The sequence below is a fragment of the Filicampus tigris genome, chromosome 22, assembly GCF_054856515.1.
Source record: "Filicampus tigris isolate MCC_2025a chromosome 22, RoL_Ftig_1.0, whole genome shotgun sequence".
NCBI lineage: Eukaryota > Metazoa > Chordata > Actinopteri > Syngnathiformes > Syngnathidae > Filicampus > Filicampus tigris.
Genome location: NC_141238.1, coordinates 4,417,964 through 4,529,092, shown reverse-complemented (window position 1 = coordinate 4,529,092; position 111,129 = coordinate 4,417,964). Strand labels below are relative to the sequence as shown.

The window sequence follows — 111,129 nt, the reverse complement described above, 5'->3', positions numbered from 1 at the left end:
TCTATGATGATGGTAGGCCAAATTATAGTGATTTTTTTTTTTTTTTTTTTGGGGGGGGGGCTAAATAAAATGGATTTTTAATTAAATGTGTTTACATAAATTAAGAAAAAATAATACCAATGACGTAGGATTAAAACGACATACTAGGGGCCCACTGTTTGCATCCGTTAATTAGAATTTCGCAATTTCATAGTCATCACTGGCTAACATTAGCATTCATTTTGAGCCGACCCCCCCCCCCCCCCACATAAAATATGACTAAGCGGCAATTTGTCAGTTCTTTCTAAATATATTATTTAGCTTTTATATAGATTTAAACAAGTGACAATTGGATGAGAAAAAGATGGCGCGTCAACATTTGCCTCGGCACAAATGAGCTTTTAGCTAGCTTAGGTCGTCGCTAACTACATTCACGTGAACTTTAAAACGGAAGTCAAGCCAAACATATTTTTTTTCAAGAATACGTTCCCAGCAGGCCCACTAGTTGAAACACGGCATTCTGATCAATTTTGCGTTTGTGGAATATAAGTTAAGTTAAGTTAAGCAGCAATCACGGCTGACCTGTTTTTTGAATCTGAGCCCTGATTGGTCGTTGTGAGCACTTGTGATATCATTTTCAGTCGACAGAAGACAAAATGGCCGCCCTCAGAGATGGCTAAAAACGAGTGGATTAACACTTAATCCACAAACGCAAAATTAATCAGAATGCCGTTTCAACTAGTGGGCTTTATAGAACGCTTTCATTTAAGTAATTATTTTCAAAATATGAGGACAAAGTTCTATAAATTTAACAAATTAAAATTGGAGACAAAAAAAATGTTGTCCATGCAAATTAAGTTTTAGTCAGCCATTAGCTCATTCGCTAACTTTGAGCCGTTTTTTTCCCGCGCAAGTCACACATTGTATCCAAAAGACCTAAAACAATTACAATGTGAAATTTTACTGAGCTAATTAGAATCACCAGTTGGCATGCAAGGGATGTGAATACATGTCATTCTTTATTCTCTGTCATTATTTCTGGACATGTAATAGTACAATACATAAGGTTCAACAAATAGAAAATATGTTAAAAGTCAGGTAACTTTTATTCATCTTGTCCAACAATCACAAATCCCTCTGTGAAGAGTCATTACACAATCTGTACAACATACTACACGGTCTATCCTGACAAAGCCAATTTACATACGGATAGAGTCAACAAAATGTTGAAAAGATGTGAAAAAAAAATAGACAATATGAAAAATGAAGGATGGCACAGTTGTGGAAAAAAAAAAAAAGTTGTTCAGTGATTTCGTACACCAAAACATCTGCTTAGGAAGAAACCATTTCAGCCTTCAAAAAACAAACAAACAAACAAAAAAAAAAACACTTGATGTACTTCCTGAGTACAGTGATGTGATCAAAAGTAATATTTTATTTTCAAGTGGAGTATAAAGAAAGGAGTGCAGCTATCGGAGAAGCCTTTTTGGTTCATTTTGAATGATTTTTAAAGGGCAAATAAATACCTAGGCCAAAAAAAAAAAAAAAAAATAATAAAAAAAAAACTTTACAAAGTAAGCATCAAGTGTACTCCTCCTCGCCTGCAGACGCGGACTTAAAAACAGATTTATACAGAATCGCTAACTGTCGGCTCTGACTGGCTCTTCCAGGTGGATCATTGCTCCAGCGTCACCACCTCCACCGCTTGGCCGTCCAGCGTCATCGTGCTGTCTATGCGTGTGGCCACCGGCGCCATGGCCACCTGCACCGGCCTGTTACCTTGCGCGAGGCTGGTCACCACCGTCTGGTACATACTGACTGGGATTTGGACCAGACCTGGAAACAGGCAAGTATCACGCAACGTATTCACAACTCACTGATGCCAATCATTGCAGGCATTTATGCAGTTACGCCCAAAAATCCCTCCATGGTCGTGACAACGAGGCGCTCTAAAAGGGCCACGAGAGCCTGTCAGTATATAATGCATTGGGAAAAAAAAAATCTCTGAATTCACTTCAAATGAAGTTCGCCTGTAAAGTAGGGTTGCTCGATTATTTAAAAAAACAAAATTCTGTCACGATTATTTTGGTAATAATTCAAAACACGATTATTCAAACGATCATTTATTTTTGGGTACGAAACAAGAAAATCTGTGATTTTAAACAAACCAAAAGCGTTGGATATGAATGCACAGTAATCGTATTTTTACGATTATGCCAATTTTGTAATCGTAGAATGTAATAATCGTAATTGAATTTCGATTAATTGCACAGCCCTACTGTAAAGGTTATAGCGCGTTACTAGGTTCCTCCCGAAATTTCTGTGCGTCTACGCCTTGGCTCGATAAACGTCTTCAAACGCCGATCTAGCCTCTCCGATCGGGCCGTGCCAGAACAATGGCTCGATTGAACATCCGCGGCGCTCTCCCCCAACACAGCTGCGAGTGCCTGCAAGGGATTACCGCCGCCGTCACGTGGGCCTCCGGCTCCACCCTCCAATCTGTCCGTGTCACCAAGCCAAAGCCCTCGCGCGACGCCGTCCGCATGCGGCCCGTAATTGTTTTTTTTTTTTCAAGTTAAAAAGCTCAAATCCCGAGGGCTAATTGTCGGACCCACTCTGGCTAAGCCCACTCGCCGGTTGATTGGCGACAGAGTGGACGAGGGCTTATATTGGGGCCCGCGTCGAGTGGCCACTCCACCACGCGCTCGCTCAGACGTTCAAAAGGGCCGCGCGCCAATCAGCGGGGCGGCGCACTTCAAACGCCGTCCTCCACTCCGGTGATTAGCTCCATAAGGTCAATAGCGGGCAGAAGGACTGGCGGTGGCGGCTCCATTAGCGAGCAGTCACTTTGAAAGGAGAGTGGCTCCCCCCCCCCCGTCTTGGATCAAATCGGATGTCGCCGACGACGTCAGCGTGCGCGCGCGCTTCGGGGCGAACGCGAAAGTTTACGCGTAAGCGTGGCTTGACAGCTGGCCCTCGTGATAAGACACGGACTCGTAATGGAGTGGATCAAAGCTCTTTAGGAGGGATGCGGTGGGGTGGGGGAGGCCCTCCAGGGAACCAGTGACAGCTTTACTTTGATTGATTGAAGCGTTGAAAGCTCATTTGTTGGATAGATTGATTGGCCACTGAAATATAAAAACGCATTGTATCACTCGAAGACCCCAAAAGTTTAGAGCGCTTCGTTGTCACGGCACGGAAAAGCTCTGCGATGACCCGGTGGGATATAGCCTCATTTTTATTTATTTCAGGGTTTCTGCAGGTATCAGTAACTTTAATACTTTATAATGCCGTTTTTTTATGAAATGAAAATTAAAAAAAAAAAAAATGTAGTGCCCACTTTCTTCCACATCCAGTCGATTAAAAATTTTAATCATAATTAATCGCACGATTTCCAGTTAACTCACAAATAATCGATTCTAAGTGTACAGTAAAACATGCTTTTTCAAGTTACTTAACATAAGTGGAGCAACATGTTTACCTCATACAAATATGGTTGTCTCTTTTACTCAATTGATGCAGTAGTTTTATAGTAATTTATAAATTTATTTGAAGTTAAAAAATATACTACACTGTTAAAAACAGTGTCAATTTTTCAGAGGTCATTTTTCTGCCAGCGTTTCATGTCAGACGCTGGTGACAGGACATTTTTCTTTTCAAGTTAAGAGCAGATGAATTGGAACAAGAACTCCTTCCAATTTAGTTCATTGTCAATTACAACTAGTCCCCAATTTCCACAAATATGAATATTTATTATGGCTAAATTGTGTAATAGTAACTCCTTTGCATAATTTTTATTTTTTTCATAAAATCTATTTAAAGGCTCTTAATATTTTTTTAATGATATATATATATTTTTTTATATGTGCCTCAAGTACAAACAAAAAAAAAACCTCACGAATAGCGCCAATTTTACCGCTACGACAAATTGTGCATGTGAACTCACATTGCTCTGATGGAGGTCACGCAGCATTAAGAGAAAGACGGGAGTGACGCAACAAGTTGTGTGCCCAACACACACCATCTGTCACATCAGCACGGAGTAGATTAGCCTCGGAGGAGCCAAGCTTAAAAGTTGCCCACGCTAATTGGCTGCAATGTAAGCGCGAGGATGAAAATCTAATAAATCAATGAGTTACCGCGTTATTGGTCGTCTTTAGCGCCACATACAAGCAGAGCGTTTGTTTATAATCACTGGAATTTATGCTAAGTACTTTAGCCTGCATATGTGGTTTTGCATTACATGTTAGCATTAAGCTAAGTTTAAATGTGTTTACAGTGTGTGTTTGGGGGGGGGAATTGGAACATATCCACTGCGCAACGGTGTTTTTTCCCCCCGATGAGCGCCATCTACTGGTGCGGAGGCGTCTCTTGTCCCACCCGCGAGTGAGCAAAAAAAAAAAACAACGGTGACTTAGTGAGGCAGGAAAAAAAAAAAAAAAAAAATACCTGTTGCGTCCTGCACCCCTGCTAGCGCCCCAACAGCGGCCGCCGTCTCGGCCAGGACGATCTGCCCCCCTCCTTGGAGCGTGGCCTCCGCCAACGTCGCCACGGCGTGGGCCGCCGCCTCGCTGCGCACAAGACACATGATGTGTTAAAAACGCACCCGATGCGGAGTAAGCACACGTAAGGCTTACGCGTGCAGAATTTGAGGTACATGCTGTCTGCTGGGGGTTATTTGGCAAATGTGTGTGTGTGTGTAAGGGGGGGGGGGGGGGTGTAAGAGGCTTTTCCAGTCTGGACTTAGGAAGAATCTGTCACAGCTCTCCGAAGGTGGCAGGTGCAGCGGCGTCTATCAAAGCCGTTTTGTTAACCAGATCGCGGTCGGGCAGAATTAGCACGAGCCGGCTACCGATATGAACTAATGAAGTGCGCTGGGGGAAGGGAAAAAAAAAAAAAAAGAGGATGAAAACAAAATGTTCCGCGTGTAGAGGTGGGGGTGGGTGGACTCAGGTGGGTGCAGGTAACAAGCCCCACTGGGACGGAGCCGTTTGTGGCACCCTCACCTTGACGCCGGAAAAGCTGCTGAGATGTTAGCATCTTAGCTTAGCAACGCACGTTGTCCCCAAACTCAAATCGTGCAGCCTATTTAAAAAAAACATAAAAAATAAAAAAGCCTTCGGAACGGCAGCCGTCCTGACCTGTTGATCGCCATGGTGACGGTGGCCCCCGGCTGCATCTCGTGACTGGCGGCCACGGCGGCTTCAGCCAGCGACGCCACCGCCTGCGTGGCCTCGGACGCCTGCGTGGTCTGGATTGTCATCTCGCCGCTCTGGAGGGTGGCCCAGTTCTGCTCCACCTGCCAAGTCCGTATCATCACAACCAGTTTGCGTGTCGCATCCAGCCCGCTTCGCGGCGCGCTTTACCTCGCCGTCGGCCACCGTGGAGTAGTTGACCTGCGCCACCGTCACGCCGGGCAGTTCCGAGGCGTCGGCCAGCGTGGCCACCGTGTGTCCCGTCCCCACCTGGATGAGCGACACGGTGCCGTCGGGGTTGTTGATGGTCTGCACCACCGTCTGCGAGGGCACCAGGTGGGCGATGCTCTGCGCGGCGGCCAGGTGGTGCTGCGCCGTGGTGGTGCTGATCTGCTGCTCCTCGAAGGCGTACAGCAGATCCTCGCGCCCGTGCTGCTTGTAGCAGTTTTTCACGATGGTCCGCAGCGCCTGCGTCCAGGACACCTGGAAGGGGGGGGGGGGGGGAAGCAAAGCTCGTGAGACTCTCGGGCTGGACGATTCTTTGAAACGTAATCGCCGACAGCGCCGGGTCAGTTGCTAGCTGCGATGTAAAATCGAACCGACACGCTGATAGAAAACTAGCACCCAGCTACGCCGGTGATATTCCCTCACGTCAAATATAAACTCGAGTTTTGAAATCGGTGAATAATCGTGTGTATTAATCGCGGTTTCGATATCAATTCAAAAGAACCGTGAAACGGGGGAAATGGTGTGGGTTTGAATCCCGGCGTGGGATTCTCACTCGAGATGAGCCGATATGAATTTTTCCTAAAAAAGAAAATGTTGGCATCAAAATCTAAAAAAATCAAACATTTTCAGATTTTCAGATTTATTATAATAATAATTAATATAATGACAGAAAATTAAACTTTCACATAACTTTGTTTTGATTTCAACACAATTTTAAATTGATTTCTTATCGGCCATCAATTTCATTTAAAAAGGCCGATGCCGATATTCGTCTAAATGCAGAATATCGGCGGCGATAATCGTTCCATCCCTAATTCTCACCCTCTGTTTCTGGTCCTCAGATCGCACGTCACTGCGCACGTTGGCCCAGGGGATGTCTTCGGGCCACCACACGGGCTTGCAGCTCTCCTTACCCCAGCCGGGCTTGCCTCGGCCCGTCGAGTACTTCAGCATCTCCGGGATGAAGGCTCGCAGCTGGGCCTGCGGCAGAGGAGAAGAAGAAGAAGAAGAAGAAGAAGAAGAACTAAGCGGGTGAGGGTGACACGGACGCGCCCTTGAGGTGCAAAAAAAAGAAAAAAAAAAGTGAGGTGAGTATTGATCAGAAACAGGCCCACAAATAGCAACGCGCTCTCTAAAAAGGGGAACGAGCCACAGACTGATCTATGAACGTGGCACCGGGCTGACGTGTCAAGTAGCAAAGGCATTTTCTCTACAATTATTGTTTATTTTAGTCAGTTCTATAAATGTAATAAAAAACTAAAAAAAAAAAAAACTCAAATTTTAGTTTATTTCAGCAGTGAGGACAGACTAGTGCAGTTTATGAAGGCCTGGTAAAGGGTACCGAGTGTTGTAGAATCAAAGTATTTGAACGAGCCTGACAACATTTCACCTTAATTACTCGATGCATAGAACATATTACTGGCTGAATTCGGACCGATGGCGATCTTGACGAAGGGCGTCTTGCTCAATGTCATCCTTCATGTACAGATTGCATTGTTGAGCCGACGAATGCGCTTGCTGGCCGCGCTAAGCCGTCCGCCGTCACGTCATCACTTCCCTAGCTTGGCAGGGTGGGGGTGGGGGGGGGGAGCGTTCGGGGGGGTGCGCTTCAGTGCCAACGTCCTCCTGGTAATATGGGAGCATCGCCGCGGTGGGGATTATGTCGCTGCAGCGTCTGCCTGCCTTGACATCAGCGGCTAAATTTGTCAGACTTAACCCCCCCCAATGAACCAACTCCATATTTTCTTCCATTTTCTTGATACCACAACCCCCCTTGCGCTTGAAAAAAAACACACCTGCCCGCCCGAAAGCTCCCGGAGGGGGCGCCGCGCTGGCAACGGGGGCGGAGGAAACATGGGCGGCCTTGGGAGTGGCTCGTAAACAAGACGGGCTCCCGCGGGGCGGGGGGGAATTAACGAGGTTGAGCTTAGGAAGGTGTTTAACAACCACAAACGATGATACTTTTCGAAAAGGGGCTGACAGAATTGAATTGTAGCTCTGTGGTGTTGCCACGGCGCCCTCCGCAGGCCGAAGTGAGAATCCCACCCTCACCTGGGTCATCTTGTCCACGGAGACGGGGATGCCGTCGATGGTGAGGGGGGGCAGCTCCGACGCCAGCTCCCCACCGGCGGGGGCGTGCTCGGCCAGGGCGCTCTCCAGGTCCTCCAGCATCATGCCCTTGTACTTCCTCACCTGCGACCGCGGGCACAAAAACACGCGTTGGGATCGCGCCGCGGCAGCCGATTGTCTAATCGGGCCGGCGCCCTCACCACATTCTCCAACGGAGCGGCGCCGAAGACTTTGAAGACGGGGTTGGGTTTGTTGGGGGACATGCAAAGCACGATGGCCTGCTGGCCCACGCGGGTGGTGTACTCGTCCAGCGTGGCCCTCAGCTTCCTGTCGGCGCACACGTCCCGCTTACTTCCCGAGCGCCTCGACTCACTTGCGTTCTCTGTCGGCCGTTCGCAGCTCACCTGAGGAGACGCGTCTGCTGCCTTTTGCGGATGGACGGGTTGGACTCAAAGATGTGGGGCCGCTTCCTTTTCTTACCCGTCGCCACGGCGGCGGCTGCGGCCATGCCGACGGGACCTGGAAGGGAACGGCGCGCAAGAATGTGAGAGCGAATTCCGTCTGCGGCCATTTTGTCACCCGCCGCCGACTGAAAATGACATCGCAGTTGCTCAGGTAGCAGCCAATCACGGCACGGCTTCAGAAAACAGGCGAGCCGTGATTGGTTGTTACCTGAGCAACTGTGGTGTCACTTTCAGTCGACATCAGTGACAAAATGGCCGCCCGCCGAGATGGCGAAAAACAGGTGGATTTTGCTCCTTAATTCGCATTCCACAAACTCACTATTAATCTGAATATCAATTTTAGACTACTAGTGGGGCTTTATAGAACATAATATTGTCAAGATTTTTTGTTTTGGGTTGACTGCATACTGTAATACAGAAAGTGTATGAAATTAACATAGAAGTAGTAAGAAAATAATGCAACAGCTCTACCTGCTGGTCATTTTCAAGCATTACACCAATTTCTGGTGATGTTCATTTAACTGGACCAATCATCACTTTTTCATGCTATTGAATAAAAAAAAAACGTTTAATTGGAACACACTCTTTACTCAATGTGAAATCTGGGCCTGTTTGGTAAACACAAAGTAGAAAAGTATTTCATTGTTCTGCTTGTCAATATGTGTTGTCAAACGTTTTCACAAAAGTGTTTTTTAAGTGGCTAAAATGTGAACATTTTCAACAGTTGAATTCAATTCTTGAATACAACCTGCGGCGGCCAGATGGGCGGTGACCTCGTCGTTGCCGGCCGAGTTGAGGATATCCGTGTCGTCGTAGGGATCGTCGTCCGGCGAGGAGGTGGAGTCCTCGTCGGCGCTCATCACGGACACGTCGGTGAAGGTGGTCACGTGCACCTGCAAATCGATATTGCGATATTGAACCCGTTTTAACTTGACGGCAGATTTTCATCTGGGCTTTTAAAGCGCAAAACCTGCTGAGTGACGGCGCTGGGCTCGATGGTGGTCATGTGTTCGCTTTGGTGAACGGCGTGATCCTCCATGGCTGACGCCTTCGTCTACACAGCTGGATCCAGGGTGTGGATAAACAGCTAGTGAATAGGCAAGAAAAATTGATGAACCAAGAACTCACATCTACTTTATTCAACTTATTTCACAGAACTAGTTATGAACTGGTTAGTGGTTTCAAAGTATCGTTTCACATACCAAGAGCACGGCCATGGGTCTGCTGCTATCTTCTTAGATAATAGCTTTTTTGCAAATGTGTATTTTCTACTGTGGTCAAAAGTGGGGATGGGACATCTTTTATTCATTTTATGCCAGATGCTGTGTGGACATTTGAACACTGGCCACAATTGGCCCCTGGGCCGGAATTTGGGAATGATTGACTGATGGAGGGCATTAAATGAAAAAGAGTTATTTATCCCAAACATTTCAAAATAATATGATTTCAAAAGTCTTGACTATTATGATTATGACTACATAGATTGTGCTGCACCTTGTGTGACAATGACAACAAAGCTATTCTGATAGTTTTGGAGATGTGAGGATTCTTTCTGCCAGATGCCACCAGTTGTGGAACTTTTTGGACACGCTTCAAAGCGCATGCGCTCATTAGGAACATGTGCATTTATTATTATGAACGCATCCTTACAAGGAGTTGGAAAAAAAAAACTATTACGTAAATTGCATGTTAATTCTACAATGTTGCCCTTCTCATGCATTAAAATAGATAACCAAATCGTTTAAACACACCGTTTAAGTTGGTGCAACTAAAATACAAAAATCACGACACTATAAAATGAGTAGTTCATTCTAACACTTTTTACAGTGTCCCAGCTCTTCTCATTGGGTGTACCTAATGTTTTGGTCGTGCATTAATAGAGCCAAGCATGCTAAATTAACCTCAAAAACAATCTTAACACACAGCAAGCTAACGTCTGCTTCTTCAAACTGGATAACTGCACTGAAAGCAACTAATGGTCCGTTAACGTTTTTGTCGACTTGCCGGTTTACTGATCACTCCTCCGTGATGCTAAGCTAACCACGCTAGCCCTGTCCTACATTTAGCTCGTCGGCTAGCGCGCTAACCACTTGGCGTTGCACATTTTTGCACATGTAAATAAATAAAACCACCCCGCTTCGTAATAACGTCGTTATTCCACAAGCATGCACGCATGTGCGCGCGGTGGAAAATCAACGAAAGCCAGCGTAGCATAAAAGCGAGCTTAGCATCGATCCCGCGCCATAATATTGCCATTAAACCGCAGCTACAAGCTAGCAGCGGCCTGCCTGCAGCCTATCAACGGCTCTTCTCGTCTTTGAGCGTTTTCTGCCTTCCAACGATAAAACTGTGGGGGGAAAAACGATCCGCGCAGCTTTCACGGCCATGCCGGCTGCCAACATCCCGACAACAGCATCGTTCGCTCCCATCGCTGCCGGGTTCGCGATGCGGCTGCGCCAGGGCTGAAATAGATGGAGATTGCGCGGTAGGGTACTAACCTCAGAGCGGCTGCGCTACTTCGGGCCTGCGCCGTACAGCTGGGATGGACCGAGCAACAATGGACGACACACACATACACACACGCGCACGCACACGTTCACGTACACAACAGCGGCAGCAATAGCCAGTGTGTGTGAGCGGCACTGGTGAGACGTTCAAATGATGCCCCCACCCGCGCTACAGACCACACAGGAAAGAATACAAACACGTTGCAAATATTTATATTTATAAACTTCATATTTATTCATTGAATCTGCAGCCACAAAATACCATTCAAAAAACTCGTTGTACATATTTTTAAAACATATATTTATTATTATTATCTTAGAAAAACTGGATTCATAACTGGGGTGTGCAAACTTTTTGGGGTTGAGTTCAAATGTGATTTTTAAAACAGGCACTTAGGTCAGGTAATTATTTTTTTTTGTTTTGAGCGGGGACCAGAAAATTAAATACTACATACATTTCATTATTCGTGATTGTTTCATTTAATTACAAAATTTTAAAAAAAATACACCCACGTTCTGCTATTGCCTGAAATATTTCCGATAATCCCGGAAGGCACCATTTCAAAATTGAGGAGACCGCGCCCCCTGTTTTTCATCATCACACAAGCGACGACAGACAGGAACGTCGCCTACTATTACGTCATTTGGCAGAGACGGCTAAACAGCGTCGCTGTAGTCACTTAGAATTGGGCGTTAAAAAGTTACAACATCTAAATTATATTAACTACAACAGACTACTAAAATCCACTCTGGCTTGTTTGTAAGAAAGTAAAACCCCCTAACGCAGTTTGGCTGTAGCCGCAGGTGCTTCCACTCAAGTGGCACGTAAACTAGCTCCCCACAATCCGCTTGAGTGGAAGCACCTGTGGCGCAAGTCAAACTGGCTGGGTTTTTACTTACTGGAGATGGATTTGACACCTTTAGATTACAGCCCTGGTCAGCACATGCTGAAATAATTACTCTAACCTTTGTACATGTATGTTAGCGTGTGTGTTTTAGGAGAGGAGAACAGAACAGAGCTGGACGCCTCTTCAACAGCATGGTGGCCTGAAGGACAACCGCAAGGAACGTAAGCATTACATTCAAATACTCAGCCTGACAAACTAGTGGCTTAGCAACCTGATATTTGCTAGACATGCAAAAGTATCTTAACGCCGTTTCCCCCAAAACAGTAAGTCCGCAATTTCAAGGGTCATTCGGGCCATTCTGTTAAAAGATCTGAGCCTGTTGTCAAAAATAATCAACACACAGATACTTTATTTAGTCTGTTTAATAATGATCTCTTAAACAAAAACACCGCAATTGTGCCGTTTTGTAGTCAACCTGGCCGTTCATGCAAGCCTGTGGACAGAAACGAGACAGTTAACATGCATGCATGAAAATATTTTTGATTTATCCGGCTGAATTGTGAGTTTTTGTCTTCTTACCTTCGGCAAAACGGCACTTTCGTCCAGATGCAAGCTTGTGGGCAGGAATGCGAAAGTTAACACGCATGCACGAAAATATACTTGATTTATTCAGTTTAATTGTGAGGTTTTGTTTGCTTACTGTCGGCAAAACGGCACTTTCGTCCAGATGCTGGAAAAAGGCAAACGCGTTAGCTTACCATGTTAGCAAGCCGTGAGCACGCCAAAAGTGCTACTTGAGTTCAAAGTGAGCAAAGTAACTTTACGCTAGTAAAGAAGTTGTGTTACATTGAAAATGCCGTAGCGAAATAATGGAAGCATTGTCATAAATAATTGCCGGGATTCGAACCCGTGTTGTCCAGTAATGAAAGTCTACCATTCGACTCCCGCCTAGTTGCAATCCTTACCCTCTAAGTATGTATATGTAGTATGTACAGGTAGTATGTACATATACACGCACTAAGTATGTATAGGTAGTATGTACATATACATGCACTTAAATTTAAAGCGAACATGACAAAGAGGCAGTGTACTTACGTTGCTTTATTGGGGATCGTAAATAACATGCTTGAATAAAACAAGTGTCTTCTTGTCCGCTTCAGCCACAAACAGTTCGTGTTTTAGTTTCAAAATGCTTTGTCGATAAACTCTGCTGGGAGGTTCAGAAGAAATAGTCTAGTCCAAGATTTACATTCTACATTGAAACATTTCGAATTAGTTCATAATGTACTCAGAAAGGGGGATGTTATGGCATGCGCTCAACCGGAGCGTCCTCTTGTGGCCCAGGGGAGTTACTGTTTTGAAAAAAAACGCCTAACTGTACATGGTTGTTTTTTTGGGGGAAAAAACGCCTTACTATAAATGGTCGTTTTTTTTCCCCAAAAACGCCTTACTATACCCCAAAATACTATACCTTCGCCCTCTACATTTTCTCCTGTTCTTTCTTCAGCCCTTGGTATTTCTCCTGATGGTATTTCACTACTTAACTCATATTCCACAAACATAATACATTAGTATTTGATCACAAACATGTTTTGACACACATTTATTTAAGTATTTTAATTGAATCATTATGTACACTTTACTATATATTTAAGCACAGTGTTATAATAAAATTCCAAATGTGCATAATGCTACAGTGGCTATTAATATAAATATACTTTTTCTATATAAAACCAACATTGTGTATATTTAACACTCATCCATCTATATATTCTCTACTACTTATCATGTTTCACTGTCATCCGTTTGGGTGAGAGGCTGTGTGCACCTTAAAACAATTTCAAAACAAGGTGTTCCTAAAACCTAATTTATTCTCATCATCTTGAAAATATATTCATATAAAGCACATAAAACCCATTGCAACATGTCCAGAAATTGCTATGTACAGTATGAAAACATCAAATTACCTCTTTGCGTACGTTTAAAAGGCTTACATAGAGATTGTCAAGTCAAAAGCATTACATACAGTATAAGTGCACTGTGCTCTGATGAGCTGATCTGGAAATAAAAAAATAACTTGTCCTTTGGTGTTGGAGATTTAAAAAAACAAACAAAAAAAACACAATCAACAATCATTCAGACGTTAAAACCTGGTTTCTGGATCTGGTGCCTGTGGACAAAATAGTTTGGGTCATTTTTGATGTAAAATGGATTGATACATGTCTTTTGTTCTCTCGACGATATGGAGTATACTGTATGCATATTTATAAGTTGGTGCCCATTGTGCTGTAATGTATACAAACTTGTCTTGTCACTGTCCAGTAAAAATCTCAGCATTTTGTTAACTCCATTTTTACATTCATACAGAAAAAAAAAAAAAAATTTTTTCGTAAGAATTTGCAGATACATGCTGTTTATTGTAGAGCAATGATGTTAACTAAAAAAATTAAATGCGGTTGATATATATATATTTTTTTGTTTTCGGACTGAATATGACAATGTGCCAGTCATAATATATATTCGCATCTGAGTTAAATAATACAACCTGCTGTAGTTTAAATCATTTAAAATTTTCTTTACAATAATATATTCTATGCAGCCCCACTAGTCTAAACACGGCCTTCTGATTAATTTAATAAATGAAATGTATAAATGTTAATCCACTCGTTTTTGGCCATCTCCGGGGGCGGCCATTTTGTCTTCTGTCGAGTGAAAATGACATCGCAAATGCTCACAACGACCAATCACGGCTCAGATTCAGAAAACAGGTTGGTCGTTGTGAGCACTTGTGATGTCATTTTCACTCGACAGAAGACAAAATCTGATCATTCTTTCCGGAACGATAAGGATGTTTTTGACAGAGCATGACGCCAGTGTGTGTAGTTACATACATTCCTATCTCTGCTCCTGAGACCTCCGGCAGGGTGGTGGACCGTGACCGTTGTCTGAATCTGCAAATGAAACCAAATGAACCATCGATGCAAGTACTCCTGAACAACAGTAAAAAAAAATACAGTAGCATAGTAGGCCTAAGTGTTCATAGCAAGTGTTCAAAATCAAACTGTTATCCACATAAAAGTAACTTAAAAGTTCAATCCAACTGAAGTGCACTGCATGCAATATAGCTCGCCTTGACTTCTTACTACCTTGTCGTAGCCGGACTTGTTTTGGGAACACTCGGGATGTTTATCCAGGATGTGTAGCACGGCGTCGTGCAGCGTCAGGAAGAACATGGACGGCTGCACTTCATCATCAAAGAAGCTGCACTGGTGCAATTTGTCCAGGATGTAGGCTACAAGCAGACGCGCACAAAAACAACAACTGAGAAACATGAAAAGAAAAAAAAAACGTCATTACAACCGATAGAAACGTTGCCCCCCAACGTAACTTTGGGAGTTGTTATGATGTGTGACAATTATTTTTCTGTATTACTCTTTCGAAATTCCCTCATGACCCATAAAAGACCCAAAAGTGGATGTTTCTGTGAGAAACAGACAAGGGCTGTCCCATCAAAATGCACATATTTATCACCTGTATTGGTATTTATAAGACCTGAGAAATTTGGTCTGGACAGTATGGAAAAGTCTAAAAAAAAAAAAAAAAGTAGAAATTGACACTTACGATCACAGGCAACAATGTAGACATCCACTTCAACGCGGACAAATTCTTTCACAGCCTGCAACAAATGAGAGGACAATATAGCGAGGATACTTTATGGACTCGTACATGAATACCAACTGACCGCTTTAAGACCCTTGAGAGCGGAGACGTCCAGGAAGGAGACAGCCGCAAAGTCCAGCACTAGACTGTGCAGGTCCACTCGGGGAACAATGATGTTGGCGGGAAGCTCGGCGTTCCAGTCCACGCGGGCGGGCAGGTCCTTGAAGTCGGTGGGCAGGACCAGTTCCTCCGCGTTGCTTTCAAGCTCCACCGACTCCTTGATGGGGCCGCATGCGGTGTTCAGGAAGCCGTTCTGGAATGGGAAACGCACCGCTTTTATTATTTATTTTTTTTACTTCGGACTAGCGGCCACAACAGCGAGGCAAAGCTATTAGAACAGTCTTTGAATCGAAATCTACGTTTATTTTTTTTCCACAAGATTTTACTCAAGCTCCGTGAAAAAAAGTAGTTGAAAAAAATACGATTAATTGCGATTAATTATGGAAAATTTTGCGATTAATTAGTTTAACATTTTTAATCGTTTGACAGCTCTACTTGTCGGTGACAAATCATTCATTTGTAAGGCTTCGACTTGGTACATAATATGTCACAAGATGGATTATGCACACGAGTGCTGAGTCTGGCTAATTTCAGACTATTATCTAATCTTCGTTGCCGGTCACGTTTATGACGTTCTGAGCCGTCGTATTTATGACACTGTAGACCACATGTGCATTGTGAAAACTATTCACATTGTTTTTGTTACACCCAGCAAGGTGTTGTAAATGTATTTACTGTAAATGATACCACAGGGCAGATGGTTTGATATGCATCTTGGCAAACAAAGATACAAAATTACAGTAGTATCTTAAGCAGAAATCTTCACTCACACGGTACATTATTTTATAATGTAGTAAAGCTCAGTATCATATCACGCGCACACCAGTTTAACTTTTTGAAAAAAACAAAACAAAAAAAAAACAACTAGTGATCAGTTATTAAACTAAAAAAAAAAAAAAGTTAAAATATTTTATTCATTTGAAATTTTTAATGATAGAGAATTTTTTCCCTTTTTAGCACAGTGAAACAAAATTTAAAACAAAACCAAGTTGAAAAAAAAAATAATTCTGGTTATTTTAATTTAGTTACGTATGTAAATACTACTACTAGTGATGATAATAAAGCACAAAAGAACTTGCATCGGATATTAAAAGTTTGCAAATTAACCCCACCAAATAATTAGGGTGCAAATTGAAGTTTAAATCATACCAATTTCATTTAATTACAAGTACACAGAGTAAATTGAATTAAATGTAAACCATTTACTTTTTACGTTTTTATGAGTTAATAAATTCCTTATTTATTTTTATGTGTCGCAGTATTGAAAACAGCGAATAAAATTCCATACACTAAATTACTGCTATATATACAGTGTATTATATAAATCAAATACAAAACCTACTTGAATCTGAGTACAATTTGCAAGTTTATTGGAAAAAAAAAATACATATTAGGATTTAAAATAGGAGAATGGAATTGAATTAGGTGTGGAAATTTCTACAGAGCTCACGTGTGGAGAAATCTTATCAAAACAGGTGTGACACAACAATGACGGATTTGTTTATTACAATACCGTCTATACATGAGCAGCTTATCACTTACTGATGTCCACTTGAGATAACCTTTCTTTAGAAGTTTCCGGATCAATCGCAGCGCCTTATTTCGCTTCCTGAGCACCCTCAATGGATTAAACCCAACCTGTGGAACATTTGAAGAACGTGTCATTTAAATGACACGAAATCACATTTAAATCTAGTTATGCAATTGAATGTAAATAGGATAAAAATTTAAAACAAAAAAAAACAATGGACTTACAGCTTCCACCAGTTTGCTTCGAAAGAACTCGATATTGGCGAAGAAGATCGGCGATGGGATTCGAAAGATTTTCACCCCTTCTGGCTCATATATCTGGAGATGCAATTTGGATTTTAGTTCTGCTGTGTTACAAATGGCCAATTGTGCCATCCCCAACTGACATCAACATAGTCCTTTCTGTCCTTGTAGATGTCGGTGCCGTGAATGTTGGCCAGCACGCTGCAGCGGGGGCTGAAATACAGTAGAGGAAATATAAAAATGTACGTATGATTTCGGTAAAAAGATATAAACCCTTGTGATTTTATTGCAGCCGTAATAACCTTTTTTTTTTTTTTTTTAAATCACTCTCCTGCGAAATGATAAAAAAAAATGTAGTTTGCCCACTCTAGCTCACAGTGGCGAATATGAACTCTGCCTAGCAACAAGTGACTGCCGTCTAATGCTATCATGTCCCAACTGTCCCCACAAAAACAGAATGTTTCTTTAAAAGTATGGCGACTTACAACTGAGCCCTGAGGACTACACTGAGGAGTTCAATACCGAGACCTGCGGCCAGACCAAGATCCAACCCCAGTAAAATGGCTGCAATACACGTGCCCAACCACACCACCTGTACATGTACAAAAAGGAAAAAATATGTATATATTAACGGGACATTAAATATGATTTTATTGCAGCTGACATCCACTTACACAGTCTGGCTTGTCCCGCCTCCACAGATACGGGACCTCTCGAAACTGCGTGAGCATTCCTTTCAGGTTGACGATGACCACCGCCCCCAGAACGGACTGTCGGGAACGCGGGTCAAACGCGAGTGTCAACAAACAAGCAGGGAGGAATGAGAGCCAGCTCACCTTGGGGAGCGGGTCCAGGAGAAAGCCGACTTCCAGCGTGACGATCATCACGATGATCGCTGAGAGTAGACCGGCTATCTGGGGACGGGACAATCGTACACAATTGCGTGTGCAACTCGGAATTCTTTTATTACAGTTTTTACCGGGATCAATACGAGGCATTTTTGGGGGGTTTACCTGAGTTTTTCCACCAGTGCTTTCCTGCACCGCGCTCCTGGACAGGGCCGTGCTGGCTGCAAAAGACTTGAAGGACGCTCCGAAAATGTTGCTGACTCCGAAAGCGATCAGCTCCTGGAGGAGGGGAGGAGGGGAGGGGGGGGGGGGGGCGAAAGAAACGATGCCATCTTGCGCTTTTCACTTTACGTGCTTCAATAGGAAAGTCAGAGCGGTCGCCGTTCTCCGCACCTGGTTTCCGTCTATGGCGTAGTCGTGCTTCACGGAATAGACTTTAGCCACAGAGAAGGCCACAGCGAAACCCACGATGGCCATCGGGAACGCCTCCATGGCCGTGTCTTGGAAAATAAGCAGGTTTGGGGCCACCGGGGGCTCGTACCTGACAAGGAGCATTAGAGGCTTAAACGTCAACCACCGCAGCCGGGATAAATATCATCACTGTCTGATATTTCAAAAAAAAAAGCAACTCAGTTCCATGTTCATGCTGCAGGTGGCCGAGGTCAGTACTGTACCCCTTTGGAATATGCCCGACGATGTCGATGCCGTACTTGGTCCGGAAGTCCAACGCGTACGAAACGCCGCACGCGACCACAGTCTAGCGAGCAAAATGAGAGGCGGTCACAACTGCGACGGGTGTGGCGTTTGTAACGAGGCGACGGTTGAGGCGGAAAGTGTTGCGAAAGGGCACCCCTCACCATGATGACCTCTATGGGGATGGGAACCGGCAACTTGGCTCTGAATCTGTCATTGAGCTCCTTCACGACAAACACCACCGCCATGATCACCAGGGAGATGACCACATCGCAAACGTTGGTGGACTGGATCTTGTTGAAGATCACTTCCAAAGTCTGTCCAAATAAAAAAAAAAAAAAAAAAAAAAATCACACACTACTCTAAAGAAAATCTCAAGCTGTTTTTTTTTTTTGTTGTTTTTGTTTTTGTCTTACATATATAATGGAGAGCGGCCCGCTTATTCCAGGGACTTGCAGGCCCAGCACAAACTTCAGCTGGGACACCAGGATGTGAATGGCGGCCGCCGTGGTGAAGCCGGACACCAGAGTGTCTGACAGGTACATGACCACGAAGCCCACCTGCAGGATGCCCATCGCCAGCTGCCAGACGCACATTTGTCACAACTCTAATCGTCCTCGACGTTTTTGTTCAAAGGCGGGTCAACAAACTTTGCGGCCATGCCAACGACCAGAGGCAGTGAGGAAAAAATTCACACTTTCTGCGGTGAAGTCATCCGTCTGTCTAGTAGACGCCAACAGATGCCACAAGATGGCGGTAAAGCAATACTTTAGTATGAAGGAGATGGATAAAATCCCTAGGACACGTTTGCTTTTGAAGGACCTCTGGACATGGCCAAATCGACCCTAAAATGATGACGGACGAGCAGGGGCCTCAAGACGGAGCCCTGGGGCACACCTGTCGTGACTTGGGGAAGGGTCGGAAAAGAACGACTTTAGCTGGGTGAACTAAGTGCGGTCTATTGAGGTGTGAATGGAACGTTTTTTTTAGTGAAAAGCAGTTTCAGGCTGTGTCTTTCCAGCCGTGGGTTCTTGAGAATTTGATAGTCAAAAAAAACGAATTTCAACAGCAAGAGCGTTTCACCTGCATAATTCCCACGAGGAACGTCACAGAGGAGGCCACCAGCACTCTCTGCTCATCCTTGGTGAGACCCTCAAAACCCGTGATGTTAGCAGGCGGGCCTTCGTCCGGGACCAGCCTGGTGACCACCGAGCCCATCATCAGACACAGCACCGGGAACGGACCTTCGGAAACGGGCAGAGGAGGCTCGCAACATGAGACGCGCGCGGGGGGGCGGCCGCAAAAGGAGAACGGCCTTACCCACTGAGATGTGTCTGGAGGTTCCGAGGAAAAAGTAGATGACAACGGGGAAGAAAGCGGAGAAGAGGCCGTACCAGGGCGGAAGCGACGCCAGGAGACAGTAGGCCAAGCCTAGAAGACACAAACAAGATGACATTAGGAGGACATTGGACATTTGCACCGCTACTTTTCAATGCACCATCGTCACTCCCTTGCCGTCAAGAGACGGGAGACTCAAATGAAAATAAAACCCCAAATTTGGCCGAGAGGCCCAGCGTGCTTGCTTCAAGCCAGTTTTGCTTTGTCGCTCCCGATTGAAGTGTACTGTAAAACCGACGGGAGATCGTGGTAAAAGATAAAATACTCAGCGCTTGAAACAAACCTTGCAGTACGGCGACAAGTCCAGTACTGACCCCCGACACAACATCACTCAGCAACCACTCTTTGACCCTGTAGAGCTTCATCCAGCCGACGATTGGCAGGAGAGACAACACGGCGTTTTTGGCGCGTCTGGCATCACACCTACAATCACAATAAACGGTAACAAAAAAAAAAAAAAAAACAACCAAATACAAACGAGATCCAACACAAGTGACTGACGAAATGAAAAAGAATGAAGACGTTTTTAACCTAGCCAATCACCAACACACTTGAACGACAGCTAAGCGTATTAAAAAGCGACCCGAACGGTAACTCAAACATTCCAATTCTTGATTTTTTTTTTTTTTTCCCCCCCTTTCCCTAGAGTAATTGTCACCCGAAAGCAGATAACACCCGAGCACCTCATCCGTCAAATTTTCAAAGTGTTCTGAAGTGCGCGTTGCGGCTCACGTGAAGCACTGCCTGACGTGGTCCAGCCCGGTCTTGCGGTGCCTGTAGATCTTCTGGTGCTGCTCGGCGAACGACTCCTCCGAGTAGAGGGAGCGCGCCACCACGTACTGGCCGGCCCCCGCCTGCATGACGGCCGCCTGCGCTGACCCCGAGCACCTGCCGCCGCCGCCGCCGCCGCCGGGATCCATTTAAGCAAATTAGCAAGCCTGAGATCACCTTTGACGCCGCTAACAACAAAGGCCCAGATAGGAAAGGTCTGGATCACTTGTCACATTTGATAAACAGCGAACAATGCCAGCGAGTGCTGCTTTCAATGAATCACTTCCTTTCAAACCTACAATAGAAAGCACCTCTGGTTTAAGTAGGTCAATCTCACAATCGGAGGACGGTGTCCGTCCCAAAAATGGCTAAACCCGTCGTAAAAGTTCGACCCGCTTCGGACGATGCACGCGCAACCTCATTGTGCCGTCACCTACCTGATGAAGCGCTACAAATCCAAACTTTCCAGCGGCCTTTCCTCCTCCTCCAGCACTCGGATCGCAACTGCCATGGCCGGCTGTTCAGCCATCAATAAATGACGCCGCGGTCACACACTCCCGACTGTAATTATTAACAGTAATGACGATGGGATCCCTCGAGTTTGGATGCCCGCCTTATCCTTGACCATTGTTCTCCCTGATATGGGTCTTCGAAAAACTTTTCAGCGGCGGCGGCTTTTTCCGCCCCTGGAGGAGGGACGGGACAGGACAGGCCATTGTTAGGAGGTGGAAATCAAGGAGCTTTTTAAGCGGGGTGGGGGCGGAATGCTGCCAAAGGTCAACAACAGCAATGTGTTTGGATATTTAAGGAAATTTACGACATGGAAAGACTGCAGAAAGGGCGTCCAAAAAGCACTGATCAGATGGTAGATACAGTTTTACACGCCGGGGCAGATCAAGTGGAGGATAGGTCAGCGTCAAACCAAAGGCCGACAACTTTACCAGAGACGATCATTGTGAGTCGGATTGGTCTTTACTACGAACGCACCGCGGATGTCCACTTTGACGCTCATGCGAATATAAAACGCATACCACGAGGAATCGTCAGAACGGTCAGCAATTTAACGTCATTCCAATTCGGGCGAACTCCAAAGTGGGAGCCAAAGAATTGGTCCACTTCAAAACAAGATGGCCAACTTCCTGATCAATTTCCGCCACGGGGCCTTGAGACTTTTTGATCGATGTGTCTATCCAGTTTTGTGAAACTGAAGTGAACTGAGCACAGAGCCCTGTGGGGTTCCATGATTCAATTTTGCGCATACAAAAAAAGCCCTTTAAACATAATATATTTTATCATTTCTAAAATGGCCAAAGCATGTTAAATCTGTTTTCATTGCATAATATCGTGGTGTGTGTGTGTGTGGGTGGGTGTGCGCGCCGGTGTGTGTGGGAGTGTGTTCACGAGTTTCAGTGAATTTCGGCTGGAATGCAAACACGCACAGTAAATTGTGCGAATGACCTTACCGAGATGTCTGCTCGGAATGAAGGCAGATCAAACCAATGATTCATGTGTGTGTGTTCCCGTGTGTGTTTGTGCATGATGAAAAAAAAATATGAAAAAAACACACACATCATTATGTCCTCATACGACACTACATACAGGTTTGTGTGTTAAAATGGTCAGACTTTAAATTACTTCGGATACGAATATTTTTCCACTACTACTCAGATGCAGTAGATGGCGCTATTTTTCAGTGTAACACTATTTGGTGTTTTCATTTGATGCTTTTTAGCCAAGTTTGATTGAATTCCTAAACATGTCAGTCCATTGGTGACTCAAAGCATCATTTTGCTAGTATTTCCCTCTCCCCGTTTAATGAAATAAAATAAACTCATGAGGCGAGTAGGAGGCTCGGGAAGTTTGGACCAGCTTTTGTTCTCCAATAAATGACAACGGCCTGACTCATATTTTCCACGGTAAGCCAAAGCAGTCATCATGACGTGCCACTGGGTGGCGCTGGTGTGCAAAGCGCAGTTGAATAAGCAAAAAAAAAAAAAAAAAAAAACATAGGCTTGGATTGGCGGACGTGACGTCAGGCCTACCGGTGATTTGGCGGCAGGTGTGCACGAGTTGAATCAGTGCATGCAACGGGTATGGCAAGATGGCGGCCGACCGGGCAAGTGAACGCACGAGCAAATGTTTGTCGTCATTTCTTTCGCTGGCATTTTGCTTGTTGCAAGATTTTTGTACACTTGAGGGACGCAACCGCGGTCGCGGTTTGAACACAGCACGTCAGTGCGCGGCCTCTTCTCGGGTAAGTGAACAGACGAGCAAATGTTTGTCGACATTTTGTTTGTTGCAGGATTTGGACACTTGAGGGAAGCAACAGCGCTTGAGCACAGCACGTCGCCATCCACTTTATTTTGTTTGAATTATTCTGTTACAATTTCACATGTTTTGTTTGTTTGTTTTAAAGCTGGCCAGCTTTTTTCATTTTTTTTTTAATGACATGTAACGGCTTTGTACTTGGCAATTGAACTGTCAGGTTTATTGAATATGGTGTATTTTTATTTCAGGGGGTATCCAACTGTTTTTTTTCCTGGTCTTATGAAGTTTACTGTCAGGGTCTGAAATGCTTTTTTTTTTTTTTTTTTTTGAAGGGGGGGGGTCACTGCCTAATCTGGGGTAGGCCTATTTGTAAGACCCCCCCCCCCCATATGTGTTTGTATTAATGTGGTGGGTTATTCACCAATGTGCAATGTACTTTCTTTGGGTGTTTTGCAACATTTGAGAGTGTGTTTTTGTCTAACAAAGCCGATTGTCACGAATTGCATTTAAACCCTTTCCTCTCCAAATACTCCAAAATCGCAATTATATTCTAATACTGCGGAGGGGACACTTGCACATCCGTTGCTATTCCGCAAGCACTTTGAGCACTCGCGTTATTATGTTGCCGCAGATGAGCGCAGGAGGCATTTATTTGGATTGGACATGAACTGGTTGACCTTTCCAAATCAGTAAGTGACATTTTAAGTGCTACGTCTGAGCTTATTAACCTTCCGCGAAACGTGGATTTTTAACCCTGAATGCTATCTCCTCCTCAATATCTCCGTTATCAGACCACTAAACGTTATCTTTCGAAACAGACGCTCACGTACAGTTTGCCGTGTTACTAGTCGTCATTATCTCCATTTATTGCCCCTTTAGCTGTTGAGGAAAAACAATCACGTGTCAGTCGAATGAATGAATGGATGAAAGTTTGAACCTCCAAAATCGCAACTATATTCTAATACTGCCGGTTTAAAATAATGAAATAAAAAAAGACAGACGCACTCCGCCAAACCTTTTTGCAAGCATTCGTTTCTCTGGTTTCCGGTCGGAGGGGACACTTCATCCTATTTGGACGACTAAGCGACGCCTCTCGCTACGCTGCCATTTTTGGACTGAAACTTGGATTATCTGTCCACGCTAAGGTAAATTATGCTAAAATGAAAATATGAATGCTCTTATGTATCTGTATAACTAACATGAGGCAGAGTGCCGATAAGTATTTTTAAAGAAATTTCACGGATTCTGTTTAATGCTACTTCAACCACAACGGTGTAGTTCCAACAGCGGCTTTAAACACTCGCATGCTTTTTTTTTTTTGGTCAGAAACTGCCAGTCTATTTGCTATCTGTAATTATTACAAAAATATCATGTTGAGTTCTCAACGTAATTTCTGTCTATTATTTGTAGAACTAAAAACGAATGCAGGATCCTTAAATGCAAAGCAAGCAGGAGGACCTCAGACCAGGTAAAAATAAGTCTACACTTTCAGCTCGTTTGGCATTTATGGATGCAACTGTGTACACGTTGAGTCCATCTTGTCTACACTGATTTCTTTTTTTTTTTTTTTGTCTTAGTTCAATTGGAAGGGCCAGACTGTACAAATGTGCAACGTTTGTTTTGTGAATTTCATCAAGTGAGCCGAAGTGACATGCTCACTGTCCACACTGAAAAGTTGCTCAAACTGAGCGGGAGGAAAGGTAAGTACATTTTTATTTTCTTTATTTTTTTGCTCACAAGAAGCTGTGTGCAGTGGAGGGTTTTTTGGGTGGTCTCAGTCGGTGATCAACACAAATACCCAATCGGCACTTGTCTTTCATACGTTTTGTTGTTGTTAGTCTGTTTTTAATGCCCTTTTTCCTGTGTTGATGACTCTGCAGGTTGTCGTATGGCGGTGGAGCGGGATGGTCCGGCAGCCCCCGAGAACCGTCGGACGGCAGGAAAGGCCGAGCGAGGGAAGCCGACCGAGATCAAATCGGTGACACTCCGTGTGATGCTTTTGCTGTGCGGGTTCTGCAGCGAGCGAGCGGGACAAGATGGCAGGTGAACCGCATCCCCGGGGGGGGGGGGGGGCGTCGCCGTTTCGGATTCTGCGTTGATTGACAGGGCCAGGTGGTGAGGATCATGAAATGGAGTCTCGTGTAGTTTTGTTGACATTGTTTAGCGCGGCGTTGTGTGCAATGTTGCCCCACTCAGCCTCCGCAGCAGCCTGCTCATCCTGGAAGCCGATTGGCCCCTCAATCTCCGGTCCCTTCTCCAGGTTTCTTCTGCGAAGCCCGCCCATATGGAGTTTGGAGTGTTTTTTTTTTTTTTTTTTTTTTTTCCTTGCCTGGTTTGGTGTTTGCATTTCGTCAGCTGTTGAAACTCTTTTTGCGAATGAAGGGCTATACGAATACAAATGACTTATTGCAGGTTGGCAAAGGGAAGGCTGGACAAGCTCACAACACGCATGGAGATTGAACAAGTGTTTTGGTTGAACATTGTACTCCACTTGTATGTTTTTTTTTTTTTTTTTTTTTTCAAAATGTCTGTTTACCGTGAAATTGTACTGTCCCCCGTGTTTGATGTTGCCAGGTGGAGTGGGATGGGCGAGAGGCACCAAAATCCCCCAGATGAGGCTCATGAACAGTTGTGAAACACAAACCGTCGCTCTGTGTTTCAGGGTCGCCGAGGCACCAGACCGGACGAGCAGTAGCGAGAGGAACTGGACCTGCGCGCAGCCCTCGTCCGGCGGAGTCGCCGCCTACCACTGCTGTACGGTTCATGTTTCCTCCATTTTCATCTCTGGTTGATTTACTTGCGGGCTGTGTTACAGGGCGGCCGTGGAGTGGGTTGGGCCAAGAGGCATCGAGAACGGCCGGACCAGGGTAATCATTCCCCGAGATGCGTCGCTGCGGACTCTTCTGCGTCGGTCGGGTGGGCGACGTCCTGAGGAAGAACCGCTCCGCTGAAGAAGTCCGCCTGTTGTGTTCCAACTCGTGAAATAGTCTCGTGTTGCTCGTCGTTGACATTTGTGTGAAATGTTGGCGCCCGCTCATCCGGGAACGGGTTCCTTCCGCCGTCTGCGTTCACTTCACGGGGTGCTGTTGAGGGGGGTGTGGCTAAGCTGTGTCCACGGTGGCTTTTCCTCCAAGGGCTCCACGAATGCACTTGACTTGTTGTTCCAGGGTGGACGAGGAGCCAGACCCCGGGTCCCAAAGCACATGGCCACCGATCACCAGCATGTGAGCCCGGCAGTCGACGTCAACCCATCGTGAGGTCTTCGCCCGTCATGAGTCGTGTCATGTCGCCGTTGTCCGTTCTTCCCTGCCTTGCAGAACAAAATATTCTATTTTTGATGTTGTTGCAGCAGCAGCAGCGTGGAGGAGGAGCCGACGGCGCTTGGAGAGCAAAGGGTCAACGTAACAGGGAGAGTATATTTCTTTCTTCTTCCACTTGGTGTGCCTGTGTCTCCTCTGTCACTAATTCACTGGGTGTGCACTAACTGCTTCATGGGGATTTTTGGACTGAGCTGTGCGTTCAGGCCACAATGCTGCAAAAAATATTGTTTTGACATGTTTGTATTTTATTTTGTCCGGAGCGACATGTAACGCTTCCTTTTGTATCTTCCAAATGTCTCTTTGTGCTTGAATTAATTAAAATTGTCGTGGTTTTGAGTGGTCCGTTGATTTGAGAATAAAAGTGACAAATGAAGAGGTCGTCGGGTTGTGAACGAGATCCGTTCCTACGTAGGTGACGTTGCCCGAATTTCCGCAGAAGGCCGAATGAACCCTTTAATACCATCAAAATTCCAAAATAGCCAATATTCTCCGACCTTTTGATGAACAGCTTCGTTTCCCTCGTAATCATATTTGGCTGGACCAGAATTGCGCAAATCCTGGATTTTTTTTTTTTTTTTTTTAACATCCACACACTATGGCGCTGGAGGCAAAATGTCGGACGGCTCATTTAGTAGGCCCTCTAGGATTTGGCGGGCAATGTTACTAAACGTTGCGATATACGTCAGCTTATTGCCCAACTCGAGGCTTAACACGCGTTCTTAACATGGACGTTTTATACAACTAAGTTTGTCACCTTAATTCATTCTGTGCTCCCAACAGACCTCGCTTCCGTAGCCTCAGTTAGGACTTTTAGAGAGTTTTTTTCAAAATTGTGCGCGTGTAATTGGAACAATACAACTCTGCTGTCAATGTCTTCCATCGACTGAAACGGGGTGGGACGTAGAGATTTTGTTTTTGAATTAAGCCACCCGACTATTTCCAGTATGGTGCCGGCGGAGACCCGTTTTCAGGAAAAATAACCCCCTAACTTAGGTGGAATTAGGTGGGGGGGGGATAGAAATTACTAGTACTGTACATTAGTACTGAAGTGCATTCAATTTGATTTGTTGTTACCTGCGAAAATCCTGAAAAATTATTTTGTTGAAAAAGTTATTCCTCATTACACTGCGCACACTTGTGTGCATTGCAAAGTGCAATTCACACAGGACAATAATACTGATAATTGTTTTCCCAGTTAAGGGGTAGAGATGGCAAAAAAAAGGAAAGGAACACATCCCGCACAGACCAACCTCCAATTATTGCACTGTCAAAATATACTGTAAATACACAGTACACACGTTGGAGAGAGACAGGCGGTTCGGTTCGGTTGCATGACACGTTACGGTTACTGCGGGGCTCTGCTGTGTTTACCGCCTCCCGTCCGTTCATCATCGACAGGCGAACGTCTCGAGCTGCGCTCGCTACATCCGGCTCGTCAAGTCAAAAGTGTGACGGGGGTCGCATTGTCCCGTTTCCGCCGTGGTCGGGTGCTTAGTGACACTGATTGCAATTATGTTGGACGAGAGCTCAAATCCGCATACCTGCTGCGCAAAGCAAGCAAGCCTATATAGCATTTTTAAATGTAGTTATTTCTTATTGTGTGTTCCTGAGCTTAAAAAAAAAATGGTTTATTTGATTATGTACATACAAACAGCTAACAGGAAAAGTTACACTGTTAAATAAGAGACAGACAGTTACCACATGTTAATTGGAAAGGATGGATTTCAGCGTTAGGATTAGTAGCAGACATTGTAAGTATCATAGAGTCGGTCACACACATCGCAGGTTAGGGTTAGGGTTATTTTTAGGTACATGCATTGCACAGACATTTATACATGACGCGGTATGGCGGGGCTCGTACCCTGGACCTCAGGTGTACGAACCCCAGACGAAATCCTCTCCACTGCCGAGGAGCTGAGGACGACCGCCGCTCCTCGTCTATTCATCCTCAATTATTGAACGCGGGCGCCACTTGGAGCTCGACAAAGGTAAAAGTGTGCAGCGACCGGTCAACCGCCACAGCCACCGTGGTCGAGTGGTTGACTTTACAGTGCGGCAAAGCCTCGGACCCTGGTGCGAATCCCCGTGCCTCCAGAACAGACTGCGAGGCCGAAGACTTTGACCTTCATCCACATATGTACATGGGATGCACATTAAATATTGGATAAGTGTTAAAGTTGTTATTTTTTTGGGTTAGTTAGAATGATGTGGGCGTGACCTCAACCAGTGCCGCCCACCTGGGGCCCCGCCCACCTGGCGCCAGAAAAACTCACTTCCCTACTATAGTCTTTCTAAAACACAACAATGACAATAGATCTAAAGAGAATAATAATAACGCTGGTAGGGTAGGGGGCCGGCCGAAGGCCGGCCCCCTACCCTACCAGCGTCTCCCTTATTGACAGTAATAATAACAATAACAATAGAAAGACGCTGGTAGGGTAGGGGCCGGCCGAAGGCCGGCCCCTACCCTACCAGCGTCTCCCTTATTGACAGTAATAATTAGAGAGACACTAGTAGGGTGGGGGCCGGCCTTCGGCCGGCCCCCACCCTACTAGTGTCTTTCTTATTGACAGTAATAACAACAATAACAATAGAGAGACACTAGTAGGGTGGGGGCCGGCTTCGGCCGGCCCCCACCCTACTAGTGTCTTTCTCATTGACAATAATAATAACAATAGACACAAGTAGGGTAGGGGCCGGCCTTCGGCCGGCCCCCACCCTACTAGTGTCTTTCTTATTGACAGTAATAACAACAATAACAATAGAGAGACACTAGTAGGGTGGGGGCCGGCCTTCGGCCGGCCCCCACCCTACTAGTGTCTTTCTCATTGACAATAATAATAACAATAGACACAAGTAGGGTAGGGGCCGGCCTTTGGCCGGCCCCCACCCTACTAGTGTCTTTCTTATTGACAGTAATAACAACAATAACAAAAGAGAGACACTAGTAGGGTGGGGGCCGGCCGAAGGCCGGCCCCCACCCTACTAGTGTCTTTCTCATTGACAATAATAATAACAATAGACACAAGTAGGGTAGGGGCCGGCCTTCGGCCGGCCCCCACCCTACTAGTGTCTTTCTTATTGACAGTAATAACAACAATAACAATAGAGAGACACTAGTAGGGTGGGGGCCGGCCTTCGGCCGGCCCCCACCCTACTAGTGTCTTTCTCATTGACAATAATAATAACAATAGACACAAGTAGGGTAGGGGCCGGCCGAAGGCCGGCCCCTACCCTACCAGCGTCTCCCTTATTGACAGTAATAATAACAACAACAATAGAGAGACACTAGTAGGGTGTCTACAACCCCAAGTGTCTTTCTTACTGACAATAATAATAACAACAATAATAATAACAATAGACACATAAGGGAGACGCTAGTAGGGTAGGGGAGGCCGCCCCCCTACCCTACTAGTGTTATTTTTATTCTCTTTAGATCTATTGTCATTGTTGTTGTGTTTTAGAAAGACTATAGTAGGGTAGTGGTTTTTTTTGGCGCCAGGTGGGCGGGGCCCCAGGTGGGCGGCACTAGTTGAGGTCACGCCCACATCATTTTAACTAACCCAAAAAAATAACAACTTTAACACTTGGACAATTTTCCAATACTTAATGTGCATCCCATGTACATATGCGGATGAAAGTCAAAGTCTTCGGCCTCGCAGTCTGTTCTGGAGGCACGGGGATTCGCACCAGGGTCCGAGGCTTTGCCGCACTGTAAAGTCAACCACTCGACCACGGTGGCTGTGGCGGTTGGCCGGTCGCTGCACACTTTTACCTTTGTCGAGCTCCAAGTGGCGCCCGCGTTCAATAATTGAGGATGAATAGACGAGGAGCGGCGGTCGTCCTCAGCTCCTCGGTAGTCGAGAGGATTTCGTCTGGGGTTCGTATACCTGAGGTCCAGGGTACGAGCCCCGCCACATCGCTTCATGTATAAATGTCTGTGCAATGTATGTACCTAACCCTAACCGTGCTATGTATAAATCCACCGTTAACCATTGAAATGTGCACTGTCTGTTACTAATCCTAACGCTGAAATTCCTTCCAATGCAATCAACATGTGGAAACTAACTTTCTCCCCTTTAACAGCATGACATTTCCTGGTGGCTTTTTGCATGTACATAAAGAAATAACTACATTTAAAATTGCTATGTAGGTTTGCTTGCTTTTATTTCTCCTTTATTTCTTAAGATTTAGTCATTTTAATATGCAAAACGGGGTAATTTTTGTTCAGCGCTTCACTTGCCATCTACACTTTTTGGGTTTAGGATAATTCTGTTTTACTGTAAATGTCCTGAATCAATTAAAAAAATAAAAATGACCTTGCATATGACCTATAAATACTAAACCATTATGTTTGACTACATTTTAGTCGTGTTGCAACTTTGGCATTTTATTTTAACAATGCCTTATGGAATGTTTAGTAAGAAGCCACTCTGCACGGGCATTTTTATTCAACATGGTTACAAATACTCCCTCCCCAACGTTAAAGCAGAAGTAAACCCAAACATATGCTGACAACGATCAATCGCGGCTCAGATTCAGAGAACAGGTCAGCCGTGATTGGCCGTTGTCAGCAGTCGCGATGCCATTTTCAGTCGACAAAATGGCCGCACCGAGAGATGGCTAAAAATGAGTGCATTTTGCAGCTTAATTTAGATTCCATAAACGCAAAATTAATCAGAATGTCCTGTTTCAACTTTTGGGCCTGCTGGGAACATTCTTGAAAAAAATATGTTTGGGTTGACTCCTTTAAAATAAACAACTTGACACCATTTCACAATTCAATTTTAATTCAAGTACAGAGGCACATTTGGAACATACAAAAGGAAGCTTTACATGTTGCTTCAGACAAAATAAAATACAAACCTGTCAAAACAATATTTCACGTTATTCCAACCTGCCTTGACCCACGAATCGGTACAAAACGCTGTCAGTGTTAGTCAGTGCACACCCAGTGAGTTAGTGACAGAGAGAAGAAAAACATACTCTCCCTGTAAGAGTTGGCCAGCTCCATCCGAGCCCTGCAACCAAAAAATAAACATTTGTAGTTAGTGTCCCTTGTATATTCATTTTCCGTGCGTTTTGTTACCTCCGCCCGCCTTTCCATTCATCAGGCTCCTCCTCCACTCAACAAAAGACACCACATTGACTGCTTTTGTGCATTTCTACTTTTTCCTGGTTCGACTTTGTGTCCCAAGCGGCCTCTTGACACTGCAACGACGACGAGTGGACTGCTAGCATTTTTCTCTTTGATTTCAATGGTGTCTTTGCTGCTTTCATTACCCTGGTCTGGTGGACCCACTCCACTCGGCAACATCAAACATGGGGGGACAGTACAATTTCGCAGAAAACAGACATTTTGAAAAAAAAGAAAAATAAATCAACATACAAGTGGAGTACAATGTTCAACCAAAACACTTGTTCAATCTCCGTGTGTGTTGTGAGCTTGTCCTGCCTTCCCTTTGCCAACCTGCAATAAGTCATTTGTATTTGTATAGCCCTTCATTCACAAAAGAGTCTCAACAACTGACAAAATGCAAACACCAAACCAGGCAAGACAAAAAAAAAAAAAACACTCCAAACTCCATTTGGGCGGGCTTTGCAGAAAAAACCTGGAGAAGGGACCGGAGATTGAGGGACCAATCGGCTTCCAGGAGGAGCAGGCTGCTACGGAGGCTGAGTGGGGCAACATTGCACACAACGCCGCGCTAAACAATGTCAACAAAACTATTTGTGTTGATCACCGACTGAGACCACCCAAAAACCCCTCCACTGCACACAGCTTCTTGTGAGCAAAAAAATAAAATAAAAATGTACTTACCTTTCCTCCCGCTCAGTTTGAGCAACTTTTCAGTGTGGACAGTGAGCATGTCACTTCGGCTCACTTGATGAAATTCACAAAACAAACGTTGCACATTTGTACAGTCTGGCCCTTCCAATTGAACTAAGACAAAAAAAAAAAAAAAAAAAAAAAAGAAATCAGTGTAGACAAGATGGACTCAACGTGTACACAGTTGCATCCATAACTGGGGGGGGGGGGGGAATCAATTTCAATCGTTTGTTTTCAAAGATGGGCTTGACATTCAACTAGATAGCACTGACGTGTGCACGTATTGAGATTTTCATGAATATGATTAGATATATGATAGTTTATGTTTTTTTTTATTTTTTTTATTACTAAGCCCTACAGATTTAATTAAATGAAGTAAATCTACCACCTATCACCTTATTTTCTTCTAATTATTGAAAAAAAAAATTGTACATACAAATAAAATATCCAATTGTTTTAGTGGTAATATATATGATATATTTTAAACTAAATTACATTCTTGGTGATATTCTTAAATGTACCTGGCCTAAAACGCCCTGACCCACAGCATTGGGCACATTTGTATTGATATATTTTTATCATCAAGGCAAAATTCTGCTTTATGAACAAAAACATACGTCAAAAAACGCTACGTTGGGGCTTATGGTTGTAATGTTGGCTGCATATGAGGCTGCGGGAGCGGCCTTTGTAGATTACTTTCGTTTGGCTAAATTGATCAGATTGTGAGCATGGTTAAGCAATTTGCCTGCTTACACGCGCCACTTGCACGTTTCTTTAAGTGCACGTTTTTATTTCAGGAGCTGGCAAGCGTTTCGGACAGTTTACGTGTTAGTGATGATGACGTAGCACACATTTGCCACCCTGTGTCAAAACCGGAGTTTGTCAGAATACCACAGAAGCTGGCGAGCATGCACGTTAGCCGCCTGTGGCTTTGAATTAAAAAATACGAATAAAATAATAAAAGTAAAGTAATAAAATAAATAAGTGCTTGGCTCCCAAAAAAAGTTCAGACAGCCATATAAGTGAAATAAAGCCCAATCATAAGATTTGCTGTACATTACAAACACTTCTCATTTTGGCTCTAAATGAGCGCAAGTGTGCAGTTTTGAGAAACGGCGGCTGTCCGAATGTACCATTGGGGGGTTGGGGGGGGGGGGGTCGCGGGGCGTGCGAATAAACGCAATTCGGTTCCCCCGGAGAGAGCTAACGAAATCCACAGCGATTAGCGTTTGATGAGCGACTTCAAACCGCAGCTGGCCCGAGGCAGAGACGATGGGGGAGGGGGTGGTGGTTGTGTTTGGGGGGGCTGTCGGGGCCACCAGAGACCACCACATTTAACATCTAAGCAGGCGCGTCTTAAGCTTGGAGATGTGATGGATGTCGTGTCTTCTGTAGTGCTTTAACGAGACGCTCTTTAAAACTGGAAATTTGAATAAGATAGCGAATGGGGACATGAATTATTACTTACTTGTGGTCCACGCTTGAGTGGCTCTCGGTTGCGGACTTTCCTGGCGATACGCTAAAAAGACACACCCCTTAACATTTCGGACAATTCTGTAAACAAGCGCGGCGGCAATACGGTTTGAGTGCGTAAAGTTGGATGATAAACCTCGTGCCCTGACCTTACAGATGATCTTGTGGATGGACAAACAGCTTCTGTACTTTTGTGACTTTCGAAGCTTCTGTGTAAAAGATAACATGAGCACAAAGAAAATAAAAGGAAATGTGGAAAAAAAAAAAAAAAGGGGGGGGGGGGTGTCTAAGTACAAAGAGCAATGATAAGATGACATGTCCAGAAAGAAAAAGGCAGAGAGCAATCGTGAAAATCTTCCAGCACAAAATCATGATGACAATTTCAGAGGTCAGGTTCAAACCATTGTCCGTTTTAGTAGCGGTAATATTTGCTCCCGCTAACGCTAACAATAAGCCAATTGATCAGACTTTTGACTGTGGGTCTGTATTTGGTGGGTTCATCTGCTCACAAAAACTACAAATGATTGCTTGATGACTCATTAATAACCACATACAATGAGAAGCCCTTGACCAAATTTGCCCTTTCCCATTAATCCGAACCCAAAAAGTAGCTCACGGTTTCAAAAAGGTGAAACCCCCCCCCCCCCCCCACAAAACTGAACTCACAAATGATCACAAGAGGAAAAACCGTTCCCCACCTTTGGCTTCCCTTTAAGAGACTGATAAAAGAAGAGTGTTGTGGGAGTTACATGAATAGAGGTTTGAGTCAGGGACGCCCCCTGTGGGGACTCGTGGGCACCAGGGAGCTGACGAACTGGGCTGCAGTCTAAATATAATTTTTCTCCTATAGCGGGGCTGCACTTTGAGGGCTGTGGACGGCAAACGAAGAACTCCCACCGAGCTACCAAAAGGACGACAAAGTGGGTCGAAAAGAGACAGGATGGCCTTCAGCCGCGCTGCGCCTTGCGTGACAACAGTTCCCATGATGCCATAGCGCAGTTGAGTGAGTGGCAAGTGTTTCCATGACAACAGCGAGAAACGGTGTTTGACACTTTTACTTTTATTCAGGTAGCAGCATCCGTCAGCCCTCCGTTCACGTCGCACACGTCAGAATCTCTCTCGCACGCGCGCACACACACACACAACATACTGGACATATATACACACACACACACAAACACACACGCACTTGCATGGAGGCTCTTCTGCATCTTTTTCTGGTGATTGAGGGGGAAAAAAAGAAGGGGGAGTGTGGCCTCTAGTTTAATAACAGTAAAAATAAAATGTAAAAAGGGTTTAAAGTAAGATCAAATAAAATATGTAAAAAAAACAACAACAACAACAACAAAAAAAAAAACTGAAATGCTCCAAGCACAAGGATAAACACATTATTCAATTCATATTGAAACTAATTAAAATGGAGCACAATCTATCTGGAGGCATTGGATCGCATCAGATCCTAGCCAAATGTAAAGACTTTAGAAGTATTTAGACTCGTTTTGCTGCCCTTCGGACCTCATTATTTCGTCGAGCGCGGGCTTTAGCAACCTCTAAATAAACATCAGCATGTAGGAGGAAGAAAGAAAGGGGGGGGCGGGGCGGGGGGAATGGCATTGGTACTTGCATGTCATCAAACTGGAGGCAAAGGCGAAATAGTGGAAAGCAGTCAAAGTGTGTTTGTAGCCAACAGAGTGGCTTTGATTGCAAATGCTCACACGCGCGCACGACACTGGAGGACGCTTACACTCGCCCGCCCATTTTCCCTGCCCATCCAAATGAGGAGGAGAGATCGTGATTTGTACCCGCAGCCCGTTGGCCGGCTGCTCGCTTGACTCGTCCGGATCCTCGCCCATTTGACGTCCGGAGGGGTGGGAAAAAAAAAAAAAAAAAAAAAAAAAATGCTTTTGACGTGTGGTCGTGGCACTGGGACGCGGAGGTGACTACTTCCCGGATCCCGCAGCGAAAGCTCCGATCCGTCCGCGCCGCACTTGAGGTCAACGTTTTTGCGGAAGGTCAGAGTCGGCTCCGCCGACCTGGCGAGGGGCCGCCATTTCCGCGCCCTGCTTCGTACCCTCGTAGCAAATACAACCACCCCCCTCCTCACTCCAAATGGTTTCCCCGAGTCAGTCACGGCCCGGGGGTGGCGAGGGCCGGCAGCGGCTAGCTGTTGTTCTCGGCAGTCATGTACTTAAGGGCGGCGAAGCCGTAGCGCCGCGACATGTTCTGCTGGAACTCCTCCTTGAGGGTCTTGAGGCAGACCCGGTACTGTTTGTTGGAGCGGAACTTGGTGATGTCGAAGCTGGGCGCGTGCGGCATGTGGATCATGTACGCGTTGGGTAGGACCACAAATTCGTATTCCTGTGGCGAGAGGAGGGGGGGGAATAAGAACAAGGTTACAAGCTCTTATTAGTGGCTGGATTCTAAGTCTGGTCATCCATTTTCTCGAAGGCGGGTCCTCATTGGGGTCGCGGCTGAGCTGGAATTTACCCCCCCCTGCTGACTTGAGTGAGGTGGGGTACATCCTGGACTGCGCAAACATGCGTGTTTGCGAAAAATAGGAGGAAGCCAGACTAACTGGACTGTTGTTTTCCAAAAATGACTTGAGCAAATATGTTATCAGGCCAGCAATATTTAAAGCAACACTGGGCAAGTATTCCACCTAAATAAAAAAAAAATAAAAAATAAAAATTCACATTTTGATGAAACATTGACTTACCACTCGTTGAATGGGACTTTTGTCACGGCTTGTGGGGGTCTGTATGGTTTTTACTGGCACCAAGCAAATTTGAGAAGGGAGGGAGTAACCCTGGCACACAAAAAAAATACAAATGCCCCCAATTGCTTTACGGCATATGTGACTTCCTCCTTTCGCCATAAGGACGGAAATCGATTCGAACGTGCTATTAATGGCGTCATGGCAGGAGCCCCAAAATGAACCAAAAGTATTGTTTGAACAAAATTAGATTGGTGACCTCGTCGCTATTCATCTTTCACACAGCCACTGGCGATAGAAATGTCATTCAGTCCGACTTGCAGGCCAGCGAGAGCTCAGGATGTCGCGACACTGTGGTTGACTTTCGTCAAAACACTACAACTTTTGACCACACGGCGCCGCCATAATCAACAAAAACTGTCAGACGACACGGTGTTGCTTTAATGCGGAGCAGCGAAATTCTTATTAGCGATTAAAGACCGGTTGCCTCGATTTTTTGCAGAATTGCCAAGACCTGGAGAATGCCAATCGACACAAAGTAAAAACACAATTTTGAACAAGCACATTCATATTTACAGCAAGTTAAGAATAACGTAGAGGCAATTATTCTTTGAGGCTAATGTGAAAGCAAGAGTGTGGATATTTTTAGCCAGTCTGTTAATAGTCTGAATTGTCTCTTATTGTCCAATTACTTGAACTGAAACGCACGAAAAGCCTCCAAAAATCTCAAACAAGCCATTCATAACTCTGTGAAGAAGTCGTCATTGTCCGACGATTACATAAGCGGCATGTCACTCAACAGGAAGCGGCCCTCTCCCGAGGTCAAACTCCTAACAAAAGAGGGACGGTAAATCGTAAATTCTCGTATTTGTGTTTGCACGGTGGCAGGCTATTTCCTGGTGCCTGTCGGATAGGACGGATGGGTGTTGACATGTTGCCGTTATGATTTTATGGGCGGTGGACTGGAGCTGCACCTTGACTTCTTTTTTTTTTTTTTTTTTTTTTTAATTATGGATCGCGATTGGCCACCGAGACGGAAATTGAAGAATTCGTATCATGACATTAGGCTATGACAGTGTCACTTCCAACCAGTGTTTCGACATATTAGCACATTCCATAGTTTGTAGCAGTAGGTGAAGCCTAACTTCTCAAATGGCCATAAATTCCAAAAAGCAACCAGCGACGAATCGAGCGACTTTCTGTGTCGTTACTGGAGACCTGTCGAGAGGAAGCAGCTAGCCACGAGCTAGCGGGCGCGCGCTAGCGCGTTTTACCTGCGCATCCAGCTCCATGATGTGCGCCACCTTGTTCCAGCCGAAGCCCACGAAGCGGCGGTCGTACTCGGGGCTGTCCCGCCGCACCATGACGTAGGGCTCAAAGTCGGCCTCCCACTCCACCCGGTAGGGCGTGGTGGCCGTCCGCCATTTGGCAAAGTTGGTGGGGGCGTGGCCTTTGGTCCACACGTGGTACCTGGCAATGAAACGTCAAAATGAAGTTTCTGCTCCGGGAATCGACATTTTTTTCCCCAGTTGAGCTGCTCTTTTTTTTTTTTTTTTTTTTTTTTTCCATCGTCAGGCAAGATACTCCAAGATTTCATTTCCACCGCTGTGCTAGTGCATCGCCGTTACCTGAAGGTAAAAAGCGTTCCCATGTCCAGCTGAGAAAGCAGCTCGGCTTTGGATTTGGGGTAGGAGAGGCGATAGCGCAGCGTCTCGAACGCCGGCACCACCAGCGCTTTCTTGGTGTTGGCCATGTCAAGTTGCGCGACCGACTTCCTGTGAACACGCGCGCCAGGGGCTCCAACGTCAATGACCGGCCACGGCGGCGGCAAACGTTGCCACTCACCTGAGATAGTCGTAGAGGCCATACATGGGCAAGAAATCGATATCGGACAGGAACATGTAAGGCGTGTTGACGTGCCGCATGGCCACGTTTCGCAGCAGGTTGACGGGGTAGAACTGGCCTTCTTTGTAGACGACGTGGTAGCCCACGTTGCCTCGGCTCATGAGCACCTCGGAGCCCTGGGCGTAGCGCAGGAACTGCTGGGCCTCGGCGTCGGACAGGTACAGGGCCAAGCTGACGGGGCCTTCCCAGTGCTTGCAGATGGCCTCCAGCATCTGAAGTCTGAGCAGCGCACCACGCAGACGGTCAACTACAACATTGGCGCCATTGCTAATAGGGCAGCGTGATTCCACTTTGGACGGTCGAATCGTGTGCGCTTGCAGAGTACGCCTCCGCACCGTCAGCTCCCTTCTGTTGCTCCCGTTTGAAAAGAACCCGCGCTGCCATCTGTATTTCAGCGTCGTCAATTCAAAAGCCGGGACCGTCTTATTTGTTCACCCAAACGTGTCCATCCGTCTTCTCCCCAGTTGCGCCTGGATGCTTTCTGCTCGAGTGCGCCAACAATTCGTATTCTGACACTGTGTTTTTTTTGTTTTTGAGTGTGCGACACTTGTTTTTTTCCGTCAGCAAAAGCCCAATTAAAACACAGGTTTTGTGGCTTACTCTTGGCTGCCCTTTAAACTTTCTAGTGGAATCAGACTCATTTGAGGGGATCTGAGCACTACAATTAGAAAAAAAAAAAAAAAAAAAAAAAAAAAAAAATGACGTGCCAAGCATCATTGAACATTATAGTAAGACAATGAAACTTTGCGCACAATTACAACACTAACAATGTACTTGAATTGAGGACATTAAAGACTGCACTTCAAATAATGCTTCGATTAAAATGTATTGCATAGAAAAGTCAATTATAAAGTGTACCCAAATACACTCGTAAAAACAAATGAAAGATTTAATGCAAAAAGTATTTACCTTGAGTCAAGTAGAACTAGCTTGAAAAGGGATTCCCTCACATACGAGCAGAGGGCACCACGACAACAACTGTTTTTATTTTTTTGATTTTTTTTTCGAGATAGTGTTTTTCTAGCTTTTTTTTTTTTTCTTTTTTCCTCCTCCTCCCAATTGAGAGCATGACACATTCACAAGGCCACGGTATTTGTTGCGGGACGCGAGCACCTGTCCATGGAGAGCTGAGCCACTAACGTGACGTCGGCGTTGTCGGGGGTGACTTCGTACTCGTAGTGGAGGAAGTAGAGGTGCGTTCGGTGGACGGTGAATCGCTCGCGGCGGAACTCGTAGCACGGGTCGTCTTCGTCCAGCTCGGAGAGAGTCTTCTGCAGCTACAAGGCGAGAGGGGCGGGGAAGAAGGAAAAAAAAAAAAAAAAAAAAAAGCTTTACAAAGCTTTGATTTCAAGTATAAGGTTAATAAACGTGATCGTTGACGACTAATTGACAAATGTAACTTGGCGGCCTTTGACTCTTGACCCCGCAAAAGAATTTTCAAGATGGTGAACGATTATATTTTACGGCACGCCGGAACTGCTTTCATTATTGGACGAATGGCATGTCTGCTTTAAGACTGTAAATGCTTTGCCTACACCGTTACCTTGGTAACGATTTAGAATGACCTTGGAAGGGACTTAGCAGCTTTAATGTTTTTTTTTTGTTTTTTTTGTGCCACACAACCTTAAAGCAGCATTTCCCATTGGGGGGGGGAAAAAAAAAAAACACTTTTGGGGAAGCCCGGGAGCAAAAATAAATAAAAATAAATAGAATAAATAAATCCCAAATAAGACTAGAGGCTACTTGCCCTCAACCCTCATGATGAATATGAGACATTCATGTTGACAAAGGAGCAAGCCCTTCCATCCATACTATGCGTTTAGTCCCTAATCAAGCGTCGTCATCACCAACAAAGCCTTGAGCCTCACGAACATACACTTGAGAGGCGGCTTATGCATAAAAACATGACACGTCCCGAACAGTGACCCAGCTTCCCTTTTTTTCCCCACCACCACATTCACGGATTCAGCCAAGCCAGCGGCGGCGGCGACGACGACGACAACAAGACGGCCGCATTTCAATGGCGCGTTGATGGTTGCGCGCTCACATTCTCGCTGTTGTGATCGGCCTCGCTGGGACAGCCGAACAGCTCCCGGCGCAGCAGGTTGCCGTCGTACTCCAGGAAGGTTAGGTAGAGATTACGGAAGAACTCCACGTGCTTGTTCTTGACTCTGAGCTTCTTCGGGGAGTTCCAGTGGATGACCTGGTTTGAAAACAAAGACGGGGGGAGTGTGGCGGATCGGCTTGCTTTTTCAGGCGGGAGTTTGTATGCAATGCGGCGAACTGCACGTGAATATACATGGGATGATCAAAAAATAAATAAATACATACAGTAAATGAGGTCAATCCAGTGCTTGTGATGTTCTTTTCCTGACTGTGCTTGTATGCCTGCTTAGCCGATCAATCAGAAAGCACCTTCATATAACTATTGACTCATTTCCAGTTTGACCTGACTCATGCCTCAAGGCATTATTAACATTTCGCACCGCTCTGTGCTTTGGGGGCACATTGGATCTTTAAAGTGGAAGTCAACCCAAGCATATTTTTTCCAAGAATGTGTTCTATGCAAGCCCACTAGGTTAAAACGGGCCATTCTGATAAATATTGCGTGTGTGGAATAAATGGTAATCCACGTTTTTAGCCAGCTTCCGGGGGCGGCCATTTTGTCTTCTGTCGACTGAAAATGACATCCCAAAGTGCTCACAACGACCAATCAGGGCTCAGATTCAGGAAAGAGGTCAGCCGTGATCGGTCGTTGTGAGCAGTGGTGATGTCATTTTCAGTCGACAGAAGACAAAATGGCCGCCCCCAGAGATGTTTTTTTTTTTTTATAAACACTACATTCCCATGTTTTTTGCCTTCGAGGGGACGAGATCGCCCGAAGCCGAGTGATGACCAAATGTGGACTTGGTCCACACACACAAACGTGTAAAAACACCTGGCGCCACTTGGGGCAGCTTCCGTCCGCGGGGGTCTCACCTTGAGGTCCGACACGTCTTTGTAGCACTTCTCGGAGCGGGTGTGGTCGGACAGCTGAACGTTCCAGAAGCAGGGCAGCTGGTGAACCAGGAACGGGTTCTGTTTGATCACAGCATTGAAGATATCCTGGACACACAAAGACATCCACACACTTGAATTTAGATGAGTCCACCCCCACCCCCCCTCCCCACGCAATTGCAAAGGCTAACCTGACCTTGCAGCCAGTCGTGATTAATGATAATGACACAGGGGGGCTGGCTTTCAATTCTTCATTTTGCCAAGGCTTTTTGGACAATTATATGCTTCCAGCTTTGTGAGAACAGTTTGTCTCTTCCAGTTCACAAATAAAGAAATGCATGGTTGGAAAGAGTCTGGACGCCCCGCCCACATAACTCTATTTTCATTTTTCTCAATAATAAATGGGCCGTGATGGATTTTGGGCCCAAATATAGCAACTCTGTACTCATGCTTTCCAACCACACCCCGAAATCGACAAACTGCATGTACACATGAAGTTGAAATGAAAATTCCAGCAGGGGGAGCCCCAGTCCAATTTTAAGAGGCGACCCATTCAAAGCACAATGTTGACAGTTTAAACAAGAAAATTGAACTACAAAATTAAAGGCTTTTGCAGCTTGTACATAATGTCAAGCATGCGGTTATGTTCATAAGTTCCAAACTCCAATGTTTAGTTGCTATGCATGCGTAATTTTGCCACATTTAGCGCATCGACATCTAATATTGATACAATACAGATGACTTATTTATTTCCCTGGATAGCAAATTACGGGAAAATGGATCATAGCCTGAATGTAAGGACCTCACATAGGTTGAAAGACCGCATCTAGAATTATTCAGCTTCAGCCGGAGGCTCAACTATTTATTAAAATTCCATCCCAGAAGATTTACAAAGCATTTTCATTTTCAGCATGTGTGAATAATTTAGCCACGTCTCATGTAGTGGGCGTCAAGTTCATGCGTTTGCCCCCTTCGGTTTTAATGGCACAGAAACAGTGCAATAGTATGGTTGCGGTTGACTTTAGAATGAAAACTATTTTCATATATGAAAGTCAAAGTCAAAATACTGCGGTCTTTGAGTCCAAATAACAAAATGATCACGTCCCCCCCGATTGGCGTGCAATTAAAACAACAAGTTAAGCTAAATGCTTAAAATCTTGCAGCTCACATGGCAACAGTCGGTGACAGCCAGCGCAAGCGCCTAATGGGAGACATAAAAGCTCAATAACCGCGTAATAAATGGTGCGATAAAGAGGGCTTGACAGACCATCGGAGTAGCTCATACGTTGGAAGGCAGACGGAATGCTGAAATGATTCCGGAAGCACCTCCCCCCCCCTTTCATTTTCCAAACTGCATACCTTGCGGGACTTGACTTAATGAAGGTTTAATTAAAATCTCATAAACGTAGCACTCATGGAGGTGAGCGCTGGATGGCTCGCGGATAATGGGGGAGATCCTTGGGCCAAGGTCTCGGCGAAACGCCCCGGCAATATACGCGTCCGCGCGTGGCTGCGGGCTGGTCAGTGGGAAATGCCGTCAATGCTAAATGGGCCGCGTTTACCGTGACGGCGGAAGAAAGAAAAAGAAAGAAAAAGAAAGAAAGCAAAGAAAGCATCAAGGTGTGATTTAGTACGTTCTGACGCTTTACACTTAACCCAAGTGTGCTATGCGGGCTCCCTCTAGTGGTAGTCAAAAGAACCACTGAATTATGTTAAAAAAATGTTAGTGACTTTTTTTTTTTTTTTCATCCAGTGCAGTAAGTACATTTGTTAAGTGCAATTCCGTGGCGTTGTACTTTTAAATGCCACACATTTGCATTTAATCTTGAAGAACTTTTTTTTTTTTTTTAATTAGGCACAAAGTCTGTTTAACTGGTTACATGAAAACTACACTCAAATTTATCTGCCAAGGCCACAAGGCTTCAAGACAAATATTTAACATGTCTGTTTTTTTTTTGTTTTTTTTGGCCCGGCGAGAACGTTACTGGGGGGGCCTCCGTTTGAAAACATGTCAACGGAGGATGCGTTTCACCTGAATTTCTGCTCTTAGCACGGAGCATGGTGAGCTTTGCGCCTCGCGCAGCCAAACATATCAAACACGTTCGATATTCCTCTCAAGGCCTCGTGAGGCACAAAACCCGGCGCCAATTACGCACGCACGGCGAGCAACCTGCTGAGCAAACGGTCTCGAATGACTTTTTGCTCAGCAGATAGCTCCTGTGTGCACAAGATTTAAATACTCAAACATATCGTTTCAAAGGTTTGCATTAAAATGAAATGTACTTCTGAGGAATAAAACCCCCGTTTCATTTTTTGGAGGAACACTCGGGCTTCCTACATTCTTAAAACAGTTGGGTTCAAAATAACACAATTCTGAGTCAAAAATGGACCGATCAACCACACAACAAAAATTGGGCTGTTTTGCACAAAACAATCCAAGAAAGTGGGTCAAATTGACCCAATTTACGTATTGGTCCATTTTTGACCCAAAATGGTGTTATTTTTACTATTATGGTGTTCAGTATTGCACTTTAATTTGGGCCTGATGATGGTACTTTGCGAGCTAAATATTTTTTCAAGGTGGTACGCGTCACCCTCTGCCCTTGAAACAACTACAGGTACCTTAATACGAGGCCATGGGGTCCGCCGATGTCCAAATAAATGCAATGCGAGTCAAAACAAGCGTGAAACAATTTCCTGGCTGCTTACATTGCGCCCCTGCTCGTATGATGTCACATTATTACCCGCCTACGCCCCCCTTTTTCAGCTAGAGCAGGCTCGACTATTGCGGACCACGCCGCGGCGCTGACATGATTGTCTGAGAGCGGGGAGTCGTCGCAGTGTGGCAACGTGTCACAACTGTTGAGCAGATGTCGCCGCAGTTGTCGCAAAGGCGCCGTCCAGCGCGCCCTGGCCCCGCTCCAGTCAACGGCCATACGGAGCGCGTCTTCAAACTCTTGTTCAATGAAATGTAAATCCGTCTGGCAGAGTCGAGCTTTTCTCAGCCAAATGTCACAACACACACAAAAAAAAAAAAAAAAAAAAGCCTTTTAGCGCTCATTTGCTGTCTTCAAGCGACGTGCGCCAAAACGGATGCAGACTCGCAGCAGAAAATATTATTTGGAATTGTGGGAAAAGCTCTAGCCTATTTTATTCTGATAAATTAAATGAGGGGGTGGGGTGGGGGAATCACTCCCTTCATGTTGGTACAAGTGCTAGATTGGTATTGCAAGCAGCATTGGCGAACGAAGAACTAATTAACACATTTTCATGCTGCTGTGACTCAAAAGGCCATTTGCATTTTTGGGGGGGTCGATTACAGTGGAAGACCCGGACGCCAAAAGCGATACCCGTTGGAGTTGAAAGTAACAAAAAACGAAAAAAAAAAAAGAAAAAAAGAAAGATAACAGTCATATGGGACAAGTCAGCAAATGTTTGGAGTGCAAACAAAGAGTTTAAGACTCTTTCTCGTGGCTGAATTTGCCTTAATTCATGTAACTTTGTAAAGATTTCATTGATTACTCTTTGATTTCAAGTGATAGTGTGGGACAATATTTGAAGTCGCACATTCCGCCTTTTTTTTTTTTGTCATTCAGGCTCTGATTAAAGAAACGTCGAATCAGACGTTACTCAGTTTTTCTTTTTGTTTTTTTTTTCCTCAGCGAGTACTCTGATTCAAGTCATGATTTGGAGGACTTTTCCATTTGAATGAATCAAATTCAATTTTGGGCTACTCCCTTCACCTGTGAAAAAGCGTGCGTGATGAAGGAAGACGAGCTCTGCGTGTGTGTGTGTGCGCGCGCAAATTGTGTGCGCCGCAACAAAAATGCCAACCCAGAGTGTGTCCATTCATTGCCTGACCGGAGGGATTCATGTGGAATAAGTCTTGAAGCCATAGCATCCCTGGCTTCAACCCTCCAGTAGCGGGCGGCGTTCCCTGGGCTCCCGACTGGGGCCACAAGCAGAAACGGCTGGATCAAGTGCTTCACTTGACAGAAAGTCCTACGTCAAATTTAGGAATTAGCGCCTTGTGAGTAGGAGCTTGAAATCAGCCTATAATTGCACACACACAAAAAAAAAAAAAACGGCGTGTTGCAGTTGGGTGGAAAATAAGCATTTGTGAAATTGAGTTCACATCTTAAAGTTACTCGCCGTGGGGAATTGTTTAAGTGCGGCATAATCCACGGGACTGGCAACGGAACTCAACCGACAGCGAGACAGCAAAGGCTCGGACGATGTTTTGATTTGACGTCGCCACCCACTGCGCTTGGCTCGGAAAGTGAGCGCCGTGCGAAAACGGAAGGCGGCGCGGCTCGCGCTTTACCTGGTCCGCCAGCGAAGTCGACAGCATGCTCATCAATTCCCGCTCGGCAGTCAGCCTCCACATCTGCTCCCAGCGAAGCTTTCGCAGTCGATCGAGCAGCAGCAAAATCACCCCTGAAAAGCACACGCGCCACACCTTCATATGGCATTTGAAGAAACGAGAGATTCATATCTCAACTATAAGCAATAGATGCAGAAAATATGCTAAAATGGCTCTAGGAACACAAATCACTCAGGGAAACCTTGTCCCAAAAAAAAATAGGGAGCACTTGGAGGCAGGGGGGGGCAAACTTCTCACTTCCCTCGCTAATAAAATAAATCGGACTGGCAGCTACAAATAGAATCAGGCATCCCATTCAAGATTGTAGCAAAGCAAGCATTCTTGGTGTGCCCCGCTGTGCTCCATCTGTTGCTATGGCCGCAGACCCGCCGCAGCTGGACCGGAGTCTTTGAGTCCCTTTTTTCTCGGCTTGACAAACAGCCGCTTCGCTCGCCGGCGCCGTCCACCGTCGCCGTGGCAGAAAGTTGGACAACTCCAAAGGTTAATGGGAGGGTTAGCCGACCCGCTGAATTGGAAGGAAAGGCGTCGGGCCACCGGAAGTGACGCCGCCTCAACTGCGCAATTGTTGCTCCAGGCGTCTTTGGATGTCTGATTTCATCTTCGTAAGCATTTCATGTTCAAATCACCTGCTATGTTTAAAAAAAAAAAAAAAAAAAAACACTGAAGGGAGACCCTAACTACCACATTTGGAGATAAAGGACATTTTTTTATGAAGATCGCCATTGTGGCTCTTTCTAATCAAATCCTTTCATCTCTGACGGCTGTTTTTGAAAAGCGGAGAATCTTTTGAAGCGCTGCTCGGTCGAAAAAGTTTGAGAATTACCCGTGTAGAACATACGCAAAAAGGATATGTCAAAGGGAGGAATCATTTTGTCCAGGGAATTTTCCAGACAAACTTGTATTCATGTTCTCTCAACTTTTGTTCACTTTCTTGTGTCGTCTCCAACGAAAGAAAGAATACACCAAATAATTCATTCAAAAACGGTCTGAAAAATTCCGGGTTTAACTGTACATAGAAAAGAGAAAAAAAAAAAAAGAAAAAAAAACGAAAAGCTTTGTAATTTTTAATAAAAAAAAGGTGCCCTTGGTCTAACCTTGTAACGGCTTTGAAATGACATTTTCAGTGCGGCTTTTATGAAGCGTGTTGCAGCATGACTCATCATTTCTGCTCTCTGTGGGCTTTTGTACTTGCACAAGAAGCTCTCTAAAGGTCCTAGAAAGTATCCCCGTTTGATCATAATAGAGTGCTTACCTTTTACCCATTTCTTTTTTTTTTTAAAGAAAATGAGTCTTTGCTGGACTAATAGAAGCTCAAACACTGCTTGCCGCCATTGTATCTTCGGCGGTGAATGCTAATCCCAAACTCAACGGATAAAGAAGGAAATAGACGAGTTGTGATGGTCGCCGGTCCCTTTAATCCACCTTGTAGGTTCACTACATGTGACACCGACATACAGCATGACTATAATTAGAGGAGTCATTTGACTTTATTTTTAAAAGACGCCACCATTCTATTTTTATTTACAAAGCCCCTCGAAACAAACACTTTTGTTTTTGTTCCGTTCCACCTGGTGTTCTTTATGGCTCGCTTTGCTGCAGCTTCGCTTTCACGACGCTTATTATTAACAAGAGTTGCCCGTGCCAAGGTGGACGCCATGGTTATATCCCAAGGAGGATGCGCTCAAAAATCAATGTCGCCCATTCAAGGTTGGAACTGATATTCATTTGGCAAGGGCCTTTAATACAAACAAAATATGTTACGGCGTTAGCCCGTCTAAAATAGAGAGGCCTTTTACATTTGAAAGGCAGCAAATTCAATTTGTCGATGAGAGCTTGAAGTCCGACGTTGATGGGCAAACACGGACGCCTCGCCGTAGTCCACATCTGGCGCAGCCGTGCCCCCTCAAAAGCGTGTCGAAATATGTGACCAAAAAATGAGCAGTAGCGTGGTCACTGGCAAAACATGCTAATCTCTTGTCATATGGGAGAAAAGTGCTACCCAACAATAAATGGGAACTGGACCTGCAGTGGAAAATCAAAGCCAAGCGGGTACTCACCAGTGTTGAAGCCCCTACCCAGGGCAGGCCACGGCCGGTGGTTCTTCCACAGGTTGCCGAGGTACCAATCGCTCTGGTTTTCCACAAGACCCAGAACCTGCTGGCCTGAAACGAGACAAAACAAATATCTACTTTTATTGATTAGTCGCTTCTTGTAATTTTATATCTCCACTCAAACTTTCCAAGCAACGAGTAAGCGTTTTTTTTTTTTTTTTTTGAATGAACAGAATTTTTTTTATACGGGCAGGGAAAAAAAAAAAAAAAAAAAAAAAAGTAAATAGCCGTTTTTTGTACAGTACTTTGTTAAGAGTTTAAAGTGCTTGGGAAATAAAGTTGAGATGAGTTGACTTCATCTTAGGACCTTGGCGCCAAGACGCCACACAGACGGCAAAGCACCGCATGAGACTCAACTCACTTCAACTTAGTTCCCTGGCCACAAAAGCAATTTATTAAACTGACAACAGAATACGAGTCAGCTTTGGCTCCTTTCTGTTCATTATCAGAGTTCGTACGTCTTCTCAAGGTTCGCTAAATGCTTGATTTTGCATAAAGCGAAAAGATATGTAACTACGTTCGGAACGTCCAATATGCTTTTCTTAAGAGAAGATGGGGAAGATTTTTTTTTTTTTTTTTTTAAAGCACATTTCATATTGTCTGCATACAGAAAACGGTCGGAAGGGATCAGCGGCCAAGGCTTCAGGGGCACCTTAATCCCCCTCATAAAGCTGTCTTTTATGTCTGAGTCAACGGCAAACTGGGGCGCGGTGGGGGCGGACGGATTGGGGGGGCCTTAACTGCCACCCGACACTGCCATGACAAAAGTCACTCGGGGAGTTCCATAATTAGCTCACAAGAATCGGACGATTTAGAGCTATGGATGGTATAAAAGGCAAAAGGACGGTAAAAGGAGGACGGAGGCCCAACTTAGTAAAGAGCAGAATTCCAGCTGTTAAAGCCGAGAGAGGGAAGGCTGGCTTGGATGTGGGCTTAAGGGTGAAAGATTTGCTAGCCAGACGGATATAAAGGTCAAGGAGACGGACAGCAGACGCGGATGGAGGGGAGGACGCTTCAATAAAGGCCCCAAGGAGGAGAATCAGGAGATTGTTTGAGCAGGCAGCCGTGATGACTGAGAGAAATCATTAGCAGCAAAAAGGTAATTCAATCAAACTTTGTGGTCCGCTTTAAATTGAGCTGCTCCCCAAACATCCCCGATGTTGATTCAAGCAGCGTTAGGTGTTAAAATATTCATTATCATCGTGCCTTGTTTAAATTACTGCGAAGGGGGAGTGGCCAACAAATATCTAATGCTGTTGCAAGAGACAAAAAGCCTGTGCTATTCGGGTCCACTAAAATAAAGGTGCTCTTTTCTTTTTTTCAGTGTGGGACCCAATGCACTTTATATATATTGCTCTTGATAGGATCAAATTAATACAAGCAAATTAAAATGCTTAGAGTGTGTTCATATTTTACTGTGAATTGCCAAGAATGCAAAAAAAAAAAAAAATTTAAGAGAAAATCATAGAATTTCTTCATACGCCACACCTGTGAGGTGGCCGGACTATCTCGGCAAAGGAGAAGTGCTCACTTACACAGGTTTAGACGGATCTGTGAACACTGTTCGAGAGAAAAAGGCCTTTTGTGTACAAATAAAAAAGCTCAAGAAAAAAATGGGAGTTTTGAGGCCTATAAACAAATGCCTATTAAAAAAAAAACAAAAAAAACATCAATTCAGTTCTTGATTTGATTTGGGACAGAAAACCTTGAAAAAAAAAAAATCAAGTTGGCATCACGCGTTACTCATTAATATACGACGAGAATGCATCATTTACATTGCAAACTGTGCTTAACCGTAGTGAATATAAAAGAATGGAATGTAAAAAAAAAAAACAACCACGGCTGCGTTTTAATGTAGATGCTAAAAGTTAACTAGCTTGTCGTCAATCATGTTTAGCGCTGGAACAGGTAGGTATTGCACACATTTGTTTGTGGATTCATTCCTTCTTAGTACTAAATCGTTAATTACTGCGCTTTTTAAATTGCTCAGCTTCCCGCTGTTCATCCAGGCATTCATCTGAGAGTTGCAACAATCAAGAGGAAAACATGACTGAAGGGATTAAAATGGGGGGGAAAAAAAAAAACATTAACACGGTGACCTTGTTAAATTAGAGCACAATCAAATACTTTTAATTGGGAAAAACAGGGGGGGGGACTTGGTGGCCTTCGCTAGCTGTCAAATTTCAAGGAAAAAAAAAAAGCAGACACTTGGCAGACCAAAAAAAAAACCAAAAAAAATAAAAAAAAATCAAGCAAGGACACAATAAAATGCCCCTTTTGAAATAAATTCATCAAAGAAATAAATGCCACGGAAGCAAATAGCTCACACAGGCGCCTGGATTCAAACAAATTGCTCAGCTGTCAGCAAAAGACAGAGTCAGCGTTTTTCTTTTTTTAATTCTTCAAAAGCAGAAAAATGCACATTTTTCAGCTGAGATGCTATTGATTTTGCAAATCAACAACATGTTTTCCAGTCCCACGTTGTAGCATTGCCAGAAAAGCTCAGCTTGCGTTGGATCTACCGCGACTGCAGCCTTAGGCTAGTGGGACTACATTTCCTCTGATTCTCGGACACGAAAGCCGGACGCGGTTCCGCTCTGGTATGACAAAAAAACAGACGCCTGAATGCGGATGAGAACACAAGCGTGGATGTTAAAGTAAATAGGAAGAAACTTTGTCTACTTCTCGGTCCCACAGACCGCAATGATATTGTCCCACACGGCAGCGGAAAGCTCCGCCAGAAGTATCGCGCATTATGCTTGTCGGACTACATTTCCCATGATTCTTAGTCCTAGTTGCGGTCTGATGAAAACATACTGCTAACGATTAGATGCGGGTGAGAATCACAGCGCGGACGCTACAGGAAGGAATTTGAATTAAAAGGCGACCAACTGCACTGTCCACTTGGGGGGAAAATGAAAGGATTTTAAGTGCGGCCGAAAAATGAGGGACTTGAATGCCGTCATTTATGTAACATGGGTTTATGATCGTGTACATGCTAGCCGCGCGGTGTTGGCGTCCCCTTGTGGCAACACGAACCAATTACAAATCCCTTTTGGCGGGGTCGTTCGCAGATTTTCGCTACTCACGGCAGGGCGCGTTCACAATTATTATTCGACTACATTGTTGGTACAATTAATACAGCTGTTTTGCAATTATAATTGACTGCTACAGGATCATTTGAAAGGAGACCAAATTGGAAGTTGACCAACAGACGACTCGAGCCAAATGAGTTTACATCCCAAGTGTATGGGAAAAGGCAACGGGATTGTAAAAAGGGATGTATGGATTTTTAATGTTTGCTTTTGCACTCTTATCAGAGAGGAGAGGACGGAAGAAGAGAAGGGCAAAGCGTTGGCTACAATCGACGTGGGCAGTAAACAACGAGTTCTGTTGAGAGCACAGTGGTCTGTATTATGCCACAATTGCCCTGGCAAGGTTTCCGCGGTGTTTCTTTGCGCACTTCAAACAGTCCCAGCTGAAGATGAACAGATGGAGTTGGAGCTAATAAATGTTGAATATTTACTAGTATTACTGCAATGCAGCAAAGTGGGCCGAGCAAAAGGGAGGGGATGTTGTGGAAACGAGCACGTGGGAGAAATGTGACGCCACAAAGCGGATTTTTATTGGAACCAACGGCACACGGACAAATAAAGTGTAGCAAAAGGCGGCGTTAAATTGCGAGCTGGCAGGGCGAGGCAATTGATTGTCACCAGGACATCATCTTTGTCCCGGTGCCCTTGAACGCCACCTGATCAGCTAAAGAGCTTTTTTTTTTTTTTTTTTTGACGCACGGGGTTTAAAGTGCTGAATTAGACATGAAATGACGTGTCCTGCATTTATGAAACGGCAATACGCTAAGTGCTGCTAATTCAAGGGCAGGTAGTTGGCGAGGTAACACTCCCCAAGCATCACCTGCAATTAGTTCCGTTGTTCTAACGACGGCGTGGGATGTGGCGTGACGTCATGGTGGAGGAAAATTAGCTTCTGATGGCAGCTAATTACCAGCGTTCGCCAAAATTGCCATTGTGTGACTCGTTAGTGAGACATTTTTCAAAACGGGCTTATTCTTTTTATGTGCTTTGAACACAGTGCTTATTGTTCTATATACAGCCATTTTTTGTAAGCTACTTTAGTTTTCTCTAGGGGCGGCCATTTTTGTCACTTCTGTTGACTGAAAATGACATCGCAACTGCTCACAACGACCAATCGCGGCTGACCTGTTTTCAGATTCTGAGCCGTGATTGGTCATTGTGAGCAGTTGTGATGTCATTGGTGTTGTGTCAGGTACATTGATTTGCCCTGTGTACATAAATTAAGCAGCAAAATGCACTCGTTTTTAGCCATCTCTGGGGGAGGCCATTTTGTCACTTCTGTCGACTGAAAATGACATCACAACTGCTCACAACGACCAATCGCGGCTGACCTGTTTTCAGACTCTGAGCCATGATTGGTCGTTGTGAGCAGTTGTGATGTCATTTGCAGTCGACAGAAGTGACAAAATGGCCGCCTCCAGAGATGGCTAAAAACGAGTGGATTAACACTTATTCCACAAACTCAAAATGAATCAGAATGCCGCGTTTCAACTAGTGGGCCTGCTGGGAACATATTCTTGAAAAAAAAAAAAAAGATGTTTGGGTTGACTTCCGCTATAAGTGTGAAATGTAAAGTCTTTTTTAAAATAGCCTGCTTTAATATGTAGTCTCATTGGAGAAATTGCTGTTACTTTATCACATTACTCAGGGTAAGAAATTCCAAAGGTTTTTTTCCAAATGGATGTTCTTTAAGTGTGTAGGTTCAAATCCGAAGCCCCCGCCATCAAGTGCAAAAAAATCTCAAAACCAAGCTTCACATAATGCTGATTATTTTAAGTATTGACCGGGCTTAAAGTAGGTAAAAATATTCCGAATGTAGAAGATCGTGCCTGGACCCCTCGAGTAACGCTCCATAATGAGGTCTAATCAAGAATGTCTTTCATCATCATCATGGTTCATGTCCTTTTTCTTCCCTCTCATCTTTGCTACTCATGCATTTTAACAGCACCGACTGACCATATGCACAGCATCAGTCAGTGAGTAACACATGGTTTGCTTGGCTCGCAATCAGAGCTGCGCATTTCATAAAAGTATATCATTAGTTTACAAACAAACAAAAACAAAAACAAACAAAAAAAACACCCCGGTGATTCCATTTGAGTATCAACACAAATACATGTTGACGAACGGTACATTAGACAGATGAGAGTGGAAACGAGTCAAATACTGTCATCTTTAACGCAACTGTCAAAAAAAAACGGCGTAATATGTTTACGGGACTGTGTGATTACGGGGGCGCGTTTGACAAGCAGAGGAGGGGCTGGCGGTCTTTTACTCGTGCGCTCTGCGCTGATGAGGGCCACCGCGCTCCACTGAGTACGGAATGGCCGGCGGAAATGAGAAGACTTTTTCCCAATGGTCACAATCTCATGTCTTGTAACGTATCGATTCCCTTCAGCGGGCGGCGCCATGTTTGCGCTGACCTTTTGAACAATGCGGAAACGTGTCACGCAGTGACGTAGACCGTGCCAGCAAACTTTGCCGGCTGGTTTATCGACAAGCCAGGAGACCGCAACGCCTAACCCATCATCATTGCCACTCACATTGACATATTTTTTTTTTTCCCCTACAACACACATTTCAAGTACGTTTGAATCCCTGAGTCGTTATAAGCGTACGACACATGCCCAGGGGCGGAGCCAGAATGTGGTCAATGGGTGGGCCTGAATATCGTATCGTACATTCATAAAATGACAACCTGAATAATATTCAGTTCATATCTCCCTTCCACAATTATGGCATTCTTAATATTCAATAAAATAGAAAACACAACATTGATTAAAGATTGAAATATATCCTTTTTTTTTTTTCATGAATCCCACTGGGTGGGCAGTCTGTCAATCTGGGTGGGCCAGGCCCACACATGGCTCCGCCCACCGAAGATTCTTGATGAACAAGTACAAGGCGTAATATGGCAACGGGAAGGAAGTGGGGTGGGGGGGGGGCACAATCTATTAACATCTCTTTGACGTGCACTGTACATCATGTTCATAAACGGCAAGTAGGAACACACCTATGGAAGCGAAACGGGCTCCGACTGCACAGCGCTCCTGAGAGATGTTGAAGAATTAATGAGTTCAAAGGCATTACAACACACTGTTCAATCCCCCGCATGCACAGCTCTCCATTAAACACCTGACCTCAACCTGCCTGCCCTCCGCTGCTTGATACACACCATTGCGGGCCTCTCGAATTTGTCAAAGTGGCAAGGGTCACGGACTGCACTTTCCGGAGGCCACCGTGAACGGGAACGAAGGTAAAAATGAAATACGGGCTCTCGAGTGCTACTTTTAATTTCTCTAGAGCTCTTACCCAACCCTCGAATATCTGCTGATTAGAATTGAGGAGGGATTCCAGGAAACCAGCGGGGATTTCGGACACTTGATGGATAAACGACGGACATCGCTCTTTGCGGTTTCAGAACCCATCAGCAAGTCAGCATTTTTAAAAAAAGCGGACGCCACCGTCATCGCACGGCAAAAAACACAAGCGGTTCGGGGAGGGGGGGGGGGTGGGGTAAAGACCTGCAGGCAAGCAGGAAATTTAAATCCAGCGATGGACTCTGCACCGAATTGACAAAGTGTCAAAGACAACAGGAAACATGGGCTCCACAATTATGCTCGATGGGATGAAAATATCCTTCGGAGCAGATTTAACGGAGCAGTCGGATCAATGAAAACAACACTGAGAGAAACATTTGAGAGCATCACAAGCGGCCATTATGCGCTGAGGCCTTGTAAACGTGCGTATAAAACAGCTGCTTGGTCTAAAAGCAGAGCTCATATCATAGCGCAACTTTTATTGATTGGACTATTGCGCACTTTAGGACCGTAGGCCAATAACAGCGAGGGTAAAAGCAACAAAAGGACCAAACGATGCACTGTGGCGATTCGTTAAGGATGCGATTGTTGAAAATTGGAGCGCATGAGCGGGAATTTGATTGCAAACCGACAAAAACAACGCCGCTTTTATCAGTTAGCAAATTAGAGCAAAACACGCTTCACACCCACAAATCCCCAGAAGAGAGGTTGTGCAAATAGTACTTCACCCCGACGAGACTCCTTGCATCGTTGCGGTGAGCGGGGCTTTCGGTAATTTCGCCTTCCACCTGTAATTTGTTTTGCACGCAACATAAAAAAAAAAAAACGCTCCCTCGACTATCTGAGCTTTGAAAACAGCTCCACACGTCCGAGTTTACAATCTATCCCTTCATTCATGTGGAAGATGACCGGGCAGGTAGTGGAAGCTTTTTAGATGACTCATTCAAAACAAAATGTTCCCAAAGGCAGAAATAAAAAATAAATAAATAAATAAATAAATAAAAAAGCTGTAAAGCTGTAGCTTTGTCTTGCGAGAAAAGAAAACAAAATTTAAGTCACTCCATAACAAGCAGCAACAATTCTTCAATATTTGAACACAAAGGGTGGTGCAACACATGTAGACGGACAATATCACATATTAAATGGTAAATGAGCATATATCCTTTATCTTCTGCAAGGAATGGCTAACTTAAGTGGCTGTTACCGTCTCAATGTACTGCATATCTGTAGGCTATGTCTTACGCAGGCACAATATCCATTAAATTGTTTTACCTTTTAATTCTTTACAGTCTCTTTAATTATGTGCAACAATTTGGTCCAATTTGATGCGATGCACTCACATCTTTTGAATAAAAACCCCTTTTTGCGATTCAGGTTGTTTTCCGCCACATCCGCAGCCTGAACTGCCTCAAGTAAAATGAAGTATAGCTTTTCCCGCCCCCCCCCCTCCCCCAGAGTGCTTGTTGGTGCCTACTTTTGCTTTAAAAACATAATGGGAACGAACGACTCAGCCCGAGTGGACAAGGAGTGGGTGGCAGAGGTGGTGCATTGGAGTCAACTGCTAATGAAGATTGATCCGAAGCGCTGCCGGCCGCGCTGCTCTATAGGACAGCAGCTCCGATAAATCTTTGAAGCGATTCGCCGCAACCCAGCGCCTACGTGACTTCCTGCAACCTTAACTTTCGCCGATGAATTCGCCCGCAGGACTATGCGCCCCCGTGACACACGCTGCCTTTTATGTCTTTCACGCTGCCGGGGCATCCTTCAAGTGTAAAAAAAAAAAAGGTGCCAATTAGGTTTTCGATCATCAAGTGAACTGTCTGGAACTTTGAGTGCAACAACCTTACCTGACAATAAAGTAACATTTTTGCCAAAAGGTATTTGAACGCTATTTTGATTTATACTCTTTAATTGTGAATCCACACCATATTAGGGGACGTAAATAATTTATAAATGATATTTTTGGGAATTATGTTATTTCGAAATAATTTACTCAAATGCCCATTCCTGTCAAGAAAAACGCCTTAAATGTGCTTAAATTCAAAAGAAAGAGATACCATTAATGTTGACAGTACCGATTAAAAAAAATTACTTAATTTAATGACTATGAATCCATTATACCGGATATGATGCTAACTATCCCAAGATGCATTATTATTCTTTTTTTAAAGACACAAAAGTAAGCCGCGTTACCTTTGAACTTGTGGAAGACGGCCCATAGCTCGGCGATGTCCGTGGCGAACGTGATGTCCGTGTCCAGGACGATGACTTTCCGGAGATTCGGCGGAAGCGTCTTGGTGAGCACCAGCTTCATCAGACCGTAGATTCCCGAGTAATGCTTGTTGGGGATCCACGACACCTCAGACTGCATTCATTAGCGCATCAAGACGACAAGCAACAATCTGTCAGCCGTTTAACGGACAATAGCCCGTCCACATTTTTCAAAACTCAAACGGAATCTCGGGGGCAAACTATCTTAAAATATGGATTCACTTTGTTTCCTGAACTTGGACAAATTGGATATTAAAACGGGGCACTTTTAAAAAAAAAAATTTTTTTGGGGGGGGGGGGGGGGCATTTTGCTTCCAGAAATGTACTTCTTATGGCGAGTGGAGTTGGTGGGGGGGGGGGAAATAAAAGCGTTGATTTTCACTGAGCGTCATCATGCGTGGGACTCAATGTTGCTTGTCGCTGAGGCGCGGGCACAATGCGCACGCGGCAGCGCTTGCTCTCCGCTGTCTGTGTGCAAAGGAAGCGCTTTGCATAAAACTGTTTAAACAGAGTTAACGTTACATCCATCACACCCAGGCCATTCATTCCATGGCTGCAAAAACTAACATGCTGCAGCATTTGGTGTGCGAAAATAGTCTCATCACAAATGCTAGCGGAAAAAGTACTCTTTGTCAGTGTGTAAACAACAGCATCTCTGAATTACGATAACTGCGTTTGCCACATTTTTTTTTTTTTAATTGAGTTTTGTGTTCCTGAAAGGAAAAAGGGAGGTGGTTATTTGCAGGGAGATGCTTGTTATCATTATTATTTTGCTTTTATTGTAAATACACCAAGTGGCTAATTGAATCACGGCGTCAATTAAAGCGGAGGCCAATATTTGAAGGAAGACACTTCATCCCATCACTATGTAATTTGTTTCCAAACTTTTTTTTTTTTAGTTGGCAGCGACCCTCTTTCAAGATAAGGCCAAAGTGTAATAAAAGCGCGGTAATTATCAAAGCGACGGGCAGTGCCATGACAGGAAGTAAAGCAGCGAGTCAGTGAAGCAAACGGGAGCAGGCATTTCTCACCTTCAGCTCATCGGCGTCATAGAAGTCGACCCGGACAGCAGGAACCATCCAGGTGTGGAACAGAGACGACAGGATTTGCTGAGCTATGGAGTCGGTGATGAAATGGAAATGGAGGGGGTTCCGCCTGTGGACACGCACACGCGCGCCGAGCCCTGAATATATTTGATGCGCTTTTCACAGAAGCTTCAAAGCATTCCGTACCTTGAAAATATGCCAGAATGATCAACTCACACGCTAACGAACCTCGAGCGAGAACCGTACACCCGACTGTCTGAGCAGTCTTGATTCCTCAGCCGATCCGCATCTGCCATTAGCGGGGGATTGTTTTTGCTAATCTGAATATCGTTTTGGACGGGGCGCGCGCGGCGGCCTCGGGGAGACGCGACGCCGCGAAGGAGACGATTCATCGGACAGGACGGCCGAGGCTTATCCACGAGAGACAATAACGTCTGACCCGGGAGGAACTGCATCTTTTATCCTGGGCCTCCTTTGAAATTCGATGAGACAGCTTAAAGGGATTTATGCCGCTAAATGCATTTCGCCAAACACCGGCTCGTGTGCGTGCCGGGGAGGGTGTGCGGCGTGCACTCAGTAGGTATTCGGGGATCCAAATCAGGTCAAGAATTAGAGAAACTTAACAGGGGGAGCGAGCGCCACGGGACAGCGCTGGCTGGATGACTTTGGGAATCAATGTGTCATAGTTGCACTCACTCGGGGGAGTCTGCGAGCAGCAAAACAAGAGACGCAGAAGTTGCCCGTCCAAATAATGCCCCCCCCCCGCCCCCGACATCCTTTTGGACAAATAACATCTTTCATCGATGACTCGCGGATAAAAGATTTGCCAGGACGGTCCAGAGATCCAACTATTTGTATACGAGCAATTCAAAAGTCCATTTGTGTCACTCGATTTAAGCGAATCAAACGTGTGCAGCAAGCAACACTAAAAAGGTGGCCCGTTAAATCATTAAGACTGACATTAGACAACAAATGACCAATATTGACCAAAATCCCTCCTTTTGCTGCACTTTGAAGGCTTCGATGAACATGAGGATACACCTTATAATTTGAGTGTCAAACTAATACTAGAGGACAGGAAAGCCAACTAACAACCACGCAATAGGGGAAAATATTGCAATTCTCAATGAGGGAAAGGAATATTTCACCAGATGTTGACTGTAATGGAGGCAGTCCGGCAGGAGAGACCATTTGCTAAATGCTCCAGGTCCTATAATCGCCGGGGCCCGTGGTGTTTGGCAATCAATGGCCCCGTCTCGTCCAATCCGTTCGCTTTCAGCACAGTGTTCCCCCGCTGTCAGAGGACAGGCCAACACGGCTGATCTCGCAGGCTGCTGTCTGCTCAAATGCTTGTCACTCAGTGGCAAAACAACCGTGAGTCAACATTTAAAGCCCTCATATGATTCGACATTGCCTCGGGGCGTTAGAATATTAGCCGCGCTATTGGTGGCCGCTCCATAGCTTTTTAAAAAAAATAAAAAATAAAATAAATAAAGGTCATTCCTGTCCAAATCCAAACTCATCATCTGCTTTGAGTGCACAACAGTTGTGTTTATCCTGCCAAAGTCACCTCCCGTTAGCTTCAAGTCAGCATACCCTTTTTAAGTTCTAAATCATATCAACGCATCCAACGCCGGGCATCGATAACAATCTGTCACGACCTTGCGTCGGTGAGCTCGGCGTACAGAGAGCACCCTCGGTCAGGCATCTGAACATCATAAAACGGCCATTTTCTACCCCCACTGGTAAGGGTGTTAGGGAAACAAGTGCTAATGGGTTGGAACTAACTTTCATGGTTGTTTGGAAGACTCGTCCGACCCTGGCTACACTCTTCCAATAAAATCTCACACGTGATTATTTCAACAGCCCGCCAACCACGGTCCAAGCAATTGTTGGCTTACAGGAGTGAATTAATCAAAAGACTAATGGAAGGAAATGCTGAGGACATTTGCCCTGATTATGAAAAGTGCTCCAGCCAATTACTAAAATGTGCACAGGCGAGCCTGCTCCGCTTAACCCCGCCTAGTCAACCTCTCTGTGTTTGAGCCACACCTGAGTGGCCATTTTCCCTCTAAAACAACCCCTGAGTGGTGGACCATAATGCACTCCATCCGGCACTGTGAGCACGCGGATCCGTTAATTGCCAATAGAAATTCAATGAACCGAAGACTAAGAAGATACTCTATCATCCGTTATTTCCGAACCTTACTGTACATGCATACAGTATCCAAGAAGCAGCGAGGCGCTTACACGCTGCACAACGTGGCATAAGCTAGCTTGCCCCTATTCGGCGCTAGTTGTGACGTGTCCGAGCGGGAAGTAGCCTGGTGCCAAAAATAAGGAGTTGGTTTGGATGTTCCAACATGTTTCAACAGAAAGCCCTGTGCTCAGATTTCTACTAAGGTGGTGGCGGGAGTAGACAAGCAACAGCTGAAAGGAAGCTATATGAGGTCCTACGATGCTAATGGCAGAACAGGATCTGGGGGAGTTTAGGCTCGTCCGTAAGCTAGCTTCGTCAAGACTAAATGGAGGTGTACTTCAAGCTGAGTAGGGAGCAGTTTCTCGTCCAAAGTTTTCCTCAATTGCGTCAAGGATCGATGGGTAAGCAAATCGCAAGAAAATGTCAAAAGCTTACCGGTGGAAAAGGACGGATTTAACCAGGGTCACCACGTCTCGGCTGGCGTTGTAACCGGCGCAAACGATGGCAACGTGGATTGTCTGCGGAAACACAGGCAATAGATTTCTAAGTATCCATAAGTGAGCGAAAACAGAAGCAAGTGATGACTTTGCGATGCCACGTACGATATTGGGTGAAAAGAAAAATTAGCAACCCCTCAAGATGCCATAAAAAAAAAAACCTCTTCCCATATATACACGTTGTATCAAAGTAGTCCAAGGTATCGTTGACTTTTAATGTGGTTTACAAAACTACAAAACCAAGACTCATCTCATTACTTGGCGTATACACGCTGTGATGAAATGTGATTGCCGACAGCAGTTTTCCGAAAGTGTTCCCCAGCCAAAGTAGCAATATGTAGGTTAATAATGCAACGCTGTCTTGGGGAATAAGGGGCGGTGTGCCATAAGCGCCGCATGTATGTGGCAAGATTGCTCACATATTATGGACGGGGATAAACTCAATTCTTTGTCATCGTGTACCGACAGAAGGTGTTTGTGGATTTGTTCCGATAGCTTTTTGCTCAGCCGTGAGTGTGATGTACGTGTTCGGACGATAATAATAACGCGAGGTCTTCACTGTCCATCAAGCCTTCCGAACGGTGCGGGGTCAGATCGACATTATACGGGCGGATGGATCTTGCCGGAATGCTTTGTAGGCTCGTGTTTTGTCCATCTGTCACCGTGACAGCAAAGCAGGCAGACAGCGAGAGGATTTGCCTTGACTTTTCTTTTTTTTTTTTTTTTTTTGAATCACAAAATGTTAATGCCAAAAAGATTTGACGTGGGAACATTTTGGAGTGAGTTAAGAGCATAGTGTGAAATCTGCATCCAACGTGTCAGTCTCTGAGATGAGTTTGGATAAAATTTTTTTTTTTTTTTTTTTTTTAAAAAGCTGACAGCCGTAGATTCGTTATTAATAACAAGATCAATTTGATACTGAATTCAGTCCGACAGCATTTTACTACAAACCTGTTATGAATGAAAATAGACCTTTCCTTGTGTCTTTTGTGCTTTTGGAGGAACTTCCTTGTCGGTGTGTGCGACTTCATCTCAGTGTTGCTGCCGATTATTTTTTTTGTCTTTTGCCTTGCCCTGTGTGATCCCATTGCCTCAAGTTTAAAGAGTGCCACTGAGCTACTTTTTCGGGAGCAAAGCTTATTTATATTTCGGCGGCTTCGGCAAAGGAATGACATTTGATACTTTTTTTTTCTTCCCCCCCTCCTCCTATTCTGACTCAGAATAGAATTCCCGGTGCCTTTGTGACTATGGAAATGAAAGCTATTGTCAGGATTTTGAGCTTTCCTCACTTTTTAAACACCATTATACCGAACGCTGCTGTATATGCGTTATTGTCTGTTTTGGCGTAAGATAAACTGTTGACAGACCCACTGGAGGTTTTCTGCTATTCACACAACCTAAATGGTTGACTCCTTTACTATATGGCTACGGCATGAGTCCGTTTTGCATTTCTGTTATGAAGTATATTCTACATTTAGCGCAGCACTGGCAGAGGAGTCACTTGCTTTAACTTACTTTGCAGGATGTGTCCCTCATTGCCCAGGGAGAGAGCTCCAATTTTAACTCCAAATGACATCTCGACACGTCAAAACTCAGTGCGCATTTTCTTTTCCACCCTCCGAGCTTCCGCTGTAATCTCCCTCAAGGGTCAGAGCAGCCTGGCTAACCCTCCAAGTGAGCAAGGGGTCGTGTGCCAGCACTGTCAGACCGGCGCTGGTGTCAGACTGCCCTATTTCGATTTTCTTACTTGCTGCCCAGAAGGAGTTCTGCCTTCTCTGTATTTGCTTTAGAAAAGTCCTCTGTACCAACAAAAAAAAAAAAAAAACATGCATGAGTGGCAGGCTGCGGTGTGTGCGTATGTAGGCTGCGCTGATAAGACACCATCTAAGGACACGACACGCACCCACGAGTGAGAAAGTACAAGGTGTGCGAATCCTCGAAAAGACGGCGGCGGTACAACAGCTGTTAACCTTCGGCTAGCAAAAAGCTAAAGACGCCGTTCAATAATTTATTTGGCCACTCCCCGATTATCCTGCACAATGTGTGCTTTCATAGGAATATTTACCACGTAGTTGGTGTGCATGCTGAAGTTCCTAATGGCTGATGAACAGCGAATCAATGAGTGATTTAATACCCTGACAAAAAAGGTAGCAGCACTACTCCAATCAAACGCAAGAGGCATCCAGTCCGACTACTACTGACTAATTTCCGTCAGACTACTACATACGCAAAGAGATGAGTGCCGTTTTTTAAGTGTAAATGTCATTTCAAGTTGCATTTCAATCTGGCAATAACTGCAAAGCTCAAACTCATGAACTCAAGTTGGCGTTACTCAAGGGACCGCTTGTAAACACAAGCACTTTACCCTGCACAAAAAAATAAATAAATAAATAAATTTAAAAAAAGGCTGTTCTATTGGCCATAACAGTTTGAGGAACATTTTAGTGCAGTTTGATAACTAGTCTGTTCTAGTTTGTTCTCTTTCCGCCAGCTCCCGAGACAATCGAGTCTCGCTCGTAGCGGAACGGTTGACGCTAACGTTAGCTCTAGCATTGCACGTTTTGCATTGAGATGACGCACCACTTGCGCGACTCTGCGTTCTTCGCCACGTTTTCATTGGGCGGTTAAAAAAAAAAAAAAAAAAAAAACATTTAAAAATCCATCTCGTGGGCCAGGCAATGAAATCTCATCTCTCATGTCATGTCGCCAGCCTAACATCCTGGCGCGGTGACATCAATGGAATCTCGCCCATCAATCTAGGTCCCTTCTGTGGTTGTGTGTTTTGTAAATAAACTCCCGCTACATGAGGAAATACTACAGAGCGACGCGTTTCATTTCTAATCCAAACATTACAGGATAGCCCTATCAAATCCTCTCCCTAGATGTGTGTCAAGTTGTGAAAATGAAAAGCCTTTGGACGGATTTCTGCCTGTCAGTTTGACTCCCCAAACTCTTTGGAGTTTTTAAACGGAGCCAGGGCTGGGATACGCTATCTTCATTCTGGTCATCCTCCCACTGAGCTCAAATGTGCTGCGCCGCTGCGGGAGCACTATCAGATCACACGGCATGGCGACGCCGCACTCCTCACATGACGCCGGCCATCTGATCCGTTTCCCGACGTCAGAGATTAGACTAATGAGAGCGTCCAAAATCTAAAGCGGATCTCAAAACGCCCCCACTTCAAACCCCTTCGACCGCTCAACTGCTCAAGTCGAAACGCCTCACCTCGCACTTGTCCACGACGGGCTGCTGGACACAGTCTGAGCTGTTCCCCGCTGCAGCAGCTTTCTGGCCCTCATTATCACCGGTGCCCTCCTCTGAATGGGCTCTGCTTTGGTTGCCATGGCGACCGCCATACGGAAGGCGCGACGAGGGGCTCCTGGGCGGTCGGCTGAGCTCGCGGCGCAGTGCCCGGTTCTCCTCCTCCACCGCCCGCACCCGCGACTCCAACGCTTGCCGCTCGCCCACTCCGCCGGCGGGCGTGGACGACTGGGTCTCCAACGGCGACAGGGGGAGGGGCTTGACTGTGGAGTGAAGACCAGCAGAAGGAACTTCAATTCGATTTCCTGATATACCCATTCGTTGGTGATTTCACAAGCAAAAAAAAAAAAAACAACAAAAAAAAAAACAGTAGCCCTGCAAGGCAAGAAAACAACCCATCCTCCTATTTTCCAGAGCTCAACCTCAGAGTTGTGAGTGAGCCTGACGCTGCGACTGCTAATTTGGCGCGAAAGGCCGGACACACCCTGGATTGGTGACGGCCTCTCAAAATATCCGCACTCTCTTTTCCCGTCGAAGCGCGTCGGCTAGATGGGCGATGCTCAATCTCCCCGACTGTGATTACATAACAAAAGGTCCACTTCAGTCGCATCAGGTCTCGTCTTTTGGCTAATACAGTATGCATGTTCCTGCAATGAGGGAATGAGAAACCTACATAGGAGAAAAATGGCTGGATAATTATGACTCTACTACCACGGTAGCGTAGGATAGTGACAGGCGAAGGCAATGGGTCATTTGGCCGTCGTAAGGGGTGGAATTCTGTGGACCCCCTGGACTTTTTAAATCAAAAGAAACAGGGGTTAAGTATACGGGCGACTGGAACAAAAGCGCAGCAAGCCCAAGCGCTGTTCATTGTACAACATCCCGCTCGGGCAAGAAAATCAATGACATCACAAAGTGTCAGTAAAGCTACGGCTTCACTTGCATGCGAAACGCCTTTGTGACTGTGTGTGTGTGTGTGTGTGTGTTTGCCATGTTACACAAGCCAGACAATCATATAGGTTAATCCCAGTGCGCGCGAAATTGACAGCATGCGAATTTTCCCTTACTTCAAAAAAAAAAAAAAAACAAGACCGATGCAGATGAATTACATTCAACTTTCCTCCCCTGTCAGGTAAGACCACCCTGTGTGTATTCAATCCAAATCAGCAGCAATTCCACACCCTTCCCTTGGAAACGTTCAAATGGAACCGAGCGGCTCCGAAGAGTCAAAGATGATGCTTTTTGAGGGATGAACTTCTCGCTCCAGTATATCTTTGAAACTGAAGCCCCCTGAGGCGAGCGACAGGCTCAGGTGGAGGTTCATTAAAAGAATACAATAGGTCTCTCCATTCCGACGTCTCACCTGGGTAAAAAGCTCTGGGAAAGCTTCACATATTACAACACAGCAGGGGACTCAGAGTTGACCGTATTGATCTGTGTTGGGAAATTTATGGGAGGAATCCATCTGTCATTTCGGTGAGCAACCAGCTGCTTTCATCGCTACGGCCTCGGTGTCCGTTGGTCTCGGGCTGTTAAATAAATAACGGTGGTCCTGAACACATCACCGGGAAATATGCTAATAAACCTTGACATTTTTCTGTATGTATGCACTTTAAATGAATCAGCCGAATGAAATTTCCTGGCCGGTCGCTTGTTTGTTGTTAATGATGGAATTTTTTTTTTGTTTCTCCCAAGTGATTTATAGTCCCGTGTGTTTGCAAGATATAAAGGCAGCCGGTAACTGAAGGTGGCTAAGCCTTCTTCCGGGGAACCAAAACCTAATTTGGGTTGGGTTACATCCACCTAATTGTCACAAAGGATCTTGGGAGACCCGACAATACCTTTCATCTGCGGTACCCTTGGGATTGCCGGCGGCATACTCAGATGATGCGCCTGACAGAAATGACTTGTAGGCAACCGAGGCGATTCTAAAGAAAAGTCCCAAAATGTAATGGTGAAAAGGAATCAAAAGTGTTTCTAGCTCAGTCAGCTGGAAAACGATTTAAAAAACAATAAAATAAAAAAAAAGTCAATAATGCATGCTACACTCACATTCATAACACGATTGACTGGAATCAAATGATCCTGAGCAAAGCATTAGAGTGATTCCAGTAGCCTGACTTATAAATGGATACATAACACCACTTTTGGGCATGGAACAGTGCAACCACCACCAGGAAAATTGCTCGGAGGAACGAATGGTAAAAATTTGACTTACTGGGTCAAAGGGCCTCACTTCAATTGTGACAGATTCCCAACAGGAACATTTTTTATTTTTTTTTATAACATGCATAATGTTTTGGCGGGATCCGCTGCGTCACTATTCCACTGTTACCCTTTTAAATGCAGATACATTATGGCAGTGCTCAAATTTCAAACATTTCCAGAGGCAAAAAAACACATGACACACCCGTGATTACTTTCTCTTTTCGACGGCAAACCTTATATTTCACAACATAATTCGGTTAAGACTGTGGCTCCAGGGTTTTTAATGAATAGTTATTTCATCGCAGCTCGCAATCTAGTCAGCGTATAACGTCCGTTCGATTGGTCCAACATGCACGACCGGCACACACTGGTCCCTCTAAAAAGAAACAGGGAGGTAATTATTGTTATCAATTATACCTGTGTTGACAAATTAAATGTCATAACGGCCACGGAGAAAAGGCTCCATTGTTATCACGCGAACGGAAGGACGATGGCCAGTGAGTCATGCACAGATGTACTGTACGGGGGTGGTGCTGCTTGCCGTTGCGTGTAAAAATAAAATGGAAAAAACAAAAAAACAAAAAAAAAAACAGATATTCTTTCACACATTGCTTTGAAAAGGGACTGAATGTTCTGTCCCCCTTGTGAACTTATGCAAAAAGGCATAACTCCATTCTCATGTGCCTTGTCCAATTTAGCCTCCACATATTCCTGACAAAGGAATGTGTCACTTCCGTGGAATGAGAGTTTATGGAGCAAAATTGGATGAAATTTAGTTTTCGCTGTCATTTCTTTTTTTTCTTTTTTTTTGGGCGGGGACAGGCGGCCCACTAACGTTCGAACGAACTCGAGAAGAGTCGATAATTTGTTTCGCATTATTCTGCACCCGATCGATAGTTATCTTTGAGGAATGCATGGCGGCTTCCTGTAATATGCAAGTTCTCGCTATCTCAATCAGCAGCCAAGTCAATAGAGTGGATGGGCAAACGTTCATTTTTGTGGAACAAAGCCAACTGGAAAAGATGAGGGGAAAAATCTACAGGGAAGCTAATATGTGCTGATATGACGTAGCGCATTTGAAAATACCACTATGATTAATTAGCGTACTTTCCCAAATCTTGCAGTCGAGCAGAGAGCCACATATCATCCCAAAGATGATGCGGCGCTAAATCAAGTTTCAGGGACCTGAAACTGTCATGTTCTGTACGAGTCAAATCGCAGCGCCGTGGAGTGCGCTACACCTTCCAACATGGTGATTAAATTATGGGAGAACTAGGACAAGGCAAGATATGAGTGTATTTGGAAGAGACTGAAATAGAAAGAGGTAAACTGAAGGCGACGAAACTTTGAAATTGCCGTTACGACGTCTATTGGGGAGTAATGTTCAGGCACCTTCAAATTAGGTCTTTTTTTTTTTTTGAAGGATGAATCCGTACTGTACTTTTCAGCCTGTACAAAGATTTCTGCACGATATATGTAAAAAAAACAAAACAAAAAAAAAAAGGCCAGGCATCTTACTTATTTTACCCAACATCAATCGAGGAAATTTTGCCTCAGCTACTAATGTTGACCTGTAGATCGATTAAACAGAGAGGGGAAATTGAATTGTTGGCCACAAGGCTAAGGGTGAGAACGGAACAAAAGCGGAAAATCTGCCAAAGTCTTGGCTGCCCCATTTAACAAGGACTGACGGCTTTTTGAGGTGCGTAGGCCGGGCCCTAAGACGGTTTCAGCCCCTGAATTGGGACACCGCCAATACCTAATCTTTCATTCCACTCAGGGTCCTGCGGGAAGCGGGCTAAAGCATGGAATCCCAGACCTCCCCATCCTTGGACACCTTCCGTACTTCCACCGGAGGGACGCCAAGCTAGCTGTGCGATATAATCCCTCCAAGCGGATTCCCGAGACCTCCTACCGGTCGGCCATGCCTGGAACGTCTCATCTTGCGCAATACAGCCAATAGTAGACACCGAGACCCGTCAGACAAAACGTCATTTATATCACTGGCAAAATACAAACGAAACCGAGACGCCACACCACCTTGCCAATTTTTGTAAAAAGAAATATTCAGAGGCATGCATCAAGTAATAGATGTTTGTGGACGTTTTCTATTTACAAGTTTCGAAGGCCTTCGCAAGGCCACGAATTGTCAAGGCGTGTTTTCCCGACAAAGCATTACGTCTTAAAGGATATTACCATTTAAATGAGCCCTGTAAATATAATGATGGCCATTACCAAGCTATCCAGCACATAATTTGCTTGATTATTAACGGGTGCAGCTTTCTTAGTGTCGACAAGCCAGATATGGTGCGCATAGACCTTGGTCATTTGAAAGACCCACCGACACTCATTTCCACTTCTAAGGAAAAAAGGAGAGTAGCACATTATCCTTAAATAGGTTCCCTTGGGTCGGCATCGTTTTTGTAATCCTGTTGTCCGTCTGAAAAAATAGGCCTCGGAAGGTTCATTTTAAAAGGGTGCTTACATGGAAATGAGTTCTGCGAAGGTCAAACAAGGAAGTAATTAACAGGCATTTAAAAAAAAAAAAAAAAAAAAAAAAATCCAAGCTGATTATTATCATTCGTTGAAAATGTCCCCAATTAAAATGTCTGCTTTTCTACTATCGTCTTTGTTTTTCATGTTGCACTTAAGTAAGTGTTAACGAAACAATAGTAGCTGATGTTTGGATAGTCATTCTTATCTTCATTTATGGCAAACTACTGGTTGGCATCTCAGACTTCTCTCTGGATTTTCCAGGTCAAATTTACACTGCTGAATAAAGCACGACACGAGTCAGCCTTCACGTCGTGGTCTACGAAAAAAAGTTTACATTCTTACATTAAAGTGAAAGTCGACCCCCAAAAATCGTTCTATGCAGCCCTCCGGGGCGGCGGCCATTTTGTCACTTGCTATCGACCGAAAACGACATCACAGTTGCTCAGGGCTCAGATAGCAACCAATCATGGCTCAGCTTCAGAAAACCGGTGAGGCGTGATTGGTCCTTACTTGAGCAACATTGATGTCATTTTCAGTCGACATCAAGTGACAAAATGGCCGCCCCCTGAGATGGCTAAAAATGGGTGGACGTTGTTGCTTGTTGGTGCAATATTAATCAGGATGCCGCGTTTCAACTAGATGGACTGCATAGAACATATTATTGAAAAAAAAAAAAAAAAATTGCGGGTAACTTTCACTTTAAGATTACATGTACCGATCTGACGAAATCCGTTTCTCTAACAGCAAACCTGGCAAACGTTCTGCCACTAATTGAATCAAACATGAAAGGCGTGAAACCAATTTTACAAAACAAATTCAAACGCTCTAAGTTTGCCTGGGCAGGTAAACATGTTTGAAGTCTCGACTGCTGCTAATCACGCATTCAAAAGTGCTTCATGCAATTATGCGAATTATTCAGAAGTACGCGAGCATGACACCGGTGCACTCGGCACGAGTTTCCCCTGATCCAACAGCCACCCTCGATTCCTCTGTGCTTTTTTACAAAACACCTCAAGAGACCAAACACAAAGTTAATATCTCGACGCTTCCAATTTCAACTCGTAGCATTTCATTTCGGCTTTGTGATTGTTAGTTCGAGTGTTTTAATTAGCGCTGCGCTCCAAATGTCTCATGCCAAATCATTTGTCTTCCTATTAATAGGGGTGCACAAATTGATCAATAAGGTAATCGTAGCAGGCCTTTCATTAGCTCAAACTAGCCTCTGGGTTTGTGGTCTCAAATGGCAGACATCTCTCGGGGCAGAATGTTTTAACTATTGCTAATTAAACTTAATTACAAATCAGTGTAGCTGCCTGATGAATGTGTTCTCAGACAATGCCCGAACAAAGATGATTTGCGAGAGACAGGAAATATTGGCCTGGCTCCTACTGCAACAGCGGGCCCACACTACTTTTGAGATAAACACAATAGCGTGGATGATCTAACTGTTCGCACCCGCCTATAAGATTCTTCCAGTGATGCCAATAAACATGGAAATGATCTATTTTCAGCACACAGGAGAAGTGAAAATAATTAGTACACAATGAGCGGACGTTAAAATGACTGACAGGTGAATTGAAGAGCATTTCAATGACAGCTACACAGCGATGGGGACAAATCAGAAAGGGCGGGCTCACATTTGAGAAATTCACGATGGCGGTGTCAAAACAGTCTACAAATGATACGCTTCACTGGCGATTTGGCAAAGGAGCCCAGCTCCAGCAACCGCAAGACAGCTCGCTCCAACTCTACAAGTGTTTCGCTTTTTTTTTTTTTTTTTTCGGGGCCATCAGAACCAGCGACTGCCAAGAGGAAAAACCATTTGGCCGCTCACCACACTATGGGCATTTCATTAGATATGGATTACTTACAGAAATTCAAATGTTACCAAGCAGATGCTGACAAACACATAATGGCTAAAGACGAATTTCAGAATTCCTTTTTTTTGGGGGGGGGTTCTGACATGATCCGAATCAATCAACATTGTCAGGTGTATTGTCGCACTGCTATCATAAGGCTTTTATCGATACTCTCACTACTTTTGGTGAAAGGTACGGGAAGACCTGAGGCAAGGCCACGCTTCAATACTTTAATGTGTATTGCTGATACACGTTACAATATTAAAAAAAAAAAAAAAAAAAACTCAATAATTTAGATGCGCACATTCCCCGAATACACAACTTCAATTTCTTTGTAACAAGTCCGCACGGCATTTTAACCTCGGCAAAATGGTTTTGCTCTGATTGCGAATTAAGTTTAAAAAAAAAAAAATGGCCAAGGTTATGCTCTTTCTTGTGTGTTTCCTTGATTTGGGGTTTTTCATTTTGTTTTTGTTTTATTACATTGCGGCATATGAAAAAAAGCAATGTCGAGAACATAAGACTATATTTGCAGTTTTGGGTGCGCAGAAATTTTGCTTTGACCTTTTTTTTTGTAATCAAATTAGTAAAATTGAGGTTACTTGGGGGGGAAAAAATAAAATAAAAAAGGTTGAAAGTGACTGACTGTTGACCATTCCAGGACATAGCTCACCCAACGTCAAGCTTAGATAGGCTCCAGTTCCCCGCCACTCTAATGAGGACAAGCAGAAGAGAAAAATGAATGGGTGGAACCTCAAGGGAGTTCGACTTTCAAAATCCCCCTGTATTCCGTTATAATCCAGCCCAAAAACCAGACCGAAAGGGGGTTTAAAAAAAAAAAAAAAAAAAAAAAAAAAAAAGTCATGGCTGGTGCACGTTAGTGTCTTCTCCATCTGTGCAACTTTTTATTATCTGCGAGCTTTATGTGGTAGCTCACCCCGACAAAGCACATAGGAACCCCCCCAGCGAGACGCAATCCCTCTAACTCTGTAAGACGAATAAAACAACAGAGAAGAGCGAGACAAAGAAAAATCGTGGTGGAGGCAGACGAACGGAGCACCGGGTTGCCGTGAAAGGGGAAGCGTACGAGTGTGTCTGGCCGTTGGAAGCACAATGGTCCTAATTGGCGCCGTACCGCAAGCTGACCTGTAGCCAGGTCCTTTTACAACTTTTTACGACAGACATTTGAACCAAATCTAATCATTAGTTTGCGGGCCTGCATTATTGGAGCATATTCACATATTCTCCAGTGAATGAAGAAAAAAAAGAAAAAAAAGTCATTTTAATCATAATTAATAACGGCACGACTGCAATATTTCAATCCTGTGAGGCGCAGTCATTAAATGGCTTCAAGAACTTTGCCTTGGCCTGTGTCGTCGACACGAGGTAATCAAATTTGGACAGGCTTCAGTGGTTCATTAACGCACCCCCTACAGAGTATAAAATAAAAAAAAAAATAGGAGGAAGGGGGACTTGGGCTACAGGAAATTTGCTTCTGCAAATTGTGGATTAACTTTGCTGTAGGGCCGCTGTATAATTCTGCTTAGTCATTGTACTTTTCCAGCCATTCCATCAGGACGTGTGTGTACTAAAACACGTTCAAGGCCCTTTTATTGAGGACACATGTAGCGGCTTGTTCTGGTATGGGGAGCAACACGTCGAGCAGTTTACACAATAAACAGCGTTGACTTTTGTAATTGGATTATCTGGATTTCGCCCGGCCACACACACACACACACAAAAAAAAGAAGAAAATACATTGATCCCCGCGTCTGATTTATCAAGCGAGTCCTGTCCGTCATGTTCATCACAAAGGTAGACTCGAACGCAGCCTTTGGCAAGACGAGCTCTCTAACTATGTTTTCGCGCAGAGCCTCTGGGAAGTGATTTGAAATAAACAAGACCAGGCGCCAATTCTACAAAAGACCGGAGAGTAAACAGATACTGCACTTTTAATGGCCGCTGAGACAAAAGTTGCTCGAAGAGAATCAACAAGCGGTTGAGCGCAAGCCGTCGCGGGAGGCCGGACCGGAATTCGGTTCCTTCAGATTTGGAATGCATTTTCTTGAACGAGGAGCAATGCAAATACATTCATGCCATCATCTTATCCGTCGGCATATCCGATTGTCATTAGGAGCTCCGAGCACCAGGTGGTGTGAAGGCTCTGTTGGAATCGTGAGGCGTGATCCTGTCAACTTTTGCACTTTTGATGAAGTTGGCATGCTTGTTGTCAGGTTGTACGATTTGAAAGCGCAAGGAGAGATAAAAAAAAAAAAATAAAAACCTTGGTAGAGTGTCAAAAGTGCTTTGACAGCCTTTCAGAGAAGCGTTCTTTTATAAAAACCTACCGCACGTGTGCGGGACCCAAATGGAGTGCGAAACCATCAATATTCCTTCCTGCAAATCACAACATCCCCAATCAGAGCGAATTGGACGCACTCCTTGAAGTAGCCCAACTTCAAACCCGTCACTCGGAGACAAGCGAATGGTGCATATGGTGCGGCGAGGTGTACATTGGGTCTTTCTTCCCCACTGACGTCAGCGCTTCTGCTTGGCGCACTGCATAGATAGCCCTCGCATCCGGCGCGAGGTGCAAACACTTGGGAAAAAGCCTCCAGCGATAAAAGCAATCACCATACTGGTGACTCAAGCAACAATTTCCATACAAATATACACTAATGCCTAAAGGCGCGTAGAGCCCCCAGGTGTTAAAAAACCCCCAAAAAAACCACAATTGACTGACAAATAGCTTCAACTACATTTTTTTATGAATTTAGTCTTACAAAAAGGAATTCATCCGTGATCAAATATATTTAGTGATATCAACTTGCTAATTGATGCATTGCTGCGCCTCTGCAAATTTCACTCGCAGCTTGACTTCTTGCCACAAAACGACAACACCTCGTGTCGCACTTCATTCCTGCTTCCTGACCGACGATGGCGACTCATTCCTTTTTATTCTCATTCCCCTTTGGCTCAAATTTGTCTTCCTAAAAGCAGCGCTGCCTCCGTTAGGGTAACTGTCCACGGTACCTGCAAGAGCCGCGGCCCACGCTCGCCGTTCGATTAGAGCATCGTTTTATCAGCTGCGACTATCAGCCGCCCCAGAAGGATTACCTTGAAAGCTGCCGACCGACAGGTAAAGCCACGTGAGCGCTGGGATGAAAAGCAGGGCGAGGGAGGCCGCCAGGAACTTCCTGCGCCCGCGACACATTCCCAGCATCCTCTGGAGCGAATCGAATGGAAAGAGAGGTGGGGTGACCTCTATGTGGGTAGCAGCTGTTGCCCACGATGATTCATGGCACTAAAAGAGGTGAGAGGAAGATAAACTGGGTTAGAGTACAAAAAGGCACCAGTTGGGCAAACGTGTCCGTGCTGTCCACTTTATGACATTTTAACGGAATGAATTGAGGCATTTTCCCCCGCACATTCACCGACGGTCACCGCGTGAACTGAGGCAGAGGGTTACTTTCGCTTGTGTATGTTTTCAGCAAAAAAAAAATTCCCCAAAGGGATACTGTACAAGTTTAAAAAAAAAAAAAAAAACACAAGTAATGTAAAATGCGCAAAAGCTACTTGAGCTTAAAACAAACCAAATCTCAAATGGGCTTGCGTCATGTTACTAAATTTCACCTGTCGTGAGATTGAGTGGGCATTTGCATCAGGAATCCGGGCATAAAAAAAAAAAAAAAAAAAAAAAAGGTCTCTAAAACCCATGCTTAAAAAAGACGCAGGAAGTCTCACATTTTTGTTGAAAGTGACCACTTTACGGTCATTTCCAGGGGAGATTTTGTCTGATTGCTCCCAAATTTGAACCGCTTATACTAGACAATTGCTGTGTGGGGGAAGAGCAAGGCGGCATGACCCACTGCAAAGTACAAAACTTAACCCCGCGATGTCAGAGTGTGATGGCGTTTGTTTCTTTTTCATTTAAAAAAACAAAAAAAACAAAAAAAACAATGCTTGACTCAACATGCAACATCGGAATCGAACACTCGCTCACTAAGTTTGTCCATTTCGAGTTCAGTGCGGGGCGCATTATGCAATAATCTCTCTGCTCCAACCAATGGCCAATTAATCAGATGACCTCGGATAACTTTTAATCCTCAACTAGGAACGGAGTTCGCCATAATACCTCAGCTGGAACTTTCACGCCAGTTATATAATAAGCATACTGTCACGCGGTGAAGCGCAAAAAGCGCAGGAGGAACAATATCAGCATTTCCAGTGTTAACCCCCACCCCCCCCGCCCTTGACAAACTTCTTTCACAGTGGCCGGCGTGCCCAGTGAAAACTGGAGTGGGGGTTAAAAGAGGTCGCGGGAGATTAAACGAGTCAGTCGAGTAAGACAAACGTTTCTTTGATGGGCCAACTATTCATCGTTTCGCTAGCGCCTTGACCTTTAACCCGCGTGCGATACGAGCGCTCGGCTGGATGCCGTGATTTCTCATGGCAACGCCGAAGACGTTCATTATCGATTGCAAGGCAAAATGTCAGCCCCCACACATCAACGGGGGAGACGCCGGCAGAGCTCAGTTAGCTTCGCCATAAACAACACAGGGCTTGCGTTGGGATGGTTCATGATTCGGAGCGTGCGGGGCCCGGTCTGGCGAGTGACGTGGGCGTCAGTGCCGTAAACTGGCTAACGTGGCGAGTGACTCGGCGCAAATTCTGCGAATGAATTTCGGACGCTTTGGATTCCTTACCGCTTGTTCGATAAAGCGATTGAACTTTGTTAACAGTTAGGTCTTTTCCAGTTATTTTCGTAACTTTTGAAGTGTTTATTTAGTATTGCCCTTGAGACCGGGCGAAGCACATTCACATTACTTTGTTCCTCAACATGTTGCACCTGATTTATATTTGGGTTGTAATGCAGGCCGTTATCTTTTCGCCCAGGCGGACACGCCTGTGCTCCACCGAGTTCCTTTTTTAGTTTCTGATTGAACCCTAATGCAACTTTTGAGCATTATCTTATCATCTTGATGGCTGAGATGAAAAGTATTTAGAGCACTCCCCCGAGCGCCGGAACAATCGACCAAAAGGAAAGTGAGGGCGAGCGTGCCTATGAGAGGGCGTTTTGCAATTGTTGATTTATTCAAACCTCTCATCTGTGCAGCCAAAGAACGGAGGGAGGCAAGACAACATGCGCCACTTAATTTACCTTAGTCTTATTGCTCAGTCAAACTTGAATCACTCGGGTAGGAAGAGCCAAGTCCTCCCAAGATGTTGCAAACTCGGGGAAAACGCGATGCCTTGTTAGAATTGTGACGCGCGCACTTTCCCGTTCCATCCGAGTTCAATTTAGCTCAATTTAAATTCAAAGCAATAATGGGTTCTGAAAGCTAAAGCGTGTTTCAATTATCTACAGTGCTTTTACATAGCTGCCGCCTTTAATCATTTATAAAACGGATGAGGGGAAAAGTAACAATGAGGGAATAGTGTGGGAATGCACTCAGGTAGGGAAATTGCTTTGTTTGTTGTGGTTGTGTTTATGGGTTGGCATCCGGTGGCCCGTGCATCTGGAATACGTGTACGCTGACTGTTTGCAGGTATCCCCCCTGCTCCGTCGCATGATGCGGAGAGGACAAAATATTGCTTTTAATAAACTCCAACAGGAAAGAGCTGCGGGTCTGGAAAGATAACCATCCACCGACTGTTTGTTCTGCAACCTTTGAAGGGAAACCATAACGGCGCGATGGTACTCCGCAATATCAGAACAAGACCGGGGCAACATTTCTTTAATTGGATCAGAGTTCGGGTTGAATTACGATCGGACGCACTGTTTTCGTGGACACTAAAAATGTTCATCCGATTAGGACTCGCATGTTCACGCATCACACTTTGGATCGGAGGAAATTATTTCGACGCGCGGATTGACCGAATATACCAGAAAGGAGTAGAAGAAGAAGCCGTAGCGACTTCCGTGTCGACAAAACATCGCTCCGTCCGTTTCTACATTAAACGTTATTTCACATATTTTTCCCATATGCGCCGTGTCGTCGCGTTAACGCTTCCTGATGGACTTGCAAATGTGCCAGTTCAGTCTTGCGCCCGCCGTGTCTTTTGCTCGCTCTGCTTCTACTAGATTCCGGGAATGACAAAAATGCGCATAGTGACGTCACAGACAAAGACTGTTTCCTCCGAAATTTCGGTATAAGTGTTTTCATAATCCGATTTCCAATCGACATAAACCACTCCTCTCGTTCGGAATAAAATCTTGACCGGAATAGGGTAGGACAATATTCCGAATGGGTGTGTACACGAATCGTTTTTATTTTCCGATCAGGCTTTTAATCCAAATAAATGTAAACGTAGTGATTGACTCACAGTTCAGAATCTCAGTTCAGCATTCACATGAGACTTTTTGTGCTGCGCCACAAACCAAGGGCCGAGCAGACAGTTGAGATTGCTTCAGCACTTTTTACATACTCTTGAGGTCTGCATTGTGCGGCAGGGTCCTTGTCTGTCGAAAAAAAAATACATATGTATGCAGCGTCAGGAATGAAAAGCCCTGTCATTTGCCATTGTGACACAGTCTGGCCATGACAACATTGTCAAGGCACTGCACTGAAGAAGAGGTCATCCAAGACTCAGCACTAAGCGCGCGCTGACAACGAAGACCGCAAAGGATTGTAGCGTATGAATTCAAAGGAAGACAATCGGGACGTATTTCGAGAGAGTTTGGACAGAAAGACACCTCCGAGCTGTTTAAAAAAAAAAAAAAAAAAAGCGCTACCGTGGACATTGAAGGACATCCGTGGGCTAACATTCACACACACAAAAAAAAAAAAAACCCTTTTTTTTTTTTTTGGTCTTTTGCTTTCACAGAGGCTTCAGCGAAGATAGACTAATGAGAAAAATGTTAACGAGGACGTTAACAGAAAAAAAAAAAAAAAAGGAACGTCTCACTCAAAAAGGGGGACTTAAAAAAATAACGTTCTCTTGAAACAGTCCGAGATGCGAAGGTCCAGCGTACAGGAAAAGCGCTGGCTGTCATGTAGTTTCATCGTTATTTACAACGGGATCATCCCTGCGAAAAACGCCGCTCCCGCACGGCGGCTTTGCGTCAATGTCAGCTGCCATGCAGACGCCAAGTTCTGTCTGACGAAAAACAGAAAGGAGCCGCGTCTCTCGTAGGGCAGGGGGGTAAAAGTTTTACTTTGTCGGGAAGTCACAATATTATGAGAGCTTTTACTCTCAGCTTCTGTACGGAGTGGAAAGTTTTATATAATCCCCCAGTGGCTGGCGGGCACTCTAACTTCAGCCATCACAACTGTAAAGCAGCAAGGCTCTTCTCTTGCCTTTTCACTGTCAAAAGTTGCCCCCCCCCCCATCCCATTGGATAATGAATAGTGACATCGGTTTTCGTGAAATCAAAGAACTTCAACCTGAAATGCTCAATGACGTCATTTCTGCTTATTATTATTATTATTGAACTGACCCTTTATCACGCTAAGATAACGTCTTGCTTTTTACGACACATCCGGACGACAGTCCGCGCAAGTGATATGAAAGCGACATCGGGGTTTACTGCCGCCAACGGCGTGTCGCTGGGCTAAAGTGCACCGACTGACAGAGTACATTGAGCTTCTATCCAGCAGTTGTCAGGCAGGCTCGTATGCGTGCACAAATACATCTGCAAGTTGACCGAGTTCATCACTTGGTGCTATTTTTGATGACAGTTTTTCTCTCATTTGGCTCAGTTCATAGGCGGCCTCCATCAGAATACAGCTCAGTCTATTTGTTCCTGTCGGATGGATTACCGGCGAGTCTTTCAGTAAACGGTCTGCCGCGGGGTGCCAAAATGGACAACAGGTCATTCCCAGTGGTTGCTGTCGGACGATCAGCGCCATAAAAGTGTGTCAGAGACACCGGCTAAGATAACCACGCTGCTTTGGTCCTTGATCTGGCGCGCGCAAAAGGACTTTCAGGACTTTCAGTCTCAACTACTGGCTAAAGACCAGAGGACTGCAATTATCAATAGGACAAAGCAAAGACACTTTTATTCTCTCTCCAGAGTGTTGGCAACTTGACATTAAATTCGTAACATCCTATTTGGCCCATTTACATGGCAGATCAGCTTTAAAGATGCACAAGTTTCAAAATGCCACTTTAGACTTAAGTTGACAGCAGAGCACAATGTAGTGCTGTGACGCCTCGAAGTGATGTGATCAGGGGCTCTTGGGTGTGGGTATTAACGCTTAATACGAATAACAAGCAGCTCGAGCGGGTTAGGCTAGTTTTCCAGGTAGCGCTCAAAGCTGATCAGAGAGCACGGGAAGGGAACAGTTGAGACGGCAGCAAGTTTGAGATGAAGCAACATGTACGGCCAAAAGGCGAATTCCAGATTCCGCGTCAAATGACCCAAATGGAAGCTGATGGAGGCTTCGCATTTTTTCCTCGATTCTTTTGTGTTGTCACAGTTAAAATGAAACTTTTACCGACAGATCGGAGAGCTCAAGGTGACACCCTGTTTTACACAAAAGAGATAACAGTTATATTTCTCCAGATGAGAGGGTGCAGTTCAACCGCAATTTAATACAGCGGGGGCTTTAGCCAAAAGTCTCGGGCCCACGACGCTGGTGTGGTTTTTAGCGAAGAGGTTAGCCTTCTCCGGTTTTGCATCACAAAGCAGTCTGTCGTTCACGGCTTGTATAAAGTGAAACTTTCAAATCGCATCGCACAATGTGAATGAGTAGTTCTCTGGTGCATGATGTATTCTCTCACACAGAGAATATTGACATGCAGCCGTTTCTCAATTCAGGGGCGGCATTCTTTGGAGGCTGCAGTTGAAGGCGGATGACATAAGGCTGTGATCATTCAAAGGCTCCTTCAAATTCAAATAGGGCTTTCTTCTCAAGTATTTCCCCCCAGTATCCATTGCAGCCTCCTTTTCGCGCGTATGCTGTAAACATCCACCTAGCCATCGTTAGCATATGGGTACGAACGGAAATGTGACAAACCCACGGAAATCTCCCACGGGCTAAACCAGATGAGAAAGAGTTGACAAAAGTCGGTTTTGAAGGTAATCCCACAGGAGACCGCGAAGCCACGGACCTCCAAGGGCTGCAATCGATGAATTGCGCAGAATTTATAAAGTAATCTGCTGTCTCAAAGCACGAATTGGAGGTTGGACCACCTTCAACACCCCACTTCGGGCCTTTCTGTATATTTTTCTTCCTGTGCTCTGGTTTGCCGCCCCCCCTCTGAGACAAACCTATGATCACTTTCTAGTGAGTTCCCTTGATGAATCCTCTACCCACGTAGAGAAGAGAAAGTGTGGAAGACACATTTTCTCAGTACTTAAGTGCCTTTACCTTAGCTGAGTCACAAGGCGCAGGATGTGCCCTTCAACATTACCAAGTAAGCCGAGTGACTCGAGAAGAAGTAACCCGAGTACCCTTTCATTTGCAGAACTGAATAGGGCAGAAAGTCCACCCACAATCCAGGATGAATATTGAAGGCAAAAGAGTCTATGGCCGCCGCCTACCCAGGCAGGAGTACAACGGTGAGCTGTTTCTTTTCCGCAGAAGCCTGAAAGACGACACTCTCTCGCGACACGATAATCAAGAGTGGCCACGGGTCAAAACAATCAACACTCTGCGGAAAGGAGTACACAGCATAGTGTGGACTAAATGACTTCTGCCACACTGACAGAGGAGAAAAATATATTGATTGTGCAGGCGGGGCCGTCCTCATTTCATTAAGCTTGTATACTCATTAGTATTCTGTTATGGTAGGGAGGGACGTGTGTGCGCCGGCGTACAAAGGCAGCTCTAACATTATGGATGTCACTGGAGCTGGGGAAGTGCAGAAAGGCATTTGGAGGTGAAAATGCACACAAATCTTCCGCGGCCAAGAGCAGGGCAACGCAAATCAGCTTCCTGTGCCGCCGAGGTCGGCGACGCTGATACCGTTTCACGTCCCCGCAAAGCCATTTTCAATCAAGTGTCATTCAAACCAGGTGGCGTTTGTGGCACTTGGAACCGGTTTTTGGAACGTTAAAAGTATATTCAAAAGATGACTCGGGCATCTGACAGCTTTCATTTCAAAAGCCTTGTTCTGGTCTGTGACATCCGGCTGTTAATTATTCAAATGTGGAAAAAGCTAATTAGTCAGTGTTCCAAGTCCAAATATTCAGGTCACGTTGGAAAAGTGGTAATGGGGATACTGTTGTAAAATAACGAATCAAATGGGTTACCTTGCCAGGTTTTATGGTTTAATTATACTATTTAATACCTCATTGATTCTTTGCCAAGGATGGAGAAATGGTGAAAACGTGCCTCATACATATACTGCCATGCATTCCGGAATTGGAGACCGTGCTACTTTATTCTTTTGGTTCTGTAGAACTGTGACCGATGTGTTAACAGTATGCTAACCAACTGGTGCACTGCCCACAAGTGGCACGAGAAAAAAAATAGGGCCGTCCAAAGATTAATCGCGATTAATCGCAAATACGGACTTTTACGTAGTTTTACTTAACGGCTCATTGGAGAAATCCAAAATAATTTGCACACTTTGCACAGCCAAATTCAAGTACCCTATTTGTTGTACATCTTTGGTGTATCGTTCAACTGTTGTATTTCACAGGGAAAGAATCGTATTCAAGGACAAAAGAAAGCTATTAGAACAGTCTTTGAATTGAAATGTACTTTTTTCCACATTCATTCCTAGATTTCACTCAATTAAATAACGGTTCAAAGCGTCGTAAAACATGTAGTTGAAAAATGCGATTAATCGCGATTAATCTTTTGACAGCACTAGAAAACCCCCCAAACAAATCTAATTCATGCACAAGAACCGTCTCTTTGTCCCTGCATGCGTGTTCACATCCTTCACCATGTCAGCGGTGACGGTCAACTTGGACATTAGAACAGTCTTTGAATTGAAATGTACTTTTTTCCACATTCATTCCTAGATTTCACTCAATTAAATAACGGTTCAAAGCGTCGTAAAACATGTAGTTGAAAAATGCGATTAATCGCGATTAATCTTTTGACAGCACTAGAAAACCCCCCAAACAAATCTAATTCATGCACAAGAACCGTCTCTTTGTCCCTGCATGCGTGTTCACATCCTTCACCATGTCAGCGGTGACGGTCAACTTGGACCCCCCACGCCCCCCCCCCCCCCCCCCCATCTGTATGCAGTTTGCGTCCCCTCGATGTGTGTCATGAGTGCACACACAATGAGGGTTGGAACCGTAAAGTAGGTGCTCCGCAGCCCTCGGTTGCACTTCTCCTTTTCCAAGTTTCCCTCCCTTTTGTAGTCACTATAATTGTAGCGAGGCCAAATTGTTGTCATTTGGGCATTGGTTCCCTTTTAAGAGGCATGGGCAGCTTGCAGGTGTTACGCTCCACCACAGGAGATGCTTTGCGATTCACTCACATTTTGCAGGCGAGGAGTGAAATATGCACACACACGCTCAACCCGAAAAGACCAAGGTGGCTTGGCCCAATGTGTCTGCGAGCCTAATAGACAGCATGGCCTCCCAGGAGGGCATTTAAAACTGGGATCAGAGTGGGCGGGAAAGAGTATGGTCTGCATTTTAAATGTCTTCATTAAGGTCGAATATGTAAAGATATGACTGAAAAGGACGATGATGGTGCCATAAGCACGAGAGGGGGTTATTCTAATCAAAACAGTGGGTGGTTATCGGTGAAGGTGGATGGTAAGTGAACATTCATTAAAGATTTTTTTGGGCCTACAAACTATATTGGTGTCACACTGGCAAAATTGTTGAATTTAATCTTAGTATGTAGCAGGGATAGAAAAACTAAGGACAGACGCTTATAATGTCATAAAAATCGAATCAAAGTTGCTTCATCAAATGACGTAAAAATTGTGTGCTGTGATGTGAAAAACATTCACTGTTTATTTCTCATTTGTTGCCTGCAAATTATTGGACGTAGCATTTTGTACTGCCACTCATCCTTTGCCAGCAGTCCCGTCGTCCTGCTTGTATGAATATTTTTAGACCAGCGCCGATGGGACTAGCCAAAACGAACGAGGTTAACCGCTATTCTCATCTACCGCCGTCTTATTTTTCCTAATCGGACCCGCACAAATGTTTTAACACTGTCTCACTGCTCCGCAGAGTCTTATAGTCCGGCGACGGCACCAAATGGGCAAATCAAAAATTGTGTCGATCGGAAGACGAGATGCAGAAACAGCTGATTAGTTTTTAACATCTCTTGGGTCGAATGACACTGCGATCTATTGAAAAAAACGGGTATAAGACCACCATTTTCAGGGGTAAATATGTACCTAAATTCAAGTTTGAACAAAACATTAAGTAATACCATTTCTTTGGCGTTTTTTTTCCCCCCTGACCTGTACTCTAAACGAGGAAGTACGGCAAGAACAACAGAGGTTTTCTTTCTTTTCTTGCCTCTGCAATAAATAATGGTTTTCTGATCTTTTTGAACCTGGAATGAACTCTGCTTCCATGATTTCCTTTGGGCCAGTTTTCCAAGCGCCTGTGAACGCAAGCCACAACGTGGCCAAATAGTCGCAGAAGACGCCTTAGTCACCGGCGTGTCCCGACGCGGGGTGAACTCAACACGCGGCATTTTCGACAGCACTCAGCGTCTAAAATCCAATCACAGTAGTTGAGTGCGCGGAATGGAATGAAACAGACCTGAAGTGCAAAAGGCTAGAGTTGTATGAGGAAAATGCGAGGTGATTTGCGGTCCGTGCGGTGCTCATGTAAACCGACAGTCTTCAGAGGTAAGATTCAGTTGAAATCATCGTCACTTTATCTCAATTTTTCTCCTCCTTTGGATAGCATTGCGTGTTTCTGAGAGGATTTCCTATCATATTGCATTTTCATTTTGGTCTTATGATCTTATCTCATTGAACAACCTAATTTGCCCTTTGGAACCTTTAGCAACCTCTTGCAATTGTCATGCTACATAGGCTTTTGGATACGCGAGGATAAAATGCGATCAGAACCCGGTTTGAGGAGGGGAGAGCCGCGGGTTGAATGCCAGCTGCGAGTCACACACTAAAGTCGCAAAAATATGGAAATTGGGTTCTGCTACAAAGACGCCAGGTTGCTTACTGTCGAATTCCACCAGGGGGTGACACCATTCGCACAGCCCCCTCACTCCATCGCCCGTTTATTGCATACCGCCACATGATCCGATTGTTCGTGTTTCTAATTGTATGTGATTAAAAAAAAACAAAAAACACACAAGGCGTAGATTGAATCCCCCTCCCCTGAGAAATAAGGGATTGTTCTTCCCCCATCGTTGGCTGTCAGGAAAATCATTTTGTTAATGGTTGCATCCGGCAGTCTACCGGAGGATATGCCACACTCCCGAGATGAGGGCATTGCTCTTCACAAAATAATTCACATAATGATTGATGTTTGTTTGTTGTGGCTTGTCTGGATAATGGGAACGGCATCCAGACAGCAAAGGATCAATGTGTTCATTGTTTGCCCCCCCCCCCCCCCCATTTTTTTTTTTTTTCCTTTTACATTGGATGCTGCCTCCTGCGTTGTAACCGTCACTCTCAACTCTGCCATCCCGGCGACTGAGTGCGGAAGACACCGACGACAACATTTCTGTTTTTAGTCTCATGCCCTACTTTACCCCCATCGCGCTAAGTGTTGTGGCCTGGATTGGGTGGGAGGGGGAGTGCGGTGCTAGCACGCTCACCGCAACATCACTTAAACAAATGATTCAAATTATGATCAAGTCTTACTCATTGCCTAAGGATGCTGAGGGCACATTGAAGCCCCCCCCCCGCAACAGATATGCCTTTGCGGCATAATGACTGTAGCGCCTGAGTAGCGCACGAAGAGTGCTCTAAGAGAGGATGCGATGATAGCATAGCATACATTGCTGTTCCACTCAGCAGAAAGGTGCATAATAGTATTTGCTTGAGTGGTTCGCATTAAAGCTCTCTGGACTGTGACCTTCCCGCCCGTACTTTGGTACGGGCAAAAATCTGTATCCTATGCCGAGTAATTAGAGACTCAAACTCGCCTGTGGATGTGAATATGTGGGCGGTTGTTTGTCTTTCTCAACGTGTGAACCTTGTGACTCGCAATCTTTTCAGAGTGCCTTCAACAACTGGAATCCAGGCTTGTTAGTTATTTTCCACGGCCAATCATTATAAAAAAAAAAAAAAAAGTGGTGTGCTTTCACACTTTTATTTGGAGTTCTCCAAGATACACTGTGAAGTAAATTTTGATCCGAGCTGATTGGTTCATTCTCCAGTTGGACTGGATTCAAGTGGGACCATTATTTCACATGACGCAAACTTATTTTGTTTTGGAACTGGACCAGATCTATTGATCGAGTTCCCAGACGTTTGATTAGTGTGCTCACACTTGACCAAACAAACGGCACCGGGGGTTCATCCAAGGTTCATTCACGGCAACTGGACTGTTCTTGCTTGTCGAAGACATTTCACCTATAGCGCAAAGGGCTTCTTCAGTTCGAAAATTTGTAGTCTCCCTAATTATGTTTTGGTGGGTGTGGCTCCGGGGCTGCTCAGCTGTTGCCCAGTGTTGGTAGCGAAAAAAAAAAAGGTGGGTGATGCTTGAAACCTCCTCCTCGCCCATACTGCGCCGAACGGGGGGCAGTTCCGCCCAATTGTAGGTTAAGGCAGCACGAAACGGCAGTTCAACAAATTTGCATTGACAAACCATACAAAGGTTGTTCAAAAGTTTTGTTGCAAGTTTTGGCTTTAATCATCACAAACCATTTTCAAAACAACTCATGAACTCTCGGATGACTATGGACCTGGCGCCGCATTTAGTGTCTGCCGTATGACTGCCGATTACCCTTCTGTCCAAATTCAAAATGAGCCCATTTGTTTATGCACCATGTGGTGTGCTGACCCTTTGATCGAAGAGCAGCTTGCTATCTGACGAACTTCATTTCATTTTGCCTTCAAACCGCATTCATCACACTGCTAAAATATCGGCCCTCATCAACAGACGGCGGTTTTACTGGAGCCGCCTGGGAAACCATTTCTGCCACCAGCTAGCCTCGCATTGTTACAGTTTGCCTTCTGAAAAAGTGCAACATTTTGATGAGATCCTTTCTACTCGGCAGTCTTGCTGTGCCGACATATTAGATCACGGGCACGGCGGACAGAAAACGAACATCTATTTGAGACAGAGGTAAACAAGTTACTCAAAGCGAATAACTTGTTTGTAATTTGAAGCAGGAGATGGAAGCTCCTCTTTGGACAATGCTGAGAATTCAATGCATTCACATGCTTGGCACGGTGGGGGCGGGGGGGGGGGGGATTCAGCGAGTAAACACTGGCTTTATTGTAATTCAAAGTTAACCAATTCAAATATTCAAACATGCGGTTGCTATTTGGACTCGTAATAAACATTGTCAGTGTTGAGCAGAGCAGAACAAAGCCAACACATGTCGGTCTGACTTGAATGATTGGAAAACTCTGATGTGCAGGGTGACATCGTTCCATTCCAGTACCGTAGGTAGTAGTAATTCGCATTACAAAGACAGATCCCCCAAAACCCCCCAAAAAGAATCAGGCATTTGTTTTATCACAGCATCAGGTGCTTGATCAACCGGGTCACTTTTCCATGGACTGTAACAGATAAATGCTCCAAAAATAAATTCCTCAATTTGCACCTCATTACCTTGGGAGTTTTCCCTTGATAGAAATCGTCATAACAGACATGATGGAATGGGTGGGTCGAAGTGAGGGACGCGTCGTTGGCAAACAGCTAAGTGACTGCGCTCTCACTCGGTGGAGTCAGAGGCCTGTTGTCATGTTGCTTTGTGGGAACTAAAATTAACGGGCCCCGAACATTTCGGCGCCGATTCATAGACAGCTGCTCTCGTAAGAGAGAGGAACACGCAAGCCAAAACCAGCGTGGTAACCGGTCGCCGAGTGACTCTTGCATGACAACAGCACAGAATGACGAGTGGCCGTTTATTGACGCAGCGCCACAGTGACACAGTGAAAATAGCACATTTGATGTGCGATATGTATTTGAACGATTCAGGGGATAAATGAGTCCAGTCGATGTCCAAGGAAGTCACGGTATTCGGCGGATATTTACACAAAAACATCCAATTGCGTTGTCATGGCAAACTGCAGACAAGACAAGGGACCAAGATCAGCCATCCATCAAAATCAGATCATGATCTACCAAGCGCGGCGGAATGCGAATTACATATCTGGACAATGTTGCCAACCGAGCATTTTGACACATTTGTCTAATTCTACATTTGGCTATGGACAGAAGCGAGATAATCCCAAGGATCATCGACTCAAAGCCAAAGGTTAATTGGAAAGCCGCCACAATAGAGGATAGCAGAAATGACGCAGGCCGTAATAGTTACTGTGATGCGCGCTCAAATCGTTCAAATGACTGCAACGCTCTCAGTCCCGACGGCGCCCGGTGCAGTCTTCCACGGCCGAGCGGTGGCTCTGTTCCAACCGCCCTGTCAACTACTTGGTGTGGCCAGCTCACTTTTAAAGAGAATTCAAAATTGAATGCTGGCGAGCACGGTGAGGACAAGACAACACTCTTTGGACGAGTACCATTGTGGAGTTTATGAAGGATTTTGATCACCTGCAAAAGGTAAATGTAAGTCTTTGAATCCCGTCGTGCAGTTGTTTGATCAAAAGATGACTTAATCAACCCAATCCAACTATCTTGCGAAAGAGGCGGCGCCAAGTCTTGCGCCTGACCTCTACACATGTGCACAATCATCCGTTAAGTCCAACAAGTGATTAAGAATTCTGTCAATGGTTTGGAATTGATTGTTGATTACTCTTGTAACGGAGCAATTGATTTTGCTACATCGACCGACCCCAAAGACCTTTGACATCGCACGCCCCCTCTCCCGAGCTTGGCATCAAAACAGGAGTTCAGAACATGTAAGGGGATTCCCTCATCCTATTGTCAGGTCTTACCGAGGCTATCATTTCACTGCTCCGTAATATGCGCTACAAAAAAAAAAAAAAAAAAAATAAAGACAGTGACCCTGCTAGGGATATACTAATCTCCAGTCATGGTTACTCAGTCACCGACATTAACATAATTAGTCATAAGTGGCCATAATAGCGATATTTTATTCCGTCTCCATTTGAATTACTGTATCGTAATGACCTTTTTTTTTAATTTTTTTTTTTTTTTTTTAATATCCTGCAATATGACGAGTTGGCTCAGAGGTATGGGTCTTTTGCGCATCATATTGCAGTGACGATGAGACGTGTAGCCCGCTCCGAGCTATGGAACGCGCTCAAAATCTTTCTTCTATCAGACGACGCAATCCGTTTAAATTAGATTCGTCTGGCTGTCATAACCGATAATGTCATCCAGATCTCTGAACTTTTGATGTGGACAGCGAGGCGCGTGGCAATAACATTGTCTCGAGGGACGGGCAACGTTGTTCCAAACGCTTGGATGCAAACGTTGTCCTATTTTCTGAACGCCCCTTGCTGGAGTCTCTCGTGGTATTGATAGAAATCTGGTAGGTGCGATAAATCCAGTGTGGGACATGCTATCATGCAGTTCCAATTAACGCTGGCAAATGACTTGTTTATAATCTCGCCGCAGTCGCGCTGAACCGGCAAACAGTCGGGAGGACAACGCGGTGAGACAAGACATACTGTTTGCATATTTTACATTAGCGCCACTTCCAAAGTTATACAGCAGAAATGTCAGGCCGGCGGAGGAAATACCTCAAGTCCAAAATTAGCATCAGACAGTGACAATAATTAGGGCTAACCGGCTAATATAACGGCGAGTGCTGATGTGGGTTTCACCAGAGGTCAAAGTGCTCCATCAGCTTCATCCGGCTACATTTTTCAGATGGCGTCTCCAGCAGGGCCACATTAAGTTGCGGGCCATCCGCAGTGATTACATGGTGATGAGTGCCTCGCTTGAAATGTGCCTGTTTAAGGCCGCCGGGCATGAACAGGGAAATCAATGAAGCAGTGGACAGAACAGGCTTGTTTGCTGTTGGCCCATACATCCCCACGAGAGTTGGTATACACTCTCATTAATGAAGACAAACAGAAATAATATGGACAAGTAATACAGCCCGGACTGCACAATGTCGGTCGGGAGGGAGGGAGGGGTGACTCGCTTCTGATTACCTCAAGGTGACTGACCCCCTCTGAGCAAGTGAGCAATCATTTACTGAGGTTGGGGAAAACTTCAACGTGTTTCCAATATACTTTGTAGTTGGATAGCATTCGCGGCATGAAGCTGGACCTCAAAAGCCGGTTAGCACAAATGTCTTTAAAAAAAAAAAAAAATGTCGGGGGGAAAAATGCATTACGTATTAAAGTCGTACGGAAATTAAGCCACTTGTTATAAAAAAAATTACCTGATTGTCTGCAAAGTGGCTATAATAATGCAATAAAGTCAAAGCACTTCTCACGGAGCGGACTCAGGTGGTCCAAATACCAAAAAAAAAAAAAAAAAACAGTCACTATTACTAAGGGAAAAAAAAAATCTAAACAAGTCTTACAAATGGCTAAAATTAAATAATTTCAATGTTAAGCAGGAGCTCAAAAGCCAAATACTACCATGTTAAAAAAAAAATCTATTAAAACTGTATTAATTAAAGTAGGACAAAAATGCATCAGCAAAGCTGCTGATTGGCTAGCTGCCAAATACGTCTACGCAAGGTAGTATTTATCTGCAAAGCAACTTTCATCATTAAAGTTAAGAGAGTGTTTAAAGACTGTTTTAATGTTTTAGCATAAAATAGGACCCTAAACGTCAGACACCCCATATGTTGTCCTCAAAAAAAGAGGGGGGGGGGTTACAAAAAACATTATTAAAAGCTAGCTAGTCGCTGATTAGATTTTCTTTTAAAAAATATGAACAAATGGGGCTGTGTTCAAGGTTGGGCATTGTCACGTCTGAAGTAATGCTGAAATATTCCAGTCAGAAACCTCCTTATCCAAATAATGACACACCGTTCAGTCAAAAAAAAAAAACAAACAAAAAAAAAAAACTAAATAATACTGTGCTGAGTCCCTTATGCCCTATAATACAAAAGCAATTATGTGCTTCAAATCAATACAGAATGTGCTGACCCATAAACAAAATTACCTGGTGATCAATAGTTTCCTAAGGTGACCAACCGAAAACGAGTGAGCAACACGTAACCGAGAAACTCCAATCGCGTTTCATCACTAATTGGAGTCCTACAGTGTCATTGTTTTACGCAATAAATCACATGACCGCTGAAACAATAACCGGTGATTAGCGTTTTAATTATGAAACGTGTTTTCCAGTTGCTCCTCGGGTCGGTCAGGAGAATTAGGCGGCATTACCGTAAAAAAATAAAAAAACAAATATTCATTTCAACCAAGGCACATTAATCAGCACGGTACAGAAAAGCAATGGTTTTCTTTATAACCAACAAATGCAAGGCCTACTTGATGCTGCCAAGAAATTGTAAAAAATTTACTGTAGTCTACAGTAGCCACATAATGGCAACGAAATTACGACGTAGTGTGTTGGCGTGCGAGCAACAGACAAACACCTTGTGATCGGCACAGTAGATAATGAATTTGACATTTTTATTATTATTATCGTTTGCAGGTTGTGGCTCCCCACCTCATAACAATGAGGTGCGAGCTCCCGTAACGAATGTTAAAAACAACACCGCACAACAAACTGGTAATGTGGGACAATGACATACCAGGCGCCTTGTATTGGATGTGTTCACTTTAAATGTACATGGGAATAGACATTATAAACACAACAAACGCAAATCACATGTCGGCACTGGATTGAAATTTGACCTTGGGCTTGGACCTGCGATATCAACCCAGTCAAAGGGACTTTTTAATTTTGATGGGGAAACAAACTACTTTTCAGAAGCTTTCACAATAGCCTGATTAACCATCTTCGCTTCGCACACACAACACGTATTGTATCTGGCAACTACATTATTACTAAATTAAAGGCAAGATATAACACGCCAGTTGACAGGTGTCTTGTGACATGTTCAAGCTGGTCCTTGAACTAGTAGGCAAAAAGACAAAAGGGAAGTATTTTGGATGGGGGGGGGGGGGGATTAGCCTTCCAAAACCCGGATTCTACAGTCTAGACCAAATCTGGGCAAAGTACAGCCCGGGGCCACATCCAGCCCGCCCATAATCTCTGACTGGCGCTTGCAGAGACCATCATGTCAAAATAAAGTGTAAATAATACAGCACTTTAAATTTGAAAGTCGTGTTTTTATTTTGTGCGCACGTGCACGGTACATTTTATTGAAACAAGACCAAATGCTTTTCCTCTATACTGTACATGAAAAATAACAGAACAAAGCATGTTGGCTTGGCCCTCGGCAAAGCGTTCCAGTTTCTCATGTGGCCCCTTTGCAAAATTAATTACCTAGCCCACGTTTAGACAAACAGCCTTTTAAACTAACATTCACACCGAAGGACATTTGAAGAGTCTTCGGTGAACCTAACATTCATGTTTTTGCAACGATTTTTCTGTTGTTGTTGGTTTTTGTTTGTTCGAGAAACAATTGACCAAAAGATTGTCTTGTTTAATATCACACTTGATTGGGCAGGCTACAGGTACTACTATTTGTTTACAACCATTAAAGACTCAATTTCCATAATGTCCCCTTTAAATGTATACATTAAAAGTAGATCAGATATACTCGGCTGTCTAATTTCACGCTCCTGAGACACAACTACAGTGGACCCTTGACTTAGCAGCAAGAGCAACCGTACTTCGACACAAACACAAATCGTAGATCGGCCAATTTTTCGCCTCGACTTGCGAGCAATAATCGGAGATACAAACGCCAGGTTGCAACAAGCAGCATTTTGGCAGGTGGCGCAATTCTTACCGTATGCAAAAAACAAAAAAAGACCAACAACAATTACTTTTACTGCATCTTGCTGCATCATTTAGCTGTGAAACTCTTCTTCGTTTGTGTCTCTACATGTGTATTATCCTGCCTGGGTATGTCTGTTACCATTTTCTTTCAGACCGATATCACTATGAGTACTCACAGATAAGTATGGATATCTCTAGTACTTTTAACATTAAACTTAATTCAACACAATGAAAAAAAACATTGTGAACAAACATTTTTTGCCGATATGTCAAACTGCCGCAGTTTAAGAAGGGGAACTACTGCAGAGAAGGACTTAATGTCAGATTTTTTGTTGTTGTGCCTCAAACTTTGGTGTCAGGTATCGGCAGCTTCAAATAGAACCCGATATCTTAAAATAAGTCCAGTATCGTGCCGATACTGATACCTGATATCAGTACTTGTCCGGAACAGAATAATAGCATTTCCATTTATTTCAATGGGGAGAGATGATTTGAAATAAATCAAGGCATCACTGCATTTGTACATAAACACAATATTAATTTTCCACACCACCTTTAAAAACATATTTTACAGTATGCATGGCATGTTTTTCTATATTTTTCATTAACACATTTACATTTTATTTGACAGGATAATGACAATCACAGGACGGTTATTGCCATAAATATGGATTAAGCAACAACATTAGTGACACAAATTATGATTGAATTTGATAACCATCTGATGTGAATACAGTGTTTACGTTTTAAACTGACTGGGTCCTAAAGTAGCCTATAATAAAATATAGAAATGAACACTTGTGCGTTCTTTATCGCTTGTGCCACTTGTTAGCTACACGTTTTAGGTCAGCTGGTAATCCGTCGCCCCCCCCACCCCCCACCCCACCGAAAAAAACCCACACGAAATGAAATGTACACGTTTAAAATGCTATGCAGTGATGTGCAGGACATGTGAATGAATGCATTCGGAATGGGACAGCTGGCTAAGCCCATGTGTGTTTAATCCCCTCACCCTGCTCTAGTTACTGGTTTGTGGAGGTTTGGTTAACAAGAAGCCAAAAATGGACATGCATGTTTTCTTTTTCACCCCCCCTCCGCCTTAACAAGATGACTCTGGAAGTGGAACAGAAGCACAGCCCAAAAATAACGCAGGGTGCGCGGTTTAAAAGGGGGGCTGGTGAGGTAAGGTCACCCAGCTAATGGCTCGCGAAAAACTGCGGATTTGAACTCACCTGATGCGGGCAACCGTCGAAGACGCCTGAGTCCAATCAAAGACAGCCTTCCGTGATCTAAAAAATAATAATAAAAATAAATAAAGCGTAAAAAGCCCACGCTGCTTCCGATCGCGCAGATCTACGGTTCCTTCATCACAGTTGTTGCCGTGGAAGAGTTGTCTTGCGGGATGTTGTGCCGGTGACAGCCGACCAACCTCAGCTGACAGCAAAGCGGAGCAGCTATGTGTCCTCCATGTAAAGATTTAAATCTCAGGACGGCACAGTCGGTCTCATTAAGAGTAGCGAGACTTGATTACAGCGACACACGCGTAATCGCGGCCATAGCCGAAGCTGGCAAAAGCATGCGCTAACTCGGCTCCATGTGCAAAAACCACAAAAATCCCTTTGGAGTCTCCTGTTGCGTGCCCGTACATGTAATCTTGCACGGAGGTATTTTGTTGTCGTCCCCCTTCCAGATTGTGCCCGAGTTTTCGGCCTCAACACAGCAGCTCTTTCTTCCTGCCAGGCAGCCAGCAGCCAATCACAGAAAGGAATTGGGAGGGGGACGCCGCAATTACAGGAGTGGATTTCTTTTACGGGGCTGGAGTGTGGACTTCGAACAGCACGCAGGGGACCGGAGCTGCTATTCACCTTTATTTTTTATTTTTTTCCCCCTGCAGTTTATCCTGGGGTCGTTGACACTAGCAGTCTCTACTGTACACGACGCCCACTTGAAGTACGGTGCACATAGCTGGCGTTTTATCTGTCTATCTATAATTTAAAGGCATGACAAAAAAAAAAAGGAAAAAAGGCAACCGTGGCAGCACATGGAATTACTTTTATGGAAACAATAATATATTAAATAACCCGCGATAATGGTAAGAGAGTCCAACAGCAAAGCTCCGCCCAAAAATAAATAAATAAATAAAAATAACACGCAAGGACATATGTATTCAATTTCCCCTGACTTGTGATATATTTGCAATATCACCCAATTGTTGTCAGGAATGCCCCACGGTGTGTTTTTATTCACGCATTGTCACAGAGTCAGCATCTGGCAACTGGGAAGTTTGATCCCCCGCAATCATTATGTAATGTAGCACACCTGAGTAAGACGCCGAACCCCCCCCCCCCAAGAGATTCCTTATGCTGCACCATCAGTGAATGAATCAGACCTGTATTTGTTTCCATGGCAGCGCATCCACTATTATGACTGTGTTAATGCATAAACGAGGAGGCTGCATTGTACAAGCTTCTGTGAATACCTTGAAGGTAGAAAGACATTGTACAAATGCAGTCCACTTATCATTTAAATGGAACCTGATGAAAGATGTTGGAACCAATCCATTTGAAAGGTGAGGAATAAAATATCCCCCCGCCCCCCACTATTCAAAACAATTCACAGACATCTTGAACCTGTTAAAACACTCCAAGGACCACGAATTATAGGACACTGTACACACTACATAGACTACACTGTGTGTATGTGGCACATACAGTGGAGCGGAAGTGGCTCGCTTAAAGACACATTTTTAGAAATGGGAAAATAACCAAATGGTGGGTGGGCACACCCAGAGGGCCAACCATATGAACACAAGCCATCAAAAATAAAGTTTTCATTATAAGGCCCCTTTAAAGCATGTATCGACGCTTCCTAAATGTGTTGACGAGAGCTGTTTTTTGGGCTGTATGTTTTTGTTTTTTTTTTTCTCCCAGTGTCAAACAGAAAATGCGCCAAGGTGCAGAACATCTTTGATCTATTTTGATCCGATTGCAATTAAATAGTAAACAACTTCTTCCACCTCCTTGCAACTTCTATTGCCGCAGCTTTCAAATATTAACTTTGAAATTGCATATTGATGTTTATGATGTTTCTTCCTCATATTTATTAATTATTCTTGTATATTTAATAACAGCGAGGGGAGGTTGGCTGACAGTCTTCCAGGAATATTAATAATCCATGTCAAGACCAATGGGGCAATTTATTTTAATGCAGAAGCCTGATCCGGTAAATTTCCAGTTAATTCACATGTGCGGCATCGCCGTGTGTGCGCGGCAATCTTTTGTTCCATCTTTTCTCACCTACGATGAAAAACATGTTCACATTTAGTCTTTCTACTCGCCACTGATATGATAAAAGTGTCACATTAGAGACATTAGAAAAGGGGGGGGGAGAGGGTGAACTGATGAGTGACGTTCCAGCCAAATGTATCTGAAACGCGATTACAGCGCTGTGCACATAATTAGCCAACACACAAAGGACGTTGAAATGTGACCCCCAGTGTTAAGACACTGATATGAGTGCACGCTTGAATTCATTTATGCTTTCATCATCGTATTCTGTCATCAGTTCTGCTAAAGGAATAATTATACTCACCCCCCCGCCCCCCTTCCTGCTCCAAAAAAATATGCCACAGAGAATTGAACTTGGGGGGGAAAAAAAAAGGCATGAGAGATATTCATATTATTAAATAATGATGGAATGTTTTTGTGTCAAGGGGAAGGTGAGTGTGAGGTTTTACACCAGAGACTCACTTCCTCGAATGTCCTTTTGGCACTCATGTCGAACGTGATTATCTAAATGTGTGAAGCCGCAACAGCTGTGTGAACGCAGGGAACGTTTAAATGCCAAAAAAAGCGGACTACTTTCAATCCAAATATGACAAGCCTTTACTGACCTCCAAAACGATCACTGTTGGATTTAAATATTGTCGCTCCTGAAGTTGTGTGAAGTCAAAGTCGAGCTTTCTATTTGACTTGAATGAGCCGAACATTTCCCCTAGCCGTGGTTTTAACCCGCATTCGTTTTATTCCCACCTTTGATCAATTTGCACATGCTTTGTTTAAGCATTCCCTCGGGATTGCATCATGTTCCAGCAGGGATCAAACGTATCTTCACTTAGGCAAGGTTAAAACAAACGCCGCGTTACCGTGGGAAATCCACTATTTCCGGAAGACTTCCAGAGTGTGAGAGGGTTTTCCGCATCATGTGTGTGTGTGTGTGTGTGTGTGTGGGGCAATGACCTCGAAGTGCTAGAAGGAGGATCAGTGGTAACTGGCTGCAGAGCCTACCTTAAAAGCTCCAAAGTTGGCTAACAAGGTCTCTTTTTTTTTTTACTGTGGAGTCACCTAGAAAGAGTAGGGCATTTTTACAGCATGGGATTAAAAGAACCTAGAGTCCTGATATGGTCCATTTTGCCATTTTCCCTTTTAAGGAATCACAACCATAAAGCAGGGAACATGTGTGCCAAAAATCAGGCTGAACTTGAGCATGTTTTTTTTTTTTTTATTTTTTTAACACACTAATGTCATGACAGTTAGTCATTAAGATACCCGGGAACTGTTTTAAATTGTGAAAAAAAAAAAAAAAAAAAAGGCAAATACTGCATGTCTCCTCTGCATTTGGTTAAACGACATCTTGTATGAAATTAGTTTATTACCTCCTGACGTCTGTATTTTGGCCTGTCTTACTGCTGCTTCACCAAACTCCTTCCCCCAAAAGGTGCTCCGTCCTGAGTTGTTTAACACGTCTAGATGGAAATGGCAAGAAATCAAAGCTGGAACTAAACTTTTGTCTCATATTCATTTTTCAATCGGAAACCCGAATGTCTTCAGAATACAAAAAAAACAAAAAAAACGACCTTTGCAGTTCAAATATTTTTGGAGAGGACTGTATATGATATATGATATGAGGAAAATAAGTGACTGACAGATTTTTTTTTTTTTTGCCCATCAAAATGACGGACAAGCTCAGCAATGTGTTTATTAATTAGAGTACCGTGTACTAAAATAAACGATTCAACATTCAAAAGCTCCCCATTTGTGATCACATCATTCACAGGGTGACACGGCTTCATTAACCCATCAGGGCACCCCATGGTGAGGCTCCAGCTGAGCTACTAGAATGCTGAACATTGTTTCATTACCTTATCATCCATCATTTCAACTTCTTTCTTTTTACCCTCTGGCTGCACAAGCTCACATATGACATTGATCGCAAACCTACAGACCACCTCGTGACAAAGAATCGCACACTGGACAAAGTCACAGCTGCAACACAGAGCCGAGGGACGCGCAAAATGAGATTGGCTTGATAGAAGCTAATTCTATTAGTGTTCATTATCAGGGAACACAATGAGTGGGGACACACAGGTGATATATTACAGTAAACTAATGAGGCATCACTGCATCGCTGCAATGAGCAGGATTATTTTGAGCTCAAGCAGAGTCAGCAACGTGACAGAACCTAAATGCAACTCCTTGGTCAAGTTTGAGACGGGACATGGATCAAAAGGTACAGTTGAGTGACAACTTGTGCTAGGTATACTGTAATCAGTGACATGGAGACTGACCAATAATAGAACAGATGATTTCCATAAAAAGGTCAAAAACGTATAGTCTTTCTGTATATTGCAGATTCTCTACTTAAGGTGGGTGTGGAACGTATCCCGTTTGAGGAAGTCATAAGTACAAGAGACCTGCTACATTGAGGTTGCTGCCATTATTTGGATGGGGGGAGGGCGGAAGGGGGGGGTCCTTCACACTGGCGTTCGATGAGCAAAGACACGCACGGGGGAGCTGCCATGTGTGTAGAGCGCTAAAGTGGAATTCTAAATGCCATCCAGCAAGTCTGCCTGCTTACGGGCCAAAATACGGACCTGATGGTGAGGTAGATGGGGAAACGGATTACTCTGGAAGTGGAAGCTAGGTGAAAAAGAAAGAAGAGTTAATATAGACCAGTGGATGGTTAAGACAGTAAGGCTGAAGTGGTGCCAGAGAGCAAGGAGGAGTTAGAAGAACTAGAAAAGGGAAATGATAACGTGCCAGATCGGACCACGGGGGGTTGACTGGACAAGCCGGCATTGTTTTGGAGCGAAGGTGCTGCCGGATGATAAGTGATGGCAGACTGTCAGGAGGAAGCAGGGCAGGTTTTGTGGGAGTAAAACAGACTGTGATGGATGATCGTAGAATTGTATCATCAGCTCTTGCGGTAGGCCGTGCTTCCTTAGTGTAAAGAAAGTGCTGAGAGCTGGGAGATTGCCGGTGCCCAGAAATCTAACGGTCTTCCCGGATAGCACGCGGCGCGGGTGGGCAGCACTCGTGATTAATCTGGATCTAGACAATCAAGAGGTATCATCGACATACTTGACAGAGGGACAAGTGAAGTGGGGACAGGACATATCTCTGGGGGTGCTCCCAGGATTTCTGCTAACCCACTGGCAGACGACAGGAGAAGCGCTGATCCAAGACAGGATTACCACTAGGATGTTAGATAGTTCCTTAGGTATTGTAGGTCCCTACACTGTCTCGGTGTTTCCGGATGTAGTGCGGCCCCCTTGTTGGTCGTATAATCACATCAACACACAACAGGACTCAGGAAAACGGAGACTTTTGGAATGGGCGCAAGATCTTTGAGGTTTGGAGAATGCAGTACAGCACACCCATTCAAGCAAAGGAAGACTTGAGGATGGAAAGACTTAACGCAGTGTTTACTGGAATCTACAGGGTTTATGTTTGGTACAAGTGTGAAAGCAGCTGCCGTGTTGGTGGGAAGACCTTGCGTACTGTACAAGACCTTTCCTCCTCCTCCGGGGATTAAAGGACAGAAAGACAACTCTTGGCCTCTTCCAGCATTTACTACGCCGATATGGAAATATTGCCACGGCAATTGACAATAAGCCGCTGACTTGAAACGCTTCGGTCCCTCAGAAGAGATGAAAATCAAATTAGCGCAATTGTCTGCAATAAGCGCTTCAAAAATGTCACCTGCAATAATCTTGACAAAACAGAAGCAGGAGCAGAAATACTTCTAATGTGTTTGTTTTGCTTTTGTTGCTCTCTGCAGCAGGTTTTGATTAGGTAAGAACCTACATTTCAATTTTAACCTGTATGCTGAAACACAAAACTGATATGTAAACAATGATGTATACTGGATATAAAATAATAAGGTGTGAATGGTCAGCTTTCTGGTGGTATATAATGTACATGAAACAGCTAGCCTATAATCCTGACTGATGTTCATTAGGGGGGGAAAAAAAAACATTCATTGAGGCGCTCTGTGTTTTTTCTTTGCAGTAAATCAACTAGTTGCATAATGTCAGTGTTAAGTCGATGCTGCGGCCGCGCATATATGCTTTCGTTAAAGACTCCCCCAGAAGTCAACAAGGACAGAGGTGCCGACGACAGAGCCCACTTAAGTCTCGGCAGTGTACGCAAACCTCTCCACAGTTCTCAGCAGGCTCGGCCTCTAAAGCCGAGACGAGGCTACTTGAAAGGCGAGCCTTCGTCAAGTGGGCTAACGCAGTGCCATGCCAGCGCAACGGGGATAGAAAGACGTCACGTTGCGTCAGTGTCTTGGCTCTCACTCCGAGTGTCAGTTGCTCCCGGGTGTCCGCGCCGAACAGCTCCGGAGCAAGCGATCTTAAAGTAGAAGTTGGGGACAATCACCTCTGATATTGCCTTTACACCAGAGAATAAGTAGTTCAATTGGCTGACATCAATCAATGTCCGGATAGCCTTTACATTTATATTATGTCCATAAAAGGCAAACTGTGCTACCACAACACATAACACTGAAGAGTTGATCAATTTGTTTCAATATGGAAGAACCATTACAGTAAATGCCCGAGGGCAAACTCTGCTAACATTTGCTGTGTCAGATATAAACACTCATGGTCCTTATGTGCCATGTATTCAGTGCCCCGACTTACGAAAATCTTTGTAAAAAAAAAGAAAACAAATAGTGTGCTGGAGTTGTACTGTAAGTGCAGTTCAGTTTCGTCATTTACAACCTCCGGCGCTGAATTTCCCGCAAAATGTGTGTAGTTGGATGTTGTCGAGCCTAACGAGTCAATCAATTGACCGAAAAACCTTTCAGTGATTCAAAATATATTTGTTGAACTGTCTGTCCGCTTGCTAACTGAATCACATTGCTAAATGAAGGTCCATCGTACGCTCTTGCTAACTTTAGTCAAAAATGTCCACCCTGCCATTGTCCACCTCTTTTCAGCGAGAACATTTTTTCCGCTTGCGTGTACATTGTCTGATTGCGTGTAGTTTATTTATAAAAAGTGTGGGAGTACTGACTCAGCTAGCTATCCGGCGCAAGTCGATGTGCGCGGGAGCTCCGGTCAGAGCTCGCTGTGCCGGATGAGTCAAGTCGCTGAAGAGATGTATAGCGAGGGTCCTCCGGGAGTTTGGTTGTTTGGTGTCAGTTGAGCCTGGATGGATGATTTTGCCGGCTGCGAGACTAGAGAGGCTGCAAGAGCTAGCTCCAAGCCCTTTCAGGCGCTAGTAGCTCGGGGGCTAGCGGCGATTCCGTAAAAGATTTGAGTAGCTACCCGAGAAGGAGTGTATTCCGGTAGGAAGATAGTGTAACAAGCACGGTATCTTGGTAGCAGCTGATAGTCACGACAACGGTTAGTCTTGTCCAGATGTACGGTGATTACGGTTGATAAAACCGGTTCATTTAATTGTATTCTCTATTATGTTTTGTGCTATATATATTGACATATTTTGGTGTTTTTTTTTTTTTTTTTTGGAGGGCTCGAACGGATTAGATATATCTTTTTAAGCATTTCAAGAGATACGTTTGTACGTCTGCATGTGAGGACATTAACATCGCTGCGGCGAGAACAGACCATGTGTCTTGAATGAATAAATGCAAAAGCTATTATGATTACATTTTCCAGATGCTGCTGATAGATAGTGGGGGGGGGGGGGGGGGGTTGAAATGCCCACCGGGTAACATATTGGCACACAAATGAGAAATATGCTGGTATAACACTGCTGACTGTTGGTTAAACATATGTCTCCTGAACAAATGTGATCTAATGAGCACGGTAGGAATTTTGAACTCAGTGCCCCGTTTTGCTCTTTTGCTTCCGGGCCAAAGTTGTCGAAAAGTTGATGAGGAGGAGAAAGTGACGTTCATACACACTGAGTGTGAATGCGGAAAATGTGCCGTTGGTAATTGAGGGGCAAAGAGGACAAGGGACAGCGGGGCCAGTGCAATGGGTGGGTTTCATCTTGATCCCGGGTGCCCCCCTACAAATTTATGAGCCAATGTTCGTTTCAGGGTTGTGAAAGATGAGGCGGTGGAGTTGCGGCAAAAAGTTGCGCTCCCCTACATCATCGTCTTTAAATTACGACGTGTGTAACTGTGCGTGGACCTATGCCAAGCCCAATATATTAAAAAAAAAAAGAGCAAGACTAGTTTTAAAATCTGGATGTTGATAGTTCTTGAAAGATTATGAAAGGTGTATGCGTGCAGTACTCGGGGCTTGTTGGGGTGTGGAAAGCCTCAACGGGTCTGTTTGGTGTGATAACAGCTGAGGCAATGCGCTTCTCCGTGTCAGATAAAAGGTTTAGGGAGCTGTTCTAGTGATGCACGCCCATATGACACACTATATTCAGTTTTTCTCTGATTAATGCCAAGGTCTTTATCGAGGCTCTGGATGCTGACTTCTTTTGATCACATATCACGTGTTTGCCACATCATACCCGTGGTCACATTTTGTATTATTTTCTGACACATTTATTAGGTGTACGTGAATGGACATGCAGACACTGGCATATACTATAAAATACAATGAAGCGAAAACGATCTCAATACATGGGGCACGATACGATTCAAGAAGGGCACAATTTGAAGTGGATGAATTCGATTCAGAGAGATCGCGATTGTGTTCGATCTGGTAAGGCTGTAGCTTTTGCCATGTTTATTGATATGTAAACAACATGTAATGCCAAGCCCAAACTATTCAAGTTAATCAAATTCAAACAAACAACAAATCATCAGCAACATCAAACCGATTTGTACTGATGGTGCGCTTCTCTCATGAGGGACGCTTCGATACATGAAGTGCTAGTAGTAAGATACTAAAATTCTTCTTCACGCACCAATTGAGCCGAAATTTGCCACCACTTTGCAACGCCCACACACACACACACAATGCACTTTAAATGCTATTTAAGAGTTTACGCAAATTAATTTCCGGGATTCTCCATCTAACTTCCCAAACAGCAGGGGCGCTCCCTTGTGAGGAAACTCATGCTCACGCTCGTGTTTGCCTCATATTAAAGCAAATCAAATGTGCCAAACTTTGAGAAAATCCCCATCGGGCTTGATAGCGGGAGAAGGAAGAGTTTGCTCGGGTGTTTTCTGGATGATGAAAACAGATGCTCGCTTCCCTCCCCACCGAGCACGCTCTGTTTCACCCGTCTCCAGAGGGGTGCGGCGGGGGGGGCGGGGGGGTCTGGGTGAGCCGAGCAGCCCTGCAGGACAAGTGCTCAGACCGACTGGTGCATTGGCTTCTGCTCTCATATGGTGTAAATGAAATAGTACCTTACATCAGATCAAAATAAATAAATCAAAACTGTGTTAAAAGGATGGGGAGAGAATCCATTCTTCCAATGGTGCACTCTCGCTCCGGTACAAACGGTTCTGCAAATAAATCAATTAGCCCTAACGAGACCTCAAGGGAGGCACTCCTGTGCAATTAGTACATTTTCGGAGGGGAGTTTACGCTGCTTGTTGTAATTTTTGCCGATTTTTTTTTTTTTTTTTTTTTCTGTGAGGATTCAAAAGATGAGCATTCACGTGAATTATGGGGATGTTTCGAGCGGTGCTGATGCGGAGTTCAAAGGCCAGCATGGTGATCATGATCAAGTTCACAACTAGTCACCGGTGGCACAAAACACTACATAGATGACACAACGTCATTTTTTTTGGGCTTCAAATATAGGAGCATTTTAATTGCAACGCAAGATACTGAACTGTATTTCCTCAAACAGTGGCTGACATCCACTCAAAGGAAGCATATGATGCACTTTTTTTTCCACAATCAAACAGTTTCCAGGTTGTTGACATTCATCCAGTAAAATATAAAGGATAAAGAATAACACACTTTGGTTTGAACCAATATGCTCTGAGAGGGCAGTTCCATCATTTGTTGCCATGACTACCACGGGCGCAGCTATGGAATGTTGCCAACGTTTTCGACCCCACTTAAAAAAAAAAAAAACGAACAAAAGGAATACATGCATATGAGCATTGTTCGAGTACATTGTCTGTCCACATGTGTTGCTCCATATTTGGTTTCAAATATCTGTTGCTAGCTGCGACACGCAAGCTATTTGTTATCCCATCTATGGCATTTTGCACTGTTTGTAAGCATTAGGCTTCATGTTTAATTTAACAGTAAAGAGTGGCAATAAATAAGCACAAAATAAAAGACGATCAGAGACATGACAAAAACATGTTGATTTACGTCGATGTGATGTTTGAATTTCTTAATATTTAAAATATACAAAAAAAAAAAACTTCAGCTAAGTTTTGTTTGCCCTGTGGAGCAGCAGCTCAGAATTCATCCCTCTCTGACGATGTTGAAATATGGATATACTTTTTTCATCATATTCATAAAATACACCAGCACACACAAAATCATCTTGACGATTGGTAAACAACTCTAGCCAAAAGTAGTTTCAGCCCCAAAGGCAGCACGGGCTGTAAAGTAGTATTAAGGGAGAGGAAGTCCCTCAGGCATTGCACATTTACAAATAAGTTTGTTTGCCGCTTTTTTTTTTTCTCCCCCCCTTCTTTTTAAACAGACTCATAACTGTGGCTCTTGACTGTTCTTCACAGGGGGAATATAGTATTGATTGGTATTTTTTTTAAAAACGCTCATGTCTCAAGTATCACCATTTTGACGTATCATGAATAATGCAGGGTTAAGTTCATTCAGCAATGTGTTGCAGGATTGTACATTCCTGGAGGGGATGAAGTAAAGACTGCATCTATTCAAACAGATCCCCAGAATGACTCGGGTAGACGTGCAACCCCGAGACTGTGATGATAACACATGCATGGCTTCCTTGTGATAGAACATGATACAGAATTTAGATACATGGACGAGAAATATAAAAGGAGGAGGTTAAGCACGCAAAACATCCTGTAGCTGAATTAGGGAATTTTATTGGGGATATTTGGGAATTTCATTTGTGCGTGGGGGGGAAAAAAAGTGGAAGCAGAAAGAATGTCAAAGCAGCTGGGACAATGGCGTGTCTCGCTTTTGCTACCATGGTGACCACGGGCGGAGCCTGCGTTTTGCCTCGAGAGAGATTTTTTTACAGCATAGGGGGAAAAAAAGTGCGTCTGTAAAGACACAAAAAAAAAAAAAAAAAAAAAAAAAAGTATTTTCACTCATGGAAGCAGCATGTTTCGGAATAATTGTGCTTCAAACAGTATAGTTGCTTGAAAGTGGCTCCGGATCCTCCCCGTGCGCTTCATGCCTCACTTGCAAAGACTTTCAGAAACAGGCAGATAAAAGATTTACGTGGTTGTTTAATTTCACACTTTAGTGGGCAGGCACTCTAAAGGAACTCCTATTTGTACACAAGCACTTAAGAAGTCAATTTTCGATAATATGTCCCCCCTTTAAGGCTATTTTATACTAGCTCGTCGTTGGGAGATAACACCGAGCATCACCAAGGACATAAAGTGAGCATTAGGGCGACTTTTAAGACTTTCTAGCATAAAGCTCAGATATACACCGCGCAGTTGGAGAAAATAGCCAAAAGCACCGTGGGCGTTATTTATAATTTGAGTTTGGAACCCCGAAAAGGCAATCAATCATTGTCAGTAATGATGAACGAGAGAGCCATCAAATAAAGTTGTTATATCTTCAGCCCTGTGGATAAGCTGCAATTTAGGCTTGGCAAGAGATAGAGAAAGTTTTGGTCCGGCTCACCAGTCGATACGCTCCCCCAGCCCGCCTCAGCCTCAACCTTACTTGACCCCCCCCCTGCTGGATCTTCTTTTCATTTACTTAAGAGGCCCATTAGATATTTACAATCATCCCTTCTTCATGCGCATTTTCTTTACTTTGAATTCAGACGGCAGCTCTTCCTTTCCCGAGGAACCCCCCCCCCCCCACCCCGATAATCACCACCTCCGGTTTTTGGGAATGTGACGTTTACAGTTAGTTTATCTGCAATGACACTCAGACTGTGGCTGATAATTGGATGGGATTTTTTTTTTTTTTTTTTTTTTTACTCACCTATTAACAACACATTTAATGATGATTGGGTTTGGTTGGGCGCTTAGGTGTAATGATCATCAATGACTGCTCGGCTCTGAACATAAAAGTCTTCTACTTACGGGGAAATCCAACCCAAGCAGGGGCACTTTTTAACATGCATGCTCTATTTCCATATCACTGTAATAAACTCTGATTCGTCCTACAGTAGCGTACAGCTGATTTTCTATTCATTTGTAATAAATTGTCACGGCGTCGGATTGTACCTGCCATCGGAAAAATTCGCGCCGTTGAATCTTCTGACGAACGCAGCAGTCGCCGTGATCCAATTTTGGAAACAGAGTACAGAAATAACTCCACATGCGCCACATGCTGCTTCACCACGTTCAAAAAGAGGATTATTTGATGCCTTGCTGACGCTCCGGCAAATTTCCATCCATCCACCTATTTTCTAAAGTGCGAAACTGTGGTTTTTTTTTGTTCCCCCCCCCCCCCGCCTGTTTGATCATTTCAAACAATCACTGGTGACAGGCGCATACACTAGTTGCTATTTCCCAGACTTTACGAACCGCTACTTTCTTTGCTCCCGTTTTTACAGTTGTGAATTATTAATGCGCGACATATTTGAGAACACACTATTTATCTTTGCACTTGATGTCATTCTACTGCGCTCTCATTATACACCTGCGCTTACAAGACCTCATTCCTGCCTTCCAGCGAAAACGCGATGAAGCCACCGGCTGAGTTCTTCAACACAACATTTCTTTGCGAATTTGTATTCCCCTTCCACAGCGTTGTTCGGATCAACTTTCATATCTACCCATCCAATCACATGAGGATAATACCGCCTCAAATGTGCCTTTTGTGGATGCGACGAGCTGCCGAAGGAGACATATTTTATTTCGCTGATGTCATTTGGACATTGATTTGTTTTAGATGTCTTCCTCGTTTGGGCGACAGGCGAAATAAACAACCGCCGCCGATGAAACGGAGACGCTTCCGTTCGCGGTAATAATCTTCACAAAGTCACCTTGCCCGGCCGGGCATGCTATAAATACGCGGCGGAAAACAGCGTTTGTTGACTGATTGTCAGGTACCACACAGACCGCATCGGCTCTCGTTGACGATGATCGAGGATGCGGGATCATTATTGCACCGCGCCGCACATGCTTTCATGCGCGTCATTAAAGTATGCCATGAAGCAAAAATTTAGAAACGGAATTAATGCTGCTGAATTAAACTGCTGGCCCAAATTGGACAGTGAAAATTGAATTGGATGTTATGGAATGATTTTATTTTTAAAAAAAAATAATTTTTTTAAATCAACTACTTCAAGATTGAAATGTACATTTGTTGGTTAGATTTACATACAACTAGCGCCGCTTTAAGCATTTTAGAATCTATTGTCATGCGCTATTCGGCAATGACCTGCTTTGGTGATATGGAAAATAAAAGTTAGGATCCTCAGTCAAAATGCTCATACATTTTACAACACTAAATAAAGTAGAGTGCGCCTTTCAACGATACATGACGTTATCCCCACTTGCGTCTTTGCTTTCCGTGCAGTGCAACGCCGCTTTCATTTTCAGCGTTTGTTTTTTCTTCTTATTGTGGAATTTCAATCGCCCACCTGACTGCACGTTCTCTGGCAGCTGTCAAACAGCGCTGTTATTGTTTGTGCCAAACCGTGCAAGGACGCAAAAGGCCCACTGTCCCCTTGCGGGCTTCACGCAGTCATTTCACCCGAATGCAGCAGAACGGCTCCGCGCCCGTCTTCATTTTGCCAGTTTGCTAAATAGCTTGATTTCATTTACATCAACAGTGACCCTCTTAAGTCCGGAGTGAAAATCAATTCAGGAGCGATAGCAGCACGCAGGGCTGGCCAAATTTGGATTTGTTTGCAGATGGATTTGTGTCCTCTTTTATAAACTGCTCCTAAAACAAGCTTTGTTATACATGAGATGTATCTTGACTGAGCTTTTGCACTTTGCTGTTGTTTAGCAGTGTCAAAAAGGGGTCATCTGTAACTTTGAAAATGAAAAATAGGAAGATTAAAGTGCCACATAGGCACAGTGTGATGTATGAAGTGCTGCATCCACCAGTGAAAATGGTTTTATTTACACTTGTCACCCCGCCCCCGACACACTTTGAACTATCGGAATATCCGAGTTAGGTGTGCATTTGCCTTGCAGTAGTTGTTTTTTGCGCGTGCAATACAGGCAAGAATAATTCAGGAAAAAGTGATGCAATCGTGTGGAATCTCCCACACTGGACGATGAAATAAGAAATAGTTTCTTCACCCCCCCCCCCCCCCCCCAAAAAAAAATAAAGACAAGTGAACCGAGTTCAAAGCTCTCCGCATCCCCTCGTCAACGCCGCAGCTTTCACATTATTGCGGTGGCACAAAATCAATTATCTTGCATCATCTGGCCCTCCGATAGTCGCGGCACCTTAGGGAGCCGGGCGAGGGGAACAAGAGCGCTGTTGAAGATGGATGGTCCGTCGCGGCGCCGCATGCACAAGCGGTGACATTCACACAAAAACCCCCGACCGGCAAACAGATCAATCCGAACATCCCCTGTTCAGCTTGTTGATATTTCACTGCTGGCCGGAACCTTCTGTGCCTTTATGGTGCCAAACAAACAAACAAACGCGCAAAGGCGGGGTCGTGTGCATAGCCTACAAAACAGTCCAACTAGCCTATTTGCCAAGCTACCTACTTTGCTTAGGTAGCATATATTAGCCTAGCCTATCTGAGATAGACAAGGCCAAGACATTATCTTCACATAGTCTACCCCAGGGATGCCCAACCACCGCGCTGCAATAAATACGATTTATTCACAACAAATAATGTGTTTTTCTTCGCCCATCTCTGTCAACGACATATCGTGACAGACAGGCAGAACTGTAAGTACAATCAATAATCCTGTCCATCTATTGCCGAGCACACAACAGAATCACACCGAGTGAGCGCATTTGTGAGTAAATTGAGACCAAATCATTTTTTTCAAGACACGTACAATAAATAATGTACATCTTTCCGGGTCGACGCTGAAAAAAAAAAAAAAAAGATAGCAGCTTGAAAATGACATTTCCTTTGCCTTCAAAGTAACTGAACACACACCCATTCTTGTCTATAAAACTGGCAACAAAGGCGAGTGCAACGGCTAAGTTGCAATCGGGCCCAGTAAATCGTTTTAGCGTCCCGATGGTAAATTATGAAGCTATGGTGAACTCCACATTGACATTGACGATGTGTTATTATGAGGGGACATCCCATTTAAACTACACTGAATACATTGTTGTTTCCACAGTGTTGCGCCACGGGGGAGATGAAACAAAAAAAAAAAAAAAAAAAAAAGGGACGGGGTACTCACTTTTGTGAGATACTGTACTTTTTGTCACATTTTCGTTTGGCGCTGCGCATTGAGACTCCCCCCCGATGGCAAACGCTGCCAACGTCAGATGCAGACCCCCGCAGCTCATGTTGAACATTAACGCGTGGCCGTCTTGTATATGCTCATTAACTCCCGCCCATATGCCATGAATTTCGCCACTAATATGGCACTGAGTTGCACTTTGCAAACAACTGCAAGGGCCCCTTTTCATTTCTCCATTAACGTATGACGGCCATATATTCTTGTCACATTATAGCACGCCGCGGAATTGAATTGAAAATGTTGTCGCGGATACTGTTCTACTCCGGCAGACAGAGCTTCGTGTTAATACATCAAATCCCTCGCAGGTCCGCTACCTCCCAACCTGTGCTAGTAATATACGTGATATATGCCGTCTAGGCCCCAATAACACTCGTATTAGATGCATGTGAGCGGCTCACTGATGCTTGTCACTCTGTATTGCCTTTATTTTGCGCAGGCCTCGCTCGCAATATCAAGAGAGGGCGAAACGCAAACAGAGGCCATATTTACACAGGAGGCCTAGGCGACCCGTTCAAAATTGTCTATTTACGATACGCGTGTACTGTGTGGACTTAAAGCAGACCAACAATGCAACGACGGTGAACCACCGCAATTGTTGGGGCATTGGGACCGAGCCCTGCCGCAAAGGGCAAAAATCTGAGAGTAATGGGCAGGCGTATATTCTTTATCCTCTATGTAAAATGAGCAATATTAGAGCAGCATACCTGTCGACTTGTACGTTTTGCCTGTATTTTATATGTTTTTTGATCATTTCAAATTGTGTACGCCGTATAACAATTTTTGTACGGGAAAAAAAAAAAATTGTAAACTTTTTTTGTTAGACCAATCTCGTCTTGCCCATTTCGGCTCTAATCCGGAGAGTCCGTTACCGATTCCGACTGCAAACTTCGGCCGACTTTCACAAGCAAAATACCCCCGGCCCCGTTGAGTGATAAACACTGTGTAAGATTATATATACAGAAATGTACGGGCAAATTACAACTTTTGTAAGATTCAGCACAGGTATGGAGCAGGTTACTGCGTCATTCTCAGTAGTTGTGAAAGTCCTCTTTGTTTGTTTTTGCCTGCATAACTGCATTGCTCTGCAGTGCACCCAGTGGCCAAGTCGCGCACAACGGAAGGCCTTGCAATGAATTATGTTGCACAAACTGGTGAATTCTTTACATACTATTTTAATCATGTACGACATGCTTTTATATAGTGCCATTTAGTGGGACAGGGGTTCCCAACCTCCAGTCGGTGGCGGGCTGCACAGAGAGGCCAAGAGTGTTGCTGCTGTTTTGGTTAGCAACAACGCTAAAGTATCTATGAAACAATACTTCAGAGTTTTTTTCTTTCTAAAGAGGAAAAAAAAAAGGAGGTCTTTATTTCGGTAGAGGCAAGTGATTTAGGCCAATTTCAAGTCAAAGAAGTCACGTTTCCAAAGGGACGCTGTCTAAAAGTATCAATTGAGCCATTGGTCAAATTGGAATAAATCTTGGGCTGCAGCCTGCTGAACTGGCACCTAATCCAAACTCCCTCCCTGCCATGTTCCTACTTTATCGGCCCCTTACCTATACGCCGTTGATTAAAAGGCCGTTGCGAAACATTTATGTCCAACTGGCATGATGCGATGTAAGCGAAGGACGCCCACAAGCCTTCCGTAAGCGCTGGGAAGTACTAGTTTGGGACTCCATCGGCTCTCCACACAATCAGCGCTTTGACCCGCCAGCACACAGCGCCTCGAATGGAAATGAACTCGCCGGTGAAGTGATGGTGAGCTCGAAGGAGTGTGTGTGTGTGTGTGTGTGTGTGTGTGTGTGTGGGATACAGTGGTGGCGTGCGCGCATGTATGGGTGGGTGTGTGTGCGTGCGCGCGCGCGGAGGAGCCTCTAATGCGTCTAGACAATGAGGAAGCACTTTTTGGACAGGGAGCTCTCTTCTGAGCTTCCTGTGGCTTCTTGAATAGATGTGGGTGTCTCCCATACCTGACGGCTGTTGCGGGTCACGGCGTCAGCAGAGGACTTGGCGGTACCCGGCGCACATACTAATGCGGCTCACGGCAGCGGGGAATTCTTCACCGTGTCGAAAGCCATGATCCCTGCGGAGTGCAAACAGAAGAAGACCGTAGCGGTTATTTTCATGAGCAACTCTGTGCACTATTGTGACCAAATGTACAAATGCTATGTTAGTGTATAATAAACTTCATCAATGCACCATTTGGTCACGCCAACAATTATTTTATTTTGTTTCCGTGGTTTTAGAGATGTGAAAATGACATCCGATCATGTTTCTATTTTTTAGATGGCTTTTTACATTTACTCCCTTCGTTTGAAAACGTACTTTCTGGTCTATACTCCGCCAGAATAGGAACAGTGTGTTTGAGTTAAATGAACACATTAAAAAAAAAAAAAAAAAAGGAATCAAAACTTTGATAGTTAAAGCTGTGCAAGAAAGCAACAATTAAAATGCAAAAGCTACAATTATGCAAATTGACGACTGAATTTCCCAATTGGGAAAACAACTGCTATTATTTCATTTCCCTAATAGCATTAACAAAGTATATCTACCCATTCGAAGGCAAGTTTCGTTTGACAAACAAGCAATTTTGAATAATAAAAAACAAAACAAAAAAAACATACAATTTAACATTAATCTCCCCGGCTGCTCCTTTGTCTGTTTCCAGGTTGCTGTAAACCTCCACAGCTGGTGTTTATCCTAGCTTAGCAGGACACCACATTTGTGTAAGCGACCCTGAGGAAAAGGGGGCTTTCTCATTTCTTTTTTTTCTTTTTTTTGAAGCAACCGTAGAAGCCGACATGTATGCCTCGGCTTTGTCGTTAGTCCCGCAACATCGGTCTTGGCATTTTTTTTCTTTACGTCTCGTCACGGTAGCCGCGTGGCCGTGCATGCGCTCCTGGTTAGCAGGAGGCGAAGGAGAAAGAATGTGACTTTTTCAGCCTCGGTAGCCCAATTGTGATAGTTGAATAATAAACTCCATACCGCGTAAGAACATTTTTCACACCGGAAAATGCCGTGTTTACCGTCTTACGTGAGCGAACGAAGAGCGTACTTCCATACATGTTTGTATATGTGTTCCACTTTCGTGCTCCAGTCGGAATACATGTACCGCGCCGTTAAACGAGGGCTTTAAATCTAAATCGCTGCGAATGGAGTGTGAAAGGTTGTCTGTCACTATACATCACATTGATTGATCAGCCCGAGGGTGTACGTCGCCTCGCGCTCGATGTCAGCTCGGATCGGCGGCCCCGCAAATGATGACTGGTACGCACCGCACAGTGAACCCCCACTATATCGCGACTCATCATTGGCGCCTCGCTATTTAGCCCCGATTTTTAAGCAATCGTTTTTGTCAGTATATAAATAAGTGAACATTTTAGTGTGCCTGCTTGTTATTTGTTGATGCTGTGTGTGTGTGTGTGTTGCGACTATGTGGAGTCCTCAGCACAATGTTTAATTATATTTTGTTGTATCTGATGATGTTGCGTGTCGTTTGAAGGTCTATAAATCACCGTATCAACTTTGTTCATTTCCGTTAGCCCGTTTCGCACTAGCATTAAGCTAGCAGACTTTCGTTGGATGCAATTATATGGTTCGGTTGAACATGTTGCCGCTCAAATGCGCAGGGTTTAATTGTCTTTCCTTTCATGTGACATTTTTAAAGTAAACCTCAACTGAGAGTGACAAACCGTGCATGAATACCATAAAAAGTGTTTTACACGGTATCTCTTGCGGATTTTCACCTGCCGCAGGTAGTTTGCGAACATACGGGCTAGAGGTTAGGACACATGGGGAGAGCCTT

The 111,129-nt window shown here is 44.5% G+C and overlaps 4 protein-coding genes and 1 long non-coding RNA gene across 20 annotated transcripts; 2 read left to right on the top strand and 3 right to left on the bottom strand.

Moving 5' to 3' along the window:
- Positions 1–979: 979 nt before the first annotated feature.
- Positions 980–10,603, bottom strand: nrf1 (nuclear respiratory factor 1). Of its 2 annotated transcripts, XM_086022715.1 has the most exons (11): positions 10,435–10,603; positions 8,907–9,023; positions 8,685–8,829; positions 7,877–7,991; positions 7,673–7,799; positions 7,455–7,595; positions 6,225–6,383; positions 5,346–5,657; positions 5,121–5,269; positions 4,429–4,550; positions 980–1,815 (listed from the first exon to the last, which is right to left on the bottom strand). In XM_086022715.1, exons 2-11 carry the CDS (start codon positions 8,973–8,975, stop codon positions 1,655–1,657), a joined length of 1,500 nt encoding a protein of 499 aa, XP_085878841.1. In that variant the 5' UTR covers positions 8,976–9,023; positions 10,435–10,603; the 3' UTR covers positions 980–1,654. The 2 variants fall into 2 exon arrangements, with proteins under 2 accessions (XP_085878841.1, XP_085878840.1); XM_086022714.1 differs by lacking the exon at positions 10,435–10,603 and having other exon boundaries at positions 5,121–5,278; positions 8,907–8,990.
- A 406-nt stretch (positions 10,604–11,009) lies between these two features.
- Positions 11,010–17,828, top strand: LOC147126582 (uncharacterized). Of its 3 annotated transcripts, none has more exons than XR_015084788.1 (4): positions 11,010–11,512; positions 17,016–17,086; positions 17,301–17,444; positions 17,546–17,828. It is a non-coding gene; the product is annotated as an uncharacterized LOC147126582 (long non-coding RNA). The 3 variants fall into 3 exon arrangements; XR_015084787.1 differs by having other exon boundaries at positions 17,301–17,464; XR_015084786.1 differs by having other exon boundaries at positions 11,030–11,512; positions 17,301–17,828.
- LOC147126581 (chloride anion exchanger-like) lies at positions 12,894–21,191 on the bottom strand. Of its 2 annotated transcripts, XM_086022628.1 has the most exons (21): positions 20,992–21,191; positions 20,516–20,742; positions 20,067–20,206; positions 19,706–19,816; positions 19,469–19,629; positions 18,802–18,966; positions 18,550–18,702; positions 18,367–18,449; positions 18,086–18,233; positions 17,858–17,971; positions 17,681–17,758; positions 17,519–17,614; positions 17,330–17,436; positions 16,988–17,057; positions 16,827–16,919; positions 16,614–16,709; positions 15,034–15,264; positions 14,913–14,967; positions 14,438–14,583; positions 14,183–14,242; positions 12,894–13,461 (listed from the first exon to the last, which is right to left on the bottom strand). In XM_086022628.1, the coding sequence occupies exons 2-21, from the start codon at positions 20,701–20,703 to the stop codon at positions 13,435–13,437; spliced, it is 2,322 nt and encodes a 773-aa protein (XP_085878754.1). In that variant the 5' UTR covers positions 20,704–20,742; positions 20,992–21,191; the 3' UTR covers positions 12,894–13,434. The 2 variants fall into 2 exon arrangements, with proteins under 2 accessions (XP_085878754.1, XP_085878753.1); XM_086022627.1 differs by lacking the exon at positions 12,894–13,461 and having other exon boundaries at positions 14,070–14,242.
- Positions 21,192–22,611: 1,420 nt separating this feature from the next.
- LOC147126580 (uncharacterized) lies at positions 22,612–26,460 on the top strand. 6 transcript variants are annotated; one of them, XM_086022301.1, is made up of 7 exons: positions 22,612–22,808; positions 24,233–24,290; positions 24,400–24,522; positions 24,703–24,865; positions 25,485–25,576; positions 25,990–26,080; positions 26,172–26,460. In XM_086022301.1, exons 2-7 carry the CDS (start codon positions 24,260–24,262, stop codon positions 26,410–26,412), a joined length of 741 nt encoding a protein of 246 aa, XP_085878427.1. In that variant the 5' UTR covers positions 22,612–22,808; positions 24,233–24,259; the 3' UTR covers positions 26,413–26,460. The 6 variants fall into 6 exon arrangements, 5 of the variants coding, with proteins under 5 accessions (XP_085878427.1, XP_085878429.1, XP_085878428.1 ...); XR_015084730.1 differs by lacking the exon at positions 22,612–22,808 and having other exon boundaries at positions 23,147–24,290; positions 25,638–26,075; XM_086022303.1 differs by lacking the exon at positions 22,612–22,808 and having other exon boundaries at positions 23,147–24,290; positions 25,990–26,075; positions 26,175–26,460.
- An 8,029-nt stretch (positions 26,461–34,489) lies between these two features.
- large1 (LARGE xylosyl- and glucuronyltransferase 1) lies at positions 34,490–110,595 on the bottom strand. Of its 7 annotated transcripts, none has more exons than XM_086022295.1 (18): positions 110,513–110,595; positions 109,295–109,407; positions 95,290–95,379; positions 91,868–91,924; positions 72,926–73,112; positions 63,210–63,508; positions 59,923–60,005; positions 57,273–57,396; positions 56,164–56,335; positions 47,502–47,606; positions 45,385–45,497; positions 41,043–41,168; positions 40,111–40,266; positions 39,177–39,340; positions 38,004–38,282; positions 37,787–37,933; positions 37,433–37,628; positions 34,490–35,803 (listed from the first exon to the last, which is right to left on the bottom strand). In XM_086022295.1, exons 5-18 carry the CDS (start codon positions 73,029–73,031, stop codon positions 35,606–35,608), a joined length of 2,268 nt encoding a protein of 755 aa, XP_085878421.1. In that variant the 5' UTR covers positions 73,032–73,112; positions 91,868–91,924; positions 95,290–95,379; positions 109,295–109,407; positions 110,513–110,595; the 3' UTR covers positions 34,490–35,605. The 7 variants fall into 7 exon arrangements, with proteins under 7 accessions (XP_085878421.1, XP_085878423.1, XP_085878420.1 ...); XM_086022297.1 differs by lacking the exon at positions 95,290–95,379 and adding an exon at positions 76,136–76,271; XM_086022294.1 differs by lacking the exon at positions 95,290–95,379.
- Positions 110,596–111,129: the final 534 nt, after the last annotated feature.

Bases quoted from the DNA above. Each gene is read 5' to 3' on its own strand.
- nrf1 (XM_086022714.1), bottom strand. From the start codon at position 8,975: ATGGAGGATCACGCCGTTCACCAAAGCGAACACATGACCACCATCGAG. The intron at 7,800-7,876 runs GTGAGCTGCGAA...GTGCGCCGACAG, and splicing joins CAGCAGACGCGTCTCCTCAG to GAAGCTGAGGGCCACGCTGG. The intron at 1,816-4,428 runs GTATTTTTTTTT...GCCTGTTTCCAG, and splicing joins AGGGGTGCAGGACGCAACAG to GTCTGGTCCAAATCCCAGTC.
- LOC147126581 (XM_086022627.1), bottom strand. From the start codon at position 20,703: ATGGATCCCGGCGGCGGCGGCGGCGGCGGCAGGTGCTCGGGGTCAGCG. The intron at 17,058-17,329 runs GTAAGTCGCCAT...ACTGTATTTCAG, and splicing joins GTAGTCCTCAGGGCTCAGTT to CCCCCGCTGCAGCGTGCTGG. The intron at 14,584-14,912 runs GTAAGTGTCAAT...GTCTGCTTGTAG, and splicing joins CTACATTGTTGCCTGTGATC to CCTACATCCTGGACAAATTG.
- LOC147126580 (XM_086022301.1), top strand. From the start codon at position 24,260: ATGCAAAGCAAGCAGGAGGACCTCAGACCAG. The intron at 24,523-24,702 runs GTAAGTACATTT...ATGACTCTGCAG, and splicing joins CAAACTGAGCGGGAGGAAAG to GTTGTCGTATGGCGGTGGAG. The intron at 25,577-25,989 runs GTACGGTTCATG...TTGTTGTTCCAG, and splicing joins AGTCGCCGCCTACCACTGCT to GGTGGACGAGGAGCCAGACC.
- large1 (XM_086022295.1), bottom strand. From the start codon at position 73,031: ATGCTGGGAATGTGTCGCGGGCGCAGGAAGTTCCTGGCGGCCTCCCTC. The intron at 45,498-47,501 runs GTGAGTACCCGC...TGTGCTTTTCAG, and splicing joins GGGTAGGGGCTTCAACACTG to GGGTGATTTTGCTGCTGCTC. The intron at 35,804-37,432 runs GTAAAACGCGCT...CTCTCGCCACAG, and splicing joins TCATGGAGCTGGATGCGCAG to GAATACGAATTTGTGGTCCT.